Below are 122,379 nucleotides of genomic sequence, written 5' to 3'. Positions count from 1 at the left end.
CCCACAAGTTCTATGCCACAGAAACATCCAGGCTTTGAGCAGTGCGAAGCTTGGCTTCAGTGCACATCTGACTCTGGAGTTAATGCTGTCTGATTAAATGTCCATTCACGTGCAAAACTGCACACAGATGCAACATTAAAATGGATTCCGATGGCTGACGAGTTCGGATGTTCCTGAAATTCCTTGACTCCTAATTGTAATTTTATCCCATATAAATGTTTACAAAGCTTTCTACGTTAACAAACTCGCCAGCTCCGAAGCCAAATGATTATTTCTGAAATTCGCCCTAACTTTCTTACCCCCCAGTGATGCAACCCTTGGATTAACACAGAAAGAAAGGCTCTCAATGATAGAAAAGCCATGTCACGTATCCACAAGAGCAGCAGACAGCAGTCGAATAAAAATGTTTTACATGTTTTTAATTACTTCAAAGAATCAGAAATGTTTTGGTATCTTAGTTTCTCCATGAAGATCTTTGCGATGGTGCTTTTATAGTACAGATGTACTCTTGTGTTTGCAAATCATTTTGTGCATATTGCACAGGTATATAGTTAGAAATGTAAAAGTTTTTTAATTGCAGAATGTAATACTGTATTCTCTCATTTTCCTTATCCACTTAATGTACCTCTGCTGCCTCAAGTATTTCAAAATAATCTCTCCAAAATACAAGAGAGAAAATTAGGGGAGGCAAATGAAAGATCATCTGGTGCCAACAACGTGTTCAGTTTGCTTTCATGTTCTTCCAGGTTTAATCTACATTAAGTTGAGAGTACAACAGTGTTGCTATAAAAATTTCCGGTTATCTCGCATCTCTTGTACAGTTTGGCAACTGAATTCGAAAAAGAAATGCAAGATGAAGAAAAGACCAAGGTCTATTTAGTTTGTCTTCAGGCAGCCTGGTCACCACATAGTATGATGGAGTTGCTGGCTAATTAATTGTAGCGATCAGTTGTCTGCAATACAGTATTGGCGTACCCTTGTAATGTGCTGGGTTCCCTTTTCCTGCAAAAAGGACATGCAACATGAAAATGCCAAATTGATTGAAAGGAACGTTGTAGATCACTAATCTGTTGATCTCTCTGGATTGCTACGACTAAGGCGAGAGGGAAGATTTCCTGTTTTGTCTTTGAAGTTTGTTCTTTGTGCTTTTATAATGTTAAGCACAGGGGAGAATCTGACCCCCTCCACATTATCTTCGTATCCCACACTTTATTATTGTTATCTGAAATGTTATATTAAATTGGATCATAAAATCAACAAATGTTGTACGTTGACTTAGTTAAATTAATATACAGATTTTTTTTACAGAAGTTGACATAAACTTCTCATGTTTTTATATTTCAAATAAAGTTCTTGTTTTTTTTCTTGTACTTGTTGCAGTCTGATGTATTGAGTGACTTGCATATCGTGCTCGCATCCTCACCCATTTCCTCTGCCTCACTTCCCAATCACTTATTCTCATTTTGCATGTGTCACACTTTTTCCGTCAGAGTTGAACTTAATTTTGTTTACCTTTTATTTTTAAGTCCTTCAAGCTTCATTTACCATTTAGGTGATGCTGTTATGGGCATGTCTGAACAATATATCTCCGTGTCACCATTTGTCCGGATTGCTTCTGTGGATACCTCCCTTCCGATCCAGAACCAACGTGACTGTAGCCACACACACAGATGAAGGCCAATTTGAAGTTCAAACTCTGCTTGTGATTTTAACAGCATCCAAGGAACTATAAGCCAGTTACCATCAAGGGTCAGAAGTGTGGCTTTTCTCATCACTGCAGCATGGGGAGATCCCTAAATGGGTTTCCCTTGCCACTAATCACGTGACGACTATTATTTAAAACACACGGTTTCATTTAAGTTCCATTTAAAATTTAAATAATAACTCACATTTCTAAAGTACCTTTGAGAGTCAGCTTTGCTTTGGTAGCACACTTGTTGCAAAGTCAGAAGATTCTTAGTTTATAAGTCCTGCTCCAGAACTTAAGCATTAAAACCAAAACTGATGCTCCAGTGCAGTGCTGAGGACCTGTCAGTGGAGACACGGTAGCACAGTGGTTAGCACTGCTGCTTCACAGCTCCAGGGACCTGGGTTCGATTCCCGGCTTGGGTCACTGTCTGTGTGGAGTTTGCACATTCTCCTCGTGTCTGCGTGGGTTTCCTCCGGGTGCTCCGGTTTCCTCCCACAGTCCAAAGATGTGCGGGTTAGGTTGATTGGCCATGCTAAAATTGCCCCTTAGTGTCCTGAGATGTGTAGGTTAGAGGGATTAGCGGGTAAATATGTAGGGATATGGGCGTAGGGCCTGGGTGGGATTGTGGTCGGTGCAGACTCGATGGGCCGAATGGCCTCCTTCTGCACTGTAGGGTTTCTATTCTTCTATGATTGACATTTCTTTGAAGCTAGCACTAGAAGAAGACATCCACCGGTGTTGAAAGTTACCACAATAATGGAAATCTTTCTTACATAACCTTCGGTTTAGTACAAACTATGAAGTACTGTTAAAGCTTAGTCACTGGTTTAATGGAGAGAACGCAGTGAGCAATTTATACAGAACAAGATTTGATTTGATTTATTATTGTCACATGTATTAGTATACAATGAAAAGTATTGTTTCCTTCGCTCTAGACGTGCAAAGGATACCGTTCATAGAGAAGGAAACGAGAGAGTGCAGAATGTAGTGTTACAGTCATGGCTAGGGTGTGGAGAAAAATCAACTTAATGCAAGGTAAATCCATTCAAAAGTCCGACAGCAGCGGGGAAGAAGCTGTTCTTGAGTCGGTTGGTACATGACCTCAGACTTTTGTATCTTTTTCCCGACTGGAAGGAAGTGGAAGAGAGAATGTCCAGGGTGCGTGGGGTCCTTAATTATGCTGACTGCTTTTCCGAGGCAGCGGGAAGTGTAGACAGAGTCAATGGATGGGAGACTGGTTTGCGAAATGGATTGGGCTACATTCATGACATTTTGTAGTTTCTTGCGGTCTTGGGCCGAGCAGGAGCCATACCAAGCTGTGATACACCAGAACAAATGTTTTCTATGGTGCATCTGTAAAAGATCTCACAAACAGTAATGTAATAATGATAATCTGTTTTAAAGGGAGAATAGCTCAATTTTCTGAAAAAGGGTCCATCACTTGAACTAAACTGATGTCTAGTTAACCTAATCCACCTCTGATGTGGAGACGCCGACATTGAACTGGGGTAGGCACAGTGAGAATTCTCACAACACCAGGTAAAGTCCAACAGGTTTATTTGGTAGCACGAGCTTTCGGAGCACTGCTCCTTCATCAGGTGAGTGGGAGTTGGGTTCACAAACAAGGCATATATAGTCACAAACTCAATTACAAGATAATGGTTGGAATGCGAGTCTTTACAGGTAACCAAGTCTTTACAGGTACAGACAATACAAGTGGAGAGAGGGTTAAGTACAGGTTAAAGAGATGTGAATTGTCTCAAGCCAGGACTGTTAGTGAGATTTTGCAAGCCCAGGCAAGTCGTGGGAGTTACAGATAGTGTGACATGAACCCAAGATCTCGGTTGAGGCCATCCTCGTGTGCGGAACTTGGCTATCAGTTTCTGCTCGGCGATTCTGCGTTGTGTGTCTTGAAGGCTGCCTTGAATTACGCTTACCCGAAGATCAGAGGCTGAATACCCTTTGCTGCTGAAGTGTTTCCCAACAGGAAGGGAACACTCCTGCCTGGTGATTGTCGAGCGGTGTCCATTCATCCGTTGTCATATTGTCTGCATGGTTTTGCCAATGTACCATGCCTCGGGACATCCTTTCCTGCAGCGTATCAGGTAGACAATGTTGGCCGAGTCACCAGAGCATGTACCATGTACCTGGTGGATGGTGTTCTCACGTGAGATGATGGCATATGTATATTCGCCTCTAATCTAGGAATGTATCGTAATTACATCTTGTAAGCTTAAAAGAATGTACTAACTTATGCACGTTGAAAAAATGTACAGTGCCTATCCTGTGACGAATCTTGCAATTTTCACCTCACAGGCATGTTTGGAGGTTTGAAGTTAAGTTTAAGTTTATTTATTAGTGTCACAAGTAGGCTTACATTCACACTGCAATGAAGTTACTGTGAAAATCCTCTAGTTGCCACACTCTGGCGCCTGTTCAGGTACACTGAGGGAGAATTTAGCATGACCAATGCACCTAACCTCCCACCCTCACTTTTAACTTGTGTCCCCTCGTAACTGTCCCTTCAAATAAGGGGAACAGCTGCTCCCTATCCACCCTCTTCACGCCCCTCATAATCTTGAACACCTCAATCAGGTTGCCATTCAGCATTTTCTCTTTTGGTTTCAGATTCCAGCACAACTTCAGATGATTTGCTCTACCCCATCTCCGCCCCCTTTGTTTTCATTTTATTTTATTTTTGTTTACTGTTCTTGACCTTTTATTTCTTTTTGGTCTTTCTTCATTTTTCTTCTACCCCCCCGCCCCACCCCACTCTTTCCTTCCCCCTACTTCATCCCCCTCCCCTTATCTTTTCTCTCCCCCCCCCCCCCCCCCCCCCCCCCCCCGCTTGCCCTTTTCTACATTCTACCTCTGCCCCATTCCTCCCCAACTTACAACTTACAGCTTCTCTGCCGTTTGGCCATTCACACCCTTTATTCTCTCTGTGCATAGCAGTCTTTTCCCCTTGTTTTTGTGGTTACGACTCATCTTTCATTCCCTCCCACTGCAGTAGAAATATCTCCCACTTCCTATGGCCTTTTAGCTTTGACAAAGGATCATCTTGGCTCGAAGCGTCAGCTCTTTTCTCTCCTTACAGATTTTGCCAGACCTGCTGAGATTTTCCAGCGTTTTCTCCTTTGTTTCAGCATCTGCAGTCGTTTACTTTTATTTTCGCCCCTCAGTCTTCTCTGCTCCAGAGAAAACAACCCAAGCCTATCCAACCTCTCTTCATAACTTAAATATTCCATCCCAGGCAGCATCCTGGTAAAGTTCCTCAGCACTCCTTCCAGTGCGTTCACGTCCTTCCTATAACATGGCGACCAGAACTGCACACAGTGCTCCAGCTGTGGCCTCACAAATCTATACAACTCCAACATAACCTCTCTGCTTTAGTAATCTATACCCTGGTTGATAAAGGCGAATATGCCTTTTTCACCACCCTATTAACCTGCCTTACTGCCTTCAGAGATCTATGGACAAACCCCAATGCACCTAGGTTAAAGACTACCGACAGGGGGAGGAGGATGATGGGGGGAATAGCTTAGCTTTGTCATAATCGCACAAGATGTGGTTTGTGACCTTTACTAAGACTTGTTTCAGTGCTTTCGGCCTCCTCCTTAGTAGAAAGTTGAATTTAAAGGCACCCAGTAATGAAGCTGCCTCCCAGGAGGTTGCTGAGCAGGTCTCACTGCCAGCCAGAGCAGAACCAAGACCCTCATTTGGACCCGATTATAGGGGTCCCAAAGTGCGCAGGAAAATCCTACCTGTTAACTCGGATACTGTCTGACTTACTGAGTGTCCAGCATTTTCTGTTTTTATTTTAGCAAACATAAATTGTTTAAAGTTTATTAGTGTCACAAGTTGGCTTACATTAACAATGCAATGAAGTTACTGTGAAAATCTCCGAGTCGCCACACTCCGGCGCCTGTTCAGGTTGAGGGAGAATTTAGCACGGCCAACGCACCTAACCAGCACGTCTTTCAGACTGTGGGAGGAAACCGGAGCACCCGGAGGAAACTCACGCAGACACGGGGAGAACGTGCAGACTCCACACAGACAGTGACCCAAGCCGGGATTCGAACGTGGGTCCCTGGCACTGTGAGGTATCAGTGCTAACCACTGTGCCACCGTGCCACCACGGTGCCTCCTAAGTGCAGAACAAATGCAAGTTTTGAGTTAAATGATAAAAGATAAGGCAGTGAGTAATATGTGGTTTGAATATTTATTAATAACAGAAAATGAACGCAGTTGGAAGATGGCGAATGCTTTGAAATTCTAAACATCATGAGGTTCATTGGCAATAGTTATACTCCTGACAAGACTATTTATTAGCTGTGGTTGTGCTGGTGAGTATAATGCCTAGGCCAGTCTTTATCCAAATAAGTGACATCACAATGTGGTCCCACCACAATCACTTCTTTAATCTATAAATCCCAAAGTACAGACCAGGATTAACTATAATAGTCAAAGTAAGGCAGGATGGGCGGCAGGGTGGCACAGTGGTTAGCACTGTTGCCTCACAGTGCCAGGGTCCCGTGTTCAATTCCAGCCTTGGGTCCGTGCGTGGAGTTTGCACGTTCTCCCCGTGTCTGCGTGGGTTTCCTCCGGGTGCTCCGGTTTCCTCCCACAGTCCAAAGATGTGCGGGTTAGGTGGGTTGGCCATGCTAAATTGCCACTTAGTGTCCAATGATATTTAGGTTAGGTGGACTTCCCATGGAAAATGTGTGGGGTTACAAGGTAGGGTGGGAGAGAGGGCCTGGATAAGATACTCTTTCAGAGGGTCAATGCAGACTTGATGGGCCAAATGGCCTCTTCTGCACTCTGGGGATTCTATGATATGATTCTATGATACTCTGCTCAGGTAATGACAAGTCTACGTATTATATTCACCATCACAACCACAGTTAATGGTCTTATCAATAGTAGAACTATTGTTAATAAACCTCGCGTTGTTTGGAATTCCAAGGCATGAGTCACCTTCAGGCTGAGTTCATTTCCAGTGATTAACAAATGTTTAAATCGCGTATGTGCCTGATATCTTATCATTTTGTTAGCGACCAGGTGATTTAACCGACAATTTCCAAGACTGTTTAAGGCACTTTGATTCTGCAAAAGCCTTTCCAATTACTGTTCCTCCTGACCTTCATTGCTTTGTTTGATGTAGTATAGTGATAAGGAAGGACTGTAGAAAAAGAGATAATCAGCCATGGATATCTAAGGAAATATAGGAGGGGATCAAATTGAAAGAAAATGCATACAAAGTGGCAAAGATTAGTGGGAACCTAGAGGATTGGGAAATCTTTAAAGGTCAGCAGAAAGCCACGAAAAAAGCTATAAAGAAAAGTAAGATGGATTATGAGAGTAAACTAGCTCAAAATATAAAAACAGATAGCAAAAGTTTCTACAAATATCAAAAACAAAAAAGAGTGGCTAAAGTAAATATTGGTCCTTTAGAGGATGAGAAGGGGGATGTAATAACTGGAAATGAGAAAATGGCTGAGGCATTGAACAGGTATTTTGTGTCGGTCTTCACAGTGGAAGACACAAATAACATGCCAAAAATTGATGACAGGAAAGCTATGGCAGGTGAGAACCTAGAGACTATCATTATCATGAAAGAGGTAGTGTTGGGCAAGTTAATGGGGCTAAAGGTAGACAAGTCTCCTGGTCCTGATGGAATGCATCCCAGGGCACTAAAAGAGATGGTGGGAGAAATAGCAAATGCACTAGTGGTAATTTACCAAAATTCGCTGGACTCTAGGATGGTTCCCGCAGATTTGAAAACAGCAAATGTGACGCCACTGTTTAAAAAAGAAGGTAGACAAAAGGCGGGTAACTATAGGCTGGTTAGCTTAACTTCTGTAGTAGGGAAAATGCTTGAATCTATTATCAAGGAAGAAATAGCAAGACATCTGGATATAAATTGTCCCATTGGTAAGATGCAGCATGGGTTCATAAAGGGCAGGTCATGTTTGACTAATTTGGTGGAATTCTTTGAGAACATTACATGTGCAGTGGACAATGGGGAACCTGTGGATGTGGTGTATCTGGATTTCCAGAAGGCATTTGACAAGGTGCTGCACCAAAGACTGCTACATAAGATAAAGGTGAACGGTGTTACGGATAATGTATTAGCATGGATAGAGGATTGATTAACTAACAGAAAGCAAAGAGTGGGGGTAAATGGGTGTTTTTCTGGTTGGCGATCAGTGACTAGTGGTGTGGCTCAGAAATCAGTGTTGGGACCGCAATTGTTTACGATTTACATAGATGATTTGGAGTTGGGGACCAAGTGTAGTGTGTCAAAATTCACAGATGACACTAAGATGGGTGGCAGAGCAAAGTGTGCAGAGGACGCTGAAAGTCTGCAAAGGGATATAGATAGTCTAAGTGAGTGGGCGAGTGTCTGGATGATGGAGTACAATGTTGGTAAATGTGAGGTCATCCTTTTTGATAGGAATAACAGCAAAATGGACTATTATTTAAATGGTAAAAAATTGCAGCATGCTGCTGTGCAGAGGGACCTGGGTGTCCTTGTGCAGGAATCTCAAGAAGTTGGTTTGCAGATGCAGCAGGTAATTAAGAAGGCAAATGGAATTTTGTCCTTTATTGCTAGAAGGATGGAGTTTAAAAACAGCGAGGTTATGTTACAGCTGTTTAGGATGCTGGTGAGGCCACACCTGGAGTACTGTGTACAGTTTTGGTCTCCTTACTGGAGAAAGGATATACTGGCACTGGAGGGGGTGCAGAGGAGATTCACTAGGTTGATTCCAGAATTGAGAGGGTTGACTTATGAGGAGAGACTGAGTAGACTGGGGCTATACTCACTGGAATTCAGAAGAATGAGGGGAGATCTTAGAGAAACATATAAGATTATGAAGGGAATAGATTAGATAGAAGCAGGGAAGTTGTTTCCACTGACAGGTGAAACTAGAACTAGGGGGCATAGCCTCAACATAAGGGGAAGCAGATTTAGGACTGAGTTGAGGAGGAACTTCTTCACACAAAGGGTTGTGAATCTGTGGAGTTCTCTGCCCAGTGAAGCAGTTGAGGCAGCCTCATTGAATGTTTTTAAGGCAAGGATAGCTAAATTTTTGACTGTAAAGGAATTAAGGGTTATGGTGAGCGGGCGGGTAAGTGGAGCTGAGCCCACGAAAAGATCAGCCATGATCTTATTGAATGGTGGAGCAGGCTCGAGGGGCCAGATGGCCTACTCCTGCTCCTAGTTCTTATGTTCTTATTAACAGGGACCCAGTAAGGCAATGATATGGAGGTGGACACTCTCTACGCTTCCCGCTGCCCCGGCAAAGCAGCCCCACGCATCCCAGACATTCCCTCTTCCACCTTCTTCCCTCAGGAAAAAGATACAAAAGTCTGAGGTCACGTACCAGCTCAAAAACAGCTTCTTCCTTGCTGCTATCAGACTTCTGAATGGACCTACCTCGCATTAAGTTGATTTTTCTCTACACCCTAGCTATGACTGTAACACTACATTCTGCACCCTCTCCTTTCCTTATCTATGTACAGTATGCTTTGTCTGTATAGCGCACAAGAAACAACACTTTTCACTATACTGATATATGTGACAATAAATCAAATCAAAGAAATAGGGGGTCTTGGTGATGCTGTAAATGTGTATCTCGAAGGTCATCTTGGAATCAAACATGACAGCAAGTTTACAAACATCCTGATTCAGCCTCAGACAGTTGCCAGGGAGAGGGATGTCGCCAATGGAGTTGCTGGCGGTTAAACATTCGGGGTGGAATTTTCCCATGAGGGACAGGACCATGCAAAGGTCTGTTGACCTTGGGTGGAATTTTCTGATCTTGGGAGCGAGCGTGGCCAGGAAAACCCGCCCTCAGAGTGCTTACGGCAGGTTGGGATCAGTTTTCCCATTTTTAACAATTTAATCTCCCTTCCCCTGAGCCTGTCCCATGCACCTTGCGGCAGTTAAAATTATCACCGTGTGGCTGGGGTAAACTTATGAAAATGTCAACTTTGGATGATGGACAAACCTTGTTTCTCACATCAAAAATGTGACCACACTTTAAATGTGTCTCAATGGATGTAAAGTGCCTCACTTTTGAGGGAGGGGTGGCTGGAGGCGGGGAGCGGGAGGGGAGGGGGGGGGGGGGGGTCACTTGATAAATGCCAGCTTTAGTTTTGCTTATTTTAAAACAATGTTTACAATCACAATATTACACTGCCTTCAATGTGAGATTTACCTGGGAAATCTGCCTCCCACTCCCTAAACACACCTGCACGGACGGCACAATTTAAAATGTCATAGAATCCCTAGAGTGCAGAAAGAGGCTCTTCATGTCTGCACTGACTCTCATAAAGAGTATCTTAGCCCGGCCTTCCCCTCTGCCCTATCCCTACAACCCCGCAAATTTACCATGGCTGATCCACCTAGGACACCTTGGGACACGAAGGCAGAATTTTATCATGGCCAATGCGCCTAACCTGCACGTAGAATTATAGAATCCCTACAGTGCAGAAGGAGGCCATTTGGCCCATCGAGTCTGCACCGACCACAATCCCACCCAGGCCCTATCCCCATGCATTCACCCTAGCTAGTCCCCCTGACACAAAGGGGCAATTTAGCATGACCAATGCACCTAACCTGCACATCTTTCGAACTATGGGAGGAAACCGGAGCACCCAGAGGAAACCCACGCAGACACGGGGAGAATGTGCAAACTCCACACAGACAGTCACCTGAGGCCGGGATTGAACCCGGGTCCCTGGCGCTGTGAGGCAACAGTGCTAACCACTGCGCCACCTTCACAAAATTTGTTGCCTAAAGTTCAGTGGGTGCATTACCTCACTGGCAAACACGAATAAATAAAATGCTCACTTAAACTGAACTCCAGCCACACTTTGACAATATTATCATTGTTCAATTGTGGAGAAACCAGAGCCAGAGGGTACTAATACCGAGCGGGGAGTGTGGAATAAGTTACGTCAAGAACATAAGCAAGCACAATATACTCACTCCTACTATCTCTTCCACCAGCATTCACAGCACATTTTTTTTAAAATTCTTTATGTGATGTGGGCATTGCACATCAGGCCAGCATTTCTGGCCCATCCCTAACTGCCCTCCATTTCAGGGGGCATTTAAGAGCCAACCACATTGCTGTGGATCTGGAGTCAATGTAGACCAGACCAGGTAAGAATGGCAGATTTCCTTTACCGAAAATGATGAGTTTTTATGATGATCAACATTAGATTTTTAATTCCAGATTTTTATTGAATTCAAATTTCACCATCTGTTCTGGTGGGATTCGAACCCGGCCCCCAGATCTTACCTTGGGTCGCTGGTCCAGTGACAGTAGCACTGCCTCCCCCAATAGACACTGAGACAAAGAGGGGATGTTACGACTGATGACCAAAAGCTTGATCCCAGCTGGAGGTTTTCAACAGAGTCTTAAAGGAGAGACAGAGAGAGAGAGAGAGAGAGATGGAGGAGAGAAGAGGTTTGTGTAGGGAATTCCAGAGCCTAGAGAACGGAAAGCCCTGCAACCAATGGCAGAGTAAAAAAAGTGAGGGTAGCACAAGAGCCCAGAGGAGAATGGAGACTGAAGAGAGTTGCAGGGATGGGAGAAGTTGCAGCGGAGGAGGAGGAGTGAGGTTATGAAGGACATAAAAACATCCCACGAGAATTTACCGAAGACAAGGAAGAATGAATGCCAGGATTTTGCAGGGTGTTCGGAGATGTGATAGAAAGCACTGTTAAATGGGAGGGTTCTCAGCAGGTGTTTGATGGCTGAGAATGTGGCAGGGAATTGGAGGGGGTAATCTTACCACCGCGCCCCACCAGCCAATGGGTGGGGTGAGCCGGTAAGATCGCATGACAGTCGAGAAATCAGGTTCGTGCCCGATTTCTCACCTCCCCCAATCTTACCGGCACCGGATATCCGGCGAGCTCAGCCTCGTGCCAGAACTGCCCATTTCTGGTGTGAGGCTGAATAAATTATTTAAATTAAATTTAAATCTATTTTGCATGTGTTTAGCGGGCCCGGGACTCAATCGTCCGGGCTCACTTACCTCTGCGGCCTCGCCGGGAGAGGTTCTCTCCGGCGAGAATCACAGCCAGGTCCCCAGCAACGGGGACCAGACGTGATGGCCTCGCCGGTCATACCAGAGGCTGTTGAAGCCCCCCCGGGAGGTCGGGGACAAGGAGGGTGCCCCTTGGGCAGTGCCACCTTGGTACTGCCAGCCAGGACCCTGGCACTGCCCACCGGGCACCCTGGCACTGACCACCAGGCAGTGTTTCAGAGCATGTTTCAGATAGAGACTAGCAGACACCCAGCAACAGTGGAGGGCAGAAGATCGGCATTGAGCCAGAGGTCAGGGGTGTGAAGGGCGTCGTAAGGCAGGAGTTAGGATGGGACGCAGCCGCTAAGTCAGTAAATTCATATGCGACTCGCAGGAATGGCTTTGTCTATGTCGCTGCTGTCAGCTGTAATAGTTGACAGGACTTAGAAATGGTCAGGTGGACAGGGGACACACACACACAAACAGCGGCCAAGGCATCGAGTCAACGTATAAGAGAAAAGAGTTTAGGGGGAAAACTTAAATGAGAAAGCATGACAACAGGCTGGTGAAAAGTGTAATTATAGATTCAGGAGTGGCTTTGTTTTCCATACACGTTCCCAGCTGGATGAATCCTCCCTATGAAATGAAGTAGCAGGGATGCAGTTTAAAACCGGTTGTGTTGCTTGCTCTCAAACCTCAATGTGGTTCACAGACATGCTGGTACTTGCATGGATTGCCTTTCTCCTGCAGCTATTTGGCGTGCAAGCTCACATCAGGGTGAGACTCGAGGAGAAAATCCAGGCTGGCGCACTGGTGCAGTGCTGAGGGAGAGCTGCACTGTCACAGGTGCCGTATCTGAGCTGGCATGTTAAACCTGTCAGTCCTGTTCTGTGCACATAAAATATCCCATGGCACTCTTTCAAAGAAGGGCAGGAGATATCTTCTCATTGTCCTGATCAATATTTATTTTTCAACTAATCACAAAAACAGATTATTTAGTCGTTTTCGAATTGTTGTTTGTGGCAGCTTGCTGTGCACAGATTGACGTTTGTTTAAGTTTTTAAGTTTATTTATTAATCACAAGTAGGCTGACATTAACACTGCAATGAAGCTACTGTGAAAATCCCCTAGTCGCCACACTCCGGCGCCTGTTCGGGTACACTGAGGGAGAATTTAGCACGGCCAATACACTAACCAGCACCTCTTTCAGATCATGGGACACGTGACAACGCAGAGACGCCGAGCAGAAACTGATAGCCAAGTTCCGCACACATGAGGACGACCTCAACTGGGATCCTGGGTTCATGTCACACTATCTGTAACCCCCACAACTTGCCTGGGCTTGCAAAATCTTACTAACTGCCCTGTCTTAAGACAATTCACACCTCTTTTTTTTGTCTTTTCGGGCAAACCAAATAAACCAACTCAAATGAACTCAGGGACAAAGTAAAAGGGGCAGCTCCCCAAAAGGAGGGGGAACAGCCCGAACAGAACAGAAGTACAAAGGAATCTTAAAACATCAAATCAAAATGTGATTATCGGGGTCTATAATGCACCCCAGCCCCTGCGGTGCCCAACGGACGCGGAAGGCGTCAACTGCGCCCGTGGACTCTGCATGCTCCCTCTCCAGGGACACCTGGCCACGAACATAGCCACGGTAGAGGGGCAGACAGTCAGAACGGACGACCCCGTCAATCGCCTGCTGCCTGGACCTGTTAATGGCTCGTTTGTCAGGCCCAGGAGCAGGTTCACGAGGAAGTCGCCATCCCGACCCGCCCCTCTCTGCACCAGATGCCCGTAGATCAGGAGCGTGGGACTGAAGTGCAAACAAAACATCAATAAAAGGTTCTTCAGGAAAACAAAAAGGGAGTGCAAATTCACACCTCTTTAACCTGTGCTTAACCCTCTCTCCACTCACATTGTCTGTGCCTGTAAAGACTTGATTACCTGTTAAGACTCACATTCAACCATTATCTTGTAATTGAGTTTGTGTCGAGATTTGCCCTGTTTGTGAAACAAATCCTGCACTCACCTGGTGAAGGAGTGACACTCCGCAAGCTCGTACTACCAAATAAACCTGTTGGACTTTAACCTGGTGTTGTGAGACTACTGACTGTGGGAGGAATCCTGAGCACCCGGAGGAAACCCACGCAGACACAGGGTGAATGTGCAGATTCCACACAGACAGTGACCCAAGCCAGGAAACGAACCCGGGTCCCTGGCGCTGTGAGGCAGCAGTGCTAACCACTGTGCCATCCTGCCTGGCCAGTAATACAGCTCCTGATCCTTGTCCAGTGACCCCTGTCAGTAAGTTCATCTGTGACTTGCAGGAATGTCTTAGTCTGTATTGTTGCTATATTGCTCCATTGCAACAGTGACTATGCTTCAGAAGGACTTAATTGGTCACTGAGTGCTTTGCAATATCCTGAAGTTGCAAAAGGTCCAAGATAAGTCTTTCTTTAATTTGTCTGTTTGCTTCACAGATACTGAGTGTATGTTTGCATTTCAGCACAGGATATGTGAGGCTCCCTAATTGTCAATATGTTGATCCAGTGAGCAACTGAACGGGAGGCCATGGGATCTGTGCATGACTGATGATCTGAGTTGAACTAGTCCAATCCTGGCCACACCCCTTGTGTAAGGACGGAGGAAGTCAGTCAGAGCCTCCTGTTCCTCACTTGTCCAGCAAACCCCTATATAGAAAGTATGTAGGAGAACAGCAGATGAGAATAGCATTGGCAGAAAGTTGTGAGGATAGAATTGGCTACTGCAAGGGGCGGTAAAGATGGATAGGAGAGTAGTTAGGTACTTGAGGGAGGCCGGAAGAGAAGGATATACTGAAAGGGTTAGACCATAAGACACAGGAGCAGAGTTAGGCTACTCGGCCCATTGAGTCTGCTCCGTCATTCAATCATGGCTGATATTTTCCTCATCCCCATTCCCCCTGATCCCCTTATTAATCAAGAACCGATCTATCTCTGTCTTAAAGATACTCAATGACCTGGCCTCCACAGCCTTCTGCGGCAAAGAGTTCCACAGATTCACCACTCTCTGGCGTTGGGTGAAGTAAGCTGGGAGGCATAAAGACCAGTATGGACCAGCAGGGCCGAATGTCCTGATTCTGTGCTGTACCTTTTATGTAAAACTTTACATTTTATGGGAGTTTCCAGCTCTTAAACTGCCAGCATCTTTTCACCCAGTTATAAACATTAGAGAACTTCAATTAGAATTAAATAAATTGCTAATTTAGAAACTTTGAGCAAAACTTGTTTTTATGCGAAAACATTTAAAAAGATACACACAGGATAATAGATTTTCCTTTCACTAGTAGCAACAGAAGCAAAGAAAATACTGGAGAGATCTTCTCATTGTCCTGATCAATATTTATTTTTCAACTAATCACAAAAACAGATTATTTAGTCATTTTCAAATTGTTGTTTGTGGCAGCTTGCTGTGCACAGATTGATGTTTGTTTAATTTTTAAAGTTTATTTATTAATCACAAGTAGGCTGACATTAACACTGCAATGAAGCTACTGTGGAAATCCCCTAGTCGCCACACTCCGGCGTCTGTTCAGGTACGCTGAGGGAGAATTTAGCACGGCCAACGCACCTAACCAGCACCTATTTCAGACCATGAGATAGATGACAATGCAGAACCGCCGAGCAGAAACTGATAGCCAAGTTTCGCACACATGAGGACGGCCTCAACCGGGATCTTGAGCTCATATCACACTATCTGTAACCCCCACGACTTGCCTGGGCTTGCAAAATCTCACTAACTGCCCTGTCTTGAGACAATTCACACCTCTTTTTTTGTCTTTTAGGGCAAACCAAATAAACCAACTCAAATTAACTCGGGGACAAAGTAAAAGGGGCAGCTCCCCAAAAGGAGGAGGAACAGCCCAAACAGAACAGAAGTACAAAGAAAACTTAAAACATCAAATCATAATGTGATTATCGGGGTCTATAATGCACCCCAGCCCCTGCGGTGCCCAACGGGCGCAGAAGGCATCAACTGTGCCCGTGGACACCGCATGCTCCCTCTCCAGGGACACCTGGCCACGAACGTAGCCGCGGTAGAGGGGCAGACACTCAGGATGGACGACCCCATCGATCGCCCGCTGCCTGGACCTGTTAATGACGTGTTTCGCCAGGCCCAGGAGCAGGTTCACGAGGAGGTCATTATTTATTATATAGTTATCGTTATTAAATCATAGTTATTTAACCTGAGCATTGCTGAAAAAACAATATACTGTCGAAGTTTTTCATCTTGCACTCATCACGGCAATTCATAAGACATAACAACTGTAAAGAGAACAACAATTTCTGCTTTATACAGTATGCATACTTTATATGGAATTTATACTTTATACAGTATTTCCCCACATATAATACAAATCAGCTTTGCATTATTATTTGCGTTGGCACAATTAGCAAAACCATACCTCAAGAAATCATTATTATCATAGAATCGCTACAGTACAGAAGGAGGCCATTCAACCCATCGATTCTCTACCGACCACAATCCCACCCAAGCCCTATTCGCGTAACCTCACACATTTATCCTGCTAATCCCTCTGACACTAAGAGGCAATTTGCATAGCCAATCCACCTATCCTGCACATCTTTGGAGTATGGGAGAAATCTAGAGCACCCGGAGGAAACCCACGCAGACACGGGGAGAACGTGCAAACTCCACACAGATAGTGACCCAAGCCGGGAATCGAACCCAGGTCCCTGGCGCTGTGAGGCAGCAGTGCTAACCCGTGTGCCGCCCATTATACTGCTTTGTTCCTGATTTTAGTTATTTCTTTGTAGGCTGTTCACCGCAGGCCCCGGCTGTACAGAGCTAACAGTATCACTGCTCTGTCCTGTTGTGGACTCTCCAGATCAGCTCTCTCCAGCAGATTCTGACATATGATCCTGGCCAGTGGGTATACTGCCTCTTAATGTCCCTGGCCGTTTCTTTCTTGTTACCAAGCGATCCATGCCCACTGTCCTCTTGTCTAGTTCACAAGTGAAAGAAGCTTGCCTCCAAGTGAATTCTCGCCGCAAGCACGTGCGTACAGGGCGCTTGGCTCCAAACACCAAAGGTCCATGGATGATTCAGATCTTCAGTGCTGAGATTGGTGGAAGTCTGTAACAGGGTATCAAAGGGTTTGAATGAAAAGCAGATAGCTGGAGTTGAGGGACAGATCAACCTTCGTGGAGCTGAACGGCAGAACAGGCTGGAGGGGCCTATTCTTTTTCCTGTCCCTATGAATATGTGCAACATTAGTACAACTTATATTGCGATCAGTACATTGGTAAAGTCTGTTGATTGACCATAACTCATTTTTCCATAAAAGAGGAAAGTACACCATGTACTGCTGATGTTTTAAATCCAAACCTATCAAGACTTGATCTCAATTTAATTTCCAGCGATGGGTTTTGTGCGTAATCTTGCTGAAGTCAACATTACTCAGTTTGTGTTTACATCCTCTCATTGTGGCTGGTTATTGCTCAGTCTCATTTTTAAATTATTTATCATTTCTTCTTTCTATTGTGTGGTTTTAGAATTGTTCTGAGCTTGCAACCAGCGTTAAGTACAGGGAGTTCCTTGACTACATCTCTTAATGGTTTAACAACTGGCCGTGTCGTGTAGACCAAAAGAGAAAACGCTGGAAAATCTCAGCAGGTCTGACAGCATCTGGAAAGGAGAGAAAAGAGCTGACGTTTCGAGTCCAGATGACCCTTTGTCAAAGCACCAAAGTGGTCAGTGAAGTTAAACTGGGATTGTTCTCCCTGGAAGTTCGGAGGCTGAGGGGTGACCTGATAGAGGTTTATAAAATTATAAGGGGTATGGATAGGGTGAACAGTTGGAAGCTTTTTCCCAGGGCAGAAATGACAATTACAAGGGGGCACAAGTTCAAGGTAAGGGGGAAAGGTTCAGTGGAGATGTGCGGGGGAAGTTTTTTACACAGTGGGTGTTGGAAGGCCTGGAATGCACTGCCAAGTGAGGTGGTTGAGGCAGATACGTTAGCGACATTTAAGACTTATCTGGATAGGCACATGAACAGATGGGGAATGGAGGGATACAGGCGGTTGGTTGAGATAGGACAATGTGATCGGCGCAGACTTGGGGGGCCGAATGGCCTTTTCCTGAGCTGTACTGTTCTTTGTTCGACAGTCTTCTCTCGTTTGTTACTAATTTGAATGGAATAGTAAACCCCATAACTGTCGGTTAGATTTCAGTGTACACAATGATGGGCTGAATGGCCAATCTTACTGCTCTTTGATTCTATGGCCTGGATTTTCTGGCCCCAGTACGGCAGATATGGTTTGACATCCGAACTTGCATTCACTTTGGCAGGATCGGAAGATCCCGCTGGCGGGTAGCGTCGGAAATCTTTGTTCTATAGGTGGGATTTACTGCTCACCCCACCATGTGTTTCAGAGTGGCGGGGTGTGGCCTGCCATTGGCTGGCAACGGGATCTTCTGGTCCCCCTGTTGTCAATGGTGGTTCCTGTTGAATGCACCCCCTCTTTCCATGAAGCCCATGGCAGAGGTGCGCCATCGGCAAGACTGGCAGATCCCGCCGGAGCAACAGCCGGAAAGCTCCAGACTTTTTTTGTCTTTCTTTTTTCTCCTGTTCTCCTGACGTGTGCTAGGGTGCAACTGAGTGGATGCTGGTTACCTCTGGTGTCTCGTCCAAGTAACTTCTCTTCAATTGAGAACCGGGTCTTTAACGTTGGCAGACAGTTTGATTTTAAGTTTAAAGTTTATTTATTAGTGTCACAAGTAGGAGTGCGTTAACACTACAGTGAAGTTACTGTGAAAATCCCCCAGTCGCCACACTCCGGCGCCTGTTCGGGTTACACTGAGGGAGAATTTAGCATGGCCAATGCACCTAACCAGCATGTCTTTTGGACTGTGGGAGGAAACCGGAGCACCCAGAGGAAACCCACGCAGACACGGGGAGAATGTGCAAACTCCACACAGACAGTGACCCAAGCCGGAAATTGAACCCAGGTCCATGGCACTGTGAGGCAGCAGTACTAACCGCTGTGCCACTGTGCCGCCTAGTTTTGGGTGTAGAAGGAATCAATAGATATTAATCATTGCTTTGCTCTCACTATTGCCTCAGTGGAGCCTTTGGCATCATCACGTTTCTTCTCTGGCTTTCCTCAGGCCTCCCTCAGTCCATGTCTTAATGTCACAAGCCTCCCTCAATCCATCCACCCAGTTAGTCTCTTTCCTCTTCTGGATTTAACCCTGATTTTCTCCTTCAATTGTTACCAGGACAAAGCTTCATTCCCAATGTCCTTTCTTGGCAATCTTTCACTTGCTTGTTGATTCCAGAACTTCTGTCCTTGATCAAACCCACCCATTTGTCTTTCTGTCCATCCAGCTGACTCTGAATGTCCTCCGCCATTACCCACATTTCAAAAACGGTTCTCCTCTCTCATCCTCTTTCTATAGAGTCCAATTCTCACATCCATAGAGAGAAACACTCCATTCTAATGACTGGACTAGCCATTGTTTCAGCTTCATGCTGATGCTTTTGGACTTCCAGATGGCACTAAAGTCACTGGTCACACCTCTTGCCAGAGTTCATCTAATCTGGATATCGGCCTTGGATGGACCTTTGGTGTTTATCATTGTGCCAAGGTACTTGAATTTGTCCACTGCCTCAATAATAATCAGAAGTTGCAAAACTGTCTGACCTTCCTATCCGCTTCTTATACCAGGGACATTGAGAGCATTGTAGCCCCTTCCACCTCTCTCCTTTGATTTGATTTATTATAGTCACATTAGTATATATGGGTGACTGGGTTTCCTCCGGGTGCTCCGGTTTCCTCCCACAGTCCGAAAGACGTGCTGGTCAGTTGCATTGGTCGTGCTAAATTCTCCCTCAGTGTAACCCGAACAGGCGCCGGAGTGTGGCGACTAGGGGATTTTCACAGTAACTTCATTGCAGTGTTAATGTAAGCCTACATGTGACACAAATAAATAAAATAGAAAGCATCCTTTTGGGATATATCATAGCTTGATATGGCTCCTGTTCTGACCAAGACCACAAGAAGCTACAACATGTCGCGAACAAAGTCCAGTCCACCTCGCAAACCAGCCTCCCATCCACTGACACTGTCCGCACTTCCCGTTGGAGCGGAATTTGGCCACACAGTCATAAATGTATAATGCGTATAGTAAGACGCTGAGGACACAGCCTTGCAGGGTAATTTCGATTTAGTTTATTATTGTCACACGTATTGGCATACAGTGAAAAGTATTGTTTCTTGCGCGCTACACAGACAAAGCATACCGTTCATAGAGAAGGAAATTAGAGAGTGCAGAATGTAGTGTTACAGTCATAGCTAGGATGTAGAGAAAGATCAACTTAATGCAAGGTAGGTCCATCCAATAGTCTGATGGCAGCAGGGAAGAAGCTGTTCTTGAGTCGGTTGGTACGTGACCTCAGACTTTTGTATCTTTTTCCTGACGGAAGAAGGTGGAAGAGAGAATGTCCGGGTGCGTGGGATCCTTAATTATGCTGGCTGCTTTGCCGAGGCAGCAGGAAGTGTAGAAAGAGTCAATGGATGAGAGGCTGGTTTGCGTGGTGGATTGGGCTACATTCACGACCCTTTGTAGTTTCTTGCGGTCTTGGGCAGAGCGGGAGCCATACCAAGCCGTGATACAACCAGAAAGAATGCTTTCTATGGTGCATCTGTAAAAGTTGGTGAGAGCCATAGCTGACATGCCAAATTTCCTTAGTCTTCTGAGAAAGTGGAGGCATTGGTGAGTTTTCTTAACTATAATGTCAGCATGGGGGGACCAGGACAGGTTGTTGGTGATCTGGACACCTAAAAATGTGAAAACTTGAAGCTGGTTGAGATGAGCTGGAAAGATCACTGGGAAGCCGGTGGTATTGTCACTGGATCAGTAATCCAGCGTCCCCAGGTAATGCTCTGGGAGCCTGGGTCTGAATCCCACCATGGCAAATGGTGGAATTTAAACTCAGTAAAAAAAATATCTGGAATTAAAAATTTAATGATGACAATTGTCAATTGTTGTAAAAACACAACTGGTTCACGAATGCACTTTAGGAAAGGAAACCTACCGTCCTGAATTTTTCGGATTGCGAGCTCAACACCCGCCATCCAGAGAGTCGGCAGGAATGTGTTCCCCGCCCACTCCAACACTCCCACTGCCATTTGTTTTTTGGGTAGCGGTTCAATACCACTGAGTGGCTTAAGATTCATAGAATCCCTGCAGTGCAGGAGGAGGCCATTCGGCCCATCGATTCTCTACCGACCACAATCCCACCCAAGCCCTATTCGCGTAACCTCACACATTTATCCTGCTAATCCCTCTGACACTAAGAGGCAATTTGCATAGCCAATCCACCTATCCTGCACATCTTTGGAGTATGGGAGAAATCTAGAGCACCCGGAGGAAACCCACGCAGACACGGGGAGAACGTGCAAACTCCACACAGATAGTGACCCAAGCCGGGAATCGAACCCAGGTCCCTGGCGCTGTGAGGCAGCAGTGCTAACCCGTGTGCCGCCCATTATACTGCTTTGTTCCTGATTTTAGTTATTTCTTTGTAGGCTGTTCACCGCAGGCCCCGGCTGTACAGAGCTAACAGTATCACTGCTCTGTCCTGTTGTGGACTCTCCAGATCAGCTCTCTCCAGCAGATTCTGACATATGATCCTGGCCAGTGGGTATACTGCCTCTTAATGTCCCTGGCCGTTTCTTTCTTGTTACCAAGCGATCCATGCCCACTGTCCTCTTGTCTAGTTCACAAGTGAAAGAAGCTTGCCTCCAAGTGAATTCTCGCCGCAAGCACGTGCGTACAGGGCGCTTGGCTCCAAACACCAAAGGTCCATGGATGATTCAGATCTTCAGTGCTGAGATTGGTGGAAGTCTGTAACAGGGTATCAAAGGGTTTGAATGAAAAGCAGATAGCTGGAGTTGAGGGACAGATCAACCTTCGTGGAGCTGAACGGCAGAACAGGCTGGAGGGGCCTATTCTTTTTCCTGTCCCTATGAATATGTGCAACATTAGTACAACTTATATTGCGATCAGTACATTGGTAAAGTCTGTTGATTGACCATAACTCATTTTTCCATAAAAGAGGAAAGTACACCATGTACTGCTGATGTTTTAAATCCAAACCTATCAAGACTTGATCTCAATTTAATTTCCAGCGATGGGTTTTGTGCGTAATCTTGCTGAAGTCAACATTACTCAGTTTGTGTTTACATCCTCTCATTGTGGCTGGTTATTGCTCAGTCTCATTTTTAAATTATTTATCATTTCTTCTTTCTATTGTGTGGTTTTAGAATTGTTCTGAGCTTGCAACCAGCGTTAAGTACAGGGAGTTCCTTGACTACATCTCTTAATGGTTTAACAACTGGCCGTGTCGTGTAGACCAAAAGAGAAAACGCTGGAAAATCTCAGCAGGTCTGACAGCATCTGGAAAGGAGAGAAAAGAGCTGACGTTTCGAGTCCAGATGACCCTTTGTCAAAGCACCAAAGTGGTCAGTGAAGTTAAACTGGGATTGTTCTCCCTGGAAGTTCGGAGGCTGAGGGGTGACCTGATAGAGGTTTATAAAATTATAAGGGGTATGGATAGGGTGAACAGTTGGAAGCTTTTTCCCAGGGCAGAAATGACAATTACAAGGGGGCACAAGTTCAAGGTAAGGGGGAAAGGTTCAGTGGAGATGTGCGGGGGAAGTTTTTTACACAGTGGGTGTTGGAAGGCCTGGAATGCACTGCCAAGTGAGGTGGTTGAGGCAGATACGTTAGCGACATTTAAGACTTATCTGGATAGGCACATGAACAGATGGGGAATGGAGGGATACAGGCGGTTGGTTGAGATAGGACAATGTGATCGGCGCAGACTTGGGGGGCCGAATGGCCTTTTCCTGAGCTGTACTGTTCTTTGTTCGACAGTCTTCTCTCGTTTGTTACTAATTTGAATGGAATAGTAAACCCCATAACTGTCGGTTAGATTTCAGTGTACACAATGATGGGCTGAATGGCCAATCTTACTGCTCTTTGATTCTATGGCCTGGATTTTCTGGCCCCAGTACGGCAGATATGGTTTGACATCCGAACTTGCATTCACTTTGGCAGGATCGGAAGATCCCGCTGGCGGGTAGCGTCGGAAATCTTTGTTCTATAGGTGGGATTTACTGCTCACCCCACCATGTGTTTCAGAGTGGCGGGGTGTGGCCTGCCATTGGCTGGCAACGGGATCTTCTGGTCCCCCTGTTGTCAATGGTGGTTCCTGTTGAATGCACCCCCTCTTTCCATGAAGCCCATGGCAGAGGTGCGCCATCGGCAAGACTGGCAGATCCCGCCGGAGCAACAGCCGGAAAGCTCCAGACTTTTTTTGTCTTTCTTTTTTCTCCTGTTCTCCTGACGTGTGCTAGGGTGCAACTGAGTGGATGCTGGTTACCTCTAGTGTCTCGTCCAAGTAACTTCTCTTCAATTGAGAACCGGGTCTTTAACGTTGGCAGACAGTTTGATTTTAAGTTTAAAGTTTATTTATTAGTGTCACAAGTAGGAGTGCGTTAACACTACAGTGAAGTTACTGTGAAAATCCCCCAGTCGCCACACTCCGGCGCCTGTTCGGGTTACACTGAGGGAGAATTTAGCATGGCCAATGCACCTAACCAGCATGTCTTTTGGACTGTGGGAGGAAACCGGAGCACCCAGAGGAAACCCACGCAGACACGGGGAGAATGTGCAAACTCCACACAGACAGTGACCCAAGCCGGAAATTGAACCCAGGTCCATGGCACTGTGAGGCAGCAGTACTAACCGCTGTGCCACTGTGCCGCCTAGTTTTGGGTGTAGAAGGAATCAATAGATATTAATCATTGCTTTGCTCTCACTATTGCCTCAGTGGAGCCTTTGGCATCATCACGTTTCTTCTCTGGCTTTCCTCAGGCCTCCCTCAGTCCATGTCTTAATGTCACAAGCCTCCCTCAATCCATCCACCCAGTTAGTCTCTTTCCTCTTCTGGATTTAACCCTGATTTTCTCCTTCAATTGTTACCAGGACAAAGCTTCATTCCCAATGTCCTTTCTTGGCAATCTTTCACTTGCTTGTTGATTCCAGAACTTCTGTCCTTGATCAAACCCACCCATTTGTCTTTCTGTCCATCCAGCTGACTCTGAATGTCCTCCGCCATTACCCACATTTCAAAAACGGTTCTCCTCTCTCATCCTCTTTCTATAGAGTCCAATTCTCACATCCATAGAGAGAAACACTCCATTCTAATGACTGGACTAGCCATTGTTTCAGCTTCATGCTGATGCTTTTGGACTTCCAGATGGCACTAAAGTCACTGGTCACACCTCTTGCCAGAGTTCATCTAATCTGGATATCGGCCTTGGATGGACCTTTGGTGTTTATCATTGTGCCAAGGTACTTGAATTTGTCCACTGCCTCAATAATAATCAGAAGTTGCAAAACTGTCTGACCTTCCTATCTGCTTCTTATACCAGGGACATTGAGAGCATTGTAGCCCCTTCCACCTCTCTCCTTTGATTTGATTTATTATAGTCACATTAGTATATATGGGTGACTGGGTTTCCTCCGGGTGCTCCGGTTTCCTCCCACAGTCCGAAAGACGTGCTGGTCAGTTGCATTGGTCGTGCTAAATTCTCCCTCAGTGTAACCCGAACAGGCGCCGGAGTGTGGCGACTAGGGGATTTTCACAGTAACTTCATTGCAGTGTTAATGTAAGCCTACATGTGACACAAATAAATAAAATAGAAAGCATCCTTTTGGGATATATCATAGCTTGATATGGCTCCTGTTCTGACCAAGACCACAAGAAGCTACAACATGTCGCGAACAAAGTCCAGTCCACCTCGCAAACCAGCCTCCCATCCACTGACACTGTCCGCACTTCCCGTTGGAGCGGAATTTGGCCACACAGTCATAAATGTATAATGCGTATAGTAAGACGCTGAGGACACAGCCTTGCAGGGTAATTTCGATTTAGTTTATTATTGTCACACGTATTGGCATACAGTGAAAAGTATTGTTTCTTGCGCGCTACACAGACAAAGCATACCGTTCATAGAGAAGGAAATTAGAGAGTGCAGAATGTAGTGTTACAGTCATAGCTAGGATGTAGAGAAAGATCAACTTAATGCAAGGTAGGTCCATCCAATAGTCTGATGGCAGCAGGGAAGAAGCTGTTCTTGAGTCGGTTGGTACGTGACCTCAGACTTTTGTATCTTTTTCCTGACGGAAGAAGGTGGAAGAGAGAATGTCCGGGTGCGTGGGATCCTTAATTATGCTGGCTGCTTTGCCGAGGCAGCAGGAAGTGTAGAAAGAGTCAATGGATGAGAGGCTGGTTTGCGTGGTGGATTGGGCTACATTCACGACCCTTTGTAGTTTCTTGCGGTCTTGGGCAGAGCGGGAGCCATACCAAGCCGTGATACAACCAGAAAGAATGCTTTCTATGGTGCATCTGTAAAAGTTGGTGAGAGCCATAGCTGACATGCCAAATTTCCTTAGTCTTCTGAGAAAGTGGAGGCATTGGTGAGTTTTCTTAACTATAATGTCAGCATGGGGGGACCAGGACAGGTTGTTGGTGATCTGGACACCTAAAAATGTGAAAACTTGAAGCTGGTTGAGATGAGCTGGAAAGATCACTGGGAAGCCGGTGGTATTGTCACTGGATCAGTAATCCAGCGTCCCCAGGTAATGCTCTGGGAGCCTGGGTCTGAATCCCACCATGGCAAATGGTGGAATTTAAACTCAGTAAAAAAAATATCTGGAATTAAAAATTTAATGATGACAATTGTCAATTGTTGTAAAAACACAACTGGTTCACGAATGCACTTTAGGAAAGGAAACCTACCGTCCTGAATTTTTCGGATTGCGAGCTCAACACCCGCCATCCAGAGAGTCGGCAGGAATGTGTTCCCCGCCCACTCCAACACTCCCACTGCCATTTGTTTTTTGGGTAGCGGTTCAATACCACTGAGTGGCTTAAGATTCATAGAATCCCTGCAGTGCAGGAGGAGGCCATTCGGCCCATCGAGCCTGCACCAACCACAATCCCATCCAAGCCTTATCCCTAGAAATCCATATATTTACCCTGATAATCTCCCCGACACTAAGGGTCAATTTAGCACGGCCAATCCACCTAACCCGCACATCTTTGGAGTGTGGGAGGAAACCGGAGCACCCGGAGGAAACCCACGCAGACACGGGGAGAATGTGCAGACACCGCACAGACAGTGACACAAGCCGGGAATCGAACCTGGGTCCCTGACATTGTGAGGCAGCAGTGCTAACCATGTGCCACCGTGATAAAAGTGTCTCATGAATTATTCTTGGATTTATTCCTGACCATTTTACATTTAGAAATGGAGGCTGCTGATAACAGGGAGATTAATTCTGCCCCTCCCCCTCCAATTGTCTTGCTATCTTCATTAAATTTAGCACCAGATTGACATTTGAACCTTGGCCTTCAGGATATAGAGCTGTCACTGAGTCCTCCCCACCCACTCCCTCTGCTGCGTCTCAGTGGGAAGGCGATGGTCTCGTGGTATTAACACTAGACTATTAATCCAGAAACTCAGTTGGGGACCCGGGTTTGAATCCCGCCACGTCAGACGGTGGAATTTGAATTCAATAAAAAAAATTCCAGAAATAAGAATCTACTGATGACCATGAATCAATTGTCAGAAAAACCCCATCTGGTTCACTCATGTCCTTTGGGGAAGGAAATCTACTGTCTTTACCTGGTCTGGCCTACATGTGACTCCAGAGCCACAGCAATGTGGTTGACTCTCAACTGCTCTCCATGGGCAACTAGGGATGGGCAATAAATGCTGGCCAGCCAGCGACGCCCATGTCCCACAAATGAATGTAAACATAGTGCATGGGGATGGGGTGTGTGTGGAGGGTTTAGGGGGGAGTGGGACTATGCTGTCCCTCAATCTCCAGTTGCATTTTCATCCAGTTCTTGAAACATCTGTACAAAGAAAAGAGTTGACGGGAGATATATAGATATAAAGTTGGCTGTGGTTTAATTTTAATTGGGGAGTGCTGAATAAGTTTGTTTATGCTGAAGTCTGTGTGTGTGTGTGCGTGTGTTCAGTGCTGGGAGTTTGGAGCGGGAGGGGTTAAAAGAGAGAGGCCGGCAAATTCCTAAAGGGTGGATAAACTCCAAACTGCAACAGGAAATGATGTCAGCATTGAGTTAATGAACACACCTTGAGTACCTGACCAGACAGATTGTGTCAGCAGCTATTACCGAGCGAAGGACAGGGGGGAGGTAGAGCAGACATCAACACCAGAAGGCAGGAGAAGGAGTTTATTTCAGTGTCGGCGGAGGGGGAGGAAGTGGGAGAAACTTTTAAACGATGGAGAAACAGGAGAGGTCCTCCTGGAGAATGGGACTCTTAAAAACTTTTGATTCGGATGAGTTTGTGAGCTGGGAAAAGATTGGATCCGGTGGCTTTGGGCAAGTTTACAAGGTTCGTCATGTCAATTGGAAAACGTGGTTGGCCATCAAGTGTCCTCCGAGTCTCCACGTCGATGAGAAGTAAGTTGCTGACCTGAGTCTTGTGTTCCCGGCTCGAGAGCTGGAAATTCCTGTCGGAATGGGCGCGTTGTTTGTTAATCTGTTGATAAAGTTTATTTATTAGTCACAAGTCAGCTTACATTAACACTGCAGTGAAGTTAGTGTGAAAATCCCCCAGTGTGTGATAAATGTGCTCTTAAAATCATTATCTGCCGTGTTTGCAGCAACCAGTGAGATTGGTACATGTGAAGGCGGTGTGTAATTTTGACTTTGTTTAACCCTTCCCTTGTCTGTTTTATTTGATTGTCGATCCTGTTGTTGTGTGTTGGATCTGTCCTGCTACTGCTGCCGTGTGTTGGATCTGGTCTGAGTTTACACTGTGAAAAACGGTTTCCTGCAAGATTGTACTGCAGAATGACGTTGGAATGAAGTTCCTTTGATTGTCCTGACACCTGACGGTGTATCCCCTGCGTTTCTCCTCTCCCTTTCTGGTGCAGGCTCGATGGGCCGAATGGCCTCCTCCTGTACTGTAGGGATTCTAAGGTGCTGACTTTCACTCAGATAGAGTTTCAGCTCACCTGGTTGACAATCTGCATGTGCAAGCTCAGACAAACTTGTCAACCAGAACTGTGGAGACAGACAAGCCTAATCCTGCCCTGTTTTAAGGTGGAACACGTATTCATTAGTGGACTCCTGGAATATAACCTGCGCGGTGACTAATCTGCCCCTGGATTTTAATGGTTCCATCATTGACGACCATGCTGCTTAACACTTAAAAGTTTGGCATTCCCTTTTTAAACCTCTCTGTCTTACTACTGTCTCCAAGACTCCCCCTAAAACCTAACGCTTTTGGTCACCTGTCCTAACACCTGGTGTCAACTTTTATTTGATTGTGCTTTGGTGAAGTGACTTGGGATGTTAATGGTGCTATGTAAATACAAGTTGTTGCTGTATTGCACTAGGCCTTGAACTCTACCTTATATTAAGTTGATCTTTCTCTACCCCCTAGCTATGAGTGTAACACTACATTCTGCACTCTCTCATTTCCTTATCAATGTACGGTATGCTTTGTCTGTATAGTGCGCAAGAAACAATACTTTTCACTGTATACCAACACATGTGACAATAATAAATCCAATCACCTGACCTTTCAGGACGGTGATGATTTCTAATCGACTCTTCCCCTGTCGGTCTGTTTTGTTGACTGTTCCTTTTTTTATGGTTTTCCTGGTTGTGTCGGCTTGGGGGCCCAAAGTGTTTAGAGACTGAAGGAGGCCTCTTCCCCGGGCCACAGACAGGCATCGAACGAAATATCCCGTGAATAACTGTTGGCCTCAACCCCACTCGTATAGATTCCAGTTGATTAAATCATAGATAACAGCACTTTAATCTGCTAACTATGGTCAGTGTGAGACAGAAGTGATTCACACCACATTGGCATTATCATAATGCTGCTGCAGAAGCAACAATGAATTGGAGATTCACCCCACCCCACACACAGACTCACTCACACTCCATTCTCCCCTCTGGACTGCTGACAAGATCAACAACCAGCAGCAACTTGAAGTCATATTGCATCTTTCAACTTCACCCTGAGATTCTTCGCAGGCGCATTGTCAAACAAAATTTCATACCACAGACACTTGAGGAAATAAAACGATAGGTAAAAGAGTTAGATTTGAAGTCGGAGCTTAAGGGTGGCACAGTGATTAGCACTGCTGCCTCACAGCGTCAAGGACCCGGGTTCAATTCCAGCCTTGGGTGACTGTGTCTGTGCAGAGCCTGCACATTCTCCCCGTGTCTGCATGGGTTTCCTCCTGGTGCTCCGGTTTCCTCCCACAGTCTGAAAATTGTGTACGTTAGGTGCATTGGCCATGCTAAATTCCCCCTAATAGGTGGATTGGCGATGCTAAGTTGCCCCTTAGTGTCCATTAGATGTGTAGGTTAGGGGGATTGGCCATGCTGAATTCCCCTTCATATCCAAAGATATGTAGGTTAGGTGGATTGGCCATGCGAAATTGCCCCTTAGTGTCCATAGATGTGTAGATTATTGGGGTAAATGAGTGGGGTTAGGGGATAGTAAGAAGTCTCACAACACCAGGTTAAAGTCCAACAGGTTTATTTGGTAGCAAAAGCCACTAGTTTTGGGAGCACTGCTCCTTCATCAGGTAAATGGGAGTTCTGTTCACAAACAGGGCATATAGGGGATTAGGGGATAGGGCAGGGAGTGAGCCTGGGTAAGATGCTCTGTCAGAGAATCGGTGCAGTCTCAATGGGCTGAATGGCCTCCTGCACTGTCATGATTTGCAGCACAGAAAGAGGCCCTTCATGTCTGGGAATGTCTTAAATCAGGAAAGGGACAGAGTAGTTTACGAGAGATGAAAGAAAGGCTTGCATTTATTCAGCACTATACACTGGGAGAATCGTCTGGACCTGATGGGAATCCCGAGACTACACTTGCCGTCAGTGAGACCGACTCAGTAACCTTGTGGGAGGCAGCTTCTTATTGGGTGCCTCTGAATTCAGTGTTGTATTAAGGAGGGCCTTGGCCACCCAATGCTACCTGATCAGCAGCCTATACGACTGAAATGGTTCTTAAGATGTAATCAGTGACTTTAGTATGTGATTGTGACACAGGGAAACTCTTCCCCCTTCTTCCTTCTCCCCCTGTCGGTGGTCTTTAACCTTGGTGACCACAGCACCCTCCTCAGTACCTCCACAGCCAATCCAGTTGGATGGTACCTTCACTCACCTGCTTCCAATCCTATCCAGTCACAGGTAGAGGTTCCTTTTCCGTGGTTTCTATTCTCGCTCCCACACCATTACCTCTGGAATCCTGTAAGAATATTCCTTTGGCCCCTTCCTATTCCCATCCACCTCTTGCCCCTCCGCAATATAATCCGAAAATATCGTCAGCTCCCACATTTACAATGATGACACTTAACGTGACCTGACCACCATCTCTCCTGACCCCTCCACTGCCTCTGCTTTGCCATGTTGCTCGGGTGATATCCAGTATTGGATGAACAGAAATTTCCTCCAAGAAGGAGCAACTTGAACACTATCATAGAATCCTACAGTGCAGAAGGAGGCCATTCGGCCCATCGAGTCTGCACCGACCACAATCCCGCCCAGGCCCTATTCCCATAACCCCACATATTTACCCTGCTAATCCCCCTGACACTAAGGTCAGTTTAGCATGGCCAGTCCCCCTAACCTGCACATCTTTGGAGTGTGGGAGGAAACCGGAACACCCGGAGGAAACTCGCGCAAACACGAGGAGAACACGCAAACTCCACCCTCCATGATCTCGGTGTTCCTCCAATTCCAGCATCTTGAGCATTCCCGATTTTTCATTGCTCCACATGGACAGCGGAGAATGTGCAAACTCCACACACACACAGTGGCCTGAGGCCGGAATCGAACCCAGGTCCCAGGCGCTGTGAGGCAGCAGTGCTAACCACTGTGCCATCGTATCCTTCCACCTCTGCACTGCTGAACCCAACTCAGACTGATGAGATGGAAGTTTCCTTTTACCGCTGGCTTTGAGGATATCACTTCAACTCTGGCCCGGGGCATTGAGTTGCCTATTGGAATTGGGTGTCACTGGCAGACATTTATTGCACATTCTTTAGTTACCCTGGGGTGATGATTGGACGATCTTCTTGAACCACTGCAGTTATTCTTTGTACTGGTTTGATGGCACTGAGAAGCTGGCTGGGCCACTTCAGAGGGTGGTAAGGAATCAAGTGTAGTTGTCCCTGGAGTCCAGATCTAGTCATGATGTGGAGATGGTAGTCATGATGATGAGTCTGTGTCTTTATATGCCCTGTTTGTGAACAGAATCCCCACTCGCCTGAAGAAGGGGCTTGGAGCTCCGAAAGCTTGTGTGGCTTTTGCTACCAAATAAACCTGTTGGACTTTAACCTGGTGTTGTTAAACTTCTTACTGTGTCCAGATCTAACCATGTAAGGATTGCAAGTTTCACACCCAAAAGATCATTAGTGAACCGGTCAGGCTTTTTAAATCAATCTGTTGCAGGACTGTTGTGGGGGAAATGAATCATAGAATCCCCTACAGTGTAGAAGAGACCATTTGGGCCATCGAGTGTGCACTGGCCCTTTGAAGGACAACCCTACCTAGGCCCAATCCCCTGCCCTAGTCCTGATCATGGTCGGTCTACCTAACCTGCACATCTTTGCATGGTGAGAATTGTGCGGGCTTTCTGCAGGTTCTTTGTTTGGGTGAGACCCACAAGTGAAACATATTTGGAGCTTGAAAGACACTGACTGGTTACTACAATAATTAAACTTACAGTCAGCAAGCACTCCATCCTGCTCATCAGACCCAGTACCTGAGAGCAGCGCAGAGAGCTGGGCAACTTTAATATCACCTCTCAAAATGCTTTACACCCCATGCAGTACTTTTAGAAGTGTAGGCATTGTCATGTTGGAAATGCAGCAGCTAATCTGCTCAAACCCTGAAATGGAATTTGAACCTGGAACCTTGTAATTCAGCAATTTTTAGGGAGAGATTTCCAGTGCTGGACCTAAAGTTAAAGTTTATTTATGAACGTCACAAGTAGGCTTACATTAACATTGCAATGAAGTTACTGTGAAAATCCCCTAGTCACCACACTCCGGTACACTGTGGGAGAATTTAGCATGGCCAATGCGCATAACCAACACGTCTTTAGGACTGTGGGAGGAAACCGGAGTACCCGGAGGAAACACACGCAGACACGGGGAGAACATGCAGACTCCGCACAGACAGTGACCCAGGCCGGGAATTGAACCTGGGTCCCCGGCGCTGTGAGGCAGCAATGCTAACCACTGTGCCACCGTGGCAGTTGGATGCTTGGCTGTCTCATGTGGAGGAATGAAAATCGGGAATGCTCACTATGCTGGAATTGGAGGAACGCAGAGATCTTGGGAGGGTGGAATTTGCATGTTCTCCTCATGTCTGCATGGGTTTCCTCTGGGTGCTCTGGTTTCCTCCCATAGTCCAAAGATGTGTGGGTTAGGTGGATTGGCCATACTAAAAATTGCACCTATTGTCCCAAGATATGTAAGTTAGTGAGATCAGCAGAGTAAATACGTGGGATTATGAGTGATAGGGCCTGGGTAAAGGTCAGTGTAGACGCGATGGGCCGAATGGCCTTCTTCGGCACTGTAGGGTTTCTATGCGGGTTGTCGGAGGTTGCAGAGCTAGGGAGGGGTGAGGGATTTGAATATAATAGCTAAATTCTGAAGACCCCCAAGGAAGGGGTGAACGTTCCTCAGGGTCTTCTCAACTTTATGGGACTTGGGGCCTGCCTTTTTGCCCTGAGTTCCACTGTCGCAGTATTAAGCTGCCCAGGTTCTTTTGCTCTGGAATTAATTCCCTGGACCTCCCCCCATTTCTCACTGCCCCCAAAGAAGAAGCTTCTTTCAAATTTGCTCAAGCTTTTGATCAGCTGACAGCTAGCTGTTCGGGGCAAATTATATCCAAGACATGAAGGGATTGTTAACTCAGTTCACCAGATTGAGATGCTGATAATGCCAAGGTCAAGGTTTTGATCTGATTTGATTTGATTTATTATTGTCACATATATTAACATACAGTGAAAAGTATTATTTCTTGCGTGCTATACAGACAAAGCATACCATTCATAGAGAGGGAAAGGAGAGAGTGTAGAATTTAGTGATACAGTCATAGCTAGGGTGTCGAGAAAGATCAACTTAACGCAAGGTAGGTCCATTCAAAAGTCTGAAGGCAAATGGGGGAAAAAGCTGTTCTTGATTCGTTTGATCCGTGTCCTCAGGCATTTGTATCCTTTTCCCTAAGGAAGAAGGTGGAAGAGAGAATGTCCGGGGTCCTTAATTATGCCGACTGCTTGACCTGGTTATAGGTGTTAACTGGACCAAAATGGAGATCTAGTGGCAGCAAGAGGGCTGGGCTGATGTCCTAAACAATTAAATTGCGTCGATGTTTACCAACAAAGAGGGCTTTGTCAAAGCTAAATGAGGAAGTTGCTGGCGTATTGGCTGAGGTTCAAGTAGGTACCTCAACAACTTTTTATTTGCATCTCATCTTTAATGTGATGAAATGTCCCACGGTGCTTCACAGGGGCATTGTAAATTATAGCACCAAGCCACATGGGCATCTTGGCTCAGACAACCTAAACTTGGTCCAAGTGGTAGGTTTTAAGGAGTGTGTTCAAGGAGGAAAGGGGTATAGAGGTGTAGGGTGGGAATTCCAGAGCTTGCATGGGGCCTGGGCGACTGAAGTCACGGCCACCAATGGTGAAGCGATTTAAAATTGGGGTGCTCGAGAAGCCCGAGTTAGAGGAGAGCAGATATCCCACAGGGTTGTGGGGCTGGAGGAGGTGACAGGTAGGGGAAGGATGAGGCCATTGAAAAGAAGGATGAGTATTTTAAAATCAAGATGTTGATTTGCCTGGGAGCCAAGGCAGGTCGGTGAGCATAGTGGGTGTGTGATTGGGGAATGGGACTCGGTGCGGGAGATACAGGGAGCTGAATTTTGGGTAGCATCAAGTTTACAAAGGGTAAAATGTGGGAGACCAGCCAGTCAAGTCTCGATGTAATAAAAAAGTTTATTTATTAGTGTCACAAGTAGGCTTACACTAACACTGCAATGAAGTTACTGTGAAAATCCTCTAGTTACCCATGCTCCGGCACCTGTTTAGGTATACTGTGGGAGAATTTAGCATGGCCAATGCATCTAACCAGCATGTCTTTTGGACTGTGGGAGGAAACCCACGCAGGCACGGGGAGAATGTGCAGACTCCGCACAGACAGTGACCCAAACTGGGAATTGAACCCGGGTCCCTGGTACTGTGAGGCAGCAGTGCTAACCACTGTGTCACCTGAATGAGAGTGAGTCTGGATGGATGCGACCAAGGGTGCTGAGGGAAATTTTGGGAACAATTGCAGAGATTATCTGGTTATTATCGCATTGTGGGAACTTGCTGGGTGAAAATTGACTTGTTTGTCTTGCATTACAACAATAACCACACTTCAAAAAGTACTTAATTAGCTGTAAAGTGCTTTGGGATGTCTCAAAGTCATGAAAAGTGCGATCTAAATGCCTTTCCTTATGCTACAGTAAGAAGTCTCACAACACCCGGCTGGAAGTCCAACAGGTTTATTTGGAATCACGAGCTATCGGAGCGACTCATCTGATGAAGGAGCAGCGCTCAGAAAGCTCGTGATTCCAAATAAACCTGTTGGACTTCCAGCCGGGTGTTGTGAGACTTCTTACCGTGCCCACCCCAGTCCCACGCCGGCATCTCCACATCGAGATTTCCCTACGCTCGATTTAATCCTCAGGTCTCACCAGTGGCAGGGAGATTGGCGGCTGGGGGAACTTAATTTGGTGAGACACCAAAATTCAGTTTTCAGATGAGTTGGACTTCAGCAATTATGTTCTCAGGACTTTAAAGGCAGGTCACGTTTTCCCCTGAGCAATGTTGATAGGTTTTTTTTATACCCATTGTCATCTCATTAATGCTCATTAAAAGGCCAGCTCACTTGAATTAAGTTTCTCCTCTAAGTTAAGTCCCCCCCCCCCCCCCCCCGGCAGTGTGAAATTAGAGCATTCCCGTTTATGATTGTACCTAAGTGGTATGCAATTGGTGAGAGGGAATCAGAGACTCCCTACAGTGCAGAAGGAGGCCATTCGGCCCATCGAGTCTGCACCCACCACAATCCCACCCAGGCCCTATCCCTGTAGCCCCATGTATTTACCCTTCTGATTCCCTGACACGAAGGGACAATTTAGCATGGACCATCCACCTAACCAGCACGTCTTTCAGACTGCAGGAGGAAACAGGAGCACCCGGAGGAAACCCATGCAGACGTGGGGAGAACGTGCAGACTCCGCACAGACAGTGACCCAAGCCGGGAATCGAACCCGGGTCCCTGGCGTTGTGAGGCAGCAGTGCTAATCACTGTGGCACATTACACTGTGAAAATCCCCTAGTCGCCACACTCCAGTGCTTGCTAGGGTACACTGAGGGAAAAATTAGTACGGCCAATGCACCTAACCAGCACGTCTTTCGGACTGTGGGAGGAAACTGGAGCACCCGGAAGAAACCCACGCAGACACGGGGAGAATGTGCAGATTCCGCACGGACAGTGAGCCGAGCCGGGAATCGAACCCGGGTCCCTGGTGTTGTGAGGCAGCAGAGTTAACCACTGTGCCACCCTGAGCTCAGCAGTGCAAAGTCACGTGTCCTCCATCTTCCCTCCCACTTCCCCAGTGGAGACCATCCGTCTCTGAACTTAGACTCTAGGGTGGAAGATCCCAGCCCTTCGCACTGTTTTGTTCATTGTCAAAGATCACAATCACTCACGGAAAACAGCCCAGCTTGTTTTGATATGGTGGTTTCCAAGTAAATAAGGTTCCCTCGACACAATCTGGAAGTGGACGGGTCGAGGCTTGTCGGGTCCTGGTTTAAAGTTAAACCTTCCTTTCGAACCCAACCCCATATCTTTCAGGAGTTAAGATTATGCTCACCACAGGTCAGCTGTTTGAGGGAATGGCCAACTCATTCAATTTGAATACAAGCACCCTGTGAGTTGTGCTCTGCGTTGACTGACAGTTCTTTTAGACATTTAGTTTCAATTGTTTGGCTAACTCTCAGCCTGGGATGCTTAGAGTCAGAGAGGTTTACAGCATGGAAACAGGCCCTTCGGCCCAACTTGTCCATGCCGCCCCTTTTTTTTTTGTAACCACTAAGCTAGTCCCAATTGCCCACATTTGGCCCATATCCCTCTATACCCATCGTACCCATGTAACTGTCTAAATACTTCTTAAAAGCCAAAATTGTACCCCCCTCTACTACTACTCTGGCAGCTTGTTCCAGACACTTACCACCCTCTCTGTGAAAGAATTGCCCCTCTGGACACTTTCGTATCTCTCCCCCCCCACCCCCCCCCTCACCTTAAACCTATGCCCTCTAGTTTTAGACTCCCCCACCTTACATCCTGAATTTTGCTAGCATAATGGATAAGGCATCTTCGTGATTGATGCGCGATTAAATCACTCGGGAGGCTAGATTGTACCCGGGAAATAAAGGCTTTTATTACTGACAAGAATGGAGCACACTATATACAATACAATCCCAGACTAAAGGGTCACCAGGCAGTGCAGTGACCTTTATACTTCTCCTGGTAGGCGGAGCCAACTGGAGTGTACCACAGAACAATATCAACAGGTAGAACAGCCCAACCCTAACACCAACAGTAACTACAGCAACATATCTACAAATACCCATAGTGCTGACCATCCATGGCTCAGCACTCATAGTGGTAACCAACTATGGTTCACCACAGTGATTTACCATTAACTTCCCATGTAATGTTCTTCACTAACTTTCCAAAGTATGTCACCCACTCGGAGCAGCCTGTTTCCTCCAGTTGGGGGAGGCAGTGGTGAGGGGGCATTGTCACTAGACTAATAACCCAGAGACATAGGGCAAGATCAGGGGCCCAAGTCCCACTCTGGCAGACGATGAAATTTGAATTCAATAAAAATCTGGAATCACAGAATACTGCTTGTTTCCGTGGCCACATTTTAGAGGGTGGCACAGTGGTTCGCACTGCTGCCTCACAGCTCCAGGGACCCGGCTTCAATTCCCAGCTTGGGTCACTGCCTGTGTGGGGTTTGCACGTTCTCCCCGTGTCCACGTGGGTTTCCTCCCACACTCAAAAGATGTGCGGGTTAGGTGGATTGCCCGTGCTAAATTGGCACTTAGTGTCAGGGTGATTAGTTGGGTAAATGCATGGGATTATGGGGATAGGGCCTGAGTGGGATTGTGGTTGGGGCAGACTCGATGGGCAGGATGGCCTCCTTCTGTACTGTAGGATACAATGATTCAGAATGATTTCACCAATCCAGGGGTATAGTAGCATTGTGGCTTTATTATTGGACTAGTCAGCCAAAGCCGGGACTCATAATCTGGGTTCAAATCTCACTGGGGCAGCTGGGGGGATTTAAATTTGATTCATTAATTGCGTCCAGAATAAAAAGCCACTGTCGGTAATGGGTAGGTATGAATCTGCTGGACCCATCTGGGTTACCAATGTCGTTTAGGGAAGGAAATCTGCTGCCCTTGCCTTGTCTGACCTGCATGTGGTTCCAGCTGGCAAGCCAGTCAGTTGTACTCAAGAAGGTGGCACAGTGGTTAGCACTGCTGCCTCACAGCGCCAGGGACCTGGGTTGCAATTCCAGTCTTGGATCACTGCCTGTGTGGAGTTTGCATGTTCTCCCCATGTCTGTGTGGGTTTCCTTCGGGTGCTCTGGTTTCCTCCCACAGTTCAAAAGACGTGCTGGTTAGGTTGATTGGCCATTCTGAATTGACCCTTAGTGTCCCATGTTCGGGGGATTAGTGGGGTAAATGCGTGGGGTTAGGGGGTAAGCCTGGGTGAGAGCCAGTGGAGACTCGATGGGTTGAATGGTCTCTTACTGCACTGTACGATAAGGTGGCTCCACCTTTTGAGAGCAGTTAGGGATGCGTAGCAATGCCCACATCCTGGGAAGAAATAGTTGTGTTTACGTGACAACAGGGTTTCAGATCAATTTGTAAGGTGTATTGTAAATAGTCTCCCTGAACCCAAAGAAAATTGCTGAATGGTCTGGGCTGTGCCTTGTCCAACTGGACTATTAAGCAGACTCTGCAATATTCGGACAGATGATGTGTTGCCTAGGTGGGGTTACTGAACTCGAGCAGTGTGAGGAAGTTAAATTAACACGCACAGTGAGAATGACACATAGAGATGCCGAGTGATGATTGTGTCTGTACTTCTGCCGGTTCCCCTAAATCTGTTGTCTGATCAGTGACTCATAACATCCTTCAGACCATCAGTGCTGAAGCAAAAGTGAAATATGCTGGAAATCAGAAATAAAAACAAAGTACTAGAAGTATCCAACCGGTCCGGCAGCATCTCGTAGAATTGTACAGTGCAGAAGAGGCCCAGAGTCCGCGCCGACACATTATCTGCCAGCACTTGGCCCATTGCCTTGAATGTTATGACGTGCCAAGTGCTCATCCAGGTACTTTTTGAAGGATGTGAGGCAACCCTTTACCACCCTCCCAGGCAGCGCATTCCAGACTGTCACCACCCTCTGGGTAAAAAAATTCTTCCTCGCGTCCCCCCTAAACCTCCTGTCCTTCACCTTGAACCTATGTCTCCTCGTAACTGACCCTTCAACTAAGGGGAACAGCTGCTCCTTATCCACTCTGCCCATGTCTCTCATAATCAGTCTTCTGCTTTAACGAAAACAAACCAAGCCTACCCAGCCTCTCTTCATAACATAAATGTTCTATCCTAGGCAGCATCCTGGTGAATCTCCTCTGCACCCCCTCCAGTGCAATCACATTGTTCCGATAATGTGGTGACCAGAACTGCACACAGTATTCTAGCTGTGGCCTCACCAAGTTCTATGCAACTGCAACATGACTTCCCTGCTTCTGTAATCAAAGTAAGAAGTTTAACAACACCAGGTTAAAGTCCAACAGGTTTATTTGGTAGCAAATACCATCAGCTTCTGTAATCAATGCCTCGATTGATAAAGGCAAGTGTCCCACATGACTTTTCACCACCCTACTAACATGTCCTTCTACCTTCAGAGATCTGTGGACAAACACGCCATCTCTGGTGGGACAATCAATGTAAATGGACTGAAATTTCTAGCCCTTCCCACAGAAGTTGACCCCCCCCCCCGGGCTTGCAGGTTGTCCGGCGCAGGGTTGGGTGAGCCACACAAAATGCCATCAATGTTGGGAGGACCAGAAGATCTTGCCGGTGGTGAGCCACTTCTGCAGTGGGGAAAACTTGCTGTGGGAAGGGGCTGGAAAATTCCAGTCCACGTTTCAGATCAATGACCCTCTTACCACACCCCCCACCCTCCCTCCCCACCCTCCCCACCTTTAGAGTGGTAGCTATTGTTGGTGCGGACCTGATGGGCTTTTTCTGCGCCGCATGATTCTATGATTATGCCCGCCACGATTATCCTCAACACCGGTGCCCCACAAGGCTGTGTCCTCAGCCCCGTGCTATACTCCTCATACACCTATGACTGTGTGGCCAAATTCCCCTCCAACTCGATTTTCAAGTTTGCTGACAGCACCACCGAAGTGGGTCGGATCTCAAACAATGACGAAACAGTGTACAGGAATGAGATGGAGAATCTGGTGAACTGCTACGGTGACAATAATCTCTCCCTCAATGTCAACAAAATAAAGGAGATTGTCATCGACATCAGGGAGTGTAGTGGAAGAAGATGGCCCTGTCTACATCAATCAGCATTCTGTAACTTGATTTTGTGTCTCTGTGCCCTGTTTGAGAGCAGATTTCCACTCCATCTGACGAAAGAGCAGCGCTCCGAAAGCTGATGGTATTTGCTACCAAATAAACCTGTTGGACTTTAACCTGGTGTTGTTAAAACTCTTCCTGTCTACATCAACAGGGATGAAGTGGAAATGGTTGAGAGCTTTAAGTTTCTAGGTGTCCAGATCACCAACAACCTGTCCTGGACCCCCACATGCTGATGCTATAGTTTAGAAAGCCCACCAATGCCTCTACTTTCTCAGGGGCTAAAGAAATTCGGCACGTCCTCTATGATTCTCACCAACGTTTGCAGATGCACCATGGTCAGCACGGCTGCCTCACAGCGCCAGGCACCCGGGCTCTATTCCCAGCTTGGTTCACTGTCTGTGTGGAGTTTGCACATTCTCCCTGTGTCTACGTGGGTTTCCTCCACGTGCTCTGGTTTCCTCCCACAGTCCAAAAAACATGCTGGTTCGGTGCATTGGTCATGCTAAATTCTCCCTCAGTGTACCTGAACAGGTGCCAGGGTGTGGTGACGAGGGGAATTTTCATAGTAACTTCATTGCAGTGTTAATGTAAGCCTACTTGGGGCATAAATAAATAAAATAGAAAGCATCCTTTTACGATGCATCTCGGTTTGATATGGCTCCTGTTCTGACCAAAATCACAAGAAGCTACAAAGGGTCATGAACGAAGTCTAATCCACCACGCAAACAAGCCTCCCATCCATTGACACTGTCCACACTTCCCGTTGGAGCAGAATTTGGCCACACAGTCATAAGTGTATAATGTGTATAGTAAGGGGCTGAGGATGCAGCCTGGCAGGACACTGGTGTTGAGGGTAATCGTGGGAGTGTTGCAATGGCTGCCAGTATGATTGGAAAACTGGATTGTTAGAGAGATTGTCCACTGGAGGAGTTGGGACCTCTGTTCAGGTGGACATTAAGGATGCAGCACCATAATTGGCAGAAGGCCGGGCAGTGCCAACCCATGTCCCGTCTCCAGCCTCTCCTCCAGCACTGAGGCATGCACCACTTGCACGATACGTTGCAGTAACTCTCCAGGCTTACTTTGCTTGCACCATCTGGAGCCACAGAGTGCAGCCAGGCCACGGGGCAAGACAGAATACCACACAGCACGGGTGGCACAGTGGTTAGCACTGCTGCTTCACAGCATCAGGGACCCGGGTTCGATTCCTGGCTTGGGTCACTGCCCGTGTGGAGTTTGCACGTTCTCCCCGTGTCTGCGTGGGTTCCTCCGGTTTTCTCCCACATTCTGAAAGATGTGCTGGTTAGGTGCATTCACCCGAAGATGCCGGATTGTGGAGACAAGGGGCATCTCATAGTAACTTCATTGCAGTGTTAATGTAAGCCTTACTTGTAATTAATAAATATACTTTATATGTGCCTACACACAAATCCGAGAAAAACTAGCAACTTCAAAGATAATGAATACAACTCAAAACAATACCTCATTGAACTGAAAAAGAGCTTGCAACCTGTCAGCCTCTCCACCCCGCCCTTTTTAAATACTCTTTCAAACCCCATCGCTTTGACCCAGTGTTTAGCCAACCTCCAAATATCTCCTCCTTTCGGTGCAGTGTCAATTCTTGTTCCATTACAATTCTGTGACCTGCCTGGGGGTGTTTTTAAAATATATATATATATCTATGTTTCCCGGTTAAGCAACACCTTGATTTTTAAAATTCCAGTTGTTGTTTACGCAGCTCCATGTCCTTGCCCCTCCCTATTTCTGTAACCTTGCTCAACCAACAATTTGGGAAATCTCAGCTGATCCAATTGTGGCTAATGGTGCAATCGGATTCTAATCGACAAACTTTGAAAATGATAAAGGGATTCGAAATGATAGTGCAAGAAAGAAATCAAAATGATTGCTAAAATTTTTTTTAAAGGGCTGGCGCAACACAGAATTAGGGGTGTAACGATGAAGATTTGATTTATTATTGTCACATGTATTAACATGCAGTGAAAAGTATTGTTTCTTGTGCGCTATACAGACAAAACGTACCGTTCATAGAGAAGGAAACGGGAGAGTGCAGAATGTAGTGTTACAGTCATAGCTAGGGTGTAGAGAAAGATCAACTTAATGCAAGGTAGGTCCGTTCAAAAGTCTGACAGCAGCAGGGAAGAAGCTGTTCTTGAGTCCATTGGTACGTGACCTCAGACTTTTGTATCTTTTTCCCGAAGGGAGCAGGTGGAAGAGAGAATGTCCGGGGTGCGTGGGGTCCTTAATTATGCTGGCTGCTTTGCCGAGGCAGCGGGAAGTGTAGACAGAGTCAATGGGTGGGAGGCTGGTTTTTGTGATGGATTGGGCTACAATCACGACCTTTTGTAGCTCCTTGCGGTCTTGGGGCGGAGCTTTCTATGGTGCATCTGTAAGAGTTGGTGAGAGTCGTAGCTGACATGCCAAATTTCCTCAAGTCTTCTGAGAAATTCTGAGATTTTGAATGTAGCAGTACAGGCAGTTTTTTTAAAAAAAGAAAGTATGCAGGATCTTTGACTTTGTGAACAGGCGTAGAATACAAAAGGTAGAAAGTTAGGCCAAACCTTTTCTAAATAACTCCAGGCCCCAGCTTTTGTTTCCAATTTGGCGAAATGTGCTTGAGGAAGGAGGTCAGGTTGCTGGTTGTGGAGGTGATTATCGCAGTGGGACCGAGAGAATGGAGAATCTAGCTTTGCTCTCTGAGGAGGTGAAGGGGAAAGTTGATGGAGGTATTAAATATCATGAATTGTAGTGTTCACAGCGGCAGAATAATGGGTAACAGAAGGATACAGATTTAAGGAAGTTATGGGCCACTCTAATATATTTCCTTGTTTTAAAAAAACAGAACTCCAACTTGCCGGCATTTAAATGCATCTGCCACAGTATTGCCCACTTCCTCTCATGTACAAGTGTTTCTTCTCTATGCTACTTATTGTACCACCAACCTTGTGTCATTGGTAAACATGGATATATAGCTTTCTATTGTTATCTAAGTTATTAGTTAACATAGAATGGTTACAATAAGTGAGGATATTCGGCCCATCATGTCCATACTCTTCCGAAGAGCAAGCCATGTTGTCCCGCTCCCCTTACCTTTTTTCTACAGACCTAATCTTCAGCTAATTATCCAATACTCTCCTCAAAGCCACAATTGAATCTGTCTGCACCGTACTGCCAAGCAGTCCATTCCAAATTTTAACTGCTCATTGTGGTGTTTTATGAAACCATTTTTACTCCTGTTTCCTTCGGTGCTTTTGCCTTAACAATGGTGTCCTCTGGTTCTTGACCCTTCTGTCGATGAGAAGGGTTACTCCATAACTACGCAGTGGGTGGCACAGTGGTTAGCACTGCTGCCTCACAGTGCCAGGGATCTGAGTTCGATTCCTGAGTCGGGTCACTGTCTGTGTGGAGTCTGCACGTTCTCCCCGTGTCTGCGTGGGTTTTCTCTGGGTGATCCAGTTTCCTGCCACAGTCTGAAAGATGTGCTGGTTAGGTGCATTGGCCATGCTAAATTCTCCCTTGGTGTACCCAAACAGACGCCAAAGTGTGGTCCTTACCTGGTCTGCCCTGTATATGACTCCAGATCCACAATGTGATTCATTCTTAAATGCACTCCGGAATGGGCAATAAATGCTGGCCCAGCCAGCGATGCCCACATCCGCATCCCATGAATAAGTAAGAAAAACATAATTCCCTCATCCTTTGAAACATTCTCAAGTCTTTTCTGCACCCTCTCAAAGGCTTCACATCCACCATGAAGTATGGTGCCTAGAATTGGATGCAGTGCCCCATGCCTTATGAACGTTCGTCACAACCTTTTAGCATTGTACTCTCTGCCTCTATTTATAAAAACCAGGATCTCAAATGCATTTCTCAACCTGCCATCCTTAGTGATTTGTGCATGTATATCCCCAGGTCTCTCACGCCCCTTGGGGCGGCACAGTGGTGAGCACTGCTGCCTCACCGCACCAGGGACCCGGGTTCAATTCGGGCCACAGGTCACTGTCTGTGTGGAGTTTGCACGTTCTCCCCGTGTCTGCATGGGTTTCCTTTGGGTGCTCCGGTTTCCTCCCACACTCCAAAGATGTGCGGGTTAGGTGGATTGGCAATGCTAAATTGCCCCTTCGTGTCAGGGGGATTAGCAGGGTCAAGTGAGCTTCTGGGGATAGGGCTAGGTGAGATTGTGGTCAGTGCAGACCCGATGGGCCAAATGGCCTCCTTCTGCACTGTAGGGACTCTATAAGAATGCTTTCTTTCATTTTAATTGCTTCTCCTACCAAAATGTATCACTTCACACTTTTCTGCATTGAATTACATCTGAAACATGTCTGGACATTCCACTAGCCCATCTGTGTCCTCTTGAAATCTATCACTATCCACTACGCAGTTCACAATACTTCCAAGTTTTGGGTCATCTGCAAATTTCCAAACGGTGCTATATACGCTCAAACTCTGGTCATTAATATAGCTTGGGAAACTCAATGGTCCTAATGCCAACTAGTAGGGAACACCACTCTTCAGTTCTCTCCAGTCTGGTTCCTGACGCTCACCAAATTCATATCCACGCTGCCACTATTCTTGTTATTCCATGGGCTTTAACTTTGCCGACAGGCTTGTTAGATGACACTTCATTAACTGCCTTTTGAAAATTCATTTACACCACATCGATCGCATTACATTTGTCAAACTTTTTTTACCTCCTGTTGGTTAATCATGATTAACAAATCCATGCTGCTTTTTCCTAATGTCCAAGGGACTGTTAATTTTGTTCAGATTTATCATTGCCAGAAGCTTTCCCACCTTTGAGGTTGAAATGACTGGCCTGTAGCTGTTGGGTTTATTCTTTCTTAAACACTGGTGTAATATTTGCAATTCTCCCACTCTCTGGCACCATCCCGTATCTAACAAGGATTGGAAAGTTAGGGCCAGTGCTTCTGTAATTTCCACCTTCTGTTCCGTGTCCTTAGATGGATCCAATCATGTCCTGGTGACTTACCAACTTTAATTTTTCTAATATCTACTCTTGATCAATTTTTTGTTCAGCCAGTGTCTCAACTGCCTCCTTTTTCACTGTGACTTTGGCAGCATGTTCTTCCTTGGTAAAGACATGTACAAAATATTAATTCCCTAGCTCAGCCATTTCCTCTGCCTCACATACGTAAATCTACATCCTGACTCCTAATTAGCCCCACTCTTTCAATTACCATTTAGATGCTGATACAAAACTTTTGGATTCCTCTTTTATCTTAGCTGCCAGCCTCTTCTCATGCTCTCTCTTTGCTTGTCTTACTTCTTCACTTCCGCTCTGAACTTTCTATAATTCAGCCCGGTTCTCACTTCTGTTACCAACAAGTCACACCTACACTTTTTCTGCTTTTTCTTACACTCAATTTCTTTTGTAATCCAGGGAGCTCCGTCTCTGTTTGCCTTATATTTCTGCCTTTGTGGAATGCACCTTTGATTATACCTGAACCATCTCCTCTTTAAAGGCAACCCATTGTTCTATTACAGTTCTGCCTGTCAATCTTTGTTTCTGATTTGTTTTGGTCCGTTCAAATCCTTTCCCACACTATTGAAATTGGCCCTCTACCAATCAATTATTTTTACTCTGGATTGTTCCTTTTTCCCTATCCCTGTGTGCTGAATACTTGAATCCCCAGTACTAATCCATGTGCAATACCACCTAGTCAATTCCTTTTTAATTCCAGTACATGCCCACTACCCTTTACTCTTCTTAACCAATCTCTTAACCAGCCTTTGTTTTGTTTTTATTCATGTGCGGGTTGTGGGTGTCGCTAGAGGGCCAGCATTTATTGCCCATCCTAGTTATAGAATCATAGAATCCTACAGTGCAGAAGGAGGTCATTTGGCCCATCAAGTCTGCACCGCCCACAATCCCACCCAGATCCTATCCCCATAACCCTATGCATTTACCCTAGCTAGTACCCCTGACACCCAGGGGCAATTTAGCATGGCCAATCCACCTAACCTGCACATCTTTGGACTGTGGGAGGAAACCGGAGCACCCGGAGGAAACCCACACAAATACGGGGGGGTGGAGGGGGGGAGTTGTCCTTGAGAAGGTGGTGGTGAGCCATCTTCTTGAAGCACTGCAGTCCCTGAGGTGTCGGGGCATCTACTAGGGAGGGAGTTCCAGGATTTTGACCCATTGACAGTGAAGGAACGGTGATATATTTTGAAGTCAGGTTGGTGAGTGACTTGGAAGGGAACCTCCAGGTGGTTCTGTCCACATGGATCCGCTGCCCTTGTCCTTCTAGATGGTAGAGGTCATTGGTTTGGAATGTGCGGCCTTTCATTCCATGAACTTTACTTTTAGCTAAATATCTGTGTGAAACCGTATCAAATTCCTTTTGGAACTTTGTTCAAACTGTGATTGTACAAAGAGGCCACATTTCTAAAATTAGCAATGGATCACTTAGTAGTGAAATTGGAAAGCGCTTCAGACACCCACACACCCATGGGGTTGAAGTACAGATCAGTTATGATGGAATGGGATCAATGACCTAATCCTATGCTCACTCAACAATCGCAGAAAATAAATAGTTGCGTAACAAATCTTGTCGCAGGAAAAAGTCGCGTGTTGAAAAGGGACTTCAAAATTCTCGAGGAGCATTTCGATTTGCTGGCAGCAAAAGGAGTTAGCAAGAGTCTGCTATTGACGTTAATGTGTAACTTAGCAGGTATTTTAGAGATTAGACTGTTCATGGTGCTATATTGTCTGTATACGAGTAGGAGAAAATGATGGACAGGGAAAGACTTACCGGCATCACATGCCACTCCTCACCTTGCACCACTCCTCACCTTGCCTATAGACATGTAATTGGGTTGGGGGAACTGGAATTATTTTTTTTATTTGTTCTTTCATGGAGTGCGGGTATCGCTGACAAGACCAGCATTCGTTGCCCATCTTGCATTGCCCTTGACCTTTCGTTTTAGAGTCATAGAGGTTTACAGCATGGAAACAGGCCCTTCGGTCCAACTTGTCCATGCCGCCCTTTAAAGGTCAACATGCCGGGTCTGGAGTCACATGTAGACCAGGCCATGTAAAGACAGCAGATTTCCATCCTTAAAGCACTTTAATGAACCAGATGGGTTTTAAAATCAATCGCCGATTGTTTTATGGTCACCATTCCAACATTGTTGGAAAGGGTGCAGAGGAGATTTACCAGGATGTTGCCTGGTATGGTGGGTAAATCATATGAGGAAAGGCTGAGGGGCTTGAGGTTGTTTTCGTTAGAGAGAAGAAGGTTAAGAGGTGACTTAATAGAGGCATACAAGATGATCAGAGGATTAGATAGGGTGGATAGTGAGAGCCTTTTTCCTCGGATGGTGATGGCTAGCACGAGGGGACATAGCTTTAAATTGAGGGGTGAGAGATATAGGACAGATGTTAGAGGTAGGTTCTTTACTCAGAGAGTAGTAAGGGCGTGGAATGCCCTGCCTGCAGCAGTAGTGGACTCATCAACATTAAGAGCATTCAAATGGTTATTGGATAAACATATGGATGATATTGGAATAGTGTAGATTAGAGGGGCTTTAGATTGGTTCCACTGGTCGGCGCAACATCGAGGGCCGAAGGGCCTGGACTGCGCTGTAATGTTCTATGTTCTATTACCGGGATTGGGTTTCGATTCCGGATTTATTGGTGAAATTTTAAGTTCCATCAGCCACCATGGTAGGATTTATACCCATATTCCCAGAGCATAAGCTTGACTCTTGGGTTACTAGTCCGGTTGCATTGCCACTCTGCCACCGTCTCCCCCTAAAATGATACTCTTACTCCCTTGGGAGATCAGAACTAGAGCAGGATGTCACACAGTTCCTGCTTTCCATACCAGGAAGCCTCCCATTTTTGTGCGAGGTGACACCCTCAACCAGAAATAGGTTCAGCTCTGGCTCAGGGAAGGTTGGTGTTAACCGTGTGAGTTGCCAGTCTGTTCCAGAGAGTCACCATTCTCCGGCTGAAGAACAGTCCAACCGAGTTCTGCCTTTGCATAACTTGCAAACATAATGCCTGGCCATCTCTAATTTATTTAATTAATTTATAATGTGGAGATGCTGGTGTTGGACTGGGGTGGGCACAGTAAGTAGTCTCACAACACCAGGTTAAAGTCCAACAGGCTTATTTGGAATCATGAGCTTTCGGAGCGCTGCTCCTTCCTTCATCAGGTGAGTGGAGAGGTGGGTTCACAAACACGGCATATATGGGCAAAGGCACAACGGCTGGAATGCGAGTCTTGCAATTGTGACTCATGTAAGCTCATGATTCCAAATAAACCTATTGGACTTTAACCTGGTGTTGCAATTAGTTTATATACACAAACCAGTCCCTCGACCATAATCTGTCCTTTGCTCAAGCGCTCTTTCTGATGTTCCCCAGCGACACAGAGAGGAAATTTCCATCTTGGCAAAATTTGATGATCAATTTAGCAAGGTGTTCGCCACTTTTTGTTTATCAAGTTGAGAGGTTAATTGTTGTTGTTATTTTCATGGTAACTAATTGAAATGTGAGGTCCCCCAGTTTCTGCTGCCTGGGTTTATCCATAGGACATAAAGCACATGCTGGAAATTTGGAATGTAAACTAAAAGGTTTTTTTTTTTGCAAAAATATATTTTCGTAAAATATCTGAAAGAGCATTGCAAAGTGGTCATCACACACGGTGCAATAATATTCAGGTTTTCTACATACATCATGAGATGCATCAATACCGTCAAAGAAACATTACAGACATTTCCAAAGACCTTTCAGCCATAGGATCATAGAATCCCTACAATGTCGAAGGAGGCTATTCGGCCCATTGAGTCTGTACTGATCAAAATCCCAAGCCTGATTCCCGTAACCCCACACATTTACCCTGCTAATCCCCCTACGGTCAATTTAGCATGGCCAATCAACCTAACCTGCACATTTTTGGATTGTGGGAGGAAAGCAGAGCACCCGGAGGAAACGCTCGCAGGCACGGGGAGAATGTGCAAACATAAGGTGGCACGGTGGCACCGTGGTTACCACTGCTGCCTCACAGCTCCAGGGATCTGGGTTCGATTCCCGGCTTGGGTCACTGTCTGTGCAGAGTTTGCACGTTCTCCCTGTGTCTGCGTGGGTTTCCTCCGGGTGCACCGGTTTCCTCCCACAGTCCAAAGATGTGTAGGTTAGGTGGATTGGCCATGTTAAATTGCCCCTTAGTGTCCCGGGATTAGCAAGGTAAATGTGAGGTTGCGGATATAGGCTGGGATAGGATTGTTGTTGGTGCAGGCTTGATGGGCCGAATGGCTGCGTCTTGCACTGTAGGGTTTCTAGGATTCTATGATTTCTATGATTCTCCACACAGACAGTGATGTGAGGCCGGAATTGAACCTGGGACCCTGGCGCTGTGAGGCAGCAATGCTTGCCACTATGTCCCCTTAGAAACTAAATGGGCTGGAAAAGCACAGCATCTCTGGAGAAGGATAGCTCAGGTTAACATTTCTGAACAATGACCTTTTATCTACTGCATGAGGATTTCTTAATGTTTACCCGTAGAAATCTCTCCAACTGAGCCTTGACAGCAATGATACTCATTTGCACTTTAGAAGTGGTTTAATGGCCATTAACGACTTGAGGTTGTGTCAGAGAATGTTGATCCTGAGTGTAGAATAATGGGTTAATAGTTCTGGCAATGAGATAGTGATCTATATCATACGGTGACAAGAGCAGTCATGTGCTATGACTGGGAAAATGAGATGAAATATTCGTATGAGAGGGATGTACTTGCCCAGAAGGTAATGCAGATATAGTAAATAAAGGAGCTTTTAAAGATATAAATCACAGGTAAGTAGAGGGAAATCTTCCCAATACAGATTGTGCGACAAGTTAAGGTTAAAGTTTATTTATTAGTGTCACAACTAGGCTTACATTAACACTGCAGTTAAGTTACTGTGGAAATCCCCTAGTCGCCACACTCCGGCGCCTGTTCAGGTACACTGAGGGAGAATTTAGCATGGCCAATGCACCTAACCAGCACATCCTTCGGACTGTGGGCGGAAACTGGAGCACCTGGTGGAAACCCATGCAGACACGGGGAGAACGTGCAAACTCCACACAGACAGTGACCCAAGCCAGGAATCGAACCCGGGTCCCTGGCGCTGTGAGGCAGCAGTGCTAACCACTGTGCCACCGTGTCACCCCCGTCAAAGCTTTGACAAAGGGTCATGTGGACTCAAAACGTCAGCCCTTTTCTCTCCTTACAGATGCTGCCAGACCTGCTGAGATTTTCCAGCATTTTCTCTTTCTGGGACCTGAAGGGGAGATGGGTTGCATCAGGGGAATGGTTTTCCTGAGACTGGCAGTGTTAGTGCAATGTGGCATCAAATTTGGCATATTCTTTTTGATTTTTATTATTGGTCTACAGTGAAAAGTATTTTTTCTTGCGCGCTATACAGACAAAACATACTGTTCATAGAGTACATCAGGGAGAAGGAAAGGAGAGGGTGCAGAATGTAGTGTTACAGTCATAGCTAGGGTGTAGAGAAAGATTCTTGCTCTTGTGTGACTCGCTTGGTGATGTATTAGTGAACCAATCCTCAGTAAGTCCCAAGTTTTGACCTTGTTAGTTTCTGTAGGCAAACTAACTTGGGTCACTCAAGCAGATTTAAATTGGGAACAGCAGCCAAAGTTTAATGGGTTTTGAGTGTGAGATTAGGCTTGTTTGAACAGGAACTGTATATTTAAGTGAGTGGGTGGCTACTTCTTGTTAAGCTTTGTGTGCGTGACTGCTGTTGATTGCCAGCTGTACCTGCAGCAGTCAAAAAGCCAATTAGATGCTGAGGGTTCCTCAATGCTCCTGGTGTGCTGGTGGCAATAATTGCGTGTGGGCAAGAAGTGTGTGTGCTTGGACTTGTGCCGAAATTTAAATGCTGTTTGTGATGGGGAGGTGTGAAGCCAAGTTAATGGGTGGCGTGGTTGTTTGCCGCTGTTCTGTACTCATTGAATTTAAATGCCCGATGTTCAACAATAATTGAACTGCATTTATTTGACACCTTGCAACATAATTGGCCATCTTATGGCAGCCACTGGAGTTTTATAGAGTTATTATAGAATCCCTACAGTGCAGAAGGTGGCCATTTGGCCCATCGGGTGCACCAACCACACCCAGGCCACATAATCTCCTGATGCTAGGGTCAATTTAGCTGGCCAAACAACCTAACCCGCACGTCTTTGGACTTTATCAGACAAAGTTTGACACTGAGGCACATTAAGAGATCTGTTGAAAGGTGACCAAATGTTTTCGCATAGAGTCACAGAGTTACTGTGACTCAGAGCGCAGAAAAGGCCCTTTGGCCCATTGAGTTTGCACTGACAATAACTACCACTAAAGTCGCGCTAATCCCATTTTCCAGCATTGTCCCATATCCTTGAATGTTGAGATACTTCAAGTGTTCATCCAAATACTTTTTAAGAGTTGGAAGGTTTCCAGCCTCCACTATCTTCCCAGGCGGTGCATTCCAGATTCTCACCACCCTCTGAGGGAATTTCTTTTTTTTCAATCCCCTCTGAATCTCCTGTCCCTTATCCAAAAGCTATTCCCCTTCATGATTGACCCCTCGGCCAAGGGGAAAAGCTGCTTCCTATTCACCCTGTCCATACCCCTCATAATCTTGTACAGCTCAATCATGTCCCCCCCTCAGCCTTCTCTGCTCTAGAGAAAACAATCCAAGCCTATCTAGTCTCTTCTTATAGCTCAAATGCTCCATCCAAGGCAACATCCAGTGAATCTTGTCTGTACCCCCTCTAGTGCCATCATATCCTTCCTATAGTGAGGTGACCAGAACTGCACACAGTGCCCCAGCTATGGCCGAACCAACGTTCTGTACAACTCCAAAATAACCTCCTTGCTCTTATACTCTCTGCCATGACTGATAAAAGCAAGTGTCCCATATGCCTTCTTAACTACCTATTCACCTGCTCTGTGGACTCCAGGGATCTGTGAATAAGTACCCCAAGATCCATCTGTTCCTCTGAGCTTCCTACTGCTCTGCCACTCATTAAACACAGCCTTGTCCTGTTACTTCATCCAAGTTCATCACCTCACACTTATTAGGGTTAAATACCATCTGCCACTGCTCTGCCCATCTGACCAACTCATTTATATCTTCCTGCAACCTACGACCTCCTTCTTCACTATTAACCACTCTACCAATCTTGGTGTTATCTCAAAACGGATCCATCTCACCAGATTTCCCTGAAATCCATGTGCCTCAACTGTCTCATTCAGTTTTCCATGTGGGACCTTGTCAAAGGGTTTGCTAAAATCCATATAAACTACATCAACTGCACTTCCCTCATCCACACACATGAGCACTTTTTAGTTTGTGTCTTTATATGCCCTGTTTGTGGACAGAACTCCCACTTACCTGATGAAGGAGCAGCGCTCCGAAAGCTAGTGGCTTGTGCTACCAAATAAACCTGTTGGACTTTAACTTGGTGTTGTGAGACTTCTTACTGTGTTTACCCCAGTCCAACGCTGGCATCTCCACATCATGACTTTCCCCGTGGACAGAGAGGAATCAAAAATTTGTGTCAGAGCCCATACAATGTCCTGCCTCACCTCCCTCGGCAGCCTGGGATGGAATTCATCCGGGCCTGGGGATTTGTCCATTTCTAAGCTCAACAGATCCTCCAATACCTCCTCGTTTCCAATGTCAATCTGTTTAAGGTCCTCACGATCCTTTATCCTGAATTCCGTACCTATGTCCTGCTTTTCCTGAATGAAGACCAATGAGAAGGGTTCATTTAACCAATGTCCTGTGGCTTCACACACACATTTGCACCCCTCCCCCTTCTGCCGGTCTCTAATGGGCCCTACTCTTTCTCTGATTAATCTCTTCCCCTTAATGTATTTATAGAATATTTTAGGATTCTCCCTAATCTTGTTCACAAGTAATTTTTCATGTCCCCTTTTTGATCTTCTGATTGCTTTCTTAAGTTCCCTCTTGCACTTTATATATTCCTCTTGGACCACAGCTGAATTGTTCCCTTTGGACTTGCTAAAAAACTTTCTCTTCTTCATGATTGATGAGGGTAGGGCAGTGGATGTTGTCTACATGGACTTCAGTAAGGCCTTTGGCAAGGTCCCTCATGGCAGACTGGTGCAGAAGGTGAAGTCGCATTAGATCAGAGGTGAGCTGGCAAGGTGGATACAGAACTGGCTCGGTCAAAGAAGACAGAGGGTAGCAGTGTAAGGGTCCGTTTCTGAATGGAGGGTTGTGACAAGCGTGTTCCTCAGGGATCAGTGCTGGGATCTTTGCTGTTTGTAATATATATAAATGATTTGGAGGAAAATGTAACTGGATTGATTAGTAAGTTTGCAGACAACACAAAGGTTGGTGGATTTGCGGATAGTGATGAGGACCATCAGAGGATACAGCAGGATATAGATCAGTTGGAGACTTGGGCGGAGAGATGGCAGATGGAGTTTAATCCGGACAAATGTGAGGTAATGCATTTTGGAAAGTCGAATACAGATAGGAAATATACAGTAAATGGCAGAACCCTTAAGAGTATTGATAGGCAAAGGGATCTGGGTGTACAGGTACACAGGTCACTGAAAGTGGCAATGCAGGTGGAGAAGGTAGTCAAGAAGGCATATGGCATGCTTGCCTTCATCGGCCGGGACATTGAGCTTAAAAATTGACAAGTCATGTTGCAGCTTTATAGAACCTTAGTTAGGCCACACTTGGAATATAGTGTTCAATTCTGGTCGCCATACTACCAGAAGGATGTGGAGGCTTTGGAGAGGGTACAGAAAAGATTTACCAGGATGTTGCCTGGTATGGAGGGCATTAGCTATGAGGAGAGGTTGGAGAAACTTAGTTTGTTTTCACTGGAGTGACGGAGGTTATGGGGAGACCTGATAGAAGTCTACAAGATTATGAGAGGCATGGACAGAGTGGATAGTCAGAAGCTTTTTCCCAGGGTGGAAGAGTCAATTACTAGGGGGCATAGGTTTAAGGTGCGAGGGGCAAGGTTTAAAGGAGATGTATGAGACAGATTTTTTACAGTAAGAAGTTTAACAACACCAGGTTAAAGTCCAACAGGTTTATTTGGTAGCAAAAGCCACACATTTGCTACCGAATAAACCTGTTGGACTTTAACCTGGTGTTGTTAAACTTCTTACTGTGTTTACCCCAGTTCGACGCTGGCATCTCCACATCACGGATTTTTTTACACAGGGTGCCTGGAACTCGTTGCCGGCGGAGGTAATGGAAGCAGATACGATAGTGACTTTTAAGGAGCGTCTTGGCAAGTACATGAATAGGATGGGAATAGAAGGATATGGTCCCCGGAAGGGTAGGGAGTTTTAGTTAAGTTGGGCAGCATGGTCGGTGCAGACTTGGAGGGCTGAAGGATCTGTTCCTGTGCTGTAATTTTCTTTGTTCTTTGTCCAGTCCTGAATTTTCCCTGTGCTTATTGCTCCTATGTTTCCCCTATAGGGAACATTTTGCAGGCCATCTTTCCCCTTGTCCATAACAAACTTGAACCGCATTGTGTTGTGGTGACTATCACTAAAATGCTCCCCCACTGCCACATTGAACACTAATCCAGCTTTGTTCCCCAGAACCAGATCCAGCACTGCTCCATCTCTTGTTGGGCCTTCTACACATTGATACAAAAGAGCTTTTAAGAAGTACCTCTCTGCAAAAACCTTTGGTCACCTGTCAACAGATCTCTTACTGTAGCTCAGGATGAGCCAGGCCATAAAATCCTGCCCTTTATCACAGTAACATACGTGTTAGGAGCAGGGGTAGGTCACTCTGGCCTTCGAGTCTGCCCGGCCATTCAGTAAGATCATGGCTGATCTGATTGTAGCTTCAACCCCACATTCCCAACCTCACCTCCACATTCCCATCAACCCCTGATGACAATTCACCCATTTGCTTCTCAACAGTCTGTCTAGCTCTGCCTTAAAAAAAAATTCAAAGTCTCTGCTTCCACTGCCTTCTGAAGAAGAGATTTCCCAGAGATTCTCAACCCTCCGAGGGGAAAAAAAACTCCTCATCTCTGTCTTAAACGGGTGACCCCTTATTTTTAAACAGTGATTCCCTCGTTCCAGATTCTCCCACAAGAGAAAACATCCTCTCTACATCCACGCTATCAATACCCCCTCAGGGTCTTGTGTGTTTCAATCAAGCCACCTTAATCCTCGAAGCTCCACCAGATACAAGGCTAGCCTGTCCCATCTTTCCTCATGAGACAGCCCACCTGTTCCAGGTATTGGTCTAATAAACCTCCTCTGAATTGCTTTCAATGCAAAGATGTATAAACATGAGTTGGTGGTGGGAAGAAAATGCCTATTGAAAGCCTGGTCTTGACTGAACTTTCATCAGAGCACATTATGGGCAGAGATGTGTAACCTGAGCATCAAACCGGATACTCCTTTTGAGAAGAAGTGGAAAAATAAATTGGCCGCTGAATGAAAGGAACTGAGATCTTGGGTAAACACTAGGATTTATGATTGAGTGAGCATTAACGCCATGACAACTGAAATGGCGTTAAATTTGAGATGCAAGTCATCAAATCATCAAATCCCTGCAGTGCTGAAGGAGGCCATTCAGCCCATCGAGTGTGCACTGAACACAATCCCACCCGGACCCTATTCCCATAATCCCTCATATTTAACCTGCTAATCCCCCTGACACTAGGGTCAATTTAGTATGGCCAATCCACCTAATCTGCACATCTCTGGACTGTGGGAGGAAACCTACGCAGACATGGGGAGAATGTGCAAACTGCACACACAGACAGTGATCTGAGGGTGGAATTGAACCTGGGTCCCTGGCGCTGTGAGGCAGCAGTGCTAACCACTGTGCCACCTGGTCACGGGCACCTGACGTAGTCACCCAGGCACTCATCAGCTGAAGTCAAGAGATAAATTTCTGGGGATGCTGAGAAGCCTGGATTATTTATTGCTCCCTAGCCCCAGGGTAGGGTTACCAACTGTGATTAAATGCATTTCTGGTGGTTTCCTCACATGACTTTTTCTCCGCGCTCCAGCCATTAGTCAGCCAACACATCCATTTATGTGACGCACTTCCTTCCTACGCCAATTGGAAAACAAAAAGAGTTATCGTAATTTTTCTCCAGGACTGCTCTGGAGATGAACCTTCAATTCCTGCAGACTCCAGGCTAATCCTGGAGCGTTGATAAGCCTAAGGTTTTGATTTGATTTGATTTATTATTGTCACATGTATTAGTATACAGTGAAAAATATTGTTTCTTGCGCGCTATACAGACAAAGCATACCGTTCATAGAGAAGGAAAGGAGAGAGTGCAGAATGTAGTGTTACAGTCATAGCTAGTGTGTAGAGAAAGATAAGAGATTGAATGAGAGCATTGTTAGAGGGTTTAAAAGAGTTAGAGTGAAGTTTTGGAAGCAGAGAACGAGAGTAAAAGATAGAATTAGAAGGTATGCTGGGCACAGCTTGCAAGATGTCACCTCGCTCCGACGCCACCTTGAGAAACCTGGGGGTTCTGGGGCCAGTGGAAGATTTGGGCGAGATTTGTTAACTAAACAATGAAATGGGAATGGATTATGATTGGCCATTATGCCTCGATTTCACGCTTAGTTAGAGACGCACTACATTGATATAAAAACCAAATGCATTGGAAATACTCAGCAGGTCAGGCTGCGTCTGTAGAGAAAGATTTCAGTTCGATTTCGTCAGAACATTGGTAGTTGTGTAAGACTTCTTAAGCGTTTATATGACGTGCAACATAGATGCGCCTTATTTGCAATGTGGGTTGATATTCAACCTTAAAGGAAACCTTTTTTTTTGTGTTGGAGAGACGTCATAGGCGGGGATGGTGTAATAGGTAAGAGGACAGGGGTCATTCACTGTAAAACACCAATGAGGAAGTAAGCATTCTGTGATGGTTCCCTCTGCAATAAGTACTGTAGAAATGTTTCCTGACTTTAGCCTCAGGACACTGGACCCTGTTGTCCCAATGAGATATTCCAGTTCCTCCAGGAGTCTGGATGTGATCACCATTTATCATAGAATCCCTTCACAAGTCTAAGTTTATTTATTATTGTCACAAGTAGGCTGACATTAACACTGCAATGAAGTTACTGTGAAAATGCCCGAGTCGCCACACTCCGGCGCCTGTTCGGGTCAATGCACCCTAACCAGCACGTCTTTCAGACTGTGGGGGGAAACCGGAGCACCCGGGGGAAACCCACACAGACAACGTGCAGACTCCGCAGAGACAGTGACCCAAGCTGGGAATCGAACCTGGGTCCCTGGCGCTGTGAGGCAGCAGTGCTAACCACTGTGTCACCACATTTTGTTGTATTGTAAGCATTGACCACGAGCCTAGGCCCAGTAGCAGCCGGGTGAGGTGACTTCAGCCGTTGGCCTGAAAGGAGGTTTGGCTTTTAGATCCAGTTTGTGTTGAATTAAAATCCAGCAGCTGTTTGTGTTTTTGTAAATGTGATGCTCATCCAGGTGAGGTTTGTGTTTGGTCTTGTTTCAGGAGGGGTGCACTTGCATTGGAAGCAGTTCAGCAAAGAATCACTCAAGGTGGCACAGTGGTTAGCACTGCTGCCTCACAGCGCCAGGGACCCAGGTTCAATTCTGACCTCGGGTAGCTCTCTGTGCGCAGTTTGCACGTTCTCCCCGTGTCTGCATGGGTCTCCTCCTGCTGCTCTGGTTTCCTCCCATAGTCCAAAGATATGAGGGTTAGAGTAATTGGCCATGCTAAGTTGACCCTTCAGGGGTAAATATATGGGGTTATGGGGATAGAGCCTGGGCGGGATTGTTGTCAGTGCTGGCTCAATGGGCCGAATGGTCTCCTTCAGCATTGTAGGAATTCTATGATAAAATGACTAATGCACAGGATAATGGGAATTGTCTTATGAGGAAAAACTGAGCAAGTTGGGCCTCTATTCATTGGAGAATAGAAGAATGAGAGGTGTTCTTGCTGAGAGATACAAGATTCTGAGGGACTTGACAGGGTAATGCTGAGAAGATGTTTCCACTTGTGGAGGAGTCCAGAGCTAGGGGGCATAGTTTCACAATAAGCCATCTCTCATTTAAGATGGAGGTGAGGAGGAAGTTCTTCTCTCCCAGACAGTCATTAATATTGGGAATTCTGACCTCCAGAGGACTGTGGAGACTGGGTCATTGGATCTATTCCAAAGTTGATCGACAAGGCAATCCAGTGCTATGTGGGGTAGGCAGAAAAGTGGAGCTGACCCACAATCGGATAAGCATAGAATCTTATGGAATGGTGGAACAGGCTTGAGGGGCTGAGTGGCCTATTCCCTTTATTTCTTATGTTCTTGTGTCCCTAAGCAAGATCATGAGATGTTTCCCTGGGGAGAAGTTTCCCGTACCACCCGTCACGGGAATCATAGCGGGCAGGACACAGAGCATGTAAAGGCCTGTTGACCTCGGGTGAGATTTTCCAGTCTTTGGGCAAGCGCAGCCAGAAACCCCACCCCCTGAGTTGGGCATCATGAACACCTGGGTCAGGTAAAGTAGAAAGTAAAGCTCTTTCAATTCTATTCTTTAACCCATTCTTCAGGAGATTGTCGGTATGACATACCTCAGTCATCCTGTGGCCTTTCTGAATACAGACTGCAAACTTTGAGCGGCATGGTGGCACAGTGGTTAGCACTACTGCCTCACAGCGCCAGGGACCCAGGTTCGACTCCCGGTTTGGGTCACTGTCTGTGCGGAGTCTGCACGTTCTCCCCGTGTCTGCGTGGGTTTCCTCCGGATGCTCCAGTTTCCTCCCACAGTCCAAAGAAACGTGTTGGTTAGGTGCATTGGTCTCCCTCAGTGTACCCGAACAGTATGGCGACTAGGGGATTTTTACTTGTGGCATAGAAACAAGCAGTAGGAGTAGGCCATTTGGCCCTTCAAGCCTGCTCCGCCATTCATTTTGATCGTGGCTGATCATCGAATTCAATATCCTGATCTCCCACATCCCACCACCCCCCCCCTCCACAACTTCCTCCCATATCCCTTGATCACTTTAGCCCCAAGTGCTATATCTAATTTCTTCTTGAAATCAGACAATGATTTGGCCTCAACTACTTTCTGTGTTAGTAAATTCCACAGATTCACCACCCTCTGAGTGAAGAAATCTCTCCTCACCTTAGTTCTAAAAGGTTTACCCCTTATCCTCAAACTATGACCCCATGTTCTGTATTCCCCCACCATTGGGAACATTCTTTCTGAATCTACCCTGTCTAATCCTGTTAGAATTTTACAAGTTTTTATGAGATTCCCTCTCACTCTTCCAAACTCCGGTGAATGTAATCCTAATCGCCTTAGTCTCTCCTCATATGACAGACCAGCCCGTCCCAGGAATTAGCCTGGTAAACACTCATAAATAAACGTTACTTTTTAATGCTAGATGAGGATCTGTTTTATACTGAGGTGTCCAGACGAACTAAAATGACCCGATCACATTCCACACAGAACCCTTATTGTCAGCTGACAGGAAAGTTTTCATTCCATGATTCTGGACTGGACTCCAGAGGTGAAAACGCAATAATGGATAAATGCGTTGAAGATGTGTTATGTAAAAGTTTATTTATTAGCATCACAAGTAGGCTTACATTAACACTGCAATGAAGTTACTGTGAAAATCCCCCAGTCACCACACTCCAGTGCCTGTTCGGGCACACTGAGAGAGAATTTAGCCTGGCCAATGCACCTGACCAGCATGTCGTTGGACTATGGGGGGAAACCAGAGCACCCGGAGGAAACCCACGCAGACACGGGGAGAATGTGCAGACCCTACAGACAGTGACCAGGTTCTCTCTCACTGTCGGCCTTTGTCAAATGTGAAAAGCAGCGGATCTGAAAATTTGTTTTAAGAGATTGGCACAATATACTTGCCACTTCCTTATTTTCCTTCAAAGAGGAATTGAAAAATCTTTGACCTTTGGGAATCGGGCATTTGCAGGTGCAGACTTGTGAGCTGTTTTCCAAGGCAAGTTGTAAATGTCCTGATCGTGCTTGGTGATATATATTTTCTGTGTAAAACAAGGTGCTTGCATCCTTTTATCAGCAATAAATAGCACGCTCCCTGTTAAAAATTTACCCACGTTACAGCAAAACTACATGTTAATGTAGCGAGGGAGTAACTGCAGCAATTATTTTCTGGAATGCAGAGCTCTTGTCAATCTTACGGAACACGTTGTGTACAAGATGACGTTTTTGAGATGTTTCAAATCATGAGGGGCATCAATAGGATAACACGCATGGGGCGGGATTTTACCGCATCGCTCATCCCAAAATCGTAAAATCCCACCCGAGGTCAACAGACCTTCCTATGCTCCGCCCCTCGCCCGCTCCGATTCCTGTGGCAGCCGGGGGGGTAAAATTCCGGCCATAGTCTTTTTTTCCCAGGGAAGGGGAATTGAAAACTAGAGGGCATAGGTTTAAGGGGAGAGGGGAAAGATTTAAAAGGGACCTGAGGGGCAACTTCTTCATGCAGAGGGTGGTGCGTGGATGGAACGAATTGCCAGAGAAAGTGGTTGAGGCAAGGATAATAGCAACATTAAAAAAGCATTTGGATAAGTACATGGATGGGAAAGGATTGGAGGGATTTGGGCCCAAACATAGGCAATTGGGACTAGCTGGGAGGGCACCATGGTCGGAGGGACTGGTTGGGCTGAAGGGCCTGTTTCCGTGCTGTATTGCTGAAGGCGTACAGATTTCTGTGCTGGCACCGATGATGATAATGTGATGGGTTTACACTGGACTCTTTTTACCTGGAGCAATAGCTGTAGTTGCTATGAATGACTTTTGTTTGATGTGACAACCTTGGAAATCTAACTTCCCCGACTGGCTCCAGACAGTCTCTGAATTAAATCAACCAGTGATATAGTTCTTGCTCAATAGTTTATCCCCAAGATGTCATTCGCTTGTGAAGGTATATGAAGATACAAATCTTTATTGACGAGTTATGTGTATTTCGGTGCTTGTACAAATTTCTTGTGACCCAAGGGGCCAACTCTTTGTACGCTTGGAAATGGTCATCTTATAGAATCATTGAATCCCTACAGTGCAGAAGGAGGCCATTCGGCCCATCAAATCTGCACCGACCACAATCCAACCCAGGCCCTGCCCCTTAACCCCATGCATTTACCCTAGCCAGTCCCCCTAACACTAAGGGGCAATTTAGCATGGCCAATCCACCTAACCTGCACATCTTTGGACTATGGGAGGAAACCGGAGCATCCGGAGGAAACCCACACAGACACGGGGAGAACGTGCAAACTCCACACAGGCAGTGACCCAAGTCGGGAATCGAACCCGGGTCCCTGGCGCTGTGAGGCAGCAGTGCTAACCACTCTGCCACCCATGCCGCCCACCATCTGAACTGTTCCATGACACCTCACTGTGGTCGCCGGTCTCATCCCAATTAGGTGACGTCAGCTGAATATCTGGGGAGCACAATGGCAGAGTCCCAGCACTGAGTATACCCAAAGTTCATACAATCATTTTGCAGTAGGGCCAATTAGATAGTGATCAGGATCCTGGTAGTTTCCTCTTTCATTTCCTCTTGAACCCAGAGCTAGAGTAGCTCATTGTAACATGGCGATCAATACTGCCACGCAGGTCAAGATAGAATATGGAACTCTCTGCACTGAGTGGCTCTGTTCTAAACTGCGTGGTACTTTACCCAGGCAAACATTAGTTCACAGGAGCTTTTACCCTAGCCAAGGTCCCAGCTCAATACTTGGCCGAGGTTACATTACCTCACTTAATGTGAGGCTTGGGGAGGCAAGTGCAGTGCTCAGATGTTTTCCCCTCTGATGTACAACAGCATGTGCTACAACTGGTCTCAGCAAGTTCATTTGGTTCATTCCAACTCTTTCTAGTGACCCAGGCTGGGAAGTGTATGAGGTTGGGCGGGAGTAGATTTTCATAGAATCATCGAATCCTTACAGTGCAGAAAGAAGCCGTTCGACCCTATCTGAGCTTGCACCGCTGACAAACCCACCCAGGTCCTATCCCTGTAATCCCACATATTTACCCTGCTAATCCCCCTGACACTAAGGAGTACCCGGGTCCCTGGCACTTTGAGGCAGTGGTGCTTGCCACTGTGCCACCCCTTTTACTGTGACTCCCTTACTGAAACAGGAGTAGGTCATTTAACCTCTTTGAACTCCCCACCATTCAATTAGATCGTGGCTGAGCTGCATCACTAACTCCATTTTTCTCATCCTGGCTCTGCATATATTATTAGCAAAAAATGTACCTATGTTTTGAAATTTTCAGTTGATCCCCAGACCCATCTTTTTGAGGGAGTGAGTTCCCGGTTTCTACCACCTTTTGTGTGAAGAAGTGCTTCTGGATATCATCCCTGAATGGCCTAGCTCATAAATTGTACCCACTTGGACTGGACTTCCTCCCCAGAGGAAATAGTTTCTCTCTATGTATCCTATCAAATCTTTTAATCATCTTAAATAACTCAATTAGAAGATCACCCCTTAATCTTCCAGACAAAGAACAGTATAGCACAGAAACAGGCCCTTCGGCCCACTAAGCCCATGCTGACACATGACGCCTTTCTAAAATAAAGACCGTATGCCTCTATGTGGTCCATATCCCTCTATTCTCTCCCTATTCATATATCTGTCAAGATGCCTCTTAAACATTGCTATTGTATCTGCTTCTACCACCTCCCCTGGCAGTGCAGTCCGGGCACTCGCCACCCTCTGTGTAAAAAAAAAAAGCTTGCCTCTCACATCTCCTTTAAACTCTCCCTCTTTTTACCTTAAGCCCATGTCCCCTAGTAACTGATATTTCTACCCTGGGAAAAGGATTCCGACTATCCATTCTATCTACACCTCTCATGATTTTGTGAACTTCCATCAGGTCGCCCCTCAGCCTCCGGTGTTCAAGTGAAAACAAACCAAGTTTGTCTGACCTCTCCTCATAGCTAATACCCTCCAAACCAGCCAACATCCTGTACACTTTCCAAAGCGTCCTCATCCTTCTGGTAGTGTGGCGCCCAGAACTGTACGTAATATTCCAAATGTGGCCTAACTAAAGTTCGATACAGCTGCAACGTGACTTGCCATACATGAGGGAATAGAAGATTAGCCATAAGCCTGTGCTAAGTTAATCCTCTTCACCCCAAAATCATTCTGCTGAACTGTCTGTCTGTGTGGAGTCCAAAGATGTGCGGGTTAGGTTGATTGGCCATGCTAAAATTGCCCCTTAGTGTCCTGAGATGTGTAGGTTAGAGGGATTAGCGGGTAAAAATATGTAGGGATATGGGGGTAGAGCCTGGGTGGGATTGTGGTCAGTGCAGACTCGATGGGCTGAATGGCCTCTTCCTGCACTATAGGGTTTCTATGATTCTCTGATTTCTATGAACCTATGATGCACCATTCCCCAGGGCTATTGTATATTTTTAAAGAATTCTTTCATGGGAGGTGGGCATTTCTGGCAAGGCCAGCATTTATTGCCCATCCCTAGTTGCCCTTGAACTTTCTGGCCATTTCAGAGGACGGTCAAGAGTGAACCACGTTTCAGTGGGTCTGGAGCCACAGACTGGAGTCACTGTTGGGGGCGGCACGGTGGCACAGTCATTAGCACTGCTGCTTCATAAAGCCAGGGACCCGGGTTTGATTCCCGGCTTGGGTCATTGTCTGTGTGGAGTTTGCATGTTCTCCCCATGTCTACATGGGTTTCCTCCGGGTGCTCCCCGTGTCTGCATGGGTTTCCTCCCACAGTCTGAAAGACGTGCTGGTTAGGTGCATTGACCCGAACAGGAGAGTGGCGGCTAGGTGAATTTCACAATAACTTCATTGCAGTGTTAATGTAAGCCTTACTTGTGACTAATAAATAAACTTTGCAATTTGCCAGCCTTGTTTTAAAGTAATCAGTGAACCAATTGTGTTTATTTCCAAAAAAATGCTGATCGCTGTCACCGTCTTCATGTTTCATATTTTACTTTTTGCATGACCAGGTTTATATTTTAGATTTATTAATTGAATTTAAATTCTACCAGCTGCCGTGGTGGGATTTGAACTCATCCACCAACATTAGCCTGGGGCCTCTGAATGGCATTACCACTCCGCCACTATCTCTGATAGCTTATCAGTTTGATATTTAATGTCAGGCTACAGCCTGATCGAATTACTTGCATCCAATCGCAAACTTATCAAAAGCAGGTAAATTGGAGAACGGTACAAATTAAAGTAAACCTGGAGACGGTGGCCTCGTGGTATTATCGCCAGACTATTAATCCAGAAACTCGGCTAATGTTCTGGGGATCTGGGTTCAAATCCCGCCATGGTGGAATTTGAATTCAATTTTTTTAAAAATCTGGAATTAAGAATCTACTGGTGACCATGAAACCATTGTCGATTGATGGGAAAAACCCATCTGGTTCACGAATGTCCTTTAGGGAAGGAAATCTGCTGTCCTTACCCGGTCTAGCCTACATGTGACTCCAGAGCCAGAGAAATGTGGTTGACTCTCAACTGCCCTCTGAACAAGGGCTACTAGGGATGGGCAATAAATGCTGGCCAGCCAGCGATGCCCATGTCCCATGAATGAATGTTAAAAAATTTGTATTGCTCTCTATCTGACTTTGAAGTTCGTTCCTCTGTCCGAAAGAGATGAGTGACCGTCTTCTCCATCATAACCTCTTCCAAGTGCTGCTCAAATTCCAGGTCAGAATTGTAGTTTCTTTACTCTTTGTCTTGCAGAGAGAATGCAGAGCTGCTGGAAGAAGCCAAGAAGATGGAAATGGCAAAATTCCGTTACATTCTCCCAGTGTATGGGATCTGCAAGGATCCAGTGGGACTCGTCATGGAGTACATGGAGACTGGATCCCTGGAAAAACTGCTGGCCTCAGAAGTGTTACCATGGGAACTGCGTTTCCGTATCATACATGAGACAGCAGTGGGCATGAATTTCCTTCATTGCATGTCCCCACCCTTACTGCATCTGGATCTGAAACCTGCAAACATACTGCTGGATGCACACCACCACGTGAAGGTAAGGGATTGGAAGTCTAACAGAGTACTTTTATTTTCTGCTTTTGCCTGTTTTTTTCTGTTTTTCTTTCCCCCATTCTCTCTCCCTCTTGCTGTGTATTCCAATCCCATTCTCTCTCCCTCTTGCTGTGTATTCCAATCCCATTCTCTCTCCCTCTTGCTGTTCAACCCAATCCCCTTCTTACTCTTGTTGCCTGTTGTGTGACCCAACCTCCTGTATCATTCCACAGACAGCTGGAGGCAGCCATTTATCTGGCCAATGTGAATGTCTCTGACTGGGTGGTATATGTGATTCCCTCTCCCGTTGTTTGGTCTCTGCTCTGCATTTTCCCCAGTGAGAACGCACTTTGTGGGGGAATCATTGACTACAGTTGTCACAGTGCAAGAAATGAGCTTGGGTTTTTGAATGGGAATATTTAGATAACCCTTTCATTCCCATTTTGTTGCTTGGCGCTGGAAAAATTTTCTATCAAGATTGGTGTTTTGTAAGTTACCGAATCTGCTTCCAATACTCTTTAATGTATTCCAGATCTCACTGTGGTTAAAAATAGGTATACTCCTGTTTCCCCCCGTGTTCCTTTTGTTACAGTAGGAAATCTCACGACACCAGGATAAAGTCCAACAGGTTTATTTGGAATCACGAGCTTTCGGAGCGCTGCTCCTTCATCAGGTGAGTGGAGAGGTGGTTTCACAAATACAGAGTATATAGACAGCTACATAATTGCAAGATAATGGTTGGAATGCAACTCTTGCAATTGTGTCTTTGTCTATATACTCTGTGTTTGTGAAACCTACCTCTCCACTCACCTGATGAAGGAGCAGCGCTCCGAAAGCTTGTGATTCCAAATAAACCTGTTGGACTTTAACCTGATGTTGTGAGACTACTTCCTGTGCCCACCCCAGTCCAACGCTGGAATCTCCATATAGTTCCTTTTTAAGTATCTTATTTCTGTCCCTTCTGGTAATTGATTCCTCTTTTACTAACTCTTAAAACCTCTGATAATTTTGAACACCTCCATTAAATCTCCACTTAATCTTCTCTGATCTTAAGAAAAAAGAAATCTAGCTTCTCTAATCCCGGCCAAGTCCTAGAATTCTGTGGCTTAATATGTCATCACATTGTTACTCAAAAATGTTTCATAAGTCTTTTGATTTCCCATTAAAAGAATGTTTAGCGGATTCGGTATATGATACTGAAACAGCCCAAACAATAAGCCAATCTTCTCATTGATATTACATAATACTCTCCATTTAATACTGGCTTTGGAAAAAGTAACCTGGGCTTTCTGTTGTTAGGATGTAAACTACTTTCATTCATAGAATCATAGAAACCCTACAGTGCAGAAGGAGGCCATTCGGCCCATCGAGTCTGCACCGACCACAATCCCACCCAGGCTCTACCCCCACATATTTACCCACTAATCCCGCTAACCTACACATCTCAGAACTCTAAGGGGCAATTTTTAACCTGGCCAATCAACCTAACCCGCACATCTTTGGACTGTGGGAGGAAACCGGAGCACCCCGGAGGAAACCCACGCAGACAGGAGGAGAATGTGCAAACTCCACACAGACAGTGACCCGAGCCGGGAATCGAACCTGGGACCCTGGAGCTGTGAAGCAGCAGTGCTAACCACTGTGCTACCGTGCCGCCCTATCATCTTTCACAAACCGGCTCTTCTGTTGCTGAAACTCTATCCCCGCCTTGGTTCATCTGCTCTTGAAATCATCATCCAAGCTTTCATTACCTGTAGAATTGATCACTCCAATGCACTCCTGGGTGGCCTCCCACGTTCTACCCTCCGTAAACTTGAGGTCATTCAAAATTCTGCTGCCCCTGCTGTAGCACGCAGCCAGTCCCATTGGCCCATTGCTCGTAATCGCTGACCCACACCGACTCTTGGTTAGGCAGGGCTTTGATTTTTAAAAAAATTTATCATCCTGGTCCCCAAATCTCTCCCAAGGCCTCGCCTCTCCCTGATTTTCTCATCCCCTCCTGCCCTATAGCCTTCTGAGATATTTGTGCTCCTCCAATTCTGGCCACTTGCATCTCCTTGATTTTAATTCCAGTGTTCTGCTATTCCAGTGTGGGATAAGGGGATAGGACCTGGGTGGGATTGTTGTCGGTGCAGGCTCATTGAGCCAAATGGCTGCCTCCTGCACTGTTGGGATTCTATGATACTGTTGGTGGCTCTGCCTTCAACTGCCTATAGGCCCCCTCCAGCCCTCTCTGCCCCTCTAAATTACTTGCCTCCTCTTTGACCAAGCTTTTGGTGATTTTCCCGTGTATCTCTATTATGGCTTGGTGTGATATTTTGTTTCGTAATGTGTCACCTTGGGACTAAGTTAAAGGCAGTATTTAAATACATGTCATTGTAAATTAAACCTTTTCTCTGCATAGATCTCAGACTTTGGATTAGCGAGGTGGAATGGGTTGTCTAACACGCAAGACATTAGCATGGATGGTTTCTGTGGTACGATTGCATACCTGCCCCCAGAACGTTTACGACAGAAGAGGAACTCTGACATTAAGCATGATGTATACAGGTTAGTCACTTCCCTCCTCACCCTGAATGAAGGCTGGAATAATTTTATTAAAGAAATGGGGGTGCGGGGGGGAGTAGTGAAAGGTGGCACTTTCTGTTGCAGCCACCGTTTTTGGTTTGGTTGTAGGTGAGCTGAGGACATGGCTTTTAGACCACACAATCCGACACAAGTCTTCAACCAACAGAAGTTATCGTAAAGAGAAACGTGCTGACCATTTCCAGGGTTGGATATGGTCCTCTTTGCAAACCTAAACACACATTCGCCAAGGGTTTATTAGCAAATATCTGGGTCAATTTTATTCCACATCTGCCCTGGTTTCAAATGGAATACAGGTGGAATTTAAATTGGTGCACTGGTGAGAGTTGCTGCTTGGGAGTTTTCTATGATGAGATACCAGTATTGCTGATGCAGCTAAGCTGGAGGTATTAATATACCCAGGCTTGGTTTAAAAGAGGAAGCTCATCCTTACTTGTTTTTATTTATTCATTCATGGGAGGTTGGCATCGCAGGCTGGGCCAGCATTTATTGTCCATCCCTAATTGCCCTTGAACTGAGTGTCCATTTCAGAGGGCGTTTAAGAGTCAACCACATTGCTGTGGCTCTGGAGTCACATGTAGGCCAGACCAGGTTTGGACATCAGATTTCCTTCCCCAAAGGACATTAATGAACCAGATGGTTTTTTTTTACAACAATCGACAATCATTTCATGGTCATCAGTAGATTCTTAATTCCAGATATTTTTTATTGATTTCAAATTTCACCATCTGCCGTGGCGGGATTCGAACCTGGGTCCTTAAAACATTACCCTGGGTCTCTGAATTACTAGTCCAGTGAAAATACAGCTATGCCATTGCCTTTCTTCTTCAACATTACCTTCTTCAATGTCAAATTTTTCTTCAATTAGTTCTCTTTCAACAGCTCTTTAATTATGTTTTTATTCCTATTGTAGTTTTTCCATTGTCATCTGGGGGATTTTAACACAGAAGAAGCCATTTGCAGGTACGTGCTGTCAGGGGTTCCCTTTTCCTGTCGATGTATCTGCACTTGAAAGAACTTTCCTCCATCACCACAGACACTTGGTGCTTTCAAAGGCAAAGATTTCAGTTCAATAAGTCATTTATTTTAAAAGCAAAATACTGCGGGTGCTGGAATCTGAAACAAAAACAGAAAACGCTGGAAAATCTCAGCAGGTCTGACAGCATCTGTGGGGAGAGAATAGAGCCAACGTTTCGAGTCTGGATGACCCTTTGTTAGAGCTCTGATGAACGGTCATCTACACTCAAAACGTTGGCTCCATTCTCTCCCCACAGATGCTGTCAGACCTGCTGAGATTTACAAGCCATTTATTTTGCTCTGTGCTGTGAAAGCTGGATTGCCATCTTTGTTGGAAAGTTCTTTTTAGGATTGTTGTTCTGGCTGATGGCTTCTCTTTCCTTAGCTCTTGGGATGAGGCTTTGTTCTGGCTCCTACTTCGTTCCTCCTTCATGACTATGATATTCCCTACTCTGCATTCAACCTGCCTACTGATGGTCCCACTCTATGTTAATTAACTTTCTTTAAGAGTGCAGCCAGTCTTCATACCTTTATAAAAACAATATTGGAACGTGAGCAGTGTTTACTATGCATTGTGAGTTTTCCTGAGGAGGTGGTGGTGACCTTGTTCTTGGTTTTTAACAACACAGTATTGTGCTTGTTATATGTTTAGTGTGGCCGACATCTGGAATTTTTAAGAGCGACTTCAGACCTTGTTGGAACAAGGAAGGCATTTACTGAATAGAGAAACTTAGGTACAGGACGTTTATGCAGCAGGGAGGCAGCCCTGGGGCAGTGCCCCAGTTCTACATGCTTACTCCATGCTTCCAGAGGACTCTGCCTGAGGACTCCACCCAGTGGTGTGAACACTCATTCTCAGTTTCCATTGGTTTCTCAAGTCAGGTGACCCTCTATTGCTGTACTGTCTTAACAAAACAGAGACCACATACACAACAGTGCTCATCCACGTGGATGTTCTTTACCACATTACAGTCACATGTAGGATCGTGACTGTAGAAGTGGTGGATTTCCATGCAGTTGAGATTTAATGACAATTCAGCAATTCTCACCCACCATTTTTCTTTGCACAATGCCATAAATTATCAAATTTCTAGAGTTTTCCACCACCCAAGTTGCAGCCTAACGCCAGAGTAAACGCATTGAATCCCTACAGTGCAGAAGGAGGTCATTCGGCCCATCGAGCCTGCACCAACAACAATCCCACCCAGACCCTATCCCAATCACCCTACGTATTTTACCCTGCTAATCCCCCAGATATTAAGGAAAGATTTAGCATGGCCAATCAACCTAACCTGCACATCTTTGGACTGTGGGAGAAAACTGGAGCAACTGGAGGAAACCCATGCAGACACGGGGAGAATGTGCAAACTCCAACACAGTCACCCAAGACTGGAAGTGAACCCGGGTCTCTGGCGTCGTGAGGCAGCAGTGCTAACCACTCTGCCACCATGCCACCTGACCTGTGTATTTCTGGCATTTTCTGTTTCTATTGCCAAAAAGCATTACAAAATTGTACCCTTTTCCCCTGAATCCACAAAGACCCTGGTCTTTTGGGAATAAAGCCATGTGAGACCAAAGCAGGTGTGTAGGATTAGGATTGCTGATGAGGTGATGGTAAAACCAATGCAGCCTATTTTGTGGTTATAAATTCTGAAATCCTCATGCCTGTCATAAAGTAGTAAGGAGATTCTTTGTTTCAATGCTTCATTAAATTCAAACAACATCTCCCACCTCATGCTGACAAATTCATAAGCAACAGCGAGTGATGTCATTAGCCTCATGATCTTCTTATCTTTACCATTCATTCCCGTATCTCCTCCATTTGTAATGCTCCAAAAAAAATCAACAGAAGGATGCCTACGCCTATCCAAAATTTGAAAGATGTTTCCTTATCTGAAAGACATTGTTTAGCACACTTGGGCAGCTTTGAAAAGAATTGTTGTCCAGTGGTTAACTCTTCTTTCACACACTCTTGCACACACTTTCTTTCTCTCTCGCGCTCGCTCTGACCTAATTTCACATGATTTAATTTGTTATTGGGCTATCTTGCACTTCCCCTTACATGCCCAAACGTGCATGTCTGTACTAACCTATACTTTTTCCTATTCCCTCTTAGAATTAATGCATTGAACTCATTGCTCCCAGAATTTCTAAGCCATGGAAATCTTTAATATCTTCTAAAAGCCACATACTTCCAAAACCGTGTAGATTAGCAGGGGCAGACTGACCTTGCCTCACCACCACTTTTTTCAAATTGGGTTCAAGTCCTGCAATTTTAATGAGGAAAATGCATAATACAATTAGTCTCTAAATTGCATCCTGTCATTGATTTGTATTGGCAAATCATTTTTGGGTTACACTGGATAACCATCAGTGCATCACTTATTGATGATATTGCGACACATATGATCTGCCATTTCCTTGGACTCCGATCCCTAGGGGAACAAAAATCCTGAAATTTGATTTTGAATTCCATTTTTTTTAACATTAATTGGAAGATATTAGTTAGCATTGAGGAGCGGAACACTTCTATTTTTAGTTCTGGCAGTCACACATTAGGTGTTAAAGTCCAGTATGATGAGTATAAAGCTCCTGCTACACTTCCCTAACAACGTGCCCCAGCCGCAATCTCAGTTAGGGATATCTAATCTGCCATAACTGTGTGGTATTTTACATGATGTGGAGATGCCGGCGTTGGACTGGGGTAAACACAGTAAGAAGTCTCACAACACCAGGTTAAAGTCCAACAGGTTTATTTGGTAGCAAATACCATAAGCTTTCGGAGCGCTGCTCCTTCGCCAGATGGAGTGGAAATGTGCTCTCAAACAGTTTGACTGTTTGTGCACTGTGCACTGTTTGAGAGCACATTTCCACTCCATCTGACGAAGGAGCAGCGCTCCGAAAGCTCATGGTATTTGCTACCAAATAAACCTGTTGGACTTTAACCTGGTGTTGTGAGACTTCTTACTGGTATTTTACACACCAGACATCTTCTTTTAAATGGGTTGCTGCCAATTCACCCATACTTGGTAGTGTTGTACCGTTTGCCCCTGCTCATTTTGTGTAAGATCTTCAAAGAGGAGGCTGCCATCTTCCAGTTTTAACTTGGTTTGAATACAGGCGCCAAAGATGCAAGATGAATTCCTATTCCAATACATCATCAAGCTCCTGGCTGTAATTCACTCTTGTCATTCTATTACCCGCATTGTGATTAAAAAACAGTGTTGTCGTGTCTCGTCAAGCATTCTGACGTTTTTAATTATATCTGTTTGACCCAGTTGGTAGCGCATCTGCTTCTAAATAGGAGGGCAATGTCTGGTGGATGAGTACACCTGATCTACATCTCCTCACGCAGCACTGAGAGCGTTGGCTTTTTGCAACTATCGGAGCAATCACAGAAGCAAAGATTGGTTACAGCAGAGAAGAAGGTCATTCAGCCCACCTTTATCAGTGCCAGTTCCCCACAGGAACAATTTATCTAGTGCCGATTCCCCTTCTTCTCCCCATAGCCCTGCACATTCTTCATTTTCAGATAATAGGCATGGGGGCACAGCGGTTAGCACTGCTGCCCCACAGCGCCAGGGACCCGGGTTTGATTCCCGACTTGGGTCACTATCTGTGTGGAGTCTGCACGTTCTCCCTGTGTCTGCGTGGGTTTCCTCCAGATGCTCCGGTTTCCTCTCTGTCTGAAAGACGTGGTGGTTAGATGCATTGGCCATGCTAAATTCTCCCTCAGTGTACCCGAGCAGGCGCCGGAGTGTGGCAACGAGGGGATTTTCACAGTAACTTATAAAGTTAAAGTTTATTTACTAGCCACAAATAAGGCTTACATTAACACTGCAATGAAGTTACTGTGAAATTCCCCTCATTGCAGTGTTAATGTAAGCATACTTGTAGCACTAATAAATAAACTTTAAAACTTTAACAATCTAATTCCTTCTTGAATGCCTCGATTGAATTTTCCTCCACCACATTCCCAGACAGTCCTTTCCCGATCCTAGCCATCACTGCGTGGAAGCACTTTTCCTCAAAAGTCGCCATTGCTTCTTTGGACAAGTACATTAAACTGCTGCCCTCTGGTTCTAGGTCCTCCTAGCAATGGGAACAGTTTCTCCCTATCTACTCTGTCCTTAATCCTCATGGTTTTTGAATGCCTTTTTATTGATTCTCTTCTCAACCTTCCTTTCTCCAAGGAAAACACTCCCAACTTCTCCAATCTGTCTACATAACCAAAGTTTCTCATCCCTGGGACCATTCTTGTGACTCTGTTCTGCCACGCTCTCTCATACTTCCACGTTTGGAGCGGGAGGTGTTTCCAGTGTTGTAGCCAAGGTTCCTCTGTTGATTGCTGCCATTGGAAATGTCAGTCAATTCACTTCTTCATCAGAGCAGATGTTGAATGGCTCCTGTCTCTACATACATTCCTGCGCTTCTAAAGTGCTTTGAGACGTGATAATTGACTAATTAACTGCAAGCGTTACGACTTATTCAAAGCTATACTGACGTATTTTTATTCATTTCTTTTTAGCTGAAACAAACATTCTGCACATTATGGTCAAAGTAGTGAGCGGTCTTCGTCCCGATCTATCACTGATTCCGAAATCTAGACCACCAGCATGTAAGAATTTATTAAAACTAATGCAACGATGCTGGAAGGAGGCTCCTGGCGACCGCCCAACATTTCAAGGTAAACCTTACTTTAAAATTTCATTGGAAGTAGATTGGCCATAAATAGCATGCAAGCAAAATGATGATACAAGTAATAATCCCCATCCCCCTGTGTCCACAAAATTCTGAACAACCACAGTGAATCCCTTCTTATTGCACTTGTATTTTTCTGATGCCAACCATTCAATTTAGGGTCTGTGACCGAGACTCAGCACCAATATGGGCAATTGTATATTGTGCACTTGTGCCCAATAGGAACTGAACTGAGATCAGTCCATCTTAGGAATATAGGAACAGGTGTAGGTCATTCAGCCCATTAAGTCTGCTCCGTCATTCAATACAATCAAAAAGACACTTCAATACCATTTGCACCCACTATCTTCTGCGTGTGTGCATATATGGAGAGAATGAGAGATTTCTATCCATTAGTTTGCCCTTGTCTCGGAGATTAGCACTGCTGCCACACAGTGCTATGGTTCAATTCCCGTCTGTGTGGAGTTTGCATGTTCTCCCCGTGTCTGCGTGGGTTTCCTCCGGGTGCTCTGTTTTCCCCCCCAAAGTCCAAAGGTGTGCGGGGTAGGTTGATTGGCCGTGCCCAATTGCTTCTTAGTGTCAGAGAGATTAGCAGGGTAAATACTGGGGTAGGACCTGGGTGGGATTGTTGTTGGTGCAGGTTCGATGGGCTCAATGGCCTCTTTCTGTACTGGAGAGATTCTATGATTAAAAGAATGTTGGATTACAGGCATTTCATCTTGCCCATTGTCCCACCCCATCCCAATAAATTGTTGCCTGATTCCTCCCTCTCAGCCATGCCAGTACAATTTGGACAGGTTTGAAAATAAATGGTTTAATTTTAAAGGCACAATACACAAGGAAGTTTCTTAACACAATTAATTTTATTTTTAAAGAAATCACTTCAGAAACTGAGGAGCTTAGCACCAAGCCACAAGAAATGGCACAAGAGAAACCGCAAGAACAGCCTTTGGATTCTGGCCAAACTCATGAGGCAACCAAAAAGGTAAAACTTGCTTACTTATACCTTTTGCTTTAAAGGGAGCGATTGAGTTAAGCTGGAAGAACTCTGAGAAACGCTAGTTGAGACTGAGTTCTCAAGACTTGATCCCAACTTGCTAGACATCTCTGGAGTGTACTAACCTGGATTGGGAAATGTTACTTCCTGCTTACTCAGGAAGAAGTTTAACAACACCAGGTTAAAGTCCAACAGGTTTATTTGGTAGCAAAAGCCACACAAGCTTTCGGAGCTGCAAGCCCCTTCTTCAGGTGAGTGGGAATTCTGTTCACAAACAGAATTCCCACTCACCTGAAGAAGGGGCTTGCAGCTCCGAAAGCTTGTGTGGCTTTTGCTACCAAATAAACCTGTTGGACTTTAACCTGGTGTTGTTAAACTTCTTACTGTGTTTACCCCAGTCCAACGCCGGCATCTCCACATCATGACTACTCAGGAATACAGAGACAACTTGTCCTTAAGACCTGACATCATCATGACTGACGTTAGATGGCTTGCCAAAGACATTTGGATTTCCGAAGCAATTGTAAGCTCTGTCTCATTCCTAAAATCGTTCCCTTTTCCTCAAGGCAGTTCATCCTGACAGAGTACAACTGATGCCCCAACAGACTCTGATAGGTCACCATTTTTCATGTGTGAGTCTAAATGATCAGTGTGGATAGAGACGCCCGTGCCCAAATCCACACTCATTCCAACCTCCTAGGAGGGGCTAATAAATAATGCTCAGATTGGGAACATTTTTCTCCTGCTTCCTAAGTAATCAAGTTACATTGTAATTTAATCATCAATGCAGTACATGCAAATTATGGAGTTCTTTGTGTACAGCACTTACCTTTCTCTTACCGTTCTTTTGTGGGATGTAGGCATTGCCGGCTAGACATGGGCAGCACGGTGGCACTGCTGCTTCACAGCACCAGGGACCGGGGTTCGATTACCGGCTTGGGTCACTGTCCGTGTGGAATTTGCATGTTCTCCCCGTGTCTGCGTGGGTTTCCTCCAGGTGCTCCGATTTCCTCTGAAAGGCGTGCTGGTTAGGGTGCATTGACCCGAACAGGCGCCAGGCTATGGCGACTAGGGGAATTTCACAGTAACTTCATTACAGTGTTAATGTAAGCCTTACTTGTGACTAATAAATATACTTTACTTTAATTTACTTATTTGTGGCCCACCTCTATTTGCCCTTGAGAAGGTGATGCTGAGCTGCCACCTTAAACCATTGCAGTCCAAGGGCAGGATGTTTTAGCTGCGTTCGCCCCGAAACCAGAAAATCTCACCCGAGGTCAACAGACCTTTCCATGGTCTGCTCCCCCCCACCACTTCACCCTTCCCCGTCCCACCTGCTACGATTCCTGGGGCGGGTGGAACGGGAAAATTTGCCCCATGTGGTATGAGTGCACCCACAGTGCTGTTCGGAAGGGAACTCCATGATTTTGACCCAGCGATAGTGACAAAACAAAGCTGCATAGGAAGCTCCACAAAAAGAACAGATGAATAGGAGCGATATAGTTCCATGTCAGGTTGGTGAGTGACTGGAGGGGAGCTTGAAAGCGATGGTGTTCCCATTTATCTGCTGCCCTTGTCCCTCTTGGTGGTAGAGGTAATCGGTTTGGAAGTTGTTGTAAATCCAAGCTAGAGACAAGTAATCGCACGGCAGGTCAGTTGGATCTGATGGACTAGGCAGGACATTTTGTGTTTGAACAAAACACTGCACTGAGTTTAGGGGAACCTCTATTTTCTGCTATAACAGAACAAAGTGCTCCCCATTTATAATAATGGTAATTGGGAGTGAAAGGGTCCCCAAGTTTTGGCCATGCTTATATGGCATTGCAATGATCTGAGTACAGGACTCAAGGAAAATGCAGGACAAATGACACAGTGAATTTTATCTTAAAAAAAAAAGCAAAATACTGCGGATACTGGGAATCTGAAATGTCTCTTTGGGTTGAGAGTTTAATCTGGGCCACACAGAAGACAACATTAGCTTTGAAGTGACTCAAAGCTTTGTCCTAGTAACATTCTATTGGAAAATTGGGAAGGCAAATAACAGAATAATAAATATTTGGTTCTACTTGATTCCTGATTACCATATTCTAAATTTACCTGCATTGGGAGAGTAACATTCCCACAAACCTAGTTGCCATACTTGGCCGGTAGGGAGGTGTTAAGGGGAAACCGATATAGTGAGAAAAACTGGAGAATTGGTGTGCTCCTAATGGCTGGTTGTAGGGTTACACTGGCAACTCTCAGATGGAGTCTAACAACAGCAGGTTAAAGTCCAACAGGTTTATTTGGTAGCAAACGCCACTAGCTTTCGGAGTGCTGCTCCTTCGTCAGGTGAGTGAAAGCTAGTGGCGTTTGCTACCAAATAAACCTGTTGGACTTTGACCTGCTGTTGTTAGACTCCTTACTGTGTTTACCCCAGTCCAAAGACGGCATCTCCACATCATAACTCTCAGATGGTCAAGGTGTATAGTCTAGGAGTTGTTTCGGGGAGGCAATAATAAAAGGGGAATTATTTGAACTAAAAAGATTCTAGTTTTATTTCTCATTGGCTAATTGGAGATGATGTCCATAAAGAATGTTTTCTAATCGCATTTATTTCTGAGTGGTCTTAATTTGGATGGTTACCTCACTGTCTTGGGTTCAGGTTGGTTCAATTGGGCGGCATGAAAGGCTATACTGCTTTATATCATCTTTATCAACATTTAGTTTACTGTCCTGGAGAATTCTCCATCATTGAATCCATTTAAAATTGGGACAGAGATTTTTGGGGTCTCGGGGTATTAAGGAGTATGGGGAATGGACAGGAAATGGAGTTGAAGCCCAAGATTAGCTATAATCGTATTGAATGGCACAGAAGGCTTGACTGGCCATATGGTCTACTCCTGCTCCTATTCATCTGTTCTTTTTGTGGAGCTTCCTATGCAGCTTTGTTTTGCCACCAAGGTCGGGCTATATAAAGAGCAAAAGCTATTCTTTGAAAGTGAAGCAGTTTGGGACTACTTGGGATGAGAAAGAAGGATATGATATAAATGCAGGTTTGTTGATTTTTGAATCCCTACAATGCAAAAAGAGGCCATTCAGCTCATTGAGTCTGCCCCGACTCTCCGAAAGAGCATCATGCCCAAGCCCACTCCCCCAACCTATCCCCGTAACCCTGCACATTTAGAATGGCCAATCTACCTAACCTGCACATCTTTGGACTGTGGGAGGAAACTGGACCACCCAGAGGAAACTCACACAGTCACCCAAGGGCAGAATTGAACCCGGGTCCCTGGCACTGTGAGGCAATGGTGCTAACCACTGTGCCACCATGGTTGCTCCTGCTCATTGTTTAATCACCCAGAATTATTTGCTTGGCCTCTATACCCACTATGACTGGCCTGGAGCCCCTAGGAATTGAAGACCAGTTTCCAGGGTGACTTGGAGCAGGCATACCATAGGGGCATTGAAAATACTTGTGTTTTTTCCTCTTTGTTTTTGAACAATTCTGATTCTTAACTATGAATACATTGGAGCCGGGGGGTGAAGAAATGTTTATTTGACTGGCAGACAAAAATCAATCAACCGGTTACTGAAGAATTATTATCGCTTTCTAAAAGGTTTGGCAAGGTGGTGACGGGGCAGGAAGTAATGTGATAAAATCTCCATGAATGCATTCTCCAAGTTGACAACCCAACCTCCGATTGTTTCCGGGTCCAGTTGAGCCAACTGTTGTACAATAGATTCAAGAAACATAAACAAACCTGAATGGCATTCGGTGTCACTTGAATCACTGCCCAATTACACTTGGTAGAAACATGATATCTTTCTAAAGTTCTTCCTTTCATCTCGGCTACTGGTTAAAAGAAATGAAAGGCATAATGGAGGAGAGAAATGGGTGGAACAACACAATGACTGTACATTGTAAAGAGTTAATCATGGTTCCACCATGTTAGTTAAGCTAGGGTGGCACAGTGGTTAGCACTGCTGTCTCACAGTGCCAGGGACCCAGGTTCGATTCCTGGCTTGGGTCACTGTATGGAATCTGCACATTCTCCCCATGTCTGCGTGGGTTTCCTTTGGGTTCTCCGCTTTCCTCCCATACTCCAAAAATGTGCAGGTTAGGTTGATTGGCCATGCTAAATTGTCCCTTAGTGTCAGGGGGATTAGCAGGGGTTACAGGGATAGGGACTGGGTGGGATTGTTGTCAGTGCAGGCTCCATGGGCCGAATGGCCTCCTTCTGCACTGTAGGGATTCCATGTGCTGGTTAGATGCATTGACCATGCTAAATCCTCCCTCGGTGTACCCAAACACACGCCAGAGTATAGTGATTGGGGGATTTTCACAGTAACTTCATTAATGGAAGCCGATTTGTGACACCAATAAATAAACTTTTTTTTAAGGAAAAGTTACTTCCAGTAATGTTCTCAAACATTCACGCTTGACCCTGCCCAGTTTTGCTATCCTTAGAGAGGTAAAGGCCAAAGGGGAGAATATTGTGTGCAGCCAATGCACTGTTCACCTGGCTTTCATCCAATTTACATACGACATGACTGTTATGTATGTTGGGGTGTGGCCCCTTTAAGGGAATGGGTCATGTGACCCAGGGTGACCTGGTTGGGAACTACCCTGAGGGGGTAGTGGTCATTTAGAGTATGGAGCGAGTAGACTGAATAAAGATCTGTGTTCCCCGATGCCTGGCTGTGGAGCGAGTTCTTGAGGAGACACCTCGGTACTAAGGAATTTAACGATGAGATGTTTTTATTTCCCCTCAGGACCCACCGGTAGAGGTTGAGCAGCCAGTGCAGAAGCGGCAATCCAAGCGGGTCTCAGACAGTGCAGAATGCAGCCTTTCCCAGCTGCTGTCCCAGCTGGACTCTGGCTTTGAATCGGCCGGGAATGAATGCCCAGCGAGCGGGGAGATGGCCGACAGCAAAAAGAGACTGTCGGGAATCTCATCCATTGACTCCGCGTTCTCATCCCAAGGATCCTTGTCGTTATCCTTTGGGAAGGAAGCTGGAGGAACTGGTAAGTTTATTAAACGCTGCAACAAGATGATGTTTAGTTAGCTTTGCTATTCGTCAGCCATTATGGTGCTTCCCAAAATGTTCTTGTCCCCTTTTGAAAGTGCCAACTCATGGCTGGCTGTAACAAAGTCAACTGCCCTCTGCTGCTATTCACCATATCAACCTAGACACCCATGTTTGAAGGCAGCATCATGCTGGAGGGGGCAGAAATGGCAGGGGTGATCCATTGTATGTGGAGGATGGTGGGATGAAAGGTAAGGATAAGGGCCCTTTTGCTCTCAATGAGAGGGGAAGGGGTGATCCCCTTCTCAGGGAAGAAGCAGAAAGTCCTGGACCATTCTAATAGGGCTGGAAGTGTAGAGGGATTTGATGTTCATGGTGAAAAGGAGCTTGGACCAGGAAAATGAAAACTATTAAAGGTGTGGAATGCATCGGAAGAGCCACCAATGTTGGTATAAAGAGTCTGAATAAGAAGAACAATGATATTTAGCTGGGCCTAGTCTTAATCAGCCTCTACCTGGAGAATTACATTCACTTTTGGGCACCAAATCTCAGCAAGATATATTGGCCTTGAAAACTGGTAGAGTTCACCAAGTCTGACCATTAGAGTTATCACAACTGAGTCGCCGTGTCCATCCTCATGTCTTTCCAAAGAGGGAGATCACAGATCATGAGCAGGGCAGCATGGTGGCACACTGGTTAGCACTGCTGCCTCGTAGTGCCAGGGACCCGGGCTCAATTCTGGCCTCGGGTCATTGTCTGTGTGGAGTTTGCACGTTCTCCCAGTGTCTGCGTGGGTTTCCTCCGGGTGCTCCGGTTTCCTCCCACACTCCAAAGATGTGTGGGTTAGGTTGACTGGCCATGCTAAATTGTCAGGGGGATTAGCAGGGTAAATATGTGGGGTTACGGGCATAGGGCCTGGGTGGGATTGTTGTCAGTGCAGACTCGATGGGCTGAATGGCCTCCTTCTGCATTGTAAGGATTCTATGATTGGGAGTGCAAACATTTCAATGTCCTGTTACTGACTTTTTTTGGATCTTTGCTCCTTTCTAACTCTAGATTATTTCATTTCTCATACATTCATGGACAAGTCCCAGCTCCCCATACCTTCCAATAAATCTATAGAATTATTTTTTAAAGGGGGTTAAAGATGGAGGAGAAAGGTCGCAGGACAATATGGTGTTTGGCTACCAATCTGTTTTGGCAGCCATGGATATTGGCATCAACGGCAATAGTTTAGCTCTTTCAACCGTCTTTGACACAATTCAGGCCGGAGGCATTGGGCCATATGGCTGACAATCTGTGACTTTGCTAAGAACAGTTTACCTCTCAAATGTGCAAGTTAAAACATACAACGTGTTTAAATTGCTGTTGTAGTTTGTTCGTCAGAGCTAGTGTAATGATATGCATTCTCAGACTTCGTCAGGATCACACAAGATATTTATTAATGAGGAAAAACTGTAGGGGCTGCAGAAACCTGGCTGCCCCAGTCCCGACATGTCAACTACATGTCTTCAGATGCCTTCTGCCTAAGAGAGGACTCCACCCCCTGGGGTGGTTTACCCACTCTTGTTTTAACCGTGTAACCATCTTCTGCTGTGTTGCCGTAACAAAATTGTTCAACTCTTGCAGTGTGACCCAATGGGCTTCGATCGTAAGTGCAGTTATTATAGGTGTAGAACATTAAGTAACTGTGGTTTTCCAAGTTTGAACATTTTTTGCACTTTTCATGGGATGTAGGCACCATTAGCTAGGTTGGCCTTTATTGCCCATCTCTAATTGCTCATGAGATGGTGGTGATGAGCTGTAAGGGAGGAAGTTCCGGGATTTAAACCCAGTGAAACTTAAGAGATGGTGACATATTTCCAGGTCAAGATGGTGAGTGGCTTGGAGGAGAGCTTCTTGGTGGTGGTGTTCCCATGTGTCTGCTGCCCTTGTCCTTCTTGGTGATAGAGGTCATGGGAATGGGGATATGCTGTCGAAGACGCCTTGGTGACTTCCTGCAGTGCATCTTGTTGATAATGCACACTGCTGCCACTGTGCACTGCTGTGGAGGAGTGAATTTTGATAGTGATGGATGGTGGCCATTCAAGTGGGCTGCCTTGTCTTGGACGGTGTCAAGCTTCTTTAGTGTTGTTGGAGCTGCACCCATCCAGGCAAGTGGGGAGTATTCCATCACACTCCTGATTTGTGCCTTGTGGACAGACTTTGGGGAGTCAGGAGGTTCGTCATCTTTGTGCAGTTAAAACTACGGTGACGATCCATTTTGACCACATTACTTGAAAGATAAGCTGAAAATTCAGTGTATATAGATCATGGACAGAAATTTATGGTTTCCCAGGAGTAGATCTGTAAAAATCTGCGGGTAATTGTAGGGAGTCCATTCATTCCTCAGAATAGATGCAAGTAGCACTTGGTACGATTTTAAAAATGATTTTCTTTATTGAATAAAACTTAAAATTAATACTACAGAAGTGAAGAGAAAGAAGTTAGGGACTGGCTTCATAGCCAGACCCTGTGCAGACTTGAACTCAAACCTCACACTGGGCTGAATTAACTAAACAGATAACTGCTGCTGCAATATGTGAATTCTTATCTGTGTTATTGAAATTGCTGGTACAAACTGTGTCCCTAACTTTCATAAACAATTGGCAGCTGTGGCTGTGAAAAGGCAGCTCTTAAAGTGGCTGCTTCTCATCCTTGTCATCAAGGGCTGGTACGGTGGCACAGTGGTTAGCACTGCTGCCTCACAGCGCCAGGGACCCGGGTTCGATTCCGGCCATGGCGACTGTCACATTCTTCCTGTGTCTGCATGAGTTTCCTCCGGGTGCTTCGGTTTCCTCCCACAGTCCAAAGATGTGCAGGTTAGGTGGATTGTCCATGCTAAATTGACCCTTAGTGTCTGGGGGATTAGCAGGGTAAATACATGGGGTTACGGGGATAGGGCCTGGGTGGGAATGTGGTCGGTGCAGGCTCTCTGGTGTCCTGCACTGTAGGGATTCTATGCTTAACTTTCAGCCAGATAGAGGAGGTCAGGACATGGTGGAAGAAAATTCCTTCTGCTGACTTTTTTTTGGTGATGGGTGAAAAATGTGGAATTCATTACCACAGGAAGTAGCTGATGCCAAAACATTGAATGTATTCAAGAGGCGGCTGGATATAGCACTTGGGGCAAATGGGATCAAAGGTTATGGGGAGAAAGCAGGATTAGGCTATTGAGTTGGACGATCAGCCATGATCGTAATGAATGGTGAAGCAGGCTCGAAGGGCCAAATGGCCTCCTATTGCTCCTATCTTCTATGTTTCTATGAAACCCTGCCGCCGGTTAAATTCTGCCCGCTATCATGATGCCTTTATTGGAGTTGCTCAATTTTCCTCAGCATGGATGGTCAAGGAAGGGAACATTTACCCTCTTGTTATTCAATCATGTGTGCTTCTGAAAGATTTGATGTATTATCTGTCCACCTGATGTGTTGTCTGTCAATGATCCTGTCTGAAGGACAAGAGTTGATGGTCTCCTTGTTTCTTTTCCTTCCAGAACAATCAGTCTCGGATATTCCAAAGAAGAAACTCTACGAAGCCATAATGTCGGGTGATGTTGGGAAGTTGATGAAACTCCTGCAGCCCCAGGATGTGGACCTGATCTTGGAAGACGGCATGAGCCTCCTCCACTACGCTGTCCAACTGGGCAACGAGGAAGCTGTCCGGCTGTTGCTCTTGTACAATGCCAACCCGAACGTTGCCAACAAGCGGGAGTCTACGCCACTTCACCTGGCCGCGGAGAAGAACCTGAAGGTCATTGCCGAGCTTCTGCTGGGGAAAAAGGCCAACATAAATGCCAAGGATGAGGATCAGTGGACCCCACTCCACTTTGCTGCACAGAGCGGCGAAGAGACTCTTTCGAGGTTACTATTGGACAGGAATGCTTCGACCAATGAGGTGGACTTTGAAGGTCGGACAGCGCTGCATGTTGCTTGTCAACACAGTCATGAAAATGTCGTTCGTGTCCTGTTGAGCCGGGGGGCGAACGCTCAAGCCAAAGGGAAGGATAACTGGACACCTTTACATTTTGCCGCATGGCAAGGCCATCACACCATCACAAAGCTTCTCATTAAGCAGGCTGGGGCTGCTGGCGATGTGCCGACAGCCGATGGGAGAACCCCGCTGCACCTAGCGGCCCAGAGAGGGCATTACAGGGCAGCCCGCATCCTCCTGGAGTTCAAGAACCCCGTGAACGGGAAGACCGCGAGCCGGCACACCCCTCTTCACCTGGCCGCAGAAGCGGGACACACCAGCACCTCCCGGCTCCTCATCAAGCACGGCGTGGATATCGACGCAGTGACGGGGGAAAACTGGACCTCGCTCCACCTAGCCTCCAGCCATGGCCACCTGCAGACTGTCAAAATGTTGCTGGAAGAGCAAGCCTACGCCGAGGCCAGGGATTCCCTTTGGAGAACCGCCCTCCACCTCGCTGCAGACAAGGGGCACAGTGAAGTGGTAAGGGAACTCCTCGCCAACACCGATGATATCAACACCACAGATGACGAAGGGCTAACACCCCTGCATCTGGCAGCAAAGTGTGGACATTTGAAATGCGTCGAGATCCTCCTCGCTCATGGTGCTGACGTTAACTTGCACGACAAAAAATTGCAGACTCCCTTAAGCCTGGCTCAAGAAACTGGCAACAGCTTAGTCATCGATGCCCTTCAGTACCTGCCAGACTCGGACATTGGAGTCTTGTAAGATGGCGAAAGCTGAGATTGTTGTCAATAAATAAGAACCTCAAAGCCTGCTGAGTTATTGCACAAGATTTTTTGAGGTGGAGAGTCGCTTGAACTGAAAATGATTTGGTGTTCTAAGCTTCAAAGTGTAGAGTGTGCCTCAGCATGGTTTAAACCCCTCTACATGTAATCATTTGTATACCCATTGCTCATGATAATTTTAAATGGTGGAATCGCTTAACAAAAAATACAGAATTCCAAAATTCTCAAAGTGAATTTGAGCTTGGCTATACCACTGGGTCTTCTGATTTATGTCCTAAGAAAAGTTGCTTTTTGTGCCAGACAAGAACTTGTCAGATTCATTTTGCGTTTGATTTGACTTCGAAGCACGAGGTGGGAGGAGGACCATTATAGACCATAGGCCTCCTCTTGTTCTACCCTATTCTATGACTGAGTAATTTAGAAGGTCATCTACAAGCCCTTTGAAGCAAAAGTGCAAAACAACATTTGTTTGGTGGCCTTTGCATGCCGTATAGCAGAGAGACTCTGGGTGGGATTTTCCTGTCCTGCCCGCCATGGGAATCGTAGCGGGCAGGACACGGACCATGCAAAGGCCTGTTGACCTCGGGTGGAATTTTCCGGCTTTGGGGGTGAGCGCGGCCGGAAAATCCCACTCATTATGAGGGACGTCAGCCCTCCGTTATCACACCCGCTTTGTTGTTTCTTAGTTGTAGCATCGTTGTGCTTGACCCAGCGGCTTGCTTTACTGAATCCAAATACAATTTGATTAAGTTTTGCTTTCTTAAACCATGAGGAAGTTACTTGTGTTGTAGCATGCACGTGAGCAGTGATTTCCATTCAATGGACCAATTCTTATGTAACAGGCAAGTTTATTGTATCTAAAGGCCTCCAATTATAAAACTTGCATGATTGCCAAGGGGTCATGGATTCAGATGTCATATTGCCAGTATCGTATTATTAACCTTAATGGCCTTGTACAATTCAATTCCAATCTTTTGTCTCTTACCAGACATTTGGCATTTTTGCTTGCAAGCAGTGTATTTTTATATTTTATAAGTGTTACAAAGAGAACGATGCCTAAGTAGGGGCCCTGTGTAGATTTTGTCAATAATGCTACCCCAGTAAACTATAGATAACTTGCATTTTTCCTGGCACGCTTTTACTATAAAGGTAGACTTTAAAAAGAAACCTTTCTAAAAAAATTGTATGAGTTATAAGCTCTCCACTTTTGTTTTGCGTCAATGGCTCTTTAAGAGCAATGGGGTTGCAATTGGTCCCCACAACTCTGAGAAAGAGGTAGTGGCTCTCACTAGGAAATGTGGATTGACATTGAGGGCAGGATTGCTCTTGGATATGAAGCCCTCAACAGGCGCACATGTTTCTGCCCCAGGCTCTACACACAGTGACTAGCCACTTGGGCAAGATGCTGGAATGCCGCAAGCCCCGTGGATCAGGTCAGTCATCATCCCAATGAATGGCCGAACAGACTGGGTGGGCCGAATGGCCTACTTCTGTTCCCATGCCTTATGGAACTGTACCCCAGAAACAGCACTAAGAACAGAATTAAATGGAAGAAGGAAATGCCTCATTAAAAATGATTAGTGTCCTACGAAAGCGAGGCTGTGAGAAGAGATTGCATCTGAATCACTTCAAACTCCACCCCCAGTGGCACGGTGCAAGTAAAAGTTTCCAAAGCAAAACTTTAGATCATTTAGAAGTATATATTTTTTTAAATCCACTTTCTTCTCAGCTGGAAATTTATGGACACTTGCCAATTTGCAAACTCATCAGAAATTAACCTATGGCAAGTTGATGCCAATGTGACTTGTTGCCTTAAAAGGACAAGCCCCCATTCACCTGCCAATCCTCCCCCCCCCCCCCCACCCCCTGTTTCCCTCCCCCCCCCCCCCCCAAAAAAAAGAATCCCCAGGTAAACACAGTCCCATCTTAGCAGCAGAATAAGACTCTTTAAACAATTGCTTGCAGGGCAGGGTGATATTAAGACGTTGATCTGTTCCAAATCCTTGTTGAGAGGACGTACCCGTCCCTTTAAAGGTGTACTTCAGTTTGAATATTTCAGCATTAGTGCTAATGTATACTGTTTTAGCGTGAGCAAATGAGAAGGGAATCTTCCTTGATCATGGCCGCTGGCCTTCTCTTTGGCTGCCACTCTTACCGCATTGTAAGTATCAAAACACTGAGTGAAGTACTGAATGTTTCCCATCTCTCACTTACCAGTGTTGATAGACGTTAGCTGGGTAGGAAGGGTACTTTATTGAGGTGTAAATAGTAATTCAACACATCAGTATATGGGCCATCATGTATAGTCATTTTAATGTGTCTCAGGTGGTAGTGTTGATTTTCCTTTTTAAGTTTTCACTTATCTAAATTGCTGTGCGATTATTGGAAATATGTACGCTTTAGTACATCTCATAAGAGGCAATGTTTGCTTTGTACTCTCATAGATTACTGATCCTCATTGTAACTAACATTGTTATTTCACTAATAAAAAAATAATGACACTCTTGTTGTCTATATTTAAGGTTTGTGAATTCCACCCCTCCCTCCTCTCCCAACCTGTTTGCCACTTTGGCATGGCAAAGACTTCTTTGAACCTTTGTGGGTGAAGCCAAACAGGAAGCTTGATGAAAGGTCACAACCTGAAATGTTTAACTCTGTTTCTCCCTCCGTAGATGCTGCCAGACCTGTTGAGTATTTCCAGCATTTTCTGGTTTGATTTTGGACTGGATGGGCAACATCTCCAGTATTTTGCTTTGGAACGTGACCTAGTTAGATTGATACTGTGTCAGGGAGCGTAGTGGAGGACATGCCCCTGTCCAGGTCAATGGGGATGAAGTAGAAGTGGTTGAGAGCTTCAAGTTTTTAGGTGTCCAGATCACCAACAACCTGGAGACACTTGCACCTGGCCACAGCTCCATCAGGCGAGAGGGAATAAGGGTGGAAATTCGCACTTCAGACCACACCTTGATCTCCCAGTTGAGGCCGTGGCCAAGCTTGGCTAAGATGGGCTCCAAACTCAAGTTTAGCATTGACTGTTCCGACATTTAATCTAAGAATGACCACTGGGCACGTTTCTTTTAGAACTATATATAAATAACCTGATGGTGATCAAGTTTGTTTGGAGAAATGTAGTTGGCGACATTTCTAAGAGGCATCATCAAACCTGCCCAATCTGGTAGTGGGATCATCTGAGTCCTCCATCTCTCAAGGGACTGGAGTTGGTTACACAATTCATTCCAAATATATTAAGATTGATTTGAAATTTCATTAACTTAATAGATAAAAGGGGATTTATAAGGGAGTGACACAGACTCTTCAGTTTCTTTAATTGCTTCTAGGTCACATCTAATTATAGATGGATCCATCTCAGAATGGATGAATCTTCCTCCCTCCAAGTTGGATGGGCAGCCCTGAGGAAATTTGCCCACATTAATGAGAGGCCGATGACTCTTGGAGAGAGCAGTGGTTGCATACATGATGTGAATGGGTGTGTTAATGGCAAAGTGGACCATGTCCTGGTATCAATGGAAGGATGTTCAACTTCCCACTGTCTCAGTCACCCTTAAAAAACAAGATGGAAAGCAGGAACCTTCTGCAAAACATTGTCTTACCCTCTCCTGCCCCCCCCGCGTGTTGTAACGACGTTTCACTCCAGTGACTTTGTTATGAGAATAGTGCATTATGGGAAATGATGATGTCAATGGAGAGGAATGTTCTATTGCAGCAGCTGATGGGGATATACAAAAAAAAACTAGAATATATCTCTCCTCTGGTTCAATGGCATCAAGTAAGGTGACTGAGGTAAATCTTTCAGAACTGGATAGTTTATTATTTTTAAAAGCAAAATTAGCAAACCAACATTTTCATTCAGTACACGAGTTGTGATTTTGGGTAGCAAATATGTATGTACAAACTAGGAGTAGGCCATTCAGCCCCTCGAGCCTGCACCGCCATTCAGTAAGATCGTGGCTGATCTGATTGTAATCTCACCCCCACATTCCTGCCTACCCCCGATAACCTTTCACCCCGCTTGTTAACCAAGAATCTATCCAGTTCTGCCTTTAAAATATTCAAAGACTCTGCTTCCACTGCCTTTTGAGGAAGAGAGTTCCAGAGACACTCAATCCTCTGAGATGAGAAAGTTCATAGAATAGAATCCATACAGTGCAAAAGGAGGCCATTTGGCCCATCGAGTCTGCACCAACTCTGAGTATCTTATCCAGGCCCTCTTTCCCGCATCCAACCCTATAACCCCACACATTTACCATGGCTAATCCATCTAACCTACACATCATTGGACACTAAGGGGCAATTTATCATGGCCAATCCACCTAATCTACACATATTGGCTGGTATTTTATGACCTTGCTCAGGCGAGGCTCATAAAGTCCCACCCGAGGCCAATGGAGAATTCCATTCTGCGAGCTACGCCCGCCCTGATTTTGGGGCGGAAGTGGCGGTAAAATTCTGGCAATCTGCTCACCCAAGGGGCAATTTTAGCACGGTCAATCCACCCAACCTGCACAACTTTGGACTATGGGAGGAAACCGGAGCACCCAGAGGAAACCTATGCAGATGTGGGGAGAATGTGCAGACTCCACACAGACAGTCACCCAAGGCTGGAATCGAACCCGGATCCCTGGTGCTGTGAGGCAGCTGTGCCAACCACTGTGCCACATTAAAAATGTTTTTTTTTGAGGATATTTGGTAGGGAAGTTGTAGTTTGAGCAGAAAGGATGATTTATCAGAATCTCCTCTAGGATAACTTATCAGTGTGATTCAGGATCGTTCAGAGAATGTATTGTTGCCTGTGTTTCCTTGGGTGTTAATCAATGACCCATGAAGAAGTTAGCATTTCCCAGTGGGGCTGAGGAAGGCAAACTGATTTTTGATCCAGGGGACTGGCATAACTGGTATTAAAATGACGTAATTGCTTCAATGGTGATTCTACTTGCACCCCTGTTGATCATTGTGATCCAGTGACCTTTAGGAACCAGCACCTCTGACAATGATTGGCCATTGTTGTTATGTATTAAATACTGCGGAGATGCCGGCGTTGGACTGGGGTAAACACAGTAAGAGTCTTAACAACACCAGGTTAAAGTCCAACAGGTTTATTTGGGAGCAAATGGCATTTGCTACCAAATAAACCTGTTGGACTTTAACCTGGCGTTGTTGAGACTCTTACTATGTATTAAATGCAACAGTGTTGTTTCAGAGAAACGGCGAGAAGCTAAGTTGTGAACTACAGTGTCCTTTCACTTTAAATGTTTTTTAATGGGATAAAAGTTACCGCTTTCTCCAAATAGAGAGAATTTGCAGTTGCTCAGCAACTCAACAACCTCGGAAAATCCACAAGTGCTTTACAGCCGATGAAGTAATTTTGAAATTTGGCCACTGTTGTAATGGAGGAAGCATGGTAACCAATTTGTGCACAGCAAGCTTCCACAATCAGCAATGAGATGCTGACTAGACATGTTCCATTAAGCTGATACCACTTTTTGTCCAATAATCTATTTTTGTAATCGGGTTTGAGATACATATTTCATAGAATCCCTACAGTGCAGAAGGGGGCCATTCGGCCCATTGAGTCTACACTGACTCCCTGATAGAACACCGTACCCAGGCCCTATCCCTGTAACCCCATGTATTTACCCCGCTAATCCCCCTAACCTACACATCTTGGGATACTAAGAGACAATTTAGAGTGGCCAATCCCGACACTCCAAAGAGTGGCATCTTTGGAGTGTCGGGAGAAACAGGAGAACCCAGAAGAAACCCACCCAGACACTGGGAGAATGCAAACTCCACACAGACAGTGACCTGAGCCCAGAATTGAATCCGGGTCCCTGGTGCTGTGAGGCAGCAGTCCCAACCACTGTGCCGCCCAGGACACTAAACAGATCGTCCATGCTCTTTGATTACTACCATTGGATTGCTTATACCTACCTGAGAGAGGATGCTTAATGTTTCATGTGAAGGGCGGCATCTCCAACAGCTCTGCACTCCTTCAGTACTGATCTGAGGTGCCAGTCCAGGGTTTATGCTCAACTCTATGGTGTGGGAATGAAGCCTAACCTTGAGATTCCTACCACTGAGAAATGTAACACCTACCAATAACTGTAAAGGCTCAGCACAAGTTTAAGCAGCTTCTAGGGCCACAGTTCAAGCCTATCTTCCACTTAACATAATTGATACCAAGGTTGTTCAGAGCACCAGTGTATGGAGCACCGTTACCCAGTGTATGGAGCACTGTTACACTGTGCTAAACGAGCAGACTGAATCACTATCGAGTAGATTTCACTGTCTTGTAGAGACAAACCTAACTCCAGATCTGAGCTTTTAATGAATTAAGGAATACAGAAATCCTGACAATCTTGACTGCTTTGGACAAGGAGAGATGGTGGGATAACTTTCCTCTTTCTTCTCACCTCTCGGTCGTCTTCAACAAGATGCGTTTCAGAGGGAGTAGATTTTGTGAGTGCTGTGGTTTTAAGTAACAATTGTGAAGCAGGATTTTGAGTATGTTTAAATTGAAAGAAAGGATAATGTTTATTCACACACCACCCTGAAATGTAGATGCAGGGAAACACACACTCTCCCTCATGTGAGTCTATGCCTATACACATTGGATTCCAGAGACAAAATGTGAGTTTAATTTATTCCCAGAAAAAAATACAAGGAGTAAATCACATGTCCAAGTTTCAGTCCTTTAAAAATGAACATGATTTGGCCTGGATGGGTTCTCGCTTGTGGTTCTTTGGACGAATGGAATTTGGAAGCCTTTGGGTCTCCAGATGAAGTTTTTGCCATGTTTTGTAGAGGGCAAGTTTTTCAGATTAAAACAAATTAGGCCCTGTCTCTGGTTTGACTGGTTGTTAGGTAGAGTTCTACCCTTCTTGCTGGAAGATGGCCCCTCTTATCCTGTTGGTTTGCAGCCTGATCTGTTCCTCCCTGATACCGGGAGAATGTGATTTGAGATTAGTCATGTGACCCCTTTTTCCCCCCCGATCAGTACCTCCATTTCCATATAACTAACTCCAAGTTAGTAGCCGCTGCTACACGAAGGTAGCTGTTCACACCTATTTGTGATGAATTGGTTTCTCTGCTCCTTCCTCTATCAAGGATCAGCTTCACAAACACTGCTTCTGTGAGAGCTACTGATTTTGATTGAATTTTTTTTTAAAACTTGTGATTCAAGGGATATGGGCTTCACTGGCTAGGCCAGCATTCATTGCCCATCCTTGGTTGCCCTCGAGAAGGTGGTGGTGAGCTGTCGTCTTGAACCGCTGTAGTCCATGTGACGTAGGTACACCCACAGTGCTGTTAAGGAGGGAGTTCCAGGGCTTCACATTGTGAATGTCCATTCATGGGAGGACACTCCTCCCATTGTCATTTACATCTTAAGAACTTTCCAGAAGCATGTTCAGATATAAGTTAATCCTTTGTGCAGAAATCCTTGGCTGCTGACTATTGGTGGCCATCTTGGCGACCATATTTTGAAGCCAATACTCAGAAGTCCACATTGACTGAAGTCTGTATCTTAAAAGTTAGGAATATAGTTTAAAGTTTATTTACTAGTGTCACAAGTAGGCTTACATTAACATTGCAATGAAGTTACTGCGAAAATCCCCTAGTCGCCACACTCCGACGCCTGAGGGAGAATTTAGCATGGCTAATGCACCTAACCAGCACGTCTTTCAGACTGTGGGAGGAAACCGGAGCACCCGGAGGAAATCCACGCAGACATGGGAGAACGTGCAAACTCTGCACAGACAGTGACTCAAACTGGGAATTGAACCCGGGTCCTTGGCACTGTGAGGCAGCAGTGTTAACCATTGTGCCACCGTGCCATCCCTGATGATATCCTTGCAGGCGTGACATGACCGTCATATGCTAAGTAGCGAATCAGTGGGGAAAATATAATGTTTTAAGTTATGTATTAACTGAGTTTACCTATGTTCTGGTTGTGGTAGTATTATTTACAATTGGTGGGATCGTTGCTGGTGTCTCTGACTGCTTGTGAAGTCAATATCATTCAACAATATGCTTGAGTGAATTGAATAATGGCAAATTGCTGAGCTGCTAAGCTTAGCAAAGATATTGAGAAAAAGAATTGCACACTCATTCTTGCACATAGAATCCCTACAGTGCAGGAGGAGGCCATTCGGCCCATCGAGTCTGCGCCAACCACAGTCGCACCCAGGCCCTATCTCCTCAACCCCATGTATTTACCCTAGCTAGTCCCCCGACAGGCGCAATTTAGCATAGCCAATCCACCTAACCCGCACATTTTTGGACTGCGGGAGGAAACTGGAGCACCCGGAGGAAACCCATGCCGACATGGGGAGAACGTGCAAACTCCACACACAGGCAGTGACCGGAGGAAACCCACACAGACACAGGGCGAACGTACAAATTCCGCACAGACAGTGACCCAAATTGGGAATTGAACCCGGACCCCTGGCGCTGTGAGGCGGCAGTGCTAACCACTGGGCTGCCATGCCCCCATTTGTTCTTGCTCCTAAGCAAAGCAGTTATGGCTACTGGAAATAGCAGTTATACTGCCCAATTCCAAGGTATGCTGCCTCACCTGTGCTGCAGTAATAGCACCAATTCAGTGGAAATTAAATACCACTGTGTCTGCAAATCTGGAATGGAAACAGAAAATACTGGAACGCAGTCAACTCAACTTATAACTCCGGTCCAGAAACATCATACAATCAGAGACTGGGTGCAGCACTGAAGGAGGCCCTGTCTCTGCCAGCTCTTTGCAAGAGCAAATCTCATCCCAGTGCCCAGCCTTTCCCTGCAGCCCTGTAATGTGCAAGCGCTTGGTTGAAAGGTCATTGACACGGAATGTTATCTAATTCCCTCGCCAGAGGCGCTGCCTGACTTGCTGAGTATTTGAAGCATTTTCCACATTTAATACCAATAACTTATGCTTTCTTTCCATAGCATTCCTCACATTGTGCAACACTTGGCACAATCTCACAGGAGAGAGGGGAAGATGGGCAGGGTTAAGGGAAGGTGGGAACCAAAGCAGCACTCGCATTACAAAGCAGTGGTTGGCGTGGGGAGGGGGAGGGGGGTAGTCAGCACGGTATTAGCGATCTCACAGAGAACTTTCAACAGACAGGGCGGCAGCTGATGAAGGAGCAGCGCCCCGAAAGCTCGTGATTCCAAATAAACCAGTGTGACTTTAACCTGGTGTTGTGAGACTTCTTACTGTGCCCAACAAGCAGGGGGATAGTGACTGACCAATAAGTACCAATAGTGTTACATAGGAAGAATGGACATCCAGGATCATAGTGCACAGCATTGCGACAGTTCATAGAATCATAGAAATTCATAGGCAGTTCATAGACAGCGACAGTTCGTAGAATCATAGAATCAGTGCAGAAGGAGGCCATATGGCCCATCGTATCTGCACTGAATCTTAGAATCTACAGTGCAGAAGGAGGCCATTTAGCCCATCAAGTCTGTATCAACCACAATCCCACCCAGGCCCTATCCCTATAACCCCATGCATTTACCCTAGCTAATCCCCCGACACTAAGGGACTCTTACCCAGGCTTACCCCATAATCCCACATATTCACCCCGCTAATCCCCTCAACCTATATATATTGGGCCATTAAGGAGCAATTTAGCATAGCCAATCAACCTAACCTGTTGGAGGAAACTGGAGCACCCGGAGGAAACCCACGCAGACACTAGGAGAACATGCAAATTCCACACAGGGTGGAGGGGAATGGTCACATAGACGGATTAGCCATGGTAAATGTGTGGGGTTACAGGGATGGAGTGGGGAAGAGGGCCTGGACAAGGTACTCTGTCAGAAAGAGTTGGCGCAGTCTCAATGGGCTGAATGGCCTCCTTCACTATGCTGGTTCTATGATTTGCAAAGAGGGATGGTGTGTTGGGGGACAGGGTAGCCAGTGTATCTTGCTGAGGACAGGAACGGGGGGAGTATCAAACTTTATACAGTGGAGGACATCAGTACTGGATTTCTGAATCCGAGCTTGTGAAGGTGGACGGAGGGAGGGAACCAGGCAGGAACAGATAAAGAACTTGTAATTCAAAAGCACTTTCCACAACCACTGGATGTTCTGAAAGCACTTAACAACCAATGAAATGGTTACTGTTGTAATGAGGGAAGTGGAGCTTGATCTCACAAACAGTAATAACCCGGTAACTCTTTGTGATGTTGATTAAGGCATAAATATTGGCTAGAACACAATAGATAACACCCTGCTCACCTTTGAAATACTGCCACGTGAGACTTTACATCCTGCTAGGGGGTGGTACAGTGGACATCACCTTTACATCCTGCTAGGGGGTGGTACAGTGAACATCACCCAAGCACAACGTAACGCCATCCACGCTCTCAAGACCAACCGCAACATTGTCATCAAACCAGCAGACAAAGGAGGGGCCATCGTCATACTGAACAGAACGGATTACTGCAAAGAAGTGTACCGACAACTCAACAACGAGGAACACTACAGACAGTTACCTGTAGATCCGACCAAAGAACACACCCGTCAACTCAACACTCTGATCAAGACCTTTGATCCGGACCTTCAGAACACCCTCCGTGCTCTCATCCCACGTACTCCCCGCGTTGGAGATCTCTACTGCCTCCCGAAGATACACAAGGCAAACACACCCGGCCGTCCCATCGTATCGGGCAATGGGACCCTGTGCGAGAACCTCTCCGGCTATGTCGAGGGCATCCTGAAACCCATTGTACAAAGAACCCCCAGCTTTTGTCGCGACACGACGGACTTCCTACAGAAACTCGGCATACATGGAGCAGTTGAACCAGGAGCGCTCCTCGTCACAATGGATGTCTCAGCACTCTACACCAGCATCCCCCATGACGATGGCATTGCTGCAACGGCCTCAGTGCTCAGCGCCAACAACTGCCAGTTTCCAGATGCAATTTTACATCTCATCCGCTTCATCCTGGACCACAATATCTTCACCTTCAACAACCAGTTCTTCATCCAGACACACGGAACAGCCATGGGGACCAAATTTGCACCTCAATATGCCAACATCTTCATGCACAGGTTCGAACAAGACTTCTTCACCGCACGGGACCTTCAACCGGTGCTATACACTAGATACATCGATGACATTTTCTTCCTTTGGACTCATGGTGAACAATCACTGAAACAACTCTATGATGACATCAACAAGTTCCATCCCACCATCAGGCTCACCATAGACTACTCTCCGGAATCGGTTGCATTCTTGGACACGCGCATCTCCATTAAGGACGGTCACCTCAGCACCTCACTGTACCGCAAGCCCACGGATAACCTCACGATGCTCCACTTCTCCAGCTTCCACCCTAAACACGTTAAAGAAGCCATCCCCTACGGACAAGCCCTCCGTATACACAGGATCTGCTCGGATGAGGAGGATCGCAACAGACACCTCCAGACGCTGAAAGATGCCCTCATAAGAACAGGATATGGCGCTAGACTCATTGATCAACAGTTCCAACGCGCCACAGCGAAAAACCGCACCGACCTCCTCAGAAGACAAACACGGGACACAGTGGACAGAGTACCCTTCGTTGTCCAGTACTTCCCCGGAGCGGAGAAGCTACGGCATCTCCTCCGGAGCCTTCAACATGTCATTGATGAAGACGAACATCTCGCCAAGGCCATCCCCACACCCCCACTTCTTGCCTTCAAACAACCGCACAACCTCAAACAGACCATTGTCCGCAGCAAACTACCCAGCCTTCAAGAGAACAGTGACCAAGACACCACACAACCCTGCCACAGCAACCTCTGCAAGACGTGCCGGATCATCGACACAGATGCCATCATCTCACGTGAGAACACCATCCACCAGGTACACGGTACATACTCTTGCAACTCGGCCAACGTTGTCTACCTGATACGCTGCAAGAAAGGATGTCCCGAGGCATGGTACATTGGGGAAACTATGCAGACGCTGCGACAACGGATGAATGAACACCGCTCGACAATCACCAGGCAAGACTGTTCTCTTCCTGTTGGGGAGCACTTCAGCGGTCACGGGCATTCGGCCTCTGATATTCGGGTAAGCGTTCTCCAAGGCGGCCTTCGCGACACACGACAGCGCAGAGTCGCTGAGCAGAAACTGATAGCCAGGTTCCGCACACACAAGGACGGCCTCAACCGGGATATTGGGTTTATGTCACACTATTTCACATAAATATTTCTGCTTTTTTCCTCCTGAGTCTTTATCATGCGATCCTAGAATCAGAATTTATGTCACACTATTTGTAACTCCCACAGTTGCGTGGACCTGCAGAGTTTCACTGGCTGTCTTGTCTGGAGACAATACACATCTTTTTAGCCTGTCTTGATGCTCTCTCCACTCCCATTGTTTTGTTTCTTAAAGACTGGATTAGTTGTAAGTATTCGCATTCCAACCATTATTCATGTAAATTGAGTCTGTGTCTTATAAGTTCTGTTTGTGAACAGAATTCCCACTCACCTGAAGAAGGGGCTCAGAGCCTCGAAAGCTTGTGTGGCTTTTGCTACCAAATAAACCTGTTGGACTTTAACCTGGTGTTGTTAAACTTCTTACTGTGGTACAGTGGCACAGTGGTTAGTGCTCTGCCTCACAGCGACAGGGAGTCGGGTTCAATTCTGGCCTTTGGAGTCTGTGCAAACTCCACACAGACATTCTCCCCATGTCTGCGTGGGTTTCCTCCGGGTGCTCCAGTTTCCTCTCTCAGTCCAAAGATGCACGGGTTAGGTTGACTAAACAAAGAACAAAATTACAGCACAGGAACAGGTCTTTTGGCCCTCCAAGCCCGCACCGACCATCATGTCTGACTTAACTAAAACCCCCTACCCTTCTGGGGACCATATCCCTCCATTCCCATCCTATTCATGTACTTGTCAAGATACCCCTTAAAAGTCACTATCGGATCCGCTTCCACTACCTCCCCTGGCAGCGAGTTCCAGGCATCCACCACCCTCTGTATAGAAAAACATGCCTTGTACATCTCTTTGAAATCTTGCCCCTCGCACCTTAAACCTATGCCCCCTAGTAATTGACTCTTCCACCCTGGGAAAAAGACTATGCACTCTGTCCATGCCTCTCATAATCTTGTAGACTTCTATCAGGTCGCCCCTCAACCTCCGTCGTTCCAGTGAGAACAAACCAAGTTTCTCCAACCTCTCCACATAGCTAATGCCCTCCATACCAGGCAACATCCTGGTAAATCTTTTCTGTACCCTCTCCGAAGCCTCCACATCCTTCTGGTAGTGTGGCGACCAGAATTGAACAATTCCAAGAGCAGCCTAACTAAGGTTCTATAAAGCTGCCAATTTTTTAACTCAGTGCCCCAGCCGATGAAGGCAAGCATGTTGTGCCTTCTTGACTACCGTCTTCACCTGTGTTGCCACTTTCAGTGACCTGTGTACCTGTACCCCCAGATCCCTCTGCCTGTCAATACTCTTAAGAGTTCTGCCATTTACTGTATATTTCCTATCTGTATTCAACTTTCCAAAATGCATTACCTCACATTTGTCCGGATTAAACTCCATCTGCCGTCTCTCCGCCCAAGTCTCCAACTGATCTGTATCCTCTGATGGTCCTCATCACTATCCACAAATCCACCAACCTTTGTGTTGTCCGCAAACTTACTAATCAATCCAGTTACATTTTCCTCCAAATCATTTATATATATTACAAACAGCAAAGGTCCCAGCACTGATCTCTGAGGAACGCCACTTGTCACAGCCCTCCATTCAGAAACGCACCCTTCTACTGCTACCCTCTGATTTCTTTGACCGAGCTAGTTTTGTATCCACCTTGCCAGCTCACCTCTGATCCCATGCGACTTCACCTTCTGCACCAGTCTGCCATAAGGGACTTTGCCAAAGGCCTTACTGAAGTCCATGTAGACAACATCCACTGCCCTATCCTCATCAATCATCTTCATCACTTCCTCGAAAAACTCGATCAAGTTAGTGAGACACGACCTCCCCTTCACGAAACCATGTTGCCTCTTGCTAATACATCCACTTATTTCCAAGTGGGAATAAATCCTGTCTCGAAGAATCCTCTCCAATAATTTCCCTACCACTGACGTAAGGCTATTTGGATTATTCTTGCTACCCTTCTTAAACAAAGGAACAACATTGGCTATTCTCCAATCCTCTGGAACCTCTCCTGTAGCCAGTGAGGATACAAAGATTTCTCTCAAGGCCCCAGCAATTTCCTCCCTTGCCTCTCTCAGTATTCTGGGGTATATCCCATCAGGCCCTGGGGACTTGTCTACCTTAATGTTTCTCAAGAACAATAATACCTCCTCCTTTTTGATCTCAACATGACTCAAACTATCTACACACCCTTTCCCAGACTCATCATCCACCAAGTCCTTCTCTTTGGTGAATACTGATGCCCTGGTAAATTGCCCCTTAAGGTCAGGGGGGCTCAGGGGGATAAATATGTGGGGTTACGGGTGGGATTATTGTCAGCACGGGCTTGATGGGCCAAATGGCCTCCTTCTGCACTGTAGATTCTATGATCTATGATGACAAAGCAGACAGTGCCTCAATTTAACATCTCACCTGAAAGGCAACACATCTGACAGTGCAGCACACTCTCAGTATTGCGCCGGGATGTCAGCCTAGACTATTGTTCTGGAGTGGGACCCTACATCATTCTGACTCAAGAAGTGGGAGGGGGATGCGGGTCTTGATGGGAGAGACCCATTCATAATCCTCTCGGGGGAGGACGCTGGCGGAAGATCTTGCTGGAGCTGGGGGTGGGGGCAGCCCAATGTGGAAAGGGGGTCCCTCCTTCTGCCCGAGGCCTGAGCAAGATCAACTGTCGGACATCCCATCCCGTCCCTGAACACCCCCCATCAGTCTCAAAATTGAGGCTGGCTAGGAAGAGGGCATCAGAAGGCCAATAACTGGGGCAGGTGCGGGTGGGACTCACCTGCCCCGTGTAAAACTGTTTCAGGGTGGCCCTCCCAGGGAATGTTAACCCCTCCCCTGCCTGCGGGAGAAGCGTAAAACTCAGCCTCAGATGGTTTGTTTATACTGGAGATTTGTTCAGGCATGCCAGAGCTCTTGGAACCGATGAGGACATGTGTAATATTCCAACATCAGAATACAAAGGAGTTGGTCTGGCAATATGGCTTCCTCATTGTTTACAAAGAAAAAAATGTGCAGCATTTCAACAGGTGGCGAAACCTCAAGATTCCTGACGGCTGCACCCACCTGACTGTGCTCCCATTTAATTTGAGATGACTGCCAGTAGATGGAACAGCCTTTTGTAACCACTATCCACACAACTCCACTTTGTCAGCCTTCTGCATGCTTCCGACATTCATGCATGGAGGTTCCATTTTTCCAGATCTTTCACTTCCCCACAACACCAAGCTCCCTTCGCTGATTACTTTATGTCTTTTTTATTCATTTGTGGGACATGGGCGTCGCTGGCTGGCCAGCATTTATTGCCCATTGCTACCTAGTTGCCCTTGAGAGCGACTGATACAACTGAGTGGCTCGCTAGGCCATTTCAGAGGGCAGTTGAGAGTCACCCACATTGCTGTGGCTCTGGAGTCACCTGTAGGCCAGCCTGGGTAAGGACAGCAGATTTCCTTCCCTAAAGGACACCAGCGAACCAGATGGGTTTTTCTGACAGTGGTTTCAAGGTCATCAGTAGATTCGTAATTCTAGATACTTTTTATTGAAATCAAATTTTACCATCTGCCATGGCGGGATTCGAACTCGGGTTCCCAGAACATTAGTTGAGTTTCTGGATTAATAGTCTAGTGATAATACCACTAGGCCATAGCCTCCCCATTTTACCTAACTGGAGAGAGATTGCTCCAAGGTATAGAGGGATCTGGGATTCCTGGTACATGAATCACAAAAGATTTGTGTGCAGGTACAGCATGTGATTAGGAAGGCAAATTCAAAATTGTCATTTCTTGCAAAGGGAATGGAATATTAAAGTAGTGATGTTTTGCTGCAGTTGTACAGGGTGTTGATGAGACCACATCCATCGAACTGTGTACACTTTTTATCTCCTTATTTAAGAAAAGATTGTTAGAAGCAGTGATAAGTGGGAAAGGTGGAAAGGGCTGGTTATCTTATAAGGGAAGGCTGAAGAGTCTGGGTCTGTATTCGTTGGAGTTTAGGAGATTGAGAGGTGATCTTCTTGAAGATCCTGAGAGGGCTTGACAAGGTGGGCACTGAAAGAATGTTTCGCCTTGTGGGAGAGACTAGAAAATTTAAAAAGTAAGGGGTCTCCTATTTAAGATGCAGATGCGAAGAAATAATTTCTGAGAATCATGAGTCCCTGGAACTCTCTACCCCAGAGAGTGTTGGAAGCAACATCAGTGAACATTTTTGAGGCAGAGGAAGATAGATTCTTGACTAACAAGGGAGTCAAAAGTTATTGGGGCCTGGGCGGAATGTGGAGTTGAGGCTTTAATCAGATCAGCCATGATCTTATTGAATGATGGAGCAGACTGGAGGGGCCAAAAGGCCTACTCCTGCTCCTAATTTGTATGTTCCTATGGTCTGTTTTACAGAATGGAATTTTTTTCCCCTTGGAATATGAATTCTCAAACGTCTTTGTGCCAATTGTTTTCACTTGTTCTGTTTCTTCACCACTGTGGCAACCTTAAATGGGCTTCCTGAATGGAAACTCGTGCAGTGTGAGGTGCTGGGAAGAAGATAATGGCAGGACTTGGGCGGATGGGAGCCGTACTATACACGCCTCCACCCTCGACCTTTTCCCTCAGGCAAACGGTGAGATGGAACGCACAAAGTTCCTCCTGCCTTTAAAAGCATTTAAAACACCATTGCTACTCTCCTGAGTGTAGCTTTTCTGTTTTTAGTATCCTTGTAGCTTTTCGGAATGAGGTTTACCAATTAGCCTCAATTATTCCAGAGCCAGGGAGAGTCCTGCAGGTTTGGAGTCACAACATATGGGAGCTGGCTTGAGGCAGACCGCCTCGTTTCCCCTCAACGAGGCTCAGAGAGGCGAAACCCTGAGAATGCCCCAATTATCCTTAAGCATTGTGGAGCTGAAAGAACAATGTTGTGAAATGCTGTGCCATCCGAAACATCGTGCAGATGACTGCCTGGTGAATGTTTGCTTTCTTACGCAGGGATAAGGGGGGTTTCCACTGTGCTTCTGGTGAAGTTAGGGCTGTGCAGTCGGAGCAGCTCTGAGGAAATCTCCAGCCTGCATGTAAAAACAGAACTGGATACAATTAGTCAGTGTGAACAGGGACCAGTTAACAGAGGGACATGTCTGACAAGCACACATTTGGCACCAGGAGTGCAGACTTAGAAAATCCATCCACTGATGGGTTGCTTTTTCTTCATCATTCACATACCTATCCATCAGCGAGGTGAGGACAGTGCCTGTAGCAACTATCATAACACAACAGCAAGAGGAAAAAAAAATAACATTTGCTCGTCTGTGTTTGCTAAACCGGGAGCGCAATAAATTAAAAACCATTCTCAAGCTAAGATCATTTTAAATGGCTGCCTTTGTAGAAAAGTGAGTTGCGTGAACATCAAACATCACTAATGGAGAAGGTTCCAACATAACTCATTTTAGAAGCAAACCACAAGGTTTAATTCTAAAATAATAGATACTTATACACGGTTTTCTTTTGTGGCCATTTCTATTTTTATTTTTAACTGTTTAGTGTCAGTTGTGGATCAGTCTTGCCTCTGAAGGCTGAATGTCCTCTATCTATGCTGTAGATACAATGTGTTGCCAAATGAAAATATTCAAAGAAAATATAAATAAGGCACACGTTTTCTTCTGGAGTTGCTCACAACACTATTCTAGATATTAAACCTCAAACTGTGGAGACTCCAGAGTCGGCGATCTATCTCACATACACTGGGTAAATTTGGGTAAACTTCGATCAGGTCGTCCCTCAACCTCCGACATTCAGGTGAAAACTGGGCGGCATGGTAGCACAGTGGTTAGCACTGCTGCTTCACAGCTCCAGGGGCCTGGGTTCGATTCCCGGCTTGGGTCACTGTCTGTGTGGAGTTTGCACATTCTCCCTCGTGTCTGTGAGGGTTTCCTCCGGGTGCTCCGGTTTCCTCCCACAGTCCAAAAACGTCCGGGGTCAGGTTGATTGGCCATGCTAAAATTGCCCTTAGTGTCCTGAGATGCGTAGGTTAGAGGGATTAGTGGGTAAATGTATAGGGATATGGGGGTAGGGCCTGGGTGGGATTGTGGTCGGTGCAGACTCGATGGGCCAAATGGCCTCTTTCTGTACTGTAGGGATTCTATGAAAACAAACCAAGTTTGTCCAATCTCTCCTCATAGCTAATGCCCTGCAAACGATGCAACATCCTGGTACAACTTTTATGTACTCTCTCCAAAGTTCTGGTAGTGTGGTGACTGGAACTGTATGCAATATTCCAAATTATAGAATCATAGAATCCCTACAGTGCAGAAGGAGGCCATTCAGCCCATCGAGTCGGCATCGATCACAATCCCACCCAGGCTCTACCCCCATAACCCCACATATTTACCGTTAATCCCCTGACACTAGGGTCAATTTAGCATGGCTAATCAACCTAACCCACACATCTTTGGACTGTGGGAGGAAACTGGAGCACCCGGAGGAAACATGCATAGACACGGGGAGAACGTGCAAACTCCACACAGACAGTGACCCGAGGCCAGAATTGAACCCCGGTCCCTGGCGCTGTGAGGCAGCAGTGCTCACCACTGTGCCACGTGCCACAGTGGTTAGCACTGCTGTGGCCCAAGCAAAATTCTATAGAAGAGCAAGGTGCGTAACCTTGAATTTAGAGCTAGCTCGTACTGGAGTAACATGTCGAGGTTCATGGAAATCTGGAACTTGTTACTCCAAGAGTGTTATGATTTTGGGATAACTGGAGGCAGCCTGAAGTCCGTGCTCCATGTGGACACAGTACAAGAGGACGAAAGGGTAAATGTTAACAAAAAACAGAAGGGAAAAGATGCCAAAATGCTTCAGTTAGACTTGCCGATGCTGAATTCAGCCTGTAGGCTGTGAACAATTTTGCAATCTATTTAGCAATGTAATATATGTCCATGGCAATCCTGCACTCACAGTAAACCTGCCTTGAAATGATGCTAAGCCTATCTCAACATGTCTAGACAATGCTCCATTGTTAATTATATTACAACAGAACGAGTTTGTCAGGAGACCTGAGCAACAACTATGTTATTGCAAGGTGCGGCTGTAAAAATAAAATCAGTGAAGTGATTCACTTTTACCTAAGTTACAGGGAAAGATTCAAAAGATGACAAACTCCAAACATCAAGCAACATTTGTGTTTTTTTTCATTCACTGACAGGATCTGGGCATTGCTGGCGCGGCCAGCATTCATTGCCCAGCCCTAGTTGCTCTTGAGAGTGTCTTGTTAGGCTATTTCAGAGAGCATTTAGGAGTCATTTAGAGATCAGAAGTTTCTTCACCCAGAGACTGGTGAGCCTGTGGAAATCGCTGCCACAGAAAGCAGTTGAGGACAAAACATTGTTTGCTTTCAAGAAAGAGTTAGATATAGCACTTGGGATAAAAGGGATCGGGGAGAAGATGGGGACGGGCTAGTGAGTTAGGTCTTTTTAAATTCATTTTCCTTTATTCATTTGTGGGACATGGGCGTCGCTGGCTGGCCAGCATTTATTGCCCATCCCTAGTTGCCCGAGGGCAGTTGAGAGTCAACCACATTGCTGTGGCTCTGGAGTCACATGTAGGCCAGACCAGGTAAGGACGGCAGATTTCCTTCCCTAAAGGACATTTGTGAACCAAACGGATTTTTCCGACAATCGACAATGGTTTCATGGTCATCAGTGGATTCTTAATTCCAGATACTTTTTATTGAATTCAAATTCCACCATCTGCCGTGGCGGGATTCGAACCCGGCTCCCTAGAACATTAGCTGAGTTTCAGGATTAATAGTTGAGGGATGATACCACGAGGCCATCACCTTCCCTTAAATCAGCCATTATCATAATAAATGGCAGAGCTGGCTTGAAGGGCCGAATGGCCTATTCCTGCATCTAGTTTCTATGTTTCAACCTCATAGCTGTGGGTATGGAGTCACATGTAACCCACACCAGGTAAAGACGCCAGATTTCCTTTCTTAAAGGGCTTTAGTGAACCAGATGGGTTTTTACAACAACAGACAATGGTTTTGTGGTCACCATAAGAATTTTTTTACCCCAGATATTTTACTGAATTTAAATTTCACAACCTTGCGGAGGTGATGGCCTAGTGATATTATCACTAGACTATTAATCCAGAAACCCAGCTAATGTTTTGGGCACCCTGTGTTTGAATCCCGCTACAGCAGATGGTGAAATTTGAATTCAATAAAAAAATCTGGAATTAAGAATCTACTGATGACCGTGAAACCATTGTCGATTGTCGGAAAAACCCATCTGGTTCACTGATGTTGTTTCGGGAAGGAAATCTGCCGTCCTTACCTGATCTGGCCTACATGCGACTACAGAGCCGCAGCAATGTGGTTGATTCTCAACTGCCCCTGGGCAACCAGGGATGGGCAATAAATACTGGCCAGCCAGCGACGCTCATGTCCCATGAATGGATGAACAAAAAATTTGTAGTGGTGGGATTGGAATCCAGGAGTATTCTGTTGGCTGGTACAATGGCAGGTGTGGACTCTGCTGTCTGCTCATCCCCATCCTGATTAAATCCATGACAAGATGGCCCATGGATGGTCTTCTTGCCCTGCTGCCACTCACTACCACAGCCACATCAACAATGGATGGGGGCCTTTTCAAATGGGGAAAATGACAAGTAAACATGGGCTGGGGCGGGGGGGGGGGGGGGGGGAGGGGAGTGATGTGTGGAGGTGGTGGGTGGCCTTTGTCCAAATGTATTCAGTGCCTGATTGAGGGACCTGGGACCTGGCATCGGGAAGGAAGAGGCCCTTGCTGCCAACCTCTCTTGTCCACGACCCCTATCCCATCCCCTTCAGCCGCCACTCACTAATTAGTCAGTAGCTCTTGCCCAGTGGGACTTCCTATCCTGGGGTCCTGGATCCCGTAGAATTCCCAGTCGGTGGGCCTTCTTCAAAGGGATGATACGGGAATGTTGTCAGCTGTCCAGATGGTGGACAAGAGCTCTGTCGCCTCCATTAACTACCCCTCCCATTACAACAAGCCGAATTTATGTAGCACCTTTAACATGGTAAAATGTCCCAGGGTGCTTCACAGTAGCAAGGGGAGGCAGTGGTCTAGTGGTAATGTCACTAGACCAGTTATCCAGAGGTCCTGATTAATGTTCTGGGTTCATGAATTCAACTCTCACCATGGCAGCTGGAGGAATTCAAATAATTGATTAATTCAATTACTTAATACATCTGGAAATCATAGAAACCTTACAGTGCAGAAGGAGGATATTCGGCCCATCGAGCCTGCACCGACCACAATCCCATCCAGGCCCTAATCACGTAACCCCACATATTCACCCTGTTAATCTCCATGACACTAAGGGGCAATTTATCATGGCCAATCCACCTAACCCGCACATCTTTGTACTGTGGGAGGAAACCGGAGCACCCAGAGGAAACCCACGCAGACACGGGGAGAATGTGTAGACTCCGCACAGACAGTGACCCAAGCTGGGAATCGAACCCGGGTCCCTGGCGCTATGAGGCAGCAGTGCTAACCACTGTGCCACCCCCAATTGAAAGCTAGTCTCAATCATGGTGACCACGAAACTATCATCAAATGTTGGAAAAGCCATCTGGTTCATAATGCGCTTACCTGGTTTGGCCAATATGTAATGCCAGACCTGCAGCAATGTGGTTGACTCTGAAATGGCCCCATAAGACATTCAGTATCAAACCATTATTGATGTTATTGGTAGAGGGATATGGTTCCCGGAAGGGTAGGGGATTTTAGTTCAGTCGGGCAGCATGGTTGGTGCAGGTTTGGAGGGCCGAAGGGCCTGTTCCTGTGCTGTAATTTTCTTTGTTCTTTGTGTTGCACCAGATAATTCAAGAGGTTGGCTCACCACCACCTTCGAAACAGCAATTTTGTGTGCGCAACAAATTCTGGCCTAGTCAGTAAGGCTCACGTGAAAAATGATAACCACAAGCGATATCACACAGAGCGATAAGGGGCGGCACGGTGGCACAGTGGTTAGCACTGCTGCCTCACAGTGCCAGGGACCCGGGTTCAATTCCGGCCTTGGGTCACTGTCTGTGTGGAGTTTACATGTTTTCCCCGTGTCTGCGTGGGTTTCCTCCGGGTGCTCCAATTTCCTCCCACAGTCCAAAGATGTGCAGGTTAAGTTGATTGGTCACGCAAAATTGCCCCTTAGTGTCAGGGGGATTAGCGGGGTTAATAGGTGGGGTTACGGGGATAGGGCCTGGGTGTGTATGATGTCGGTGCGGGCTCGATGGGCCGAATGGCCTCCTTCTGCACTGTAGGGATTCTATGATTCTGTAAAACAGATGATCAAAAGCTTAACCAACTAGACTGGATTTAAGGAGTGTCTGATTTGTAAACATGTTTTATTGACTCCAGGTTAAGCAACATCTTGATTTTAAAATTCCAATCTTTGTTTACAAATTCCTCCAAGGCTTTGCTCCTCCCTATTCCGGTAACATCTTCCAGCCCTACTGTGGCCTAGAGGCATAGATCACTGAACTTGTAAACCACAAACCCAGGTTAATACTCTGACCATGGTAGATGGTTTCAATAAAACATTGTCCTGCCCTGCAACCCTCTGCAATCTCTAAGCTGCAGCCAATTTGACCTCCTGAGCATTCCTGGGTTTTATCCTTCCGTAAGAAGTCTCACAACACCAGGTTAAAGTCCAACAGGTTTATTTGGTAGCAAATACCATAAGCTTTCGGAGCACTGCTCCTTTGTCAGATGGAGTGGAAATGTGCTCTCAAACAGTGCAAACAGACAAAATCAAGTTGCAGAATACTGATTAGAATGCGGATCCTACAGCCAGCCAGGTCTTAAAGGTACAGACAATGTGGGTGGAGGGAACATTAAACACAGGTTAAAGAGATGTTTATTGTCTCCAGACAGAACAGCTAGTGAGATTCTGCAAGCCCAGGAGGCAAGCTGTGGGGGTTACTGATAATGTGACATAAATCCAACATCCCGGTTTAGGCCGTCCTCATGTGTGCGGAACTTGGCTATCAGTTTCTGCTCAGCGACTCTGCGCTGTCGTGTGTCGTGAAGGCCGCCTTGGAGAACGCTTACCTGAAGATCCAAGGCGGAATGCCCGTGACCGCTGAAGTGCTCCCCCACAGGAAGAGAACAGTCTTGCCTGGTGATTGTCGAGCGGTGGTCATTCATCCGTTGTCGTAGCGTCTGCATGGTTTCCCCAATGTACCATGCCTCGGGACATCCTTTCCTGCAGCGTATCAGGTAGACAATGTTGGCCGAGTTGCAAGAGTAGGTACCGTGTACCTGGTAGATGGTGTTCTCACGTGAGATGATGGCATCCGCGTTGATGATCCGGCACGTCTTGCAGAGGTTGCTGTGGCAGGGTTGTGTGGTGTCGTGGTCACTGTTCTCCTGAAGGCTGGGTAGTTTGCTGCGGACAATGATCTGTTTGAGGTTGCGTGGTTGTTTGAAGGCAAGAAGTGGGGGTGTGGGGATGGCCTTGGCGAGATGTTCGTCTTCATCAATGACATGTTGAAGGCTCCGGAGGAGATGCCGTAGCTTCTCCGCTCCGGGGAAGTACTGGACGACGAAGGGTACTCTGTCCACCGTGTCCCGTGTTTGTCTTCTGAGGAGGTCGGTGCGGTTTTTCGCTGTGGCGCGTCGGAACTGTCGATCGATGAGTCGAGCGCCATATCCTGTTCTTATGAGGGCATCTTTCAGCGTCTGGAGGTGTCTGTTGCGATCCTCCTCATCCGAGCAGATCCTGTGTATTCGGAGGGCTTGTCCGTAGGGGATGGCTTCTTTAACGTGGTTAGGGTGGAAGCTGGAGAAGTGGAGCATCATGAGGTTATCCGTGGGCTTGCAGTACAGTGAGGTGCTGAGGTGACCGTCCTTAATGGAGATGCGTGTGTCCAAGAATGCAACCGATTCCGGAGAGTAGTCCATGGTGAGTCTGATGGTGGGATGGAACTTGTTGATGTCATCATATAGTTGTTTCAGTGATTGCTCACCATGACTCCAAAGGAAGAAAATATCATCGATGTATCTCGTGTATAGCATCGGTTGAAGGTCCTGTGCGGTGAAGAAGTCTTGTTTGAACCTGTGCATGAAGATGTTGGCATATTGAGGTGCGAATTTGGTCCTTCCACCACTGATGGCCGCACCTTCAGCTGCCTCGGCCCTAAGCTGTGGAATTCTCTTCATAAACATCTCCGCCCCCCCGCCTCACTTTCCTCTCAGCCTTTTCTTACAACCTACATCATAGCTCAGGCTTTTTGTCACACGCCCCTAATATCTCCTCATTTAGCTCAAATTGATAATGCTACTGTGAAGTGCTTTGTGTCATTTTGATACACTCAAGGCACTATATAAATGCAATATGTTGTTGTATTGTGTAGATTAAAGGACAAAAATCTGATGACTGAACTACATCTCACAACCATCATTTTGTTTAAGTGTGCAGAAGAATCGGTTCACTGAAGAGTAGGGCAAAGCAAATATTTCTTTCAACCCAGGGCGAGATCTGTTCAAGAAACGTACCTAACAACTCGGTTGCCTCGCTCATGGGTTTCCGTCTGGCTAGTAGAAGAGGGAAAAGTAGACCATCATCCTGACATGCAGACCCTTCCCCACCCAATGCCAACCTCTCCTTTCCCCAGCCCCTCCGCCCCCACTCCCATTGACTACAATCTGCATGGAGCTGAATAATTGTTATCACTCTTTGTCTACATTCTGTTCTTGTTGACCTGTTGGAAGTCAATTTAGGCAATTGAGAGGACAGTGCGCAAAACTGACCAACTCCCCCCTGCATTCTGAATCATCCTCCAGGGACAATGCTCAGCTGCTCCTCATTCTTGGTCTTCTTTGCCGTATCTCCAAAAATGTGCGGGTTAGGTTGATTGGCCATGCTAAATTGCCCCTTGGTGTCAGGGGGACCGAGCAGAATAAATATGTGGGGTTACGGGGATAGGGCCTGGGTGAGATTGTTGTGGTGCAGGCTCGATGGGCTGAATGGCCTCCTTCTGCATTGTAGGTATCCTCACCCTCCACCACCTCCCACTTTTAAGGCCAATCCTACCATTCCATAATGTCCTCCACACCCGCCATCGGGATTCTCCCACCTTGCCAACGGCTGGGATTCTCCAGCCCCGCTGCTGCAAATGGAGATTTGGCTGAGCGGGTCGCAGTGGCAGGGCTCTGTAGAGTGGCATATGGGGTTGCAGGAGAAATTGAACTGCTCGATATTTAATTTTGTTACCCTGTTTTCACCTTCCTATTGTTAAATCAATAAGCAGGGTAGACTCAGTAACAACAGGGCAATGTTCCAAATTGAACGGTGTAGTTCCATAAACTCAGTAACTTGTGAGGTCAGGTGTGTTAATGCTGAAACTCAGTGCTCCCAGCTTAGCAATGAGTGTGTGGGTGGTTTAGTGTTCCATCCACACTGCTGCCAAACTTGCTCCTCCCTTTCCAAAAAATGCACCATCAAAACTGCAATTGGGAAGTGTAGAAAGGGCCAAAGAAATAGCTGGTGTGTGAAGTTATAAGTGTGACAGTGCTGCAAGGGTGCTCTCTCCTTGGGTTCGAAGTACATAGTTGGGGTACAGGGGGATGGAAGAAATTTCCTCCTTGTGCTTTGCCTGACCTGACAATAATGGGTCTAGTGTAATGGGAGCTTTCATCTGCAGGACATGACTCTATTAGTGTACATGCCATGGGCAGTGCTGAGGGGTTGTAATACTTCCAGAGTTAGTGCCTTTTGACTGACGTCAGACCCCTCAGATTAAAAAGAAAATTCCCATGGCACTAGGCCAAAGCAAAGAGATGGAGTTTCCACCCCCACCGCCACCCCCACTGCCACCCACACCGCCTTCCCACCACGCACCCCCCCCCCCCCCACTCCCCGGTCCCGTGTCCTGGTATTTATCCCTCCATCAACATCACAAAGACGTAGAGTGGGATTTTCCAGCCCCCCTGCGGTGTGTTTACTGGTGGCAGAGGTGGTTCGCCATTGCCCGTTGGTGGGATCTTCCAGCCCCGTCGGTGTCTGCGCTGTTTTGCATGGCTCACCCATCTCGCTGCTGGGAAACCTGCTGCAGCCTTTGGCAGGACCAGAAGATCACACTGGCGGAAGGGCTGGAAAATCCAATTCAGAGCATCTGCTCATTCTTAAGTTGCTGTTTGCGGGAGCTTGCTGTGCACAAATTAGTTGCCGCTTTTCATTACATTGCAACAGTGACTGCACTTCAAGAAATTCGATTTATTGTCTGCAAAGCACTTTGGTGTATCCTGAGAGAGTCATAGAATCATAGAATGAAAGATGAGATGAGGAGATGAGAAGACATTTCTTCAACCAAAGAGTGGTGAGCCTGTGGAATTCATTACCACAGGAAGTAGTTGATGTCAAAACATTGAGTGTATTCAAGAGGCAGCTGGATATAGCACTTGGGGCGAATGGGATCAAAGGTTATGGAGAGAAAGCAGGATTAGGCTATTGAGTTGGATGATCAGCTATGATTGTGATGAATGGCGGAGCAGGCTCGAAGGGCCGAATGGCCCCCTTCTATCTTTTTATGAATCATAGAATCCCTATAGTGCAAAAGGAGGTCGAGCCTCCACTGACAACTATCCCTTCCAGGCCCTATCCCCATAACCCCAACGTGTTTCACACTGTTAGTTCCCCTGACACTAAGGGTCAATTTATCATGGCCAATCAACCTAACCCGCACATCTTTGGACCGTGGGAGGAAACCAGAGCACCCGGAGGAAACCCACACAGACACAGGGAGAACGTGCAAACTCCACACAGACAGTGACCGAGCTGGGAATTGAACCTGGGTCCCTGGCTCCATGAGGCAGCAGTGCTCACCACTGTCCCACCATGTCACCCTAAAGTGAAAGGCACTATATAGATGCAGGTTCTTCCACTTTGCATTTAACTCGGCAGACGGGTTGGTACTTATAATAGGTACAAAAATGAAATGGAGAACAGAATTGCAACCTCTTGTTTTTCACAGAGACAGAAAGGGGGTAAGAAAACAATAAAAAAAACTATTGTCCCAATGTGGTTGATCTCAAAAGAGATAGAATCCTATAGTGCAGAAGGAGGCCATTCACTAAACACAATCCCACCCAGGCCCCATCCCCACAACACCACGCATTTACCCTAGCTAATCCCCCTTGACACTAGGGTCAATTTAACATGGCCAATCCACCTAACCCACACATCTTTGGACTGTGGGAGGAAACCGGAGCACCTGGAGGAAGCCTACGCAGAACGTGCAAACTTCACGCAGACAGTGACCCAAGTCGGGAATCAAACCCGGGTCCCTGGCGCTGTGAGGCGGCAGTGCTAACCGCTGAGCCACCCTGCCACCCCAAACTGGATAAACTGTTCCATTTAAATCCACTCCTTGCCACAGCTCCCAGCCAGCTGAACTACAACAGGATATTATGCAATCTGAGCAGTGAATTAAAAATAAAGGTGTGTCCAGTTATCTGGAGAAACCTGCACACACATTCCAAACTTTGCCCTACCTTCCAGAGACAAACACAACAATGAAAGCACCAGCCAGGGTTTCCAAGGAAACATCAAAACAACACGAGTGTTCTTGGATAGACTATTCTGAGTTTCTTCTTTTGTGGCCAAAGAAATCCAAGCTTTGAAAATCTGTCCTTTGCTTTATATATTTTGTCCTAGCAGAGGAGGTTTTTTTAAAATTCATTCATTCGTGGGACATGGGCAGCATTTATTGTCCATCCCTAGTTGCCCTTGTTCAGAGGGCAGTTGAGAGTCAACCACATTGCTGTGGCTCTGGAGTCACGTAGGCCAGACCAGGTAAGGACATTAGCTGAATTTCTGATTTATAGTCTAGCAATAATACCACTTGACCATCGCCTTATCCTCATATACTTTAAATCAGTGAGAAGTAAAATGAGCCAGCCCACTTCCATCCCCCTCCCATTCCGAATTTGGGTTAAAATTACCCCCAATTGGAGAGAAATCTGAATAACCTTCCAAGCAAGATAATGGCTGGAATTTTGCCATCCTGCCCGCCACAGGAATCGGAGCGGGCGAGGGGCGGACCATGGAAAAGTCCATTGACCCTGGGCGGAATTTTCCAGTTTCAGGGCGAGCAAGCAAGGCCATAATTCTGCCCAATAAATGCAAAAACATTGAATTGCTTAAAATGCAATAGGTACCATAGAACCTCTACAATGCAGAAGAGGCCATTCGGCCCATGGAGTCTGCACTGACTCTCTGACAGACTACTTGTGTCTGTGCACTGTTGGAGAACAGATATCCACTCCATCTGACGAAGGAGCTGTGCTCCGAAAGCTTATGGTATTTGCTACCAAATAAGCGTGGGGCGGCACGGTAGCACAGTGGTTAGCACTGCTGCTTCACAGCTCCAGGGTCCCGGGTTCGATTCCCGGCTCGGGTCACTGTCTGTGTGGAGTTTGCACATTCTCCTTGTGTCTGCGTGGGTTTCCTCCGGGTGCTCCGGTTTCCTCCCACAGTCCAAAGATGTGCAGGTTAGGTTGATTGGCCAGGTTAAAAATTGCCCCTTAGAGTCCTGAGATGCGTAGGTTAGAGGGATTAGTGGGTAAATATGTGGGGGTAGGGCCTGGGTGGGATTGTGGTCGGTGCAGACTCGATGGGTCGAATGGCCTCCTTCTGCACTGTAGGGATTCTATGATTCTATGAAACCTGTTGGACTTTAACCTGGTGTTGTGAGACTTCTTACTGAGACTATCTTAGCCAGGCCCTCTCCCCACCCCCTACTCCTCGAACCCCATACATTTACTAGAACTAATCCATCTAACCTGCACATCTTAGGACAATTTACTGTGGCTAATCCACCTAACTTGGCCATCTTTGGCATGTGGGAGGAAATCGGAGCACCCGGAGGAAACCCACACAGACACAGGGAGAATGCGCAAACTCCACACAGACAGTGACCCGAGGCCGGAATCGGACCCAGGTCCCTGGTGGTGTGAAGCAGCAGTGCTAACCACTGTGCTACTGTGCCGCAGGGTTGAATTTCAGTTTGGAGTTCTCTCCCAACAGACACTTTGGCTAAACAATGAAGACACGAGTTGCGCCGTTTTTCCAGGCTCTTCCATTGAAGTTAGGGCAGATGGACCTTGATAGAAAATCCCCATGCACCCCGCATTCACTGCAAACGACACCCCCCTCCCCCTCACCACCCAATATGGGAGTGGTAATGAAATGGAGAAGACATCAAAGGACTAAATTCCTTATCCCCACCTTTAGTTCCACCATGTTCTAAATTGTTATTGTCATTTTTTCAACCCCTGATGAATGTATTTTGTGTCATGTAAACGTTGAAGAATATTGTGCCGTCTCAGGATTCACTCAGGCTCTGTTGTCACCTTGTGGTAGTTGAAGTTTGTCAGATTCATGTTGGTGACCTTCAGTGTGAGGACCATTGGCGACATGGGAGGCTCGCGGTCACCACTTACTGGTGTCGTCTATAAAACTCAATCCCTGTGTCACCAGGAAAAATGTAATGGCGGGCAAGAAGTTCTTTGTCATTATTTGGCCTTGAAATGGGTCCAACATCAACCAGTTTATGGTTGTGGGTTAAATGGAAGAGCAATCTGAGTTTGTGTGAAGTGGACAGTGTGAAAGAATTTGCTTTACAGCATTGCACCAAGCAAAAATTATCCCCAGAGACCCTGGGTGCTTCTCTTACTGGGTGGCACAGTGGTTAACACTGCTGCCCCACAGCGCCATGGACCCAGGTTTAATTCCCAGTTTGGGTCATTGTCTGTGCGGAGTCTGCATGTTCTTCCTGTGTCTGTATGGGTTTCCTTCGGGTGCTCCAGTTTCCTTCCACAGTCCAAAAGACGTGTTGGTTATTGGTGCATAAATCTAAATTCTCCCTCAGTGTACCCGAACAGGCACTGGAGTGTGGAGACTGGGGGATTTTCACAGTAACTTCATTGCAGTATTAATATAAGCCTACTTGTGACACTAATAAATAAACTTTATTTTTTAATTCCTCCGGGTGCTCCAGTCTCCTCCCACACTTCAAAGATGTGTGGGTTAGGTTAGTTGATTGTGGTAAATTGGCCCTTTGTGTCAGGGGGATTGGCAGGGTAAACATGTGGGGTTACGGGAATAGGGCCCGGGTGGGATTGTTGTCGGTGCAGGCTCAATGGGCTGAATGGCCTCCTTCTGCACTGTAGGGATGCTATGATCCTCCTCTTCATGGCCCAGGTTTTTGGGAAGCAGAAAGTGCACCAACACTGCACTAACTCCAGCAACACATGCTGATTCTGCTTTCGCAACTGGGTCACTGCGCAGCTCTTTACCTGCTCAGCTCTTGTTGGGAGGTGTGAGGGTATCACACAGTCTCGAGAAGCTCTTGCCTTCAGCTTGGTTTTCACCATCATCAAGGGGGCGCTTTATCTCCAAGGGATCCCTGTTCCTCAGTGTATAATGGCTGTGCACAGAGAGTAAAGTAAGCACAGTAGGCGGGATGCAGATTTGAGGCTGCTATCAGATCAGCCATGATCTTATTAAATGGCAGAGCAGGCTTGAGGGGTTTAATGGTCTGCACCCACTCTGTTATTTGTATGTTTGTGTGTATGTTTGTGTGTATGAGACTAACATCTGACATCAGGCACCCATTGTGACATATCACAGCTGGCCGAACATCACAAAGGATTGGTTAATATAAGTGCCAGTTTCCAGCAGGGATGTTACTTTGCAAGTGTGGGAAACCAATCATTGGCAGGTAAGCATCAACACCATTAGGTAATGATGTGTATCCATTGGACTTTGCACAGAAAAAGTTCATTTCAGTGATAGGTTGCCCATGGTACCTCAGCATTTTATTCTTCTCAATAATTCCTTTCAATATCCTCCTATCCTCGATCATACTTTGATTATTTTGTCATCTTCCATGATGATTCTCATTCATTTCCTCCTCTCTTGAAAGATTCCATGGAGCATTCATTCACTTCCACTTTTAGAATCATAGAATCCCTAGTGCAGAAAGAGACCATTTGGCCCATCAAGTCTGCACCGACTCTTTGAAAGAACATCCCACTCAGACCCTCCCCTCCTCACCTCTCCCTGTAACCTCACATATTTACCCCGCCAATCCACCCAAGTTACACATCTTTGGATACTAAGGGGCAATTTAGCATGGACAATCCACCAAACCTGCACATCTTTGGACTGAGGGAGGAAACTGGAGTACCCGGAGCAAACCCACGCAGACACGGGGAGAACTCCATGCAGACCCAAAGCCGGAATTGAAACCAGTTCCCTGGCACTATGAGGCGGCAGTGCTAACCACTGTGCCACCATGCCACCCTACCTCCCCAGTTTTCATCCTCCCTCTTCTGAAAGTGCTGACACTTGGCGGGTTACTCAGTTCTAGGCAAGACTCTCATGTGCCTTGCCCAGTTGACCACTCTGTATCACTCTGTTGTGAAACTGTGGACCGGCTGGGATTCTCCAATCTCGTTCACCGCACCATTGCTGCCAGTGGAAATGAAGAATTTGGCGCATTCACTGCAGCGGCATTGGAGAATCCTAGCCGCAGGCGAAGTTGGAGAATTCCGACCATTGTGTGTTGGCTGGCTACCCAAATCGAGAGCAAAGAGACGTAATCTCAACATTAGGACCAGGCTATTTTAGAGGGTAATTTGGAAGCATTTATCCACACAATGTTTCCCCCCCAGAAAGATGTGAATGTTGGGGCAATTGCACCTTTCGTGCTGGAGATTGATGCATTTTTTGTCAGATTAGGATGTATGAAGCTGAGTTGGGTAAAGGAAGTTGAAGTGAAAATCTGCCATGTTATAATTGAATAGAGGGCTAAATGGTCAATTCCTCTCCCTATATGCTGGCTCATTTTCCCATTTGGAGTGTTGAGCCTAATAGCAACTGATTGAGTATAGACTGATAATCCTTTCCAAGCTGAGCTTTCTCCTTATTGTCTCCTGCTTGCTGACTGTTACTGTCCAAGATTTTGAAAAATGTGGTTTCAATTGTTGTCTCCTCAATGCCGAGCCTACTCTTGATGTAACATAATATAGAATTATGGAATGATACTGCACAGAAGCAGGCCATTGAGCCCATCATGGCTGTGGCAACTCCTTGGTGGATCTTTGCACTGAATCCCACTTCCCCCTGTTTCTCCCCCCATGGTCCTGCAAATCTTTCCCCCTTCAAGAACAAAGAACAAAGAACAGTACAGCACAGGAAACAGGCCCTTCGGCCCTCCAAGCCTGTGCCGCTCCTTGGTCCAACTAGACCAATCGTTTGTATCCCTCCATTCCCAGGCTGCTCATGTGACTATCCAGGTAAGTCTTAAACGATGTCAGCGTGCCTGCCTCCACCACCCTACTTGGCAGCGCATTCCAGGCCCCCACCACCCTCTGTGTAAAAAAAACATCCCTCTAATATCTGAGTTATACTTCGCCCCTCTCACCTTGAGCCCGTGACCCCTCGTGAACGTCACTTCTGATCTGGGAAAAAGCTTCCCACCGTTCACCCTATCTATCCCCTTCATAATCTTGTACACACAAGTATTTACCCAATTCTATTTTGAATCATAGAATCCCTACAGTACAGGGGAAGGCCATTCAGCCCATCAAGTCTGTACCGAACATAATCCCACCCAGGCTGTATTCCCGCAACCCACACGTTTACCCTGCCAATCCCCTTGATGACACAAAGGGGCAATTTAGCATGGCCAATCAACCTAACCCGCACATCTTTGGACTGTGGGAGGAAACCGGAGCACCCGAAGGAAACCCACGCAGACACGGAGAGGGTGTGCAAACTCCACACAGATAGTGACCCAAGGCCGGAATTGAACCCGGGTCCCTGGCGCTGTGAGGCAGCAGTGCTAACTACTGTGCCACCGTGCTGTTTGAACCTGCTTCCTCCTTCCTTTTGGGCCATGAGACCATAAGATGTAGGAGCAGAAATAGACAATTTGGCCCATCGAGTCTGCTCCACCATTCAATCATGTCTGAAATGTTTCTCAACTCCATTCTCCCGCCTTTTCCCCGTAACCTTTGATCCTCTTACCAATCAAGAACCTATCTATCTCTGTCTTAAATACACTCAGTGACCTGGCCTCCACACCCTCCTGTGGCAATGAATTCCCCAGATTCACCACCCTCTGGCTGAAGAAATTCCTCCTCATCACAGCACTGCATTCCAGGTCATAATGGCTCACTGTGTAAAAAAATGTTCCCTCATGCACTCCCCGAATACTGATTTCTCCTCATTCACTCTCTGTAAAGAGTGATTTTGAACACTTCTGTCAGGTTTCTACTTAAACTTCTCTGCTCTAACCCAGCTTTTTTGGTCTGTCCACATAATTGAAATCCCTCAGCCCTAGAACCATTCTCACTTTGGACAAGAACACAGGTAACAACAGGGTAAGGGGTATTCTATCCTGGGAATGTGGAGACTGACATATATATCGGGGAACTGGACCTGGCATTTTCCTGCTATGCATTCCTTCCCACACACTGGAGTGCATTGACGCTATTAGGAAGCAAGGTAATTAGTCTTGTAATTCTTTCTTAAATATATTTCCTTGTTTCATTTCGGATCATCATTTGTCCTTTATTCTCTCTTCGATTTTGGGGGCATCTCTCCCCCTCTCTCTCTCTCTTTTTCTCTCCATTTAATATTATTTTGTTTTGACAGGAACAAACTTCAGGCACAGTTGGCTTCCAGCCTTGGTAAGAGAGCAGACTGGGAAGAAGCGGCTGAAGTCCATGAGAAGCTGATGTTGGGAATGGGAACTGCAACAATCACAAAGGAATAAGAGCAATGAAATTAGCAATAAGCTGAACACAGAGTGGAGCAACTGAAGCTCAAGGAGGGTAGGCCAAACGGACAGGAGACGGAAAATCTATGGTTCAGAATGATACAATTACAAGATTTTGCCAGAGGTAATTTAAAACCCAATAGTGCTCAAAATGAGGCTGGGTCATTGGACAGTTATCACCAAGGGGAAGTGGTGGCATCGTGGTGTTGTCCCTGGACTGGAGATCCAGGGACCCATTGGGGATCTAGGTTCAAATCCCACCATAGCAGATGGTGAAATTTGAATTAATGATGACCACGTAGCCATTGTTGTTGTTATGTATTTAAAATGGTTGCGTCTCTTCTAGCATAATGTCACATGACCTATAGTGATATAAGAAGAAGTGCTTTTGTAACTCTTCCATCTTAGACCTGGAACTAGCAGCACCTTCTCAATAAACCTGCATCCTGTTTTACTACAACCCACTAGTGCGGCTCCTCGTTGCTTTTCTCTCTGTGGTAGCTACCAGTCGAAAACGAAACCCAGCACTCCAGATCGAAAAGTCGATCAAAGGCGGGGCAAGAACTTCCGATGCATTACAAAAAGCTTTCGAAGAAACAGAAGCCATGAGTAAGCAAGAAACAAAGGTTAAACTTGCTTACCATTCAGTAAAGTGGGTAGAATTCCAAGTGCGGCACGGTAGCACAGTGGTCAGCACTGCTGCTTCACAGCTCCAGGGACCTGGGTTTGATTCCCGGCTTGGGTCACTGTCTGTGTGGAGTTTGCACATTCTCTTCGTGTCTGCGTGGGTTTCCTCCGGGTGCTCCGGTTTCCTCCCACAGTCCAAAGATGTGCGGGTTAGGTTGATTGGCCATGCTAAAATTACCCTTAGTGTCCTGGGATGCGTAGGTTAGAGGGATTAGTGGGTGGATATGGGGGTAGGGCCTGGGAGGGATTGTGGTCGGTGCAGACTCGATGGGCCGAATGGCCTTTCTCTGTGCTGTAGGGTTTCTAAGATTCTAAGATGCAGAATCCGTACTTAAATATTGCGAATTTGGTGCGGCGTTTGATGATACTCTTCGCGATAGGTTGGTATGTGGACTCCGGAATGAGAAAGCTACTGCAGAAAGAGCGCAGATCCTGAAATGAGCAGTGGACATTGCAGTGTCAATGGAGCTGGCTGTGAAAGAGGCTTCACAGATACGAGTCGGGGTGAAGATCCACAAAATGGAGACCACAAAGAATAAGCCTGCAAAGCCACAGGCATGTCACCAATGTGCATCACTGGGGACCTTTCCCTGCTCCAGTGGGGGAATGCCAGAGTAGGGAAAACAATTGAAAGAATTGTGGCAAAAAGAGCCATATTGCCAAAGCCTGCTGGACACGGCAAACTCCTCCACAACACAATAAAGGTGTGTAAGAAAAAGAAAACCCAAAGTCTGCAGGAGAAGTCTATGAGGTGTCAAGTGAAGATGAAGACACATTAGAAGATAAGGTGCCAAAACAAGTTGAAGAGCTGACACTAGGGCTGAAACCCTATCACCTTGCCCATTCAAGAATCGGGGCGGGCGAGGTTCCCAGAATGGAAATCTCCGTTGGCCTCGAGCGGGATTTTATGATCTCGCCCGAGCGAGGCCATGAAGTCCCGCCCAAGGAGTTTCGTTGGCGCATATTGATTCACAACATATTTGGGTATTCCCAAAACTTGGGATGGCAAACAAATCAAAATGGCAATGGATACTGGGGTTGGCGTATCATTGATATCTAAGCATTTACCATTGAAACCAGCAAATGTGATTCTAAGGATGAAAATGATACATCAATGTAAAAGTAGAAATGAGCAGAGAAACAGCGGAATTGCCTCTCCACGTTATTTGCGGAAACTTTCCTGCTTTATTCAGTGAAGCCTGGTAGGGGGAAATCAAACTCAACTGGGGGTGCTGTAAATCATCTGGTTGATAGCAACATGGGCCTACAGCAACTTCTGACAAAGTACAAAAGTGTGTTTGAAAACTCACTGGGTTCAATGATTGGAGTTGGATTGAAGTCCAACTCAAAATTAAGCCAGATGGTACGTCAAAATGTCTAAAAGCCAGAACAGTATCATATGCCAAAGTTGAAGAAGAACTAGAAAAACTAGTCCAAACAGGAGTCATTGAACCAGTTACTACAAGTGATTGGGCTACACCCATTGAGACTGTGCTGAAACCTAATGATTCAGTAAGGGTATGTGGAGATTTCAAGACAACGATTAACCCAGTATTGTGCACTGAGCAATATCCACTGCTGCTGATTGAAGACTTATTTGCAGGACTGTATGGAGGCCAGAAATTCAGTAAAATAGATCTGTCACAAGTGTACTAGCAAATGAATGTGGCAGCAATTTCACAACTGTTACGCATTAGCGTGACACACAAAGGTCAGTTTTGATTCCGGAGACTGCCATTCAGGATAACACCCGCACCTGCTCAATTCCAGAGATCCATGGATCAAATTTCAAGTGGAATAAATGGTGTACAGTGTTGTCTAGATGATATTCTCATCATAGGTTTATGCGAACAAGAGCACTTGAAGAACTTGGACGCTATACTGGAATGTCTGTAAAAACATAATCTCCGAGTGGAAAAGGAAAAGTGTGACTTTTACAAGACATCCATAAATTAGTTGCATCACATCATTGACAAAGGTGGCTTGCAAAGGAACCAAAAAAGATGAAAGCAATTTTAGGAGCATCGCTTCCTCAAAATGTGAGGCAACTGAGTTAATTTCTAGGATTGATAATCAATAATAGTAAATTTGTTCCAAATTTAGCAACGCTACGGAAACCACTGCACACTTTGCTGCATCAAACAGGCAAGGCACTGGATAGAAGAATGTGGAAGAGTTTATGAAGAGGTGAAGAAACTTTAAGGAAGTCAGAGTTAACAGTTCCACTTCAATCCCAAGTTGAAGTTACTGTCAGGGATCCTGGGTACCAGCAAACTTAGGCACTCTTAGTCGACTTGAGAACAAACAGCAATAGACACCATGCATGATCCAATGTGAGGCCTTTAATGACTTATGCTCAAGGAGAAACCAGCTTACAGTTGTCCTGCAAGTATTTCTGAAGATACAAACAAACAACTTGGCAATTATAGTCAATTGCAGTAAATCAGAAACAAACAGTTTTTCTTTACCCCTTCATCTGTATACATATTCTCCAATTAAATCCTGGCTTTTCGCCCTTTCTCATTCGATGGAAAACTGACCTGCTAATCCTTCATTTGCACAGCATATCCCCATATCTCGCCTTTGATATTTGTTATGGAAAAATCTGGTCTTGCTCACTCTCTGGTGAAAGCTGAAAAGCAGAATGTTATGGGGCCTGCAATGATGAAGATTAGCCTGTTCAAGCTGAATAGCAGAGACTGACTCCTTTTGAAGTTCTGTAAGCTGATAAACATTTTCCACTGCTGTACAGAGAAGGCATGAAACTTTAATTTGAACACTTTAACTTCCAAACTATGAAACTTCAATCTGAACATTTTAACTTCCACATGACAACTTGCTTGCAATGCATCATCCTATGGGGTAGGTGCAGTTGTCTTGCACACAACACCCTCAGGAGAAGAGCAACCGATATAGTCTTTACTTCATGAATACTTACTAGCGCAAAAACAAATTATGTGCTGCTGGAAAAGGAAGATTTGAGTTAAATATTCGGAGTTAAAAATTTCATCACTACGTTATGGGCGTCACTTTTACACTTTTGACGGGTCATAAATGCTTGAGAACAATCTTCGGGCCATGTAAAGGTATTTCTTCTTTAGCTAGTAGGTTGCAGAGATGGTCTTTGACATTGTTAACAAGTTATTATCCTACAGGAACACCACACACACAGCAACACAGGATTCACCAGCAATGCTGCTTTTAAAAAGGAAGCTTAGAACAATGTTTGATCTTGTGATACCAATCCTTCAGATATTGTCGAACGCCAACAATAAGCACGGATTGCCAGGAGACAACAAAACTCTTGATCAATAAAGGGATCAAGGGTTACGGGGAGAAGGCTGGAGAATGGGGTGAGAATCATATCCGACATGATTGAAAGGCGGAGCAGACTCGATGGGCCGAATGACCTAATTCTGCTCCTATATCTTATGGTCTTATCGTCTTATGGAGAGTATTTACTCAAGGAGACCGAGTGCTAGCAAGAAGCTAGTGAAAAATGTCTTCCGGCTGTTCTCCAAGCAAAAACATCCAATATCTTACACCCATACAGACAGATAATGAGACAGCTTGGTGACATCATCTTGACCAGGTATTAGCCTCAAGAAGTGAATTCACTGAAGCTTCACCAGAAATAGTTACATCAGGAATGTTAAATAGTGATACATCTGAACAGAGACTAACCACAGAGATAAATGCAAATGCTATTTCCGAAGAATCTTCAACACGAGGAAAGCTGACACTGAAATAGTTTCACAGGAAGAATTACCAAATGGAGAAAAAGAGGGCACTTAAGTTAATTTATCAGTGCCACAAGTAGGCTTACATTAACACTGCAATGTAGTTACTGTGAAAATCCCCCAGTCGCCACACTCCGGCACCTGTTGGGTACACTGAGGGAATTTAGCATGGCCAATGCACCTAACCAGCACATCTTTCAGACTGTGGGGGGAAGCAGGAGCACCCAG

The 122,379-nt window shown here is 46.0% G+C and overlaps 1 protein-coding gene across 1 annotated transcript; it reads left to right on the top strand.

Annotated features, from left to right (window-relative positions):
• The first annotated feature begins 26,992 nt into the window (after nucleotides 1-26,992).
• On the top strand, nucleotides 26,993-83,959 carry ripk4 (receptor-interacting serine-threonine kinase 4). Its single transcript, XM_078233005.1, has 8 exons — nucleotides 26,993-27,308; nucleotides 64,369-64,660; nucleotides 67,061-67,206; nucleotides 68,156-68,205; nucleotides 72,788-72,946; nucleotides 73,836-73,945; nucleotides 78,713-78,965; nucleotides 82,503-83,959. Exons 1-8 carry the CDS (start codon nucleotides 27,127-27,129, stop codon nucleotides 83,705-83,707), a joined length of 2,397 nt encoding a protein of 798 aa, XP_078089131.1. The 5' UTR covers nucleotides 26,993-27,126; the 3' UTR covers nucleotides 83,708-83,959.
• The last annotated feature ends 38,420 nt before the right edge of the window (nucleotides 83,960-122,379 follow it).

The sequence above is a fragment of the Mustelus asterias genome, chromosome 17 (genome assembly GCF_964213995.1).
Source record: "Mustelus asterias chromosome 17, sMusAst1.hap1.1, whole genome shotgun sequence".
NCBI lineage: Eukaryota > Metazoa > Chordata > Chondrichthyes > Carcharhiniformes > Triakidae > Mustelus > Mustelus asterias.
The sequence above is the reverse complement of the archived record's forward strand: the minus strand, read 5'-3'. Positions and strand labels throughout refer to the sequence as shown.

What these genes read in the sequence shown, in the direction of transcription:
- ripk4 (XM_078233005.1), top strand. Translation starts at nt 27,127, where the DNA reads ATGGAGAAACAGGAGAGGTCCTCCTGGAGAATGGGACTCTTAAAAACT. An exon ending in AGTCTCCACGTCGATGAGAA is followed by an intron (nt 27,309 to 64,368) that starts GTAAGTTGCTGA and finishes TTTGTCTTGCAG; the next exon opens with AGAGAATGCAGAGCTGCTGG. An exon ending in ATTAAGCATGATGTATACAG is followed by an intron (nt 67,207 to 68,155) that starts GTTAGTCACTTC and finishes TTCCTATTGTAG; the next exon opens with TTTTTCCATTGTCATCTGGG.